The 144,179-nt window shown below is 41.3% G+C and overlaps 3 protein-coding genes across 4 annotated transcripts; 1 reads left to right on the forward strand and 2 right to left on the reverse strand.

Annotated features, from left to right (window-relative positions):
- Positions 1-19,770: 19,770 nt before the first annotated feature.
- Positions 19,771-41,573, forward strand: CLK3 (CDC like kinase 3). Of its 2 annotated transcripts, XM_075273618.1 has the most exons (14): positions 19,771-19,954; positions 23,501-23,554; positions 25,196-25,335; positions 26,400-26,595; positions 29,268-29,361; positions 32,118-32,184; positions 32,524-32,640; positions 34,011-34,177; positions 34,340-34,434; positions 34,847-34,976; positions 35,335-35,417; positions 35,778-35,857; positions 36,697-36,787; positions 40,988-41,573. In XM_075273618.1, exons 3-14 carry the CDS (start codon positions 25,196-25,198, stop codon positions 41,168-41,170), a joined length of 1,443 nt encoding a protein of 480 aa, XP_075129719.1. In that variant the 5' UTR covers positions 19,771-19,954; positions 23,501-23,554; the 3' UTR covers positions 41,171-41,573. The 2 variants fall into 2 exon arrangements, with proteins under 2 accessions (XP_075129719.1, XP_075129720.1); XM_075273619.1 differs by lacking the exons at positions 19,771-19,954; positions 23,501-23,554; positions 25,196-25,335; positions 26,400-26,595 and having other exon boundaries at positions 29,360-29,378.
- Positions 41,574-50,708: 9,135 nt separating this feature from the next.
- On the reverse strand, positions 50,709-82,240 carry EDC3 (enhancer of mRNA decapping 3). The gene is made up of 8 exons (XM_075273699.1): positions 82,199-82,240; positions 80,821-81,016; positions 78,083-78,372; positions 75,919-75,975; positions 69,389-69,742; positions 61,064-61,217; positions 56,431-56,648; positions 50,709-51,686 (listed from the first exon to the last, which is right to left on the reverse strand). Exons 2-8 carry the CDS (start codon positions 80,982-80,984, stop codon positions 51,352-51,354), a joined length of 1,572 nt encoding a protein of 523 aa, XP_075129800.1. The 5' UTR covers positions 80,985-81,016; positions 82,199-82,240; the 3' UTR covers positions 50,709-51,351.
- Positions 82,241-97,874: 15,634 nt separating this feature from the next.
- Positions 97,875-103,087, reverse strand: CYP1A1 (cytochrome P450 family 1 subfamily A member 1). Its single transcript, XM_075276230.1, has 7 exons — positions 103,028-103,087; positions 100,235-101,076; positions 99,930-100,056; positions 99,406-99,495; positions 98,911-99,034; positions 98,702-98,788; positions 97,875-98,209 (listed from the first exon to the last, which is right to left on the reverse strand). The coding sequence occupies exons 2-7, from the start codon at positions 101,069-101,071 to the stop codon at positions 97,909-97,911; spliced, it is 1,566 nt and encodes a 521-aa protein (XP_075132331.1). The 5' UTR covers positions 101,072-101,076; positions 103,028-103,087; the 3' UTR covers positions 97,875-97,908.
- Between the last annotated feature and the right edge of the window lie 41,092 nt (positions 103,088-144,179).

The following is a 144,179-nucleotide window of genomic DNA, read 5'->3' on the forward strand; positions in this document are numbered from 1 at the left end:
TCTCTAGCTCTTTGTCTCGTTTTTTGAGCTCCTCCGATTGCTCCTCCAGTTTTGATTGAGCCTCTCTTAGACGCTGAACAAGGTCTGACCGTTTCTGGGCACTTTCTGATAGAGATGCTCTGAGGTCGATTTCTGATCCACTCCAACCCTTGCGGCTCAGTGGTAGCTCCATGCCACACTCCTCAGAAGGCCAGGGGGACAGACGAGATATGGAACTTCTTCTTCTTGACAATGATGGGCTGGATACATTCCTTGTATACTCGGAACTAACTGGAAGTTTACTGGATATAAGAGCGATTTAGCTGAATTAAAATTGCTATTTTTTTATGGAACAGAACCTTATTAAAATATATATAGAATTAGGTAATATTTTATAAAAATTTCTAATTAGAAAATACTGCACTTTTCGTTTACTGCACTTTTTGTTACTCATACACTAGACATGAACTCGTTATTGTAGCTGAAGTACAGAAAAAAAAGCATAAATGGATTATATGGCCAGGGACATAACTTGAAGGGGTACAGAGGGTGCAATCATACCCTGGTTCAGGTGTCCTAGGGGACCCATATGGTATCTCTTTCCAAAAAGGGAAAACCAGTGCTATAAATAATACACTATAGTTGGAAGAATTGGTACAGATTTTGCAATGGTGCCCAGGAGGTTCATGTTATGCCTCTCTCTATATATTAAACCACTTTGAATAAGTTACTGCCACCAGAATCTCTTTCTTTAGCAAATCCAAAACAAAAAATGGCTATTAAAATTCTAATCTTTATTTGTTTCTCTTTAAAAATATTTAACCTGGGTACAAGAACTATTCATAATAAACGATATTTTATTTCTTTTGCTGCACCTTCAATTCCTAACTACTAGAGATGAGCGAACACTAAAATGTTCGAGGTTCGAAATTCGATTCGAACAGCCGCTCACTGTTCGAGTGTTCGAATGGGTTTCGAACCCCATTATAGTCTATGGGGAACATAAACTCGTTAAGGGGGAAACCCAAATTCGTGTCTGGAGGGTCACCAAGTCCACTATGACACCCCAGGAAATGATACCAACACCCTGGAATGACACTGGGACAGCAGGGGAAGCATGTCTGGGGGCATAAAAGTCACTTTATTTCATGGAAATCCCTGTCAGTTTGCGATTTTCGCAAGCTAACTTTTCCCCATAGAAATGCATTGGCCAGTGCTGATTGGCCAGAGTACGGAACTCGACCAATCAGCGCTGGCTCTGCTGGAGGAGGCGGAGTCTAAGATAGCTCCACACCAGTCTCCATTCAGGTCCGACCTTAGACTCCGCCTCCTCCGGCAGAGCCAGCGCTGATTGGCCGAAGGCTGGCCAATGCATTCCTATGCGAATGCAGACTTAGCAGTGCTGAGTCAGTTTTGCTCAACTACACATCTGATGCACACTCGGCACTGCTACATCAGATGTAGCAATCTGATGTAGCAGAGCCGAGGGTGCACTAGAACCCCTGTGCAAACTCAGTTCACGCTAATAGAATGCATTGGCCAGCGCTGATTGGCCAATGCATTCTATTAGCCCGATGAAGTAGAGCTGAATGTGTGTGCTAAGCACACTCATTCAGCACTGCTTCATCACGCCAATACAATGCATTAGCCAGTGCTGATTGGCCAGAGTACGGAATTCGGCCAATCAGCGCTGGCCAATGCATTCTATTAGCCCGATGAAGTAGAGCTGAATGTGTGTGCTAAGCACACACATTCAGCACTGCTTCATCACGCAAATACAATGCATTAGCCAGTGCTGATTGGCCAGAGTACGGAATTCGGCCAATCAGCGCTGGCTCTGCTGGAGGAGGCGGAGTCTAAGGTCGGACCTGAATGGAGACTGGTGTGGAGCGATCTTAGACTCCGCCTCCTCCAGCAGAGCCAGCGCTGATTGGCCGAATTCCGTACTCTGGCCAATCAGCGCTGGCCAATGCATTCTATTAGCCCGATGAAGTAGAGCTGAATGTGTGTGCTAAGCACACACATTCAGCACTGCTTCATCACGCCAATACAATGCATTAGCCAGTGCTGATTGGCCAGAGTACGGAATTCGGCCAATCAGCGCTGGCTCTGCTGGAGGAGGCGGAGTCTAAGATCGCTCCACACCAGTCTCCATTCAGGTCCGACCTTAGACTCCGCCTCCTCCGGCAGAGCCAGCGCTGATTGGCCGAAGGCTGGCCAATGCATTCCTATGCGAATGCAGACTTAGCAGTGCTGAGTCAGTTTTGCTCAACTACACATCTGATGCACACTCGGCACTGCTACATCAGATGTAGCAATCTGATGTAGCAGAGCCGAGGGTGCACTAGAACCCCTGTGCAAACTCAGTTCACGCTAATAGAATGCATTGGCCAGCGCTGATTGGCCAATGCATTCTATTAGCCCGATGAAGTAGAGCTGAATGTGTGTGCTTAGCACACACATTCAGCTCTACTTCATCAGGCTAATAGAATACATTGGCCAATCAGCGCTGGCCAATGCATTCTATTAGCTTGATGAAGCAGAGTGTGCACAAGGGTTCAAGCGCACCCTCGGCTCTGATGTAGCAGAGCTGAGGGTGCACAAGGGTTCAAGTGCACCCTCGGCTCTCCTACATCAGAGCCGAGGGTGCGCTTGAACCCTTGTGCAGCCTCAGCTCTGCTACATCAGAGCCGAGGGTGCGCTTGAACCCTTGTGCACACTCTGCTTCATCAAGCTAATAGAATGCATTGGCCAGCGCTGATTGGCCAGAGTACGGAATTCGGCCAATCAGCGCTGGCTCTGCTGGAGGAGGCGGAGTCTAAGATCGCTCCACACCAGTCTCCATTCAGGTCCGACCTTAGACTCCGCCTCCTCCGGCAGAGCCAGCGCTGATTGGCCGAAGGCTGGCCAATGCATTCCTATGCGAATGCAGACTTAGCAGTGCTGAGTCAGTTTTGCTCAACTACACATCTGATGCACACTCGGCACTGCTACATCAGATGTAGCAATCTGATGTAGCAGAGCCGAGGGTGCACTAGAACCCCTGTGCAAACTCAGTTCACGCTAATAGAATGCATTGGCCAGCGCTGATTGGCCAATGCATTCTATTAGCCCGATGAAGTAGAGCTGAATGTGTGTGCTAAGCACACACATTCAGCACTGCTTCATCACGCCAATACAATGCATTAGCCAGTGCTGATTGGCCAGAGTACGGAATTCGGCCAATCAGCGCTGGCTCTGCTGGAGGAGGCGGAGTCTAAGGTCGGACCTGAATGGAGACTGGTGTGGAGCGATCTTAGACTCCGCCTCCTCCAGCAGAGCCAGCGCTGATTGGCCGAATTCCGTACTCTGGCCAATCAGCGCTGGCCAATGCATTCTATTAGCTTGATGAAGCAGAGTGTGCACAAGGGTTCAAGCGCACCCTCGGCTCTGATGTAGCAGAGCTGAGGCTGCACAAGGGTTCAAGCGCACCCTCGGCTCTGATGTAGGAGAGCCGAGGGTGCACTTGAACCCTTGTGCACCCTCAGCTCTGCTACATCAGAGCCGAGGGTGCGCTTGAACCCTTGTGCACACTCTGCTTCATCAAGCTAATAGAATGCATTGGCCAGCGCTGATTGGCCAATGTATTCTATTAGCCTGATGAAGTAGAGCTGAATGTGTGTGCTAAGCACACACATTCAGCTCTACTTCATCGGGCTAATAGAATGCATTGGCCAGCGCTGATTGGCCAGAGTACGGAACTCGACCAATCAGCGCTGGCTCTGCTGGAGGAGGCGGAGTCTAAGATCACTCCACACCAGTCTCCATTCAGGTCCGACATTAGACTCCGCCTCCTCCAGCAGAGCCAGCGCTGATTGGCCGAATTCCGTACTCTGGCCAATCAGCACTGGCTAATGCATTGTATTGGCGTGATGAAGCAGTGCTGAATGTGTGTGCTTAGCACACACATTCAGCTCTACTTCATCGGGCTAATAGAATGCATTGGCCAATCAGCGCTGGCCAATGCATTCTATTAGCGTGAACTGAGTTTGCACAGGGGTTCTAGTGCACCCTCGGCTCTGCTACATCAGATTGCTACATCTGATGTAGCAGTGCCGAGTGTGCATCAGATGTGTAGTTGAGCAAAACTGACTCAGCACTGCTAAGTCTGCATTCGCATAGGAATGCATTGGCCAGCCTTCGGCCAATCAGCGCTGGCTCTGCCGGAGGAGGCGGAGTCTAAGGTCGGACCTGAATGGAGACTGGTGTGGAGCGATCTTAGACTCCGCCTCCTCCAGCAGAGCCAGCGCTGATTGGTCGAGTTCCGTACTCTGGCCAATCAGCGCTGGCCAATGCATTCTATTAGCCCGATGAAATAGAGCTGAATGTGTGTGCTTAGCACACACATTCAGCTCTACTTCATCAGGCTAATAGAATACATTGGCCAATCAGCGCTGGCCAATGCATTCTATTAGCTTGATGAAGCAGAGTGTGCACAAGGGTTCAAGCGCACCCTCGGCTCTGATGTAGCAGAGCTGAGGGTGCACAAGGGTTCAAGTGCACCCTCGGCTCTCCTACATCAGAGCCGAGGGTGCGCTTGAACCCTTGTGCAGCCTCGGCTCTGCTACATCAGAGCCGAGGGTGCGCTTGAACCCTTGTGCACACTCTGCTTCATCAAGCTAATAGAATGCATTGGCCAGCACTGATTGGCCAGAGTACGGAATTCGGCCAATCAGCGCTGGCCAATGCATCCCTATGGGAAAAAGTTTATCTCACAAAAATCACAATTACACACCCGATAGAGCCCCAAAAAGTTATTTTTAATAACATTCCCCCCTAAATAAAGGTTATCCCTAGCTATCCCTGCCTGTACAGCTATCCCTGTCTCATAGTCACAAAGTTCACATTCTCATATGACCCGGATTTGAAATCCACTATTCGTCTAAAATGGAGGTCACCTGATTTCGGCAGCCAATGACTTTTTCCAATTTTTTTCAATGCCCCCGGTGTCGTAGTTCCTGTCCCACCTCCCCTGCGCTGTTATTGGTGCAAAAAAGGCGCCAGGGAAGGTGGGAGGGGAATCGAATTTTGGCGCACTTTACCACGTGGTGTTCGATTCGATTCGAACATGGCGAACACCCTGATATCCGATCGAACATGTGTTCGATAGAACACTGTTCGCTCATCTCTACTAACTACCAAGGGATCTTATATGTGAATGAAACGTCTCTACACACATTCCCTGGACAATGGGCGCTTATCAGGAAACCTGCAGTCTTAGCTTATGAGTCATGCAGCTACCATCTCAATATTACACATGCTGCAAAGTAGGTGCTAGCTTCAATCCTCCTCCTGACTGGACAAGGATTCAGTTGTACATAATAACCCAAACTGATTAACTGCTGAGTTTATGATATAAAAAGATTGCTTCTTTGCTCTCATCTATTCAAAAATGGCATAGAATTGTTCAGAGCGATATTAACCCTTGTACTTTATCAGCACACCTGTGCTTAATTACTATGCCTCTAAAGCAAGTGCTACCAGACTGATAGAGTGAGCTGGAGCATTACTTAGATATTCATATATCAAATATATCATAAATAAACGTCTCTACGCGTTTCCCCCCTATATTATCGGGGTTCCTCAGGAGACAAATCTGCAATGTGTGTACTGCGGTCTTAATGCGGTACCGCACCAGTAAACAGACTCCTACACAGCTGAGGCTAACTGCACTTTAAATGTTTCCCAGAGCAGATTCCACCACACACCAGCCTGTTAAGTCTAAAAGATTGCTACAATGGCACAGCCTAAATGTTCATTAATGGCAGTAAAAAATAGGCCTGGTCCTTAACATACTTTTGGGCTGTGTCCTTAAGGGGTTAATGGCAGTAAAAACCACCTTTCTCCATGCCCAGATGGTAGGCACAGATACTTTTTCACAGCCGACTGTGTATCTGTGCCTACCATCTGGGCATGGAGAAAGGTGGTTTTTACTGCCATTAACCCCTTAAGGACACAGCCCAAAAGTATGTTAAGGACCAGGCCTATTTTTTCAAAATTGACATGTGTCACTTTAAATGGCAATAACTTTGAGACGCTTTAACTTACACAAGTGATTTTGAGACTGTTTTCTCATAACACATTATACTTCATGTTAGTGGTAAACACTAATCAATATTTTTGTATTTATTTATTAAAAAAAATAGGAAATTTGATGGAAATTTGGAAAAAAAATGCAATTTTCAAAATGTGAAATTCTCTGCTTTTCATGCAGATAGTTATACCACCCAAATATAGTAATAAATATTATCTCCTATATCTCTGCTTTATATCGGCATCATCTTTTGATTGTATTTTAATTTATTTTGGACGTTACAAGGCTTACAAGCGTAACAGCGATTTTCCAGATTTACAAGAAATGTAACTATGTTTGTTTTTTGTTTGTTTTACACACTATTAAAAAAAAAAAAAAAAAAAACTTTTTTACATTTGTGCTGTAAGCACACTAGAACCAGCGATCAGAGAGGATCACTGGTTCTATACTAACTATAGACTTGCAATACTCGTGTATTGCAGTCTATAGAGGAAGCTAGCTATGCAGATGCATAGACTAGCTTCCTCTCGTCCTGGAATCCAAGGGGTTAACCCTCCCCTTATCGGAGCACGCTCCGATGGGGGGAGGGATTAAGGAGCAGCGTGTAGCTGTAAATTACAGCTCACACAGACTCCTTATGCAGCCGGCAGCATGCTTTATGGCCGGCCAAACCCCTAGGGTGCCATGATCACTATGGATCATGGCACCTTAAGGGTTAAACAGGGGGGGGGGGGGTCGGTGCAATCACCGTCCCTGCTGCTACAGGGGAAGCCTGGCTGTCAGATACAGCCGGCCTCCCATGGAGATCGCACACGCTCTGCTTCTGAGCCCGTGCGATCTCCATCACGTACAGGTACGTGGGAATGCGGGAACTAACCACATTCCCTGACGTACATTGTACGTGATTTAGCATTAAGGGGTTAATGAACATTTAGGCTGTGCCATTGTAGCAATCTTTTAGACTTAACAGGCTGGTGGGTGGTGGAATCTGCTCTAATATTTAATATTTTTACTTCAAAACTCAATTCAAGGAGGATCTTCTAAACTATAAATGAAAGCTGACCATTCACTGAATAGCTGCCTAGCCATTAATAGTTATTCTGAAATGTTGTTTCCTTGAATGACAACTCAATACATTGAAAAACTGCCAAAACTGTTCTGACCTGTTCTGTGACCTGGGGGAAAAGCAGCACATGTTTACAAAGTCACAGAGAAGATGTATGTGCATATCGACATTACATTCTGGCAACATAAAACTAATAACCTACAAAGCAGATCAAGTGTGTGGTCAAAGGTTTGCAAATATAAAATCATATTGAAGGCATGAAGAGTACTTGTTTTTGATTTCTAAGCTTTTTTATTCCTGCCGCTCAATAAATACTATAAAATATCTTCTGGGAAACAATTTCTGGAAAATGCAATTGTAAGCTACCAGCTTGGGCAATGGATTTATAAAAGCAGAAATAAAGAGGTTGAAGGTAAATACGAGTTCATTGCTTTGGTCATGATGTGTCGCACTTTATATCATCAATCTGTCACTTTATCCAACATAACTGGTAGAATTTGCTTACGTATCACTAAGTAAAAATGTCTGCAGACTCCAATGATCTAAATTTACTTCTCTGTATGTTACTATCATTTCATAAAAGAGAATTACACTTTTATGTTTACGCAGACACACAACCATGTTAGAAAGGCATGGTGCTATAAATGGTTTATGTAGTTTATGTTAGGTTATGGAAGTAATTTGATATACGTGAAATCAGGTTGCCAAAGCACTATACATGGTGTCAAGGAAGCAACAAGTTATATATGGTATTGGGTAGGTAATATGTTACACATGGGGAGGAGGGGGGGGACAAAAAAACAATGCATTTGGAAAGTCTTCAGACCCTTTCATTTTTTCACATTTTTTTATATTGCAGCTTTGTGCTAAAATAAAATAAATTCAAATTTTCCCCAACTTTCTACACTTAGTACATTATACAGACAATGTTAAAACAGAATGTTAGAAATCTTTGCTAGTTTATTGAGAACGAAAAACTAAAATATTGCATTGACAGAAGTATTCAGACCTTTTACTAAGGACTTGCAGCAGTTGCAGCAGCTCTGACAGCGATTACAGCCTCCGGTATTCTTGGGTATGATGACAAGGTTTTCACACCTGAATTTGGGGATTTTCTGTCACTCTTCTGTGCAGATCCTTGGATGGGGAACATCGGCAGACCATCAGCCATTTTTAGTGATACTAGTTTGGCTATTATTCCAAGATTATGCGTTTGCTTTCTTTGAAAATCAGGCATTAATCTATAGGGTGCTTGGAGCAAATTCCTCTTTATTAACCAATTATTTGTATTCATTACCCAGAATTCTTAGCAAGGCATGCATGGCCTAATTAAGTCCTTGTGCCAGTCTCTCCCTAAAGAGAGACATTACCCTTTCTGTCCCAAGTCTCTCCAGAGATGTTTGAGTGGGTTAATGTCAGGGCTCTGGCTGGCTATTTAAGAACATTCACAGAGATGTCCCTAAGTTACAACTGTGTTTTCCTGGCTCTAAGCTTATGGCCAGTGTCTTGTTGTAAGTTGAACCTTTATGCCAAATGAGACCCAAAGCACTGTGAATCTGGTTTTCATTAAGAATATAATTCATGCACCATTTATTAAAAAAAAATTTTTTGGCTCCTATGTGCAGTATAATAAGTGGCCTCCGTGACCTGAGGTGTTTTTTGATCTAATATGATTTGACATGAGGTTTATTTGAAGGATAGGGTGGGTCTGTGGTGACAAATTGCACAAGGGATCTGGTGGGAGACGCTCCTTCTAAATTAACAGTGGCTTAGTGTATGTAGGTCATGCATAGAATCCTTTTTAATATAAAAAAAATTAAAAAATAAAATATAAAATGGTGTCATTAAATATGTTATATATATCATTTTTATGATGATGTTGAGGATAATAATTTAAGATAGGATACAAGTATAGGGTCAACATAAAAATTGTATGTATTAGCCAGGAAGTCATGCACTTTAAATAAATTGTATGGCAGATGTGGTGTATATTCTCTGTCTGCGCCCAACATTCTGTGATCTGCTAAATGATAGGCACCTAGGCTTTTACCTACTAATTATGGTCTAAATGTAACATCTTTATGACTACATTATGTTACTGTCTATTTGAAAGGTTTTGCAGTGTCACCTGGAGGTAGATTGTATTAAGGGACACATATGTAAGGATCCGAGAATGTGCAATTCACTGCAGGCTGGCAATCGTTTAGCCGGGTACGGAGATGAGCGTCTCCGTTACCATGGTCACCGAGCTTCCCGCCCGCTAACCAATCACTGACGAGCGGTGGAGTCTTTGACACGCCCACAGTCATGGGAGACGAGCGGGAAGGCAGGTGAGTACGTACCTCTGGTCCTGGGTATAAAGGGACTCGCTGTGGCGCTCTGCCTTCGGCTGGTGGAAAGTATCCGTGCCTACCATCAGGGCACGGAGAACGGTGGTTATAACCGCCATTAATGGACATTTAGGCTGTGCTATTATAGCAATTTCAGTAGACTCAGTAAGCTGGAGGGCGGTAGAATCTGCTGTAGGGAATGATAATGCAGATAGCCCCAGTTGAATAGGAGTCTGTTACCGGTGTGGTATCGCATCAAGACCGCAGGGTGTATTCATACAATTGGTCTCCTGAGGAACCCCACGATAACAGGGGTGAAACGCGTAGAGACGCTAATTTAATAGACATTTATTGATTATTCAAATTCTGAGTAATGCCATCAGTTAACTCATTGAGCTGCTGATATGCAGTGTAGAGGCATAGTAACTACATATATACATGCTATGAACGAACTAGTGACAACATTGCTACAAAGTTACCCTATGCTTCTTTGAACACATAAGAGTAAAGAGCGGTCTTTGTGTATTGCAACTCAGCAGTTAATTAGTCTGAGACAAATTGTATCTAACTGATCCCCAGACCAGATAGGCTGAGGATTGGAGTCAGCACCTACTCTGTAGTCTAAATGAATGTTCTGACTGCAGCTGTATAATCTATAGGCAATTTTTGCAGTTTTTCCTTTTAAACACCCATTGAATAGGGAGTGTATGAGGGGTTTCCTATACGCATATTAGACACTCCATGGTGGCTACGAATAAATGGTGCATGAAGTATATTATTTTAAATAATTTTTTGTACCCAGGGAATTATTTTAATAGGAATATTAATAAAGATTAATTTTTAATTGCCATTTTTTGTTTTGTTTTGGATTTGCTAGAAATAGAGATTCTGGTGGAAGTTTATGTTCATTAAGAATATATCTTTAGTTTGCTCCATTCAGCATTGCCTGAACCCTGGCCAGTCTCCCTGTTCCAGTTGCTTAAAAACACCACCACAGCATGATGCTGCCAACACTATATTTCACTGTAGGGATGGTAAGCGAAGAGCAGTGCCTGGTTTTCAACATAGATCTCAGGAGATAATTTTCAAGTGTCATAATAAAGGGTCTGAACACTAATGTCCATTTACAAATTTAGTATTTTGGTTTTAACTTACTTCCAGTGTTAAGGGTTGGCCTGCCCAAATGTACAAAATGAATGAGTGCTCCTCTCTTAGCATTGCAAGGACATATAGTGTATATACGCAGCTGCACAATATTGTAATCACTGTTACTACAGTCAGAAATCCTATAGGGAAGGTTTATTACCATCCCTGACCTCCCATCACATTTCCCCATCTTTTTGTTTACAATTTCTTGGATATTAAATTAAATAAAATACATGGAAAAATAAAAACATCTTATAATTAAAGTCCTGTTTATTTCCGGAAAAAAGGGACACAAAAATGATCTGAATAACTCCAAGGAAAAATGAGTTATAGATCTCAAAATCGCATGTACAAACAACCCAAAAATATGTCCAGTCCTGAACCAAGGAAAATGGCCCAGTAATAAAACAGCTAATATATTTGCAAACATTTCTAAAATTCTGTTTTTACATTCCCACTATAGGGTAATGAGTACAGATTGATGGGGAAAAACTTGAATTGTTTAATAAAATGTGAAAAAAAAGCAAAAGGAGTTAAATACTTTCCAAATGCATCATATATGTGGTATCAGAAGCAACACATTATACATGCTTTCATAGAAAAAAACATACTATAGGTGGTGTCAGGGAGAAAATACACTATACATGGTATTATTGAAAAGCAATATATGTGGGGTCAGCAAAGAAATACAGTATCAGTAAAGTTGTGTATACAGAATGTGTGACAAAATAGGCCTCAAGAAATTGTATGTTTTCAAAAAGTGATTCCAGCAAACACTTCCTTGTTAAAACTTAACATTTAATATGCAGACATAAGGAATATGGTACAAACAAAAAATAAATCAATTTAAAATACTCATGATGGCAAAAAAGAGCGTCTGGCTGACGCGTTTCGGAGCTTTAAAGTAGCCCCTTACTCATAGCCTGGCGCTCCAAACACAAAATCATTTTGTGTAGATTCACATGTGAAGAAGCCGGAGGCCTTAAATATACATCCAGAGAGTGGGTGATATATGTTCTCACCCCGTAGTATGTTGGAACACTGCATGCATCCCAGGCAGGGGAATGTTCCCCTCCTGGGAGTGTCCAAGAAAGTTTGTCTGGGGATACGTATTGAGGATCCAATATCGGCCCTTACCAGTGAGTCTTTTAGATTCCGAGGGTAAAAAGCCACTATGGAATTCTTCCACCTGGGGAAATGATTGTGTTAATGTCCCCCAGTATCTCCTTATGATCCTATGGACCTTATATGCAAACGGGTGATACATATGCACGAAAGGGATCCGTTTCGGTTTATCCCTATCGCTGTTACCTGTATGTCTACTCGTTGTGATGTCAATGTTTCTTTCTGTGTGTTCAGGGTAACCCCTTCTGATAAATTTGTCCCCCATCTCTTTAATCCTCAGGTCCCATGTTGCTGGATCCTGTACTATCCTGTCTATTCTGACAAATTGTGACTTGGGTAGGCTACTCTTTGTTACAGAAGGGTGAAAGCTAGAAAAGTGCAAGAGGCTATTTCTATCGGTGTCCTTTGTGTATAAATCTGATGTAAGATGTCCCCTTCTGTCTTTTGAGATTAAGGTGTCAAGAAAGTTAATATGAGTATTACTGTAAGTAATTAAGTAAATTGTAATTCCGGCCAGACCCCATTAATCTTGTCTCTAAATCTTAGTAATGAGTTGACATCTCCTGTCCATAGGCAGAATATACCGTCTATGTATCTTTTCCATAGCCGACAGTGTGTTTGAAAATCTGGGTATACTTGTATATAATCTGTATACACCCATGTGTCTTCAAAATATGTCATATAGCCATTTGCATAAGGCGGGGCCACATTTGACCCAATTACGGTCCCTTGTCTCTGTTGATAGTAGGTGTTCTGAAATAAAAAATAGTTTTCCTCCAACACTATCGTTAGGAGGTCTATACAGAGATTCATTATGTCAGGGTCTATATCAGATCCTTCTAATAGATTTCTTGTGGCAAAAATCCCTTTAGAGTGTGTTATGGATGTGTAGAGGCTAATGACATCAAAGGTAACCAGTAGAGTCTGGGAAGTTGTTGGAGTAGACTGTCGAATACAGTCCAAAAACATGGTGGTGTCCAGAAGAAATGATGTTGTGTCTTTGATCAGTGGAGTTAGAATTTTCTCTAGGAAGATCGCTAGTGGGGACAAGACAGAGTCTGTCGAGGCTACTATTGGTCTCCCTGGTGGTTTATTTAGTCTTTTGTGAATTTTGGGCAAAGTATAGAAGACTGGGGTGATGGGTGAGGTCTTAGTGAAGAATTCTATTATCTCCTCGTCAATAGTGCCTTGTAATTTATGGTGTTGTAAGGTGGAGGCAATCCTCTGGGTAATTCTACTCAGAGGATTTTGCGTAAGGGGTTGGCCCTAGGTCAACTTTCCAACACAGAGTGTTGGAAAGTTGACCTAGGGCCTCCTCCAGGTAGTCTGTCTTATCCATGATGACTATGGCTCCCCTCTTATCTGCTGGTTTAATTATTAGTGACCTATCCTGTTTGATAGTGTGGAGAGCTTGCCGTTGTGTAGGGGGAAGGTTAGATTCACAAGACAGTTGATTATTCTCTATCTGTCTATGTAGGGTCACCATGTCCCTTTGTATTAGACTGATTACAGTCTCCACAGCTGGGATGTTTTTAGGGGGGGGGGGGGGGGGAAGGAATTTTGAGTTCTGAATGAACAATGTTGTTGTGAACTATATTTGTTCTGGACCTGACCAGCCTGAAGTCATTACAAAAGGGCATCACTACAACTTCAAAACAGAGCTTTGACCGGCAAGACATTTCTAGGTCATTGCTCTTCACCTTTCAGAAATACACAACAGTAATATGCAGAGATTAACTAGGAGCTTTTGTAATCTGTACTAGTCTAATCTTCCTGTTTATTAAGCTTTTCTTTGTTTAATAGGGCATTAAGAGTTCACATCATTCTGTACCTATAGTTGTCTAGTGTATGGATCCCTCGGAGAGGACTAACAGATCTAGACCTGTCTGTTTGCCATGGACTGGGAGGACGTCGGGTGTAATCTCCAGCAGCCTGATGGGTACAAAATAACATGTAAACATGATACAACCAAGAAAAGCACTTACCGTAAGTATGTTTTCTGAATACTAGCATTACTATGTTATCAGATAAATATAAGGCTACTTCATTTGCAAATAAATCCCCATTGATGACAAAAGTTAGTGGGGCATATTTACTAACAAAAATACACCAGGATTCTCCTTTAATTTGTGCTAAAAACAGGTGTACATGCCTACATACACCACATTTGTAGCCATTCTTGGCACTGGCTCAAAAAAATACAGCAAAATCTGCAATAAAAAAGCTGTATTTCCTCAACGTGGAATTCTAATTCTAAATGCACAAATGTAACTTGTAATTAAATGGATATTCCCATCTTATAAAGTGATGGCAGCATATTCCCAAGATACTAGTCGCATTGCATCACTTGTTACAATAACTACTGAGATACATTGCCCATTTAGGAACTTTACATTTTCAGGCTTACAATGTATTTTTAGATAGAGCGGATTATCATCATTCACCTTTAATTTGATTTTATGAAATAGTTTCAATATTAAAAAGTCCCTTCAAAGGAGTTCCCAATGGTTACAAGTGACATAATATCTGGGAATGCCGATTTGTATTGAAAAAAAGCAAAGGGGCATCTGTCACTACATTCTGAAAATAAACAGGGGTAACAGAGTTTGGACACCCACCATCTTACTATTAGTATAGTAAATCCCATTGATACGCCAATTTTGATCCTTTTGAGATCAAAATTATAAACTAATGTAATCATCATAGAAGGTGTATGGTGTTTGACAATGTTATTGAAAATGCTGCACCTAAACAGAATATTTGCATAAAAAGAACTAATCTATAAAAAATTACCTCAATGTTCCTCTCCAACTCAGATAGACCATAAAGCCTTGATGATTCTAGTCCATGTCTATTACCCCCAAAGTCTTTGGAACCCCAACGTGGAGACCTCCTGTCAGAATCCACATGATGATGATAACCGTCAACAAGGCCATAACGGGAGGGCAGACTGACATATCCATTAGAAAGCCGGTAAGACATTTGTACAGTAAAATGGTTCCAAAAATATGATTAAAAATTGGAGACTTTTAAGAATCTTTATTCATATACATTGGGAACTTGGGTTATATGAAATCTTCATTCTGTAAAATAAAAGTATATACCCTTTACTACATACTAAGGTCAGTATGTTTTTAATAGAAGTGCTAAAGTGATGTGTAAAAATACATATACAATGCTTTTATACAGTTGTATAAGGAAAAATATCTTTGTACCGTGTTAGCCAGTGGATATGAAATATTTATACAGTTGGAAAGTAACATTTAATTGAAAGGGGTGTTTTACTGAAGCTGTATTTTACATTAACTGATGAGACCCTGTCTAATTCCATACACATTGCAGAAAAAAATCTGCAGTGGAAAGGATGTGATCTCAAAAACACAAGTGCTTTTGCAAATTGCAGCATGTCAATTATACCTATGGAAACGCTGGTATTTTCTGTGTAGGTATAATATAAGCAGAAATTCCTCAGAGAAAAACTCTACAGACTTTGGGAGCCTTCACACGGAGTAAACGCTCCGCTCATTCTGAACGTAAACTCGTTCAGAATGAGCGGCGTTAAAACAGATCCCATTGATTTCTATGGGTGCCGACATATGCGCGCTACCCATTGAAATCAATGGGAGGCTTTTTTACATATTGCTTTCAATGTGATACGCACGTATGCCGGCTCCCATAGAAATCAATGGGATCTGTTTTAACGAAGCTCATTCTGAAACTGTTTACGTTCAGAATGAGCAGAGCGTATACTCTGTGTGAAGGCTCCCTTTGTGTTAAAAAATGCTTAAAAAAAAACCACAATGCAACAATTCGCTGTGTGGGGCCTTAGCCTAAAAGTGGCACTCCAGTTTTCTGTAAAGTATGTACTTAAATGACATATTTATTAATAAAGACTGTCAATTCATCCAGTGTGATCATGTCTCAAAGATCTATTTTATATCCTTTGCCTTTTCTACAAGCTGTTTTATATTGACCTAAATGCTTGGGAAATATTTATAATAGATGTTTAATTTCTGGAGATAGCTGACAAGGAAGTTTTAGTAGACATGATTTTACAGGAGAAAATTTCTGGCTGTTCTTGGTAATCACAGACAATGGCAACTATGTGCTTATTATTAATCTGCAGTAATTGTTTCTTATTCATTCTTACTAATTTTTAAGTTAACCAGCAAGTTCCAACATATCAGAAATATAACTTCCCAGACACTCAGATCTACAAGTGACATAAGGATATACATGCAGGTATAACTTTCACATCCATCTATTACACATATATGTTATATGCAACGAAAAACAACATATTTGAATGTGTGATTGGACTTACCCTCAGTGCATGTATCAATGGACATTTATCTTGTACTTCTATGAGCCTACATACTGTGGATCTAAAAACTACTGAAAAGAAGCGAAAGCTTGGAGTCGCTTCTATGGTTACAAAAAGCAACAAGTGTTGAGCTGCTCCCTTTTTTGATTAACCAGTTCAGATTGTGAAACCAGGCAACTGTCACTAGTGAGTGCGGACACACTCCCCCACCCCGCTCCTGCTCACTAGCAGCATGCCATAGCAGGTCACCTCTGACAATTCACATCCCTTTATTGTTAACAGGAAGAATATTTGTATATTTAGAAGAATTTAAATAATTTCAACTACAAATATAGATTTGGTTTGTACCAACGTAAAGAAAAGTGTCAATAATAGAAAGCAGTATGACTAATACAGATAGAGTAACTGCAAAGCGAAGTACAATCTCGATGAGCTGATATCAGGATAACAAAGGGCCTAATGCCATGATTATATCATAATTAGAGATGAGCGAGTACTGTTCGGATCGGCTGAATATGACGTTTCGAAGCTTAATGGCTAAGACAGCCATTAAGATAAGAACCTGGGATCTGGCAATTGATTGTTTGTTTTTATAAGTATATAGTAATAAGCCTCTTCCCCCCTCCCTCCTGTAATCCTACCCCTGTGTCCAGTTATAAATATGCAGCCTCTAGATGGTGTTTTTAGTTATATCTGAAGAAGAAGCTCAGAGGAAGCTTCGAAACGTCATATTCTGTCATCATTATGAGTTTGCCATTAAAAAAGGTATCACCTACTGAAGACTTGCAAAGTTTTTTTGTGTTTTTTATATTTTATGAACTTGTAAGTCAATTTCAGTCAGGTGTCTGGATACTTTCGATCACATAGTGTATAACATGCCCTACCTAAGAGGACATGAACAGTCCTCATTAAAGCATAACTAAACATTCTGAACATTTTTGATTTCTGGCAGTATTTGAGTCGTTAATACATTTTGTAATATACTTTATTACGTTTTGGATAATCTCTGTGAAATCCTGCATTGTATCACTCTTCCCCTTGTTTCAGTATTGAAAGCTGTTTCTGCCGTTCATTGAATGTTACTGTGTATGGGCTTGGAGTACTGGGCCGTGGAACGTGAGGGTAGGGTCACTTCATTTATATCTCGGACAGTATAAGGCTCTGGTCACACCTGCAGTGGGTGACTGTTTGGGGGACTCTGTCCCCCTTTCTGTCTAAAATATGTAGATAGAAAAGTCCTGCTTGCACCCTAAGAGGCAGAGTCAATCGAATTCCCTCTTCGGGTTCAGGCAAAGCCGACAGCACATGTGCGAGATTTTGATCCCGAAGTACAGACAGATCGGCTTCTGACGCAGCAAAGAGGACGGCTGAAGATCCAGGGGGCGTCAGTATATTCAAACGGAGGTGGCCTTGACGAGCCTGTGCTTGGGGCACAGGAGGAACGCCCCTGAGCATCATTAGCTTAATGGAAAAAGGATTATACAAAAATAGTAGCGCTAAAAAGGAAAAGACAGGTAGGATTAGAATCACCTATATAAATGCTATTCCAGCATGGGATCAGCTAAGTATGGAATATACCAATGAAAGGCTTCCTTTAAAGTCATAAAATACAATCTATATCTGCACCCAATTACTGATTAATCTTCTGCTTTACTCTGATCCTTCTCTGGGTATAGGGCAGACCTGGGCAATGTACGGTTCGCATAACTTAACTAGGGAGGCATGTCTTAAGACATGTGTGGTGTGTGTCCCACAATTCACACTGAACGGCTCCACACTGGAGAAAACCACCAGCTACACCTACCTGGGGCTGGAGCTCAGCCAATCAGGAAGCTTCAAAGCAGCAATAGAAACCCTGAAAGGAAAAACCTGCAGAACCTTCTACGCCATCAGAAGACAACTGTACCACCTCAAACCACCGCTGAGGGTCTGGCTGAAGATATTTGACGCTGTCATCGCCCCGATCCTTCTCTATGGCAGCGAGGTTTGGGGCCAAGCCATCTACCTAGACCAGTCAAAGTGGGATTCCAGCCCAACAGAGAACTTCCACCTGGAGTTCTGCAAATAGCTGTTCCATGTCCACTGCAACACCCCCAACATGGCCTGCAGAGCAGAGCTAGGCAGACTCCCCCTATGGCTCACCATACAGAAGAGGGCGCTAGCTTTCCAGGCACACATTTAGGGCAGCAACCCCGACCACCACCAAGCCTGGCTGAGCCACAGAGACCTTAGCAAACCAGACACTCCCCAACCAAACAACAGCCAACCACCAAACCAAAAACGCCAACAGACGATGACCAAGGTTGAAATAAAGGCGACCACAGAGGCAAACAGAGAGCGGTACATCGAAGAATGGAGAAACAAAATAAGTAACTCCAAGAAACCCGCAGTGTACCAATCCCTACAAAGGGACAGACCTCCGACGCGCAAGTGAAGTCATCCAGGCTTCAGAGGGTCTGTACAGACCTTACTGAGCATGCACAGTAAGACTTAGAGGAGCGTACTGCGCGTGCACGCAACTGCGGCCTTGAAAATGTGGCTGCCGGGTGGGATGCGCGGTCGGCTCTACTAGTGTCTCGCTGGCAGAGGCGACTGCGCAGGTGTCGGAGCTGACGCAGAAGGAAGACAACAGAGAAAGGGAGGATGCAGCTGAAGAAGGAGGCGTCGCTGGGGAGAGTTCTCAGGCAGCAGTGGGGACGCCCCCATCGCCGTTTGAGCGTTGGGGCCCGCCTCCATTACTGCGAGGGAACTCATTAGCATACCAGGATTTCTAAGGAATGGCACCGCAGAGACCACGTCTAAAGGTAAGAGACGAATAGCCTTTCTAAAGGCTATTCCGACGTCTAAAGCAGAAAAAATAGCTATTTAGTGGTAGAATCCCTTTAATACTGTGGGGCAGTTGGAAGGGAACATTATAATGTGAGGACATATAATGTACGGGTGACTGTAGGAGGATTATACTTTGTGGGGGCACATGGAAAGATTGAGAATGTGCGGAGTCAACGTAGAAGTGAGTGGAGATAAATTTGCCACAGCGCACATGGCCCTCTAGAATAGTTCCAATTTCTTATGCGGCCCCATGGGAGAAAATTAATTGGCCACCCCTGGTATAGGGTCAGCTTTTATATGAACGGTAATGCACCCTTACTGCCCCCGGAGCAGGCTAGCGCCCCCTCAGGCCCTCCTCTCCTGAAGCAATAATATATCTGCAGTGCCGACTACAGCACAGGTGTCGGGGGTTACTGAGCCCTGGCCTACACAGTATTCGGACAAACCAATGTCACCATCTTCCACTGTAATAGATGTCGGGCCATATTCACACTAGCGAGCCAAAGTTCCTAACCATGGTGTATAGAGACCATAGCGCTCCGATCACGCTAGCCTTCTCCATAGAATGGCTCTGCTCCACTACGCTTGCTCCTAAAGGACGCTTTGAATAATGCTGCTCCCTCCGCGCACAGCGCCCGCCCACTTCCCATGTACGGGGTAACTGATTCAGACAACACTTCCCGCCATGCGAACGGCTCACTACTTGGCTGAAAAACATATACCACGTGTACCCCACTGGCAGCGTCACGTGAGCGCTTGTAACCAATTACTTTGTGAGCCTGCCCACAGGCTCAGGATGCGGTCTTGTAGTAGGAGGGGCTAGGTTTGAGTGACGTCACGGAATCCCCGTGCTGGCTTCGGTGCTAGGTAGCGCTTGATTACCGGCGGCTGTATCGCTTCTGTTCCTGGAGCCCGGTTATTGGTCCCGTCAGTCGGCGCCCTCGTCCTGCTTCGTGTGTCTGAGGGAAGTGTCCGGCTGTGAGAAGTGCCCGGCAGCGCTGTGACCCAGTACTGCTCCTGATGTATGAGGTGGGGGTCATGCGGTAATGGCAGTGGCTGGCCTCTGACTGAAACTACCCCAGGTGAGGTCTCCTGACTGCTCTGTAACATGGAGGGGCTGCATGTGGTGTCCTCAATGATGTGCTTGACAAAAGCGTCACCTCAAAGTGCAATGCCTCCACGTGCAGCTTTGTACATAGTGTGTCTGGTCGGACAAGAGGCTGCTGGTAGAGGCCTGAGCCCCATGGGGGTGTCCTTATACTCCTTATAGTATATAGTATGCCCTGCGAGTTGTACGGACACATCACATCGATCTACTTCCTGGTTCATGTGGCAGGTCAGGGCTGATGGAAGTTACAGTTCTGGCTGGATATGGGAAGGCTCCTATCACTTACAGTAAGATCTGCAGCAGGACTGCCATTGGGTGTACAGGGCAAGCTGTGTGTATTGGGATTCTGCAGTCATCCTCTCTGTCATCTATACCCTAAGATTATACCAGTAGGTTGTGTTAGAAACCTCCCTTACTGATTCTATGATGGACAACATAATGGAACCCAATGGTCCCCATACTAGGCAGGGTCTATCACGATTCCTTTGTATCCATCATATGACAGTGGACGGTTTTTGTGAACGTTTTCTTTTTTTTTTTTTTTTTTCTGTTCTTATAATTAAACAGTAAAATTGGACGTCTCAACAGAGATATGATCATGGCCGTATGCTTGTAACCTACTGGATGTGTGTTAGCAATAAGTTGGTAACAGATAAAGGGTAATATGACTGAATGAACGGGTTATATAGGGTTTGTTATTGCAGCGGCATAGGCTATGTTCACACTACCATTATTACAGTCCTTTGCTGTCATCCATCAAAAGATGACAGCAGCAGACATTAACGGTAAGGATCCCCTGCGACAGTACTCTGTAAACACGATGACAGATTCTGTCTTTTCTTATGTTTGTTTGCTTTTGTAACAAAAACAAAAGTAAAACACGTGACAGAATAAAGCTTCCATCATGCTTTTAACATTGGGGTGAAATCAGATGGACACCCAATGGAGGGAGATCTATCTACAATTGTCATTTAATGTCCATTGTTCTTGTCCTGTGATGGATGAGAGCAATGGACATCAAATGATGGTAGTGTGAACGCACCCTTGGGGTATATTAACATGGAAAAATTCGGAGCTGATTTTGAGGTGGGCGTTTTGCTTGTTCTTGACATGGATTCTATGACTACTTGAAACGCAGAATCTGCGGCACAAGACCACAGCTGACTCCTATCTATATGAGTGTGATTGATTGAGATATATATAAGGAAATAATTATTTGATCCCTCCCTTGCTGATTTTGTAAGTTTGCTCACTGACAAAGACATGAACTATCTATAAAGGTGTAAGCTAATTTTATCAGTGCAACAATATCAAAAATAAAATCCTGAAAATCGTATTGTATAAAACTTTATATATTTCTTTGCATTTTGCATAGAGAAATACCTATTTGATCCCTCTGTCAAACAAGACTTAAGGGGGTTGTTCTCTTTAAGACCAATATTAAGAGACAAATGTTTGTATAATAAAAGGTTGTACAATTTTCCAATATACTTTCTGTATCCATTCCTTACAGTTTTCTAGATCTCTGCTTGTTGTCATTCATTCTGTTACTTCTAGTAGATAATGCTGACCATGGTCATGTGATTCTGCCTGATAGTGAGGTGTTCACCTGTGTGCTCATCACATGACCATGGACCGTAAATCACATGACCATGGTCAGAGTTTTATCCATTAGATGTAACAGAATGAATGACAGCAAGTCGAGATCTAGAAAACTGAGGAATTGATACAGAAAGTATATTGGGAAATTGGCAAGCACAGCAGTCAGACGTTTTTTGTACTTGATGAGGTTTGTGCATGTCAGGAGGAATTTTGGTCCACTCCTCTTTGCCAGTCATCTCTAAATCATTAAGACTTTGAGGCTGTCGTTTGGCATCTTGGAGCTTCAGCTCCCTCCATAAGTTTTCTATGGGATTACGGTCTGGAGACCGGCTAGGCCACTCCATGACCTTAATGTACTTCTTTTTAAAGCAACAAAGGAGTGGCTCAAAATGAAGCCCTTTAAGGTCATGGAGTGGCCTAGCCGGTCTCCAGACCGTAATCCCATAGAAAACTTATGGAGGGAGCTGAAGCTCCAAGTTGCCAAGCGACAGCCTCAAAATCTTAATGATTTGGAGGGGACCAAAATTCCTTCTGACGTGCACAAACCTCATCATCAAATACAAAAAAATCATCTGACTGCTGTGCGCGAACAAGGATTTTGCCACCAAGTATTAAGTCTTGTTTGCTCGAGGGAGCAAATAGTTATTTCTCTATGCAAAATACAAATACATTTATACAAGGTGATTTTCTGGACTTTATTTTTGATATTCTACCTCTCACTGCTAAAATTAACCTACCCTTAAAATTATAGACTGTTCATGTCTGTCAGTGGGCAAACTTACAAAATCAGCAAGGGATCAAATAATTTCCTTTACTATATATACTGTATGTCTGTGAGATATTCAGAGTGAGAGTCACCTTAGCAAAAGCAACTTGATCAGGATAGAGGTCATAATATTTTTTTCTGTTAAGCTATATCACAAAGTTTCTTACAATTGCCTCTACTATTGATTTATATGGCATGACTATTTAACTATTACATGAGTTTTCCAACGAAAGCAAGTTCAGCTATCTCTGGAACTCATATTGAAATGAATGGAGTGGCACATGCGCTGGCTACCCACGGCACTATTCAGAATGAGGAGCGAAAGTCCCCTGTTCTCCTGATCAGGGTGCTACAAAAAGTTAAATAGAAAAAGTGTAAATATATATATATTTCAAACATAGAAATATTTAAACACAAAAAACATTTCCTTTTATTTGTGTTTAGAAAAAAAGTATGTTGTAATATAAAAACAATGCTGTTTCTCATCTTCCTAAAAATGATTCAGTGAATCCCTCAAATAGGACCAGTGAAAACATCAACCAACAAGTCCCTCACACAGCTGCATTGGTGGAAATTAAAGAAACCTCTCATTATTTAGTATTATTAATTATCAATATCTCCTAATTAAGAAATCTCAGAATATGGCAAAACATTAACATTGTTCAACTGCTCTTGTGTAATAGTACTGAACCATAAAGAATTGCTATAATCCTACAGTAGACAGTTGCTCAGTGAACACTGTAAAACTTGAAACCTAAAAAATTGCTGAATTACTTTTCTTCCCATTACTGTGGGGGGGGGGGGGGGGAGGTTTTTTGTTTGTTTTTTGTTACATTAAATGTATCCTATCCTACACTAGACTAGCCCTCATATGACTAGGCTATTAAAAAAAAAGTATAATAAGGTAATGTCTCTCCAAGGGTGTTAGAAAAAGTGCTCTGTCCTGAAGGCTAAAATTAGCCACCTTCTTAAAGGGTTAATAATGTGATCCTGAGCTATACTTGGCAGCAGCTCCACTGGGCACTCTGTTGTTGTGGCTTCCATATAAGGGTACTGCTCTCTTTACTACTGTTTGTACTAGATATGTGTCAGCAGAGGCAGGAACTGTTCATGTGCTGTATATTCATGAAACAAATGCTTTTCTCTTTTCAGTCTTTTGAATATATCAGAGGCATGATTTTTGGGCGTTTTGAATTGTGAGCTGCGGTAAGTGTTTTATTCCTTTTAGGTCATGGGATGCATTTTCTTATATATATGTTGTAGTAAGCTCTCTTGTGAAGATAATCCATACACTTTCTACCAAGAGTTTGTTACACATTTGTCTAGTTTGTTCACACCATAAAAATTTGGTTAACTAAAACCAGCAATGGATACTAAAATGGTGGTATAACAGAAGGCTTTTATACAGCTCTTCTTTTCTAGTAAAATTCAAGCACAAGAAACTTCTCTCTTTGCACCCTATCCTATGTTGGGCTTTAACAAAAAACAAACCAAAACTGCACTGTCTAGATAAGGTCTTAAAGGATCATTGGCTATAGTGAATTTTCACTAGGCATATATTTGCATAGCCTTTAGAAAGGCTATTCCAGGCATACCTTTTCATTCATTGATCAGTGCCAATGTTTTTGAATTAGACTGCTATTATTGATATGCTAATTATCCAGCATGGAGCACTGGAAGTCTTTATTATGTTCCTTGATTAGGGATAAGGGCTTGTTCACATCTGCGCTGGCACTCCGTACTTCAGGTTTCCGTTTCCTTCATAAAACAGGGGCAGGAGACGGAAACCTGTAGGAGTCTTTCTCACCCATTCATTTGAATGGGTGAGAAAGCTGTGCGGCCGTGAGCGGCGGTGAGCGTTTTAGGTTCTCCGCCGCGAAACCAGGTTTTATAATCCGGACACAGAGTCGGACATGCAGTACTCTGTGTCCGGATAGAAAAAAACTGTTTCGCGGCGGAGAGCCTAAAACGCTCACCGCCGCTCACGGACGGACCCGGTCTATGGTTTTCGTCTTCTGGCATGCAGAAGACGGAAACCATAGAACGGAGACCCTGAACGCAGGTGTGAACCTAGCGTAATTGAGCTTGACCTGAATATTTAGTGCTAAGAACTAAATTAAAGGGATTCTATCATTAGAATCCCATTTTTTTTCTCCCTAACTCGTAGAAATAGCCTTAAGAAAGGCTATTCTTCTCCTATCTTTAGACGTCTTCTCCGTGCCGCCATTCAGTAGATATCCGACTTTTCTTCGGTATGCAAATGGGGTTTCTGTCAGCACAGGGGGCGGTCCCTTGCATTCAAACACCACTGGGGGCATCCCCAGAAATCTCTCCAGCACCGCCTCATATTCTTCTGGCACGCCTCTCCGCTGCTTCCTCTGCGATGAGTCTTCTTTTGGCATCTCCTGGATCTGAATCCCAGGTATGCGCAGTCGACTGTGGCCTCGGGTAGAGCGACTGCGCGTGTCTGCGGCCATTGTGGCCACTTACATGAGCGTACTGTGCAAGCAGTACGCTAGTGTAAGCGCCAACAAGAAAATGGCTGCAGATATACGTAGTTGGCTCTGCCTGAGGCTCAATGGCAGAGCCGACTGCGCATGCCTGGGTTTCAGATCCAGGAGATGCTGGAAGAAGAATCATCGCAGAGGATGCAGCTGAGAGGTGTGCCTGAAGATAATGAGGCGGCACTGGAGAGTTTTCTCGCAGCCCCCAGTGCTGTTTGAGCGCAGGCGACCGCCCCCAGTGCTGACAGAAAATCATAACATATAGCATATCAGTCTATGTTAAATGCAGTATTTCTAAAGTTTTGCGTTTTTTTTTTTTTTTTTTTCTTCTTAAATCTGCTAGATGCATCGGAGAAAGAGGCGCTGGTCACGTCATGACACGAGGGATTGGAATGGAAAGAGACAATCTCGAAGCTGGGAACATCATGGACGACACAGGCTTTCTCCTTACTGGAAATCGCCAGCAAGATCTCGTTCCAGAAGGTATGCCAAATGTATATTAGTCAACCTACTACGACTGGGCCAGAGCTGCCATACCAAACACGGTCACAATAAAATGTGCATAGTAAACAAAGAGCTAACTGATATTTATCCACTGGGGGTAAGCAGAATGAATGACTGCAAGTAGAGATCTAGAAATCCCGGAGGAATTGATACAGCCTTGCAGTGCTGGAGTCCTGGGTTCAAATCCCGCCAAAGACCACAGCTGCAAGGAGTTTGTATGTTCTCCCTAAGTTTTTGTGGATTTCCTCCCATACTCCAAAGACATATTATAGGGAAAAATGTACATTGTGTGCCCTGTATGGGGCTCACAATCTACATAAAAAAAAAAATATATATATTGGTCTGAAACTGGACATTACACTGATCGCTAGTATTGCTGATTACTCTGTATTGCAGTGTGTAATATATCCCAGTATTACACGGCCTGAGGCTACAGTATGGCTTAAAAAAACATTAAAATCCTCAGCAGTGCCCCAACATCAGTTACCCTTACAGATTAACAGGGCGACCAACCAGTCCAGAAGTTAACCCAATTAACAGAAAAGGTCAAATTGCTGAAGCCTAATTTCAAATCTGTTTGCTGCACAAGTATATGGCTTTTCATAAGCTGAAAATAACCCACCACATATCAGGTAAAACTATTAAAAACAAAGCTAAAACATAATTTAACACTGATTTCTAGTACTGACCTGACATGTTTTATACATCCAAAATGATATACAGAAGCTGTGGTTTACTTAGCACACCATAAAGAGCAGAACTAGAAGTGTCCAAGGATACCTCATGTCTCTCACACAGGATCCTGCTCTTGTCAGATGCTGGTTGCCATGTAGCTCATACAGATGGGCTAAAATTCCTTAGTAATCAATTGTAATATCTAGGGTCGTTGTCAGTATTATGAACCTGTGTTTAGAATCCTAATATGTGGTGGTGAGTTATTTATGGCTTGCAAAATGCTTTGTATGGTTGAATTATCACCTATTGCTATGTATAGTTCTTTAGGTACATAATCCTTCTTCAAGAATCCATTTATTTTTACCTAGCTGCAAAAAGAAACCTTACTGGGAGACTTCACACAATGGATGGGCTAGGAACGGCCGTGGCACTCACAGCATATCATTTCAAAGTGAGAGTTATTCTACAAAGTCATCAGTTTTAGCGAAGTCTAGATCTAGAAAGCATCATCGTCATCATCGTGCCTCCTGCAGACATCGCTCCAGATCTGGTAGCTATTCCTCGGTGAGTATAGAGGACGTGGGTGAGTGATCTCCTAGCTTTTTCCTATTGACTTATTAGAGTATTCAGTTAAATGAATAGCTTGGATTATAGGGTAATTGTATTGATTATAAGTTTTACATAATGTTCAGAAATTTATCACTTGATTTTTTTTTCTTCTTAACCACATTCAAATAACACTAAAACGTGTTCTCTTGAAGTATATTGTAACATTCATACACTGGGCACAGTACTTAACTATCTCAGTTAGTTTTACATGCATGATTACCGCTTCATGCAAACTAGGCAAAAGGCCCCTCTTTTCACTCATTGAGAGTCCAAATGGTTGGACCCTCAGCAATTTCCTTCCCTGTAGATTGGTGATAAATAGTGTTTACGGGCAACCCTTTAATAATGTCATGTAATCCTTAAGGGTGCTGCCACATGGTGTTGCGACCATATCACAGCATCATCCTAAAGGGTTTTTCAGATATTTATATTGTGTGTGCAGATAGTTTAATTGGAAAATGATGCCTCAGTTCACATGTAGTTATAGAACCATGTTTGTGAGGTCTTGTTCTTGTTGTCTTCTCTGTCTGCTATCTGCAATATTCCATTGCTCTTCCTCCTTGTATCTGGATGGGACATGTTTCAGATACGGACTCACAGTATCATGTAGTAGCTCTACAGCTGAGCAGTGTTCAGTCGCAGATGTGTTGACTCAACACCAGTACTTTCTACCTTCTATTAGATGGACTTGCGGACAGCTGTAACTAGAGGCAATTGGGGGAATTTACTAATGTTGTCATGCCAGTTTTTAGCTCTCAAGCACATTGTCTATTTTCCTACCTGCTCACCAATGTTTAAAAAGTAGGCAGTGAAGGCCAGGAATCAAGATTTACCAGTGTCAAACTGGTCCAGATTTACATTCCGGCACATGGGAACTCCCATGGTGGACCAGAATTATTTAAGAGACCAGAGGTTTTCTAACCACTCTGGCATATGTGCCTCCATCATTCACAGTAATAAGACTAAGCACAATGTGCTGGTCTTAATAAATCCCCTCCTCACATTTGAAGTCTCTTATATTAGTGATACTGCTTACGTTGTGCCATAACAACATCAAGCAACTCGGCTGCACGGAACTGGGCATAAAAATGAAAAAATGATTTCTGAGTTCAGGCACATTTAGGTACCGTATTTTTCGGACTATAAGACGCACCCAGGTTTTAGAGGAGAAAAATAGGGAAAAAAAATTTTCAGGCAAAAAATGGTAAAATATTTAATATATGGGAGTTGTAGTTTTGGAACAGCTGCAAGGCCACATTGACAGTATTGTCACACTCCTGCCGCTGAAGAAAACCAGCGGTGGCAGTATCGCGGCAATCTGCAGGCCCCGGCAGCTAAGACACTCCCCGGCATCCGCCGGTCTATTACAGCAGATGCCGGGGACTGTCTTAGCTGCCGGGGCCTGCGGATTGCCGCGCTACTGCCGCTGAAGAAAACCAGCGGTGGCAGTAGCGCGGCCATGCTGCAAACCCACATTCAGACTATAAGACGCACCCTCATTTTCCTCCGAAATTTGGGGGGAAAAAAGTGCGTCTTATAGTCCGAAAAATACGGTACTTTTCTGTAGTGTCATTTGCATTTTACTTCATGAATACTCACTGGCCACTTAAATTTGCAATAGTTAAAGGTTTTTCCCATCTCAGGGTTTCACTTGCTCTCCTGTTTATTCTCCCTTGCACTTCCGGGTTTTAGTGACAAATTGGTAGGCAAATTTAGCTGGTGTGATGTATAGTTCAGGCCAGAGCTGTGCTCCAAGCCTAAACTGCACATTGAACAGAAGGGATCTTGGCAACTTTTGACTCAGATATTGTATTTGGCATTAAATAACCACACAAAAAAACCCCTCAAAAGTAAAGTAATCAGTGCTACTAGTACTTTATTATATCAATATATATTAAAATACAATGAGATAAAACCAGGAGACTGAGTGGGGGGTTCACAAAGTGCTAAACTGGGCCATATGTTGCTCGTAATCTCAATATGGTAAACTTCAAGAAAGTAATGTATCTACCTGCTGGGCAGACAAATAAAAAATATATGTTACTAATTATACATATATAGCATACTAACACTGAGCATGTAAAGTAAACAGGGAACATAGAAAGTAACACTGTTTTGCTGGGCACTTACTTGCTGGAAGTTAATATGCTATATATGTATGGTTAATAATATATCTTTCGTTTGTCTGAACCTGGGAGGTAGATACATTACTTTTGTTTTAAAACAAAATTTTGTTCATAAAGTATCTATATTACAGATAGATTACAACGTTGTACCGTGTTGGTGAATGTTACAAGATACTCTTCCGGTTATAGTCCTCTGTAAATCTTTATATAATAGAGAACACTTCTCCCTAGCCTACTCTGTCTACATATATTCAATAGGAATAAAATATAAGAAATAATATCTAGAGAATTTCTATGCACATTTAGTTCAGCTCCAGTGCTGAGGCGTCTCTAACCTGCACGTCTCCCTTTGCAATATCCCCTATCGTTCTTTGTTTTTATATGACTGCACACCACTCACCTACATGGACGTGGATCGTGTCTTCTTAATGTAACCACCTTCGGTTTTTGTCGGCAATGAAACCTACTCCTTGGTCCTGTTTATGACTGTTGGGCGAGCAGAAGAGTCATCGAAGTGCTAAGGACAGCCAGGCTATTGAAGATGACAAGGAAGGGCACCTGGTGTGCCGGATTGGAGACCGCATCTTGGACAGATGTACTGAAGCCTGTTCCGTAAAACTTTAACATATTTTCTCTTCTGCAGCTTTTTCCCTTAACTTTCCCTACCTGATGAGATAACTGATAAGCTGAGGGATCTATTGATAAAGGCAGGGTCAGTTTAGGGTAGCATATTTTGTATCATTGCCATCCCTTTCACTACTTGGCAGACCTGCAGAGTCCCTGTGGCAGCTATGTTATTTCCTTATTAAAAACATATGTCATAGTACTTTGTCATTGAGTTATTGTAGGTGTATTATATTTATTTTTTTAAATATAAAAAGGCTTCTAAAGTTTGTCCCATGATTAAATATTACATTTTTCCTGTAGACCACTCAAAACTGAAATCTTTTATTCATTCATTCATTCATTCATTCATTCATTTTTGATGAATCTAGATAGGTTGAAAATACTTGTTATGGCGCCCCTTGGTGTTCTTTTCATTACCTCTCAGAATGTCCACCTAATGTGTTCAGTATTGGTGATAATACACACACTACGGCTGAGTTCATAGTTTTTTTGGTCAGGAATCCGCCTCAAAATCCTCCTCCAAAAAAAAAAAACGCCTCACCATACAGTCCTATGTAACAGTTTTTTTTTCCTCTAGTGGAAAAAAGAAGGGACATGTCCATTCTTCAGATATTTTCCGCCTGAAAAAATCAATGCCAGTCAATGGGAGGCAGAAAAACCGCTAGTTTTTTTTTTTTTTGAGGCATTCGTTTGACAAAAAATGTCTCAAAAAACGCCAGGCGGATTTTCCGCCTCCCATTGACTTTTTTTTTTCAGGTGGAAAATGCTTCAAAAAACGCCATAGGAATTTTCCTGAGTGCATTTTTCCTGACCAAAAAACTTTGTGTGAACTCAGCCTAAGTCAGCTGATTCTTACAGGCTGACATGCACAATAGTAAAAGGTTCCTGGCAGAGCTACTGGGCATGCAATATTTTGTTGTGGGACAAGTTTGCAGAGAGAGTGTATTTTTGTTAGTGTTATCACTCTGACTTTAGCGCTAACACATTTTTTTTACTTGCTTTAGATCTTAAATCTTGCACTTATTACTGTTCTGTGAAAGCTTAGACAGATGTAAGGGTGCATTCACACTGAGTAAACGCTAGCTTATTTTGTAGAGTAAAATTACACTTGTAAATTTTGCTATCCCATTGACTTCAATGATATTTTTTTACAAGTGTAAAAATACGCCTGTAAAAAATACGCCTGTAAAAAATACGCCTGTAAAAATACGCCTGTAAAATGTCATTGAAGTCAATGGGATAGCAAAATTTACAAGTGTAATTTTACTCTACAAAATAAGCTAGCGTTTACTCAGTGTGAATGCACCCTTACACCTATTTACACCTACCTAAAAGTGTATACTTTATTACTTTAAAGGGATTTTACAACCCCAAACTGATTTTTCATAATGATGTCCTATCCACTGGACCCTGCACAGGTTAAATGTTCTAGCGTGTTCAGCACATAATAGGAGTGGTACTACAATTCCCTGGAATCGCTATGCATTTTACGCATGCGCACTGGACTGTGCCTTTATTTTAGTTATATAATCCGTCTCCAGTAACAGATAAAAGTGCAAGCAATGGAATAGTAGAGCTGTAATTTAGTCTTAGAGTAAGCTAGCTGCGTATGCTTGAGAGGGATCACGCATGCGCAATGAAATAGTTATATCGCAATCCAGGAAGTATGAAAAAAAAGTTTTAAGTGCTTTCATTTTCTAGCATGGTTAGAGAGATTCCTTCAGTATGGTGAACTTTAAGAGCTATGAGTGTTAGCATTTGTTTGTCTATCATAAAATAGCCATCCTGTTGGTTGATGGATTTTTTGGTATTCTAGTGATGATCATGCTAAATCTATAAAAGGGTGCTTTGTCTGAGCTTATGGCATCTGACCTTATACCCCTGATGACGCCCGTGTTAAGGTGAAACATTTTGGGAGGTTGGCCATTTTATTTTTAATTTCGGCTTGATTCCTCATCCATTGGGTTAGAGTAACACAACTATTCCCAGCAGGGAAACTGTGCTGTTCTGGCTAGTATTTTGAGACTCCTAAATCATTTGTTACAGATATTATATGGCTTAAAATGAATATATAAGGATAGAGTAGGGACACTTACATACAATCTTCCCTTGTGGGGGGCTATATTTATATTCCCTCTTTTAGAAATTTTGAGTGAACATTGGCGTAATCCACTTGTCTATATGCCTTGTTTATTTCCTCATATATAGATTTGTGATGTATCTGCCCTAATATAGTATAATATTATAACTCCTCATTTTCATGTTTTTTCTTTTTATTAGTTAAGTAATAAAAGCTACATTTTAAGAATAGTTAATAATGAATGGGAAATCGTAGGGTGTTTTTTTTTTTTTTTTTTTTTTTGCCAAAAGGTAAAATGGTGATTTTCCACTATGAGTGGATGTGGCTGCTGCTATTAGTTAAATAGGATCAGTGCTGCATGTGCAGGAACAGCTGATCTGTACAGGTGTCAGACCCTGACATCATTTACATAATCAGTATGAAAAATCAGTTTGGGGCTGGAAATGGAATGATTGGCCACTTTTCTGCTGGGCTCTGTGTGCAAAATATTGGAAATGGAATAGTTCATAGACGGACTCTGGAAATCTGCATGGCAGTGAAGGAGCTGGTCAGTCTGTTTCATAAAGCTTGGCTCTATTTCCAACTTTTGTTTTATTTTTTATATAGTGGCTTAACATGTGTTTTACAATCTTTTTGTCTTTCAGATGAAATTGTGAGAATTCTAGGCGAGGGGACTTTTGGCAGAGTAGTGGAATGCCTGGACCATCACAGGTTTGTCATGGTGGAACGAACCCCTTTCCCCTTTTCTCACGCACAAGGCATAGCCTATTAGGAAGTGCCTGGAGACCACACTTGCTCCATTTGCTGCTATAGTGTTTCTCTTGAATTCTACGTGTAGCACTGCTTCTAGAGAAGAATACCTCCTTCCATATGGCACTTGATGCAACAGAATCCAACAGTAAAACCTCCATATAGCATAGCAGACATATGTTGGTACTGTAGAAGCTTCAGGCACCTCTATGATCCTATACTATTCAGTCTTCTACAAATAGCAATGTCTATGAGCTCTTGGTTTTGTAATTTACTATAGATTTTTAATCCTGTATTTAGGGGTAGTGCCAAAGTTGCTCTGAAGATCATCCGGAATGTAAAAAAGTACAGGGATTCTGCCCAGCTGGAGATCAATGTTCTAAAGAAAATTCATGAACAGGACAGGGAAAGTAAAAAGTAAGATTTTTTCTTAAACTGAATTTTACAAAATATTTGTAGTTTAAAAGTACAGTTAAGGGGGTGTTTACACGTGCGCCCTGTGTCAGTCCACTGGGGTCTTCGTCCTATTCCCCGGCAAAACTGCATAAGGGACAGCTTCCTGGCGGTCAGTTTTAAAACCCATTCATTTGAATGGGTTTTAAAACCACCGATGTCCGTATGCAGCCACTCAGTGGGGAAACAGTTTTTTTTGGCCGAACACAAAGTAGGACATGCAGGACTTTTTGTCTGGCCAAAAAAAACAAAAAAACTGTTTCCTTGTGGAGAGGCTGCATACAGACACTTGCGGTTTTAAAACCCATTCAAATTAATGGGTTTTAAAACTGACCGTTGGAAAGCCGTCCCCTATGCAGTTTCGCCGGGAATTAGGATGGAAACCTGGTGGACTGACACAAGGGCCTAAATGTGAACGCCCCCTAAATTGCTCCAAAAAGCGGTTTTAGGCTGGGGCCCATGGGCCGGAAACTCCGCAAGAAAAATCGCAGTGTTTTACAGTACGTGGAAAGTGGATGTTTTCCCATTTTGCGGAAAGCCGTTGTGGTTTTGAAAATCGCAGCATGTCAATTATATGTACGGAAACGCTGGCGGCTTTCCCATAGATATAATTGTAACAGAAAGTCTGTGAAGGAAAACTCTGTGAACTTTCAATGCGTTCACGCCTCGGTTGTCCCCGCAGCACTTTAGCGCGGCGGTTCTGGCCTGTGGGGCCTTAGGCTAAGGCCTCACATTGTGGAAATGCAGTGGTTTTTTTTTTTTTGTAGATTTTTTGAGCCAAAATCATAAGTTGCTTGAAAAGGGATAGCAAATATAAAAGAAGTTCCTATGCTTATCCTTTCTATTAAATCCACTCCACACTCCAGCAAAATCTGCAACTAAAACGACAGCTTTCCCACGATGTTGGGCCTTAGCCTTAGGCCATGGTCATATGTTGTGAAAAGTTGCAGAATCATATCTGCAAAGTGGATGGCATTCTGGCTAATACCATCTACACATTGCAGAAAAATATCTGCAGCTGACAGACTGCTATTTTAAAAACTGTTGCATTTTTGTAAACTGCAGCTTGTCATTTATAGCTATGGAAATGCTGGTGGTTTCCCCATAGGTATAATCAAAGCTGAAAGTCAACAGAGAAAACCCTTGCAGACTTTCTGTAAAAACCACAATGCGATTCTGTTATGGCCTTTAAAGGGATTTTCCAGGTTCAGAATATTTTGCCTATTGTGGGGGGAGGGGGCTGGTAAGGAGTGGGACTCTAAGGATACCATACTACTTTATTGAAGAAACTGTGCCACTTTGGTCTTATGTCTAACGGTGTATTTTTTCTATAGCATGTGTGTAATGATGTGGGATTCATTTGACTACCATGGACATGCATGCATTGCCTTTGAGCTGCTTGGAAAAAGTACCTTTGATTTCCAGAAGGAGAACAATTACTTGCCATATCCTCTCAAGCAGATTCGGCACATGGCTTTCCAGTTGTTTCATGCAATAAAATGTAAGTTACCTATAAATGTAAGATGCTAACTTTGACTTACTTAACTTGTCACAAGGAATTCATCAGTGTGTGCAATTTGTTTTCTGTATACGCCTGATCCAGCAGGGTTTTGTGTCTTAGACACATGGTTGACACATGGTTATATGTCTTTTCATCTTTCAGTCCTGCATGACAACAAACTGACACACACCGATTTAAAACCCGAGAATATTCTCTTTGTGAATTCTGATTATAACACATCCTACAATGAAGCAAAGGTGAGTTGATAACATGCCATACAGTCAGCTGAATCTGTGGGATCTACTGTATGAATCGCTCTATGTATGAATCGCTCCATGTATGAATCGCTGTATGTCGCTGGATCTGATGGTTTGTGAGTGTGTTATAATATAAAGGAATATAAATGGAGACTACGCCCGGATACTGGTATTTGACAGGACAGAATTTAGCAAGAAAAAAACCAGTGTCCTCCTGTATATTTTATTTATATTGTCTGAACCCCCCAAAGTATTGAGAGGCATTTACAGTTAGGTCAACTTTTCTCTGTGTACCAAAAAAGCGTCAACTGTAGGACATGTCCTTAGTGGGTATGTAGCCTAATAAAGGAGAATGTGAGAAATGCTCTGAAAATCCTTGCAAGTCAGTTTTGTGTTCTCCCTGTAATGACAGAAGTGTGAAGAGAAATGTGTGAAGAATTCTAGCGTCCGAGTTATAGATTTTGGCAGTGCTACTTTTGACGATGAATATCATAGCACCATTGTTGCCACACGTCACTATCGCCCTCCAGAGGTTATTTTAGGTGAGTTCACTTTTTATGTATTGACCTAGAACTACTGTAACTGTGATTTCTTTTTGCTCACTATTCTGCAGTGGAATAATTCTGTAACATTTGGCTCAAGCTCGTTTGAATATAACTTTGATAATGGTTATTTAATATTTTTAAGTTTGTAAGCTGCCTATGTCCCCATCTTTTATATACGTCTTATCTTGTTTGGTGTGTGCAATGCACGGGAAGTATTGTTGTTAATCCATAAAATGTCATAGATCTGTTACCCAGTTATTTACAGTGGTGAAACCTTGTAACTGTTCATGTTCCGTTATATTAATGTGTTTTATGACTTGCATGTGAATATTTTTTTAATTCTGCTTCATTACAGAACTTGGTTGGGCTCAGCCTTGTGATGTGTGGAGCTTGGGGTGTATTCTGTTTGAGTATTACACTGGCTGTACGCTCTTCCAGGTAATGTATTATCTGTGTGGCATCATCAATTTCTCAATAGAATTATAAATTGTCTTTCCATTATCACATTTCTTATATGGATTGTGTATCCATTTAGGAAGTACTACGAATGTGATATATGTAGCTCATAGACAGCTGATTTTTGGGAATCCATTGTTTCTGCATGTGACAAAAAAATAGTAGTAGTTGTAGTGCCCTTTTAGAAGGGGGCTGGTGATAACCACCAGTATATAGAGTGTTAACCTTCTACTTGGTTATAACATTCTGCATCCTGCAGATAAACAATGCTATTCTAGCAGATACAGTACCTAGAAATGTATATATTTGGCTTCCTTATCATTGTTATTTCTCTCTTCCTAGACACATGATAATAGAGAACATCTAGTAATGATGGAGAAAGTCCTTGGACCATTACCTCGCCGTATGGTATACAAAACCAAGTAAGAAGCACAATGAAATCATTTCTAGAGTAAACTTACACAGGACTGTGTTGTGCAGCTTTCCAATACAGCATTATACATCCATAGATGGAATAAGTAAAAAACATTACCGACTAAATAGCAATGTGCCCGACGTGCAAAATTTAAAGGAGTTGTCCACTGTATATTTTAATTTTTCTTGGAAATTAATGTCATGCGTCTTTCTAATGTACATTCATTTAAGTTTGCTGACCTACCTCTCTTATGCCCAAGCAGTAGGTCTCTGTTTAGGGGGTAAAAATGGAACCGTCCATGGAATACATTTCATGGAATGGACTAAAGATGGCATCAGTCTTGTGACCCCCCCCCTCTTATTCAGTTAGCTGTCCAGTTGTCTCACGGGTTAAAAGTAGTTTACTGAGAGAGGGAACATAAAGAAGCTGATTTTTAATGGCTTGTACACCAGATAACTGGTGTACAAATAAAGTTACAAATGTTTTGCGCCGCCCATATCACTATCATAGTTGCGTGTGTCATGGATGTTTCATTGGATGTAGTATAATTTATGCCAGTTTACCAGTATAAGGCTAAAGCCCCACATAGCCAGCTGCAGTAAAAAAAAAAAAAAAGCACTGTGAGGAAAATAGCGGCATTCAAGTTTTTTTTTGCCTCGCTTTTCACAGAAAGTCCACAGAGGTTTCCTCTGCAGACTTTCTGCTTACTTTATATCTATTGGGGAAATCCATGTATGTTAGATAATGAGCGATTCCCTATTGTATTAACAAATTTAAAAATGAAGGGATTGTCTGCTTTGAAGAAAAAAAAATATATCTAAATATTTTTTTGTCCTCTCTGAAAAGGAAACAAAAATATTTCCAAAATGGAGCATTGATCTGGGATGAGACCTCTGCAGATGGTCGGTATGTCACTAAAAATTGCCATCCATTGAGGGTAAGTTTCATTTTAGTATATTTTTGTATATTTCAGAATTGCGTTACTTATGGCATAAGGGCTATGCGTTCACATTTTCTCATCCTACTAATATTATAAGTGTGAAAGTTTGTGTGTTTGGATGTTCGTGAGTTTGGATGTTTGTTCCTCAATCACGCTAAAACGCCTGGACGGATTTGCGTGCAATTTTCCACAAACATAGTTTTCCCTTAGGATTGAGTCACAGGCTACTTTTGGTGCCACTAAACAATATGGCTTCCTATCACTACATACACAATACAACACATCACATTGTCTGTATCACGACTCACAAAAGCAGGACTCCTAGCCCCAGCTATAGACTCACACACACTGCCTGGCATTTCCTGCCTCAACCTGCCTGCACACTCCTTACTGTCACCTCAGGAGTAGCCCTCACTCTACTCACTCACATTTACATATAGCTTTCCATTATAACAGATCACATTGTCTGTATCACTACATACACAATACAACACATCACATTGTCTATATCACGACATACACAATACAACACATCACATTGTCTGTATCACGACATACACAATACAACACATCACATTGTCTGTATCACTACATACACAATACAACACATCACATTGTCTGTATCACTACATACACAATGCAACACATCACATTGTCTGTATCACTACATACACAATTCAACACATCACATCACATTTGCTAGCCCACCAAACTTTTTAACCCTAGAATGCGTGACATCAGAAATCCTCATATTAACGTGTTGGGGGCCTTTTAGGCCCCCATGCGAATCACATGGAAAAACACACTTATATAAAACTTCTACAAGTTTATTTTAAAACTGCTAAATAAAATATGACTAGTAAACAAAATTTTACTAATTTTTCACAAAACCAAAAAAATTATTTTTTTCCAAATTTCTCACAAACATATGAGAAAACGCACAAAAAAAACGCATAGAATTCTATACCAAACTAGCTGCAGCTACATTTCTATTATGTTTCTTTTCTATTCTATTAGTCTTCCAAACAATTTTGAAGTTATTTTTTCGGAAGAATGTTCTTTGCAGACATTTTCCTTACAAATTGAACAAAATCTCTGTTTTCCTTTCTACGTTTCTTGGACACATGAAACAGCGCTTTCTTTTTCTTTCTCCTGGCCCTGGAATCATCTGAAACTGTACGCCACACCGTTTCATTGCTTCTTTAGTTTGCTTTATCAAGCCTTTCACGTCACTTCGCTGTATCATGTGAGGCATTACAAGCTCATGACAAAGGTCCTTCAAAAATAGGCGTCTCCTGTCCTTCCTCCGTGCATGGAATTCTGGATGATTTTCTGTATAAATGATGAATGAATTCAGGGCTGCTACATCAAGCATATTTGAAAAAAGTACTACAGGCCATCGTTTTGTTTGTCTCTTGCATGAATATTCTCCCACCATCTCATCCATTTTGTCTACACCTCCTTTAGTTTTATTGTAATACAGGATGATTTCTGGCTTTAATTTTCCGTCATTGCTGTCAATACTGCAATTGTGATGCATGGTACTGAGTAAAATCACTGATTTCTCCTTCTTTGCTTTGTAAGATACCAAAGTCGCTTTGTTATTGAATCCAAAGACACTCTCATAAAGTGCTCGCTGACGATTGTGTTTCAGTGCTTCTGGAATTTCTCGGCGGTTTGCCTTGATAGTACCAACAAGTGTAATATCTTTTTGAAGCAGAAAATTGCCTAGTTCAACATTGGTGAAATAATTGTCCATGGTAATGTTTCTACCTGAACTGAATATTGGAACAGCAAGAGTTTTGACAATTTCAGACCCCAGATCCTTCTGTGCTGGTGCACCAACCTCTTTGCCACAGTAGATTACGCCATTTATGCCATAATAACATGCCGAATCACACATCCAGAAGATTTTCCTCTCAACATCTTATCTTATCTCAGGTCCTTCACAATTAGCTCACAGTGTATACTGTCGTCATTACTCTATACACAGCTCATTACTGTATTCCAAAGGACCTGAGATGATGTCATGGCCTTACCACTCCCTCCCAAAATCACATGACATCCTCATATGGCATTATCCACACCCTGGCCCTCCCACCAGCATTACTGAGTACAAATAAAGTAACTTGAGACACAAACACTACTGAGAAAATGATAAAATATACATGGGGGCCTAAAAGGCCCCCAACACGTACAGATGTGGTTTTCACCAAAAAAGCATTGTTACACCGAAATGCCTATGAAAAAAATTATATGAACAACTGGATATTACCAAAAACGACATACTTGAGGATTACCTGGAGTTTCAAAATTCTAACTTAAGTAATTTTGCAGATAATAGCAAAAAAGTAAGCATGGGGGCCTAAAAGGCCCCCAATACGCATTCTAGCACTTTTACAGTTTCACACGTCTGTGTCCGCCCAATTCTCAAATCACCGCAGACGAAGTCGCGGGTAAAAGCTAGTTGTATATATAGATGACTGTTTAGTAGCTTTCACACTCTGGTTTCTTTTGGGCCAAACTTATTTGGTACAAATTGGAAGTGCTAATATTATACTCTATTTATTTAGACTCCAGAGTATAATAGAGACACAGCAACATAAACAGTTATACTCTCCTTGCCTCACCTATCCTTCAACATTTGGCCACCTGATGTCATGCACTCCAGGTTCACAAGTGTCAAATCATATGTGACTGCTGAGGCCCAGTCATAGACTCAGCTGTAACCCATTGGATGTCAAGGGACTGCCAGACCATTATAAACCCCGTTCGCCCTAATAGTTCGATGGATGTCTGGTATTTAAACATGGTAGCTGCTCAGAAGGTGAGCGCCCGCCATACCTGCAGGTGTCTACTGTATTATGAAAAAAAAAAAAAAACTTGGCGCTAAATGCCTGCACTGATCGTGGGCATTGAGGTTTCCAGTCATTTTCCCTGTGGTGCCTGGGCATTGCCATTTTTTTGTAGGGTTGCCAGCACCTGGAACAAGATTGTCATAACAGCCAGGAGCCTATTAAAGGCTGAGTTCACACTGAGTTTTTTGGTCAGGAATCCGCCTCAAAATCAGCCAAAAAAAGCCTCCCAGTAGAACTCTATTGGGAGGCTTCCTTTTTTTTAAGCGCATTCCTGACCAAATTTCTAACCAAAAAACTGTGTGAACTCAGCCAAAGAATCTCAGGCTTGTCTGGCTATGCATTACATTAATGATCAAGACCCCTTGGGGTTCAGGACCCGAAGAGGGTCTAATAAATGCAATATAAAAAAAAAAAAAAAAAATTCAAATTGGGTATCCCTATGTCTGAAAATACCTGGTCTGCAAACTTATGATAATATTTTTCATTTTTTTAATGTAGATTGTGAGCCCCATATAGGGATCACAATGTACTTTTTTTTTTTTTTTTTTTTTTTTCTCCTATCAGTATGTCTTTGTAGAAAATCCACGAAAACACAGGCAGAACATACAAACTCCTTGTAGATGTTATTCCTGGCAGGATTCAAACTCAGACTGCAGTGCTAACCACTGAGCCACCGTGTTGCTCCAATATTTTTCTTGTACAGTGAACGCTGGGAGGGATCAAAAGTTCCGAACTGCATTTTTTTTTTCACTGTTTTGCCTGTGATAAAAATTTGAACGAAAAAAAAATTATCAAAGCAATAGATATTCCCCAAAATGGTATAACGAAAATGTACACTTTGCTCCATTTAATAAAACAAAAAAAAAAAAAAAAAGTAAAAAAAATGCCCTATTCATCCCTGTACATGGAAATTTAGAAAGTTTACATATTGCAAAGGTTTGGATTTTTTAAGGGGTTAAAATGTACATAAAACCATACAAATTTGTTACCCTGGAATCATACTGAAACATAGAATACAAGTCTTAAACCTTCCTGGACACCTGATGTATCTGTGTGCCATATTTAGTGAAAATCGGTCCAGTCGTTTGGTCGCACATAAAGAACAGACAGACAGACAGAAATTCCTTTTTATATATAGGAGATACAGGATGTGTAAAGCAGTTTAAGGAAAAATAATTTAAACATCATGGCAGAATACCTGTAACGCAATGGTGTACTGCAAAAGATGAGATGACACTTGAAACTTGAATTAAATATGTAATAAAATGTCACAGGCAGACTGTTGAATCACTTTGTTTTTAGAATATTTATTTGTCTTTTTATCTGTTTCTTTTATTAGACATACAAAAAAGAAGATTCTCCTGAGCATGCAGAGTTGTTTGATCTGCTCAGACGGATGCTGGAGTATAGCCCTACTCTGAGGATTACGCTGGACGAAGCCCTTAGACACCCGTTCTTTGCTAGATTGACACCTGAAGAAAAGAAACTAGGAACTAGAACATCCAGGGACCTTAGTCGATAAAATTGTGATGACTCGATGCTATCAAAACATTGCATTATGAAAACTATGAAGGACTCCTTAGGCTCCTTTTCTTAGTGGACAAACACCTGAAGAAACCAGGAAGAGGAACTGGCCACTTCCTGTTACTCGGAGAATTCTTGTATTAAAGTTTACTAACTCTGCTGAAAACTCACTACGTCTTTGACATCAATGCCTTTTTAAAGCTTCATTTTCAGTATTACAGATGTGAAGATTTCCAAGTAAACCATGAGCCCTCACAAGTAACTGCTGAGCTGTCATCTTCCTGGTCTTCAGTATCCGGATGTAATAACTACATGGTGTGCAGAGATGCTGAAACCTGCTGTATATATGTGTATATTTGTAAACTCAGGGATATATGGGGAACATGTATGTCTATCAGAAATGGAGATATTTCACTTTTGTATAGAAAGCTCACTGATGGTATTTGAGCTGTCTTAATATTTTTGTATTGTGCTGTTACAAATAAACTTTTGAAAAAAATGCAAACAGGTTGTGTGAACACACTTTCAATATACTGGCCTCAAACGTTCACATTTAAGGTTTGTTAAAGAGGACCTTTCACGACCTGTACTGTATCCACTAAGCATTAAAGAGGACCTTTCATGTCCTTGGACACATGCAGTTTAATACACCGCTAGAGAGCAGACAGTTCACTAAATTCAGCGCACTATCGGCTTTCCCGTTCCCAGCAATAACTCAGCGGTGAGGAACAGCTGTCCCCCAGTACTAGTCTATGGACAAGTACTATCAGGAGTAGGGGAGGGGTTCTTCAGCGTAATTGCTGGTCGTTAAGGAACTGTGTTCCTGACTGACTGTCAGACTCCTTTCTGACACTGAAGAGCTATGGTACTGGCACCAATAGCTCTTCACCGGGGGCACAGAACAGGAAAGCCGATAGTTTGCTGAATTCAGTGCACTGTCTGCTTTCTAGCAGTGTATTACACCACATGTCCGAGGACGTGAAAGGTCCTCTTTAATGCTTGGTGGATACACTACAGATCTTCTATTCAAATTTATGGGCAGACAATCTGCAGAGTATTACAGTAGCAGCAAGGTGGATCAGACTTTCACACTGGAAACTCTTGTGACATACACTGAATTTTCACTGCAGATTTATCCTTTTCACATGCATGTAATACATACAGTACATGCAGACTAGAGATGAGTGAACACTGTTCGGAACAGCCGTTCTGAACAGCACGCTCCCATAGAAATGAATGGACGTAGCCGGCACGCGGGGGGTTAAGCGACCAGCCGCCGGCAAAGTGTACGTGCCAGCTGCTTCCATTCATTTCTATGGGAGCGTGCTGTTCGGAACAGCTGATCCAAACCGTGTTTGCTCATTTCTAATGCAGACTGTAAGGGCTAGTTTACACGTGAGTATAAGGGGAGGTTTTTGACAGCGGATTTCGCGTCCAAAACCTCCCCTTATAATGGTGGTCTATGGAGACCGCCGGGCTTCTGTTCTCCGCTAGCGGCGAGCTGCTGCTAGCGGAGAAAAGAAAGGACATGCCCTTTCTTCAGGCGGAAGCCGCGCAGTCTCAGCCGCGCGGCTTCCGCCCCCCGCAGCTCCCTCCTATGTCGGCTCATTCATTTGAGCCGACAGCAGAGGGTTAAGCCGCGACAGCGATGGTCACGGCGGGCGGGTTTGGACAAGAGAGAGACGCGGCTCGCCGCGTCTCTCTCTGTGTCAAAACCCGCGCGGGCAGTTCACGTGTGAACTAGCCCTAACCCTAAGCATTTTGCTGTGGATTGGTGGAAACCTTCTGTTGTATGTCAACTCAACAACAACGTTACATTACAAGCATGTTCCTGCCATTTTGTGTCATTTTTAGGCCTTGGTTAACCATAAAATTTTGCAGCCAGTTGCCTTACAATGGTACAAATAGGCGCAGCGTTCTTCACTTCTCTGAATTTTTTGACTTCCCGTCTTCTAAACCCATAACTATATTTTTCCATTCACAGAGCCATATGAGGGCTCAATATTTGCAGGACAAATGATGCTTTGTAATGGTACCATTTATTCCATATGATATACTAGGAAGAATGGGGGAAAAAAATTCTAAATGGAGTGAAATTGGAGAAACACTGCATTTGTGTGACTTTCTTACAGGATTTATTTTAATACTGTTCACTGTACAGCCAAAATGTTATCAGCTGTATTCATGGGTTGGTATGTTTCTGCGAAAAACCTAATTTTTAACCCCTTAAAATCCAAAACTTTGCAAAAAAAAAGTAACCATAGTTTTAAACCCCTTTGCTATTGCAATATATAGTACCGTATATACTCGAGTATAAGCCGACCCGAATATAAGCCGACCCCCCTAATTTTACCACAAAAAAATGGGAAAACTTATTGACTCGAGTATAAGCCTGGGGGGGGGGGAAATGCAGCAGCTACTGGAAAATTTCAAAAATTAAAATGGTCGGAGTTTTTGGGTGCAGTAGTTGCTGGATGATGGGAAAGAGGAGGGGGTGTTTTGGTTGTCTGTCTGCCCCTTCCCTGAGCTTGAGGACTGCTTTTTTTTTCTCCCCCACTTGGAATTCAGCCTGGCTGAATATAGGGTATCTGCAGTGCTCCTATTAACCCCTTCCCGACGGAACAGGAGCACTGGAGATAACCTATATTCAGTAGACCGGGCACTTTCAGACACTGGGATACCTAATGTGTTTGTGTTTCACAGTCATTTTCTACTTTTGTGTCTATTCTAGGGACAGGAGTGATTTAGAACTTTTAATTTTTATTTTTTTTTAAAGCTTCTTTTTTTTCCACTATTTTATGGGAGGTTCTATACATTGATATTGCTGCTGGTCATAGACCTCTCCCCCTAAAAAAAAAAAAAAAAAAAAAAAAATATTTTTTTTTGCTGACTCGAGTATAAGCCGAGGGGGGCTTTTTCAGCACAAAAACTGTGCTGAAAAATTTGGCTTATACTCGAGTATATACGGTAATTTACCAATTGTATTACAGACTACATGGAGAAACCTGTAATACAAATAAATAACAGACAAACCTGGGAACCTTTAACAGGCTCCCGGCTATTATTGCAACCGATTGCACTGATTCTCATTCTGGGCCCAACGATCTACACAAAAATGGCAGCACCCATCGGCCTCCACAAAATGGCACCTCAGTCAGTTGATTGTAGGCATTAGCGCAAAGTCTTTGCTGTATATTACTCCATATTGAAATACCTGCCATCCACTGTAAATTGGTGTCCGAAGAAAAACTTCACCTTGTGATCAGGTGAGCCTCACCAACTTCAAGTAGAGGAATTCTGAATTATTATAGACAGCCATGGCCTAGAGTACAAAGTTCCATTCATACCACCGTACAGTGGGAATTAGCACCCAGGAAGGTAACTGATGTGGATGTAAAGCATTGTGTTAAGGATTACCGTATGTTGATATGAGGTATAGATGCTTTGATACTGCAACTACTTTTATAATTCACCTCAGCAAGTAACACCATGAAAGTTCATGGAAGAAGGTTCTTGTATCTGTGCCCCCTCCCCATGTACATGTACTCCGTTTCCTTTGTAACGGAACTAGGTAGGGAAGTCCAGTATTTAATTCATGGAAAACCCAGCACTTCTGTAAATGTCCTTTTTATTCACCTCAGCATTAAAATGACTGTACATTGGTAAGATTTATGTTAACACTTACACACTTATGAGCTGTAGGAGCCTACTTACTCAGGTGCTAAGTGTTCGTAGGAGCGATAATTCCTTGGTGTGTGAGCGAGCTGCCAGTCACTTACTCACCCAATTCACTTGTTTCACAACTGATGGCATCTTTTACACAGTATTAAAGGTGATCCATTGTGTGCAACACATTACTATATAAAGAGATGTTCTGCAGACAACCAATAACATGACATATGGTAGAGATTATTCTTCCCTTTGTACTTTGAATAAGCCAGTGTAAAAGGCCACCGATCAATGTTATTGTATAGTTGTCTGATCGAGCTTCATATGAAACCTTGCTCAGTCTTTATCTTTTTATGTGTAGTTTCAGATTTAGATCTCTAACGTTGTCAGAGAATATGAGTCATTTACCCAAAAGCTGGAGAACCTGGTTCAAAATAATGGAAACCCTCCTGGAAAAGGTAATTGACCACCTAAAAACCAGGAAAGTGCTGGATCCAAAACATGACTTAAAGGGGTTGTCCCATCACAAGGATCCTATCTATACTGCATGTTAATGAGGATGTAAGACTTTTCCTAAATACACTGCTTCAGCAAAACTGCTTTGTTTGTCCACTATCTTACTTTATTCAATTCTTTGTGGCCACAGCCCTGACTTAGCTGCTCATGAGTCAAGTGATGTATCTGCTGCTCTCAGGGGGGGAGGGAGGAGGGGCTAAGTGCACGGGAGCCAGACTGTGTTTCTAGCTATTCCTGTGTCTACACCACGTGACCTAGCTTTCTGTTAGCAGATAGAGGAGAGGAGCTGCTTTCATTTCTTCTGTTCTCCCAGTTATCAGGCTAGCTCATTCAATTGTGTTCATTATGGCAGAGACAGGCAGTCTCTGTATGTAACACAGAATGGAGTTGCTGCTGCCTGTACTTCATAGTCCAATATGGGTGGGTGGAGCTAAACGGCAGGTTGCATGTGAAGCCCCGCGCACCAAATGATGCAAGAAACCAGGAAGAAAGAAGATTTTACAATACTCCTTTAACTGAGGGTTTACAGATTTCTTTGAGTATGCAACAAAAGTGTGGGCCAAAGATGGTGCTGTAGGTATCACATACTTGGATTTCAGCAATATCATTGACACAGTGCAACATAAAGAGCTGATAGATCAATTATTGGAGATTGGACTGAATCCTTTGAAAGGTCAATGGATTCGCAGTTGGGTGATGAATAGAACAGTGGTGCTAATGGTGTGTTTTCTGGGAACAGAGGTGTCCCGAATCCTTTTTTTTTTTTTTTATGTAGATTGTGAGCCCCATAGAGGGGGGTTCACAATGTACATTTTTTTCCCTATCAGTATGTCTTTGTAGAATGGGAGGAAATCCATGCACAGGGAGAACATAAAAACTCCTTGCAGATGTTCCTGGCAGGATTCAAACCCAGGACTTCAGCGCTGCAAGGCTGCAGTGCTAACCACTGGGCCACCATGTTGCCCCAATCCTATTCTTTTTTTTTTTTCTTTCTGTGAGTTACTTAAAGAGGACCTTTCATCAGATCGGGCACATGCAGTTTTATATACTGCTGTAAAGCTGACAGTGCGCTGAATTCAGCGCACTATCGGCTTTCCCGATCTGTGCCCGGTGTAAAGCGCTATCGGTCCCAGTACCGTAGCGCTTTAGTGTCAGAAGGGCGTTTCTGACAGTTAGCCAGGGACGCCCTTCTGCCCAGCAGCGCTTATCGCGCTGTGCTCTAAGACTGGGGAGGAACACCCCCCTCCCTCTCCTGATAATACTCGTCTATGGACGAGCTGTGTGAGCAGAGGGAGGGAGCGTTCCTCACCGCTCACACTATACAGCGCGATAGGCGCTGCTGGGCAGAAGGACGTCCCTGGCTAACTGTCAGAAACGCCCTTCTGACACTAAAACGCTACGGTACCGGGACCGATAGCGCTTTACACCGGGCACAGATCGGGAAAGCCAATAGTGCGCTGAATTCAGCGCCCTGTCAGCTTTCCAGCAGTATATAGAACTGCATGTGCCCGATCTGATGAAAGGTCCTCTTTAAGTAAGATTTGCCGATGACACTCCTGCAGGATTTTGGAATATGGATAATGATCTTATTTTACTGGAGAAATGGTCCATAGAATGGGAACTATAGTTCAATGTCTTTAAATGTAAAATAATGCACGTTTTGAGATAGAATTGCCAATAAATGGGCTCCGAATTAGCCAGGACTGCACTAGAGAAGGAGCGAGGGATCCCAGTATTAGACAGCCTTAAAATGAGTTCACAATGTAGTCAGCAATGGTGCTTGGTTATATAGCTAGAAGGAAAGAGATTGTGATCCTGCTGTATAGTGTCCTGGTGAGATAATAGCTGGAATACTGTGTCCAGTACTGTAGACCCCCACTACAAAAAGACAAAATACAACACATAGTAGGACAGGTTACAAAAATGGTAGAGGGGTTTCAGCGTAAAATACATCAGGTAAGACCTAAAGAATGGAGCAGGGACATGATTGAAACCTATCATTTCTAGCTTCAAGGTCTTGTGCACACAACAATTTCTAAAAGGATATTCTCATTTAAAGCACATTTTTTCTGTTGTGAAATAACCATAATAGTGGTGCTAAATTCCAATAAAACATAAAAAGTAAAACATAGCTTTTAATTCAGTTTAAAAAAAAAAAATGTATAAAAAACCATAGCCTTTACTGTGATGAGAAATATATGTAAAACAATAGTAACGTTCACTCTTAAATGGACTTTCCAGTCGAGAACGATGTGGACGCAGGTCAAAGGCAATGCCATTATTTGTGCCACACCTCAACCATGGAGGTGCATAAAGGGTCTAATGGGGTGAAGGGAGGACATCTTGTTGCCTCTGTAGTCACAATAAATCATTGATTATAACACTAGAACCTAATAAAGCAGTCACTCTAACCCAGGGGTGGGCAATTAATTTTCCCATGGGGCCGCATAAGAAATTGAAACTATGCTAGAGGGCCGCGCCACGGCAAATTTAGCGCCACCCACTTCTAAGTTGACTCCGCCCATTCCCAATCATCTTTCCATGTGCCCCCACACAGTATAATCCTCCTACAGTCACCCGTACATTATATGCCCCCACATTATAATGTTCCCTTCCAACTGCCCCACAGTATCAAGTCCCTCTCCTGGTGCCTCAGTGTAAACTGGTGGAAACTAGAGGGGGCATGAAACTGGAGCAGCTGGAGGGGGACATTAAACAGTGGGGGTAGTTGGAGGGCGGCAATAAATTGACAGCTGGAGCGGGACATGAAACTGGGGGGAACTAGAGGGGGACATTAAAATCGGGAAGCTGGAAGCAGACAATAAACCGTAGGGGTAGCTGGAGGGTGACATTAAACTGGGGGCAACTAGAGGCAGACAGGTCCCCCTACAGCTTCCTCCACGATTTAATGCCCCCTCCAGTTGTCCCCAGTTTAATGTCTCCCCAGTTTGTGCCCTCTTCATCTACCTCCAGTTTCATGTCCCCCCCCCTCCATCTGCCATCTCTGCCCCCAGATTCATGTCCTTTCCATCTCTGCCCCCAGATTCATGTCTTTTCCATCTCTGCCCCCAGATTCATGTCCCCTCCATCTCTGCCCCCAGATTCATGTCCCCTCCATCTCTGCCCCCAGATTCATGTCCCCCCTCCATCTGCCATCTCTGCCCCAGTATAACATTCCCCTTCCATCTCTGTCCCTAGGTTACTGAGACACACAGACACACACACTCACACTCTCCCCCCTGCATCTCACCTTACACCTCTCAATACCTTATAACACACACCACGTCTCCATCTTCCTGCCAGCACTAAGACACGCCCCCCTAGTCAAGCTGTGCAGTCCGGACTGAATCAGTCAGAGGGCTGGATATGGCCCGGGGGCCGGGCTTTGCCCAGGTCTGCTCTAACCCATGACCACCCCCCTGACCAGAACCTGACTCTAAGGGTCCATTCACACAGAGTTTTTTGGCGCTGAAAATCTATGTGGAAAATGACTTAAATTGGAGGCTTTTTTTCCACGTGGATTTTCAGCGCCAAAAAACTGTGTGAATGGACCCTTAGGGTAGCTGCAAATGACAGTGTTTCACTCATGAAATTTGGGCTGCTGATAGCCAGATTTGCTGGTTGGGAGCAGGACTCCTCACATCCTAGTTATCTTTGACGGTAGGAGTCCTTATCACTCCTAACATGCTCCATTCACTTCCATGGGCATTCCAAGAACAGCAGAGCAAGTATTCATGCTGGGAGTTGTAGTTTTACAACAGCTGGAGTGCCGAAGGTTGCCGACCCCTGTCCTAGAGCATAGTGTATTCACCTTTAGGATGAGGCCACAAACCGCAGAAAAGATGTAAATCTTGTTGCAAATTTTGTAGCATTTTTTTTTTTTTTATACAAAGCCAGGAGTGGATTTAACAGATAGGAGAAATGCAACAAAAAAAATATTTAAAAAAACTTATCTGCAAAGTATGAAATGAAAGCAGTTTTATTTTATTCCAGAGATTTTTATTTGGAATTAGAATGTTTCTTCATCCTCTTCTTGCTGAAATCCAAGTGTATATTCACACACACAAAGCCAAAATATTTGTGTAAACATGTTCCAGGCCTCCTCATGTAGAACATTTGGATTTTTTTGTGTGTCTATTGTTCTCCAACTCTGGGTTAGGGCAGTGGTTCTCTGGTCATATGAAATGGTCCAAAAGCTACATAAGGACTGAGATTTGTCTGTCTGCAAATGATCCTAGTGGAGGGGTGGATAATTATCAAAATCGCAATTAATCAGGCATTTTACCTCGATTATGATTAATGGCGATTACTTAGCTCATGCCCCTTTACCGCATGACCAAATATTGGGCAAACATTGCACGATTCTTCTCACCAAGCTGAACTGAAAATGCTATTATACAGTGGGGGCTCTGTAGGGGCACCCCACTGTAAAATAAGCAGAGGCCAAGGGAAGGTAAAGAGAGAAACAAAAAACAAAAAAAGTGTTACTCACCTCTTGCGGACTCTGACGTGACTCCTTGCTTCAGCGCTTCTAACTGAGGCCAGGGACTGCTGAGTCTGGGCCTCAGAGTCTAGTGGCGGCTCGATACAGAGTCACAAGCCTCAGTGGCCCATACAAACGAAAAGGTACTTGTGCCGAAGCCCAGAACTTTCCCAGGCAGCCGCTTAATAAACTCTAAATAACTGAAACTGAACATCAACCAGGTTATTTTTCAATTAATTGCTCGGCCCTATCCTACAGCGTACGAAAGAACATCTTGTTTATAGCCATCAAATGTCTAGTGTAGGCTACTGGAGTCCTGGGTTCTACTCTGGCCAAAGGCAACATCTGCAAGGAGTTTGTAAGTACTTCCCGTGTTTGCATGGGTTTCCTCCAGGTACTCTGGTTTTCCTCCCATATGTCAAAAATATACAGCTAGGTGAGTTGGCCTCCTGTAAAAGAAGTGACCCTTGTGAAAGTTGAGGCCTATACAGCACTCACTGACTCCCCTACTCCACAATGTCCCAGTGCTTTGTGTGAGCAAAGTGAATTACACAACATCTGCCATCGTCGTTTCCCTCATGTGAACATTGCTCATCTCTCATTAGAAATGAATTGGTAATGAAATGACAAGAGGCAGCTTGCTACCAAAATATTTAAGAAAACCCCCATCAAAAAAATAAAACAAAAACACACTTTACATACACAGAACACCAAGTGCTTCATTTGGTACATACCACATTAGTCAAGTGATAACATGGCAAAGGCAATGAACAGCTGGTAATGCTACACAGTAACAGGATTGTGTAAACCGATCAATGTCAACTGAAAAACGGTTTAAATCAACATTTCTATTACAAAAAACAAAAACAAAAGCTTCCTTCATTTCCCTATAGGAAGTGCACTTTTTAAAAGAGAATCTGTCAGCTGCCACATGGCTATTAGGGTAGACAGAGGGCCTTGGAGGTGAATTAGGTACAAGCAAAATCAGGCCTGTGTATTGTAATCTGATGCCAATGCTGCAAATTCTCTTTCATTTAAATAAGAGGTCTTGTCCGCCCCCTCCCATTGAATGCTGTCAATAACGTCAGCTTCCATTCAATGAGAGAGGACGTGATGGATGGTACTTGGGCAGAATTCACACCCCTGGCTCTTGGCACCTTATTTATATACAGAATAAAAAGCAGAATTTGCCGAGTTGTAGGCATCAAATCAAAGCACAGGTATGATGGCGTTTTGCCCAATTCACCTACAAAGCCCCATGCCCATATTAAATAGACAGAGTCCCTTTAAATTGTTTACTTGGCTGCTATAAGGATAGGACAAAGAAAACACAACAAAATAACATTTTTGTCTTCTCAATAACCAGTGACTGTGCAGAACAGTAGATTTCTGGCCTCAAAGCTATTACCAATGGGGCGCAGAGGGACAGCTGTGGCAGTTTTGTGCCCATGTTACAAGCCCCATCTTGGAGGGTTTGTCTTATTATTAAAGACCTGATGGTCATATTATTCCTACATGGAATGCAAGGGAATGACAAATTTGCAGCCAAAGGGTGAATGATAGCTGATTCCAACCTCTCGGAAAACCTTCTGAGGAATGCCAATGTCACATAGGTAAACTCGCCCCGCCTGCTCCCCGAGGGCTAAAGGGAGGCCCAGCTCTAGTGACCACTTAGCATGGATACCCTGCTCCTGGTCTGCAACCGGAGGGTCAATGCTAAGCACCGGAGCTCGATTCTGATTGGCCCAGTTCACAGCTGCTCTGTACCATGGTTGGTCACGGAGGAAGGCATTTTCATGGCAGTCCAGACAATTAATAACTAGATCTACCGGACAATCTGGAAGATCTGGAAAATAAAATAAAAAAAAATGTCAGAGGTAATGTAACAAAAAAAAATAATTAAATGCATTTCAGTGAAAATATATGTCAAAATACAACAAATGTACACAGAAGACAATGTGAAGAACAGCAAGTGGTATATGATCACCTTCTCCACTAGATGGCAGTGCTGCAGTAAGAGGAGCTGAATACTGTACACACAATATAATGTCAAGAATAGTGACTGGTATATTCTTTCTCCACTAGATGGCAGTACTGCACTGAAAGTAGATGAATACAGCACACACAAGACAATGTAAAGAATAGTGACTGGTATAATATTACATTCTCTACTAGATGGCAGTGCTGCTCTTAAAAATAAACACTTTCTTGTGCAGACCAATGGACTATAAATGGCCTTTTTTGATGGGCAATTTCTTATAATTAGAGCAGACTGATCACAGCCTATGTAGGCATATGCACACATATAATGGTATGGAAAATGGTGGTCATTCTACCTTTCACTTACTCACAATAAGCTCACACCAATGCTAAGAAACCTTTGGAGGATTTTTTTATCCAAAATATATTGGAGGGGTTGACACTCTATGTACCTGGATGCACTTCTAACTGCACTCAATTCTAGAGCCATAGTGTAAAGCTACATTCACCCGACCGATGAACAGAACAGTCCTAAAAAGAAGGGACATCTTTCTTGCACCTGTTTTCACAAGACTCTCATTGATTTGAGTCCACTGAGGGATCCGTAAAAAACACTAAAACTAGGACAAAAATAATCACTCGTGTGAATAGTCCCAATCGCATGGATTGAAAGTAATGCAGCCGTGTGACAGCACTCGATTGATGTTTATAGGGCCAACATCTTCTTTCCATCAGTGTTACTTAGTTTTCAGCAGTTTTCTGCCAGTAATCAGTTTTTGATCAGCAGGGAAACACAGATGAAAAATTGGTCAATTTTTTTTGACCCAACGCACGCATCCTTTTTTAATGGCCTTCAAATGGGTGCAAGCTCATTTTGAGAGACGTTTAAAATGGACCCATTGACTTGTATTGGTCCAACTGTCTGGGAAAACAGACAAAGGTAGAACATGGTAAAACGGACTGTGAAATAAAGGAATGTGTGTATGTTCCCATCGACTGCCATTGTTAGTAAAATGTAACGGAGGTTAAGAAAACATGTTACAAATCGGTTTTCCACATTTGCGTCCATGGGGTCTAGCACAAAATAATTATGGCCTACGTCTTATTACAGGTCTCATTAGCAGCAAAACTTCAGTCTAATGTTGGGTTCACACGGTGCATTTCTGTGTAAAATGTATGCGTTTTATATAAGAACTTTGTTTTTAAAAACTGCATATGGTTTTATGTAAAAACACATGCTTTTTCAGCAAAAAAACACTTTGTGAACACAGTCTAGGGAGAAACAGCATGGACTGAATCAGCATATTACTTATCTTTGGTACATAGCGAGTCACCCCTCTTACAGCTGCGTTTACACAATGCTTTTTGCTGAAGAACTGCACACAGTTTTTAATCACAGTAATGCCCAGCACATGTTACATTTCACCTTTACACTGCCTGCCACTATTCCAAAAATGTTCAGTTTAATGGTCATTGCCATACAGGTTACATACACTGTAACATGTAACAAGGCATTACTTCAATTAAAACCACATGCAATTCTTCAGTAAAATCGTGCTGTGCAAAAAAAACAAAAAAATAGTACTTTGATTGGAAAAAAAAAAAAAAGCAAGACAACTACAACAAAAAACTGCATCATGTGAATCTAGGCTTAATAAATTACCCCGAGTATCATATCAGTCCTCTCAGCGGTTTTCATTCTTTTCATAATATTTCTGTAAAAGGCCAAGGCTCTATTCAGATCACTGCGATCCAAAATAACTGGGAAGCTTGACTGGTTTTCCCCCTCGCTCTCTTAGTTTCCTCCCTTGGTTGTCTCCCCATCTTGCTGTACATGTTTTTCTGCTTTTGTTGACATTTCCCCTCACGTGTACAGGTACCTTGGAGTGACCTGACATGTTTGTTTTTGGGTCGTCCCCCACTGGCTCACTCTGTTACTACTGTATTTCGCTGGGATCATTGTCCCAGGCTCATTGGGGGAAGCACCTCTCCGAACTAATATATTCTTTGGGCCTTGGGTCCTCTATGTGTTATATTATACCATTTTTCTTGTTACATTTTGAAAATCTTAATAAAACTTGATTAAATATAAAATGGCTGTGAAAAGGGAATATTTTTCACGGACATTCTGAATCCATGGGGCATCGAGTCTATTGAGTGTTCTGAAAAAAGGTTAAAAATAGGATGCGGAAAAAAAAAATGGTTTTAAAAGGGAATAGCCTTAAGAAACGCCCCCTGTGCTGTCTGAAAACTTTTACATATGCAAGAAAAGAATTTTCACGAGAACGGCGGTGTGGATCAGAAAAAGAAAGGTAAGAGAAAAATAGCCTTTCTTAAGGCTATTCCGACGTGTACTTCGTTGAAAAAAGGATTCTAATGATAGAATTCCTTTAAAGGGGTTTTCCAGGCAAATTATTATTATTATTTTTTTTAAAAGGTCTGTTAGTGCTATTAATGGGTTAATAGTACACCTATACACTTTTAGCAGTGTTTTGAGTGATTTCTGGGTTTCTGCAGGAGCTCCTGGCATCTTCTGCATTTGTTTATAAGGAGTTAGCTTCCTGCTATGTAGCTCCCTGTGTACCTTCCACATTACCTTCCTATCACTGTTCCCCCTACTCCTTTACACACCCCCTTCCATGTCTCCCTAGCTAAGCTATCCCACCCACTATTAGCGTCTGCCCCCTCCCCACTCCACCTAGCTAGGCCATCCCGCCCACTACTAAGACACCCCCCACCACATCGCATCATACTTGCCTATCTTCCACTCTGGGAGCTGGCTCCTCCTTCTTCCCTCTTGTGCATAGGTTAGAGACTCTCCTAGAACATGTGCGCAGACCAGAAGTACCTGTGATGTCTGTGCAAGCGCTTGAAGGTTGGAAGAGGTGCCGTTCACGGACAGGAAGGTACATAAGTATTGATGTGATTGTGGGGAAAAAGAATATTGGTGATGTTCTGCTTCGGAAGTGGCAAAATGGAATGTCACTAGATTATCAGAAAGTGTCCCTGCTTCGGTCACATGATGGGTAATAAGGATATGGGTAATTAGACTTAAAAAATAAATAAATAAATAAATAAATAATACAAGTAAATTAGAAGTTAGGTGGGGGGAGTGGGTTTAGAGGCTAATTTATATTTTATCTCGGACTATCCCTTTAATGCACCCGTTAAACTGGTTTCTGTGAACAGAGCTTTAGAGGAGATTCTCCCATTACAACTGTCTAAGCTTTCTCCATACACACAGATGGAGATGAATGATAATATTCAGGATGCCTTGAGCTGCCATAAGGTGAAGTTTAGAAACTCGCCGGAGAGGATTTATTATTGCATGTAGTAAGAACTATATAGATCACTTTTTCACTTTGTCTATAAAAGGGGATCTGAAACTCTGCAGCACAAGTGTATGCCCCATATTAGGGGTACTTCTATTTACTTTTACATCTTTAGGCCAAGGCCTCACTTTGCAGAAAAGGAGTTTGGTTGTTGCAGATTTAGCTGCTTTTCTGCAGTAAAACCAGGTGTGTATTGAGTAGAAGGAAGAAGTCTAAGAGTCTGTTCACACGGAGTTGTTTGGCAGCAGATTTTGAAGTGGAATCCGCTACCAAAACAGCTCCCATTGACTTCAATGGGAGTCGCTCGCTTCTTTTTTCCGCTAGTTAGTATCGGAAAAAAGTAGTGAGTTGCCCTATCTTGCTGCGGATTCCACGGCTGACTCAGCCGCGGCGCGAGACTCCCTCCCTCGATTGGGCCCATTCATTTGGGCCTAATCCGAGCGGAATACTGCGACGGGATGCTGGTGCACTGCATCGGCATTCAGTTGCAGCTAGCCGCACAGTATGTTCACATGCGGAAGCCATTTTCCGCCATGTGAACATACCCCAAGTACTTCTTTTATATATCTTATTCCTTTTCAAGCCACTCAACTTTGTTAAAAAACAAACTGCATTTACACAATGTGAGACCTCGGCCTTAAGCTGAATTGACAGCTGTAGTACAGTCATATTATACTGAATGTATTACAGACTCACAGAAGCCACAACAAAAATGTGAAAAAAGCCCTAGAGATGACATCTTCCTCCCTCAGTGTTGGGTGGTGGCGTTTTGGTTATTTCCACTTTCGTATTCCATCTTTGGAGACTTCAATACATATGTGAAATGTGTCTTAAGTCATGTTACCTAGTAATGCCAGTATGTTATACAGGACCTGCTTGCTGTGGGGATTTTATTAATATTTGACGTAAATCTTTGCATTTGCCATAGACAAGCTAAACATAAACCTAAAATACGTAACTCATTTACATGATCGCTAGGTCAGTGGTGCATGCACACAATGCTTTACCTAGCTCTAAACTAGGCAGCCGCCAAGGGCTCACAGTCCTATTGCATATTAGTTTATGGACAGATGAATTTAAGTTTGGGCCAATCCAAGCGGAGGAATAAAACTGTAAAATGTAGATATTACAAACCAATCTGAATTAGCGTAGCTAGGAAAAGAACAGAAAAACCTGGACTATTATTCTTAAAACTGGTAGGTAAGTCAATCATTGAGAGTTTGTGACATGCACCATACACAATACTATCTGACCCCCATCATCCAAGTAAATACTGACCTTTTACATTTGACACCTGCTTGCCCTCAGTCCGACAAAACAGGTTTAGCTCGTTGGTGACTGGCTCCAACATCTTCACGAAATTTGGCAGGAAGAGGATGACATCTACATCATGATTGGCCAGGTGTCGGCCGCAGCTTATTCCCTGAGCCCCTTTGATGTGCGGCCCACAGAGAAGGGCTACAGTAGGTCGTTGGTGGACATTTTTAGGATTAAGTCTATAAATAGAATAAAGATGGTACAAATGACACAAATAAATATATGAATACTGATTATTATTGTGGAAGCCATGATACTGGATTACGTCCTGCTAAGGTCATTTGCTGGTCTTTTGGAGAGGTTTCCTGGCTTCATATACACATGCATATATGGGCCTTATTTATCAAAGCTGCCTAACAACAAATGTCCTCAATTCCCATAGTAACAAGCCAGAGCTCAGCAGTGCTGAGGGTCCTACTACTGGGACCCATACCAATATCTACATATTACTCAGCCCATAACTCCATTTGGCCCCACCCGATTCTGATCCAGCCTACTCCAGTTTGGATGGGGATTACAGAAACAGCCAATGTCACTGAGCTACGCCATTTCTGTAACAATCATAAAAGTTAATAGGCCCCACGGGCCGGAAATGCCGCGATTTGCCTGTGGCATTTGACAGAACTTGCAAAGTGGATGGTATTCATACAAATCCCATGCCCACTTTGCTGAAAAAAAACTGCAGCACAGACCCATGATTCGCAGCATGTCAATTATATCTATGGAAACGCCGGCGGCTTACCTGTAGATATAATGGTAACGGAAAGTCCGCAGAGGAAAATTCAGTGAACTTTTTTTCAAAGCGCTGCGGGAAGAACCGAAATGTGTTCCCGCCACGGTTGATCCCACAGCGCTTTAGCGCGGCACTTCTGGGACTTGGGGCCTTAGCCTAAAAAAGTCTGTCACATCACACAGCACTTGAATCACAATTCCATGCGGTACATTTTGCCCAACATTTATTACATAAGTGCACTTTTTTAAAATAAAAAAAAAATGAGGCCAACAACTAATTTCCCTGCATAAAAGAACTCTTGCCCATAATACAAAGAAGTACAGAGATAACAATTAAAAAATAGCAGTCTCATTGACACAAAGATATAACGTACAGGATTAGTCAAGACGACAATCTGCATAAGAAATGAGATGGCATTTTATTAGTAATGATTTCAAGCTTATGCTGTAAGACAGTAAACAGGCAGTGAATGGCAAGTCCCAGGGGATGTTGGTGTGTTTCATGCAGCAGTAATGATATCCGGTTTATTCACACTCTGAAGACCAACCAACACCTAGTAATTTATTTGTGCTTGTTTATACACACGCAAGGCTTGCTGAATTGGTTTGTACTCTGAGGTCCTAAGCAGAACTGGTATTACCGGAGTGGTGTAAGAACAGGAAGATCTGCATCGCGTGTGAGAAGAACATTCCAGGCAGACTTGTATCACTTTAACAGTGGGAAATAGAGGCCTGGCTGTGTAACTGGCTTCATTCCTCTACTTATCTCGCACGCTTGGTGGCCCAGGTCCCAGTTTTAAGGCTAGACATTAGTTTGGCAACTCTTATATTGATACAGACAGAGACTCAAAATTTTGTAGAACTTGCTTTCATCTCATGGCTGTAACACTGAATAAAGATCAACTGGAACATCTAAATCGTATCTTCCCACCAAGACTTAAAATGGGTTATACATTATGCTGGTCCTAAATCCTAACAACTAAGCAGATCTAAGAAGTCTACACACAATTGACCCATGCCACTACTTTGGGCCTCCCCGCCAGTCTCTGTTTTCTGTGAATGCAGTGGCCACTTAGCTATAAAGACACATCATCGCTGCAGAAATCACTGGCCTTAAAGGGGTTGTCCCATCTCAAGGATGCTAGTTTATGTGGATTTAAGACTTTTCCTAAATACATTGCTTAAGCAAAATTGCTTTGTTTGGCCACTATCTTAATTTATTCACTTCATTGCTTACACTGTGTTTCCAGAAACACGACCTGGGGATGATCTTATCTCTCTGCCTAGGACAAGTGACGTAGCTCCCTGCTCTCAGATGGGGAGGGGGAGCTGAGTTCTCAGAGCAGCTTCTATTTCTGAGCCGTTTATCTCTCCGCCCAGGACAAGTGATGTAGCTCCCTGCTCTCAGGAGGGGAGGGGGATTCTGAGTGCTCAGAGCAGCTTGTATTTCTGAGCTGTTTATCTCCCTCTTCCAGTTATCAGTCAGTTAATTGAATTTTGCAGATAAGGGCTGAGACAGGGAGTCTGTTACCTCTGTATGTAAACACAGATATCACCTATCAAATCAAGCTCTGCTACATCAGCTTCATATTGTGCATCTTCCAGTGATACTGTGCTAATTTATTTACATCCATCCCTCATTACTGACTGCAAACATGTACTGCTATGAAGAGATAGCAGAGCTTTGCCTGGGAGACAGCAAGTGAAATCCTGCCCACCAATGTACCGGGAAAACCAGGAAGTGAAAAGAGCACACAGCCTGTAGGTTGGTGAACATGCCAGCTGGGAATACCCCTTTAACACGATAATGCATGGGTCCACTGACAGCTGCAGCAGTCATCTGGGTATATGGGAACATCATAGCTACAGCAAAGTAAACAAAGACTAGTGGAGAAAAAAGATGTTGGACCACTGGAATGAATGGAGTATAGCTCCTTTGACATTTTACTATTGGATTAAACCAATTTTCTTTCTACCACATAATACTTATAAGTATATGTACTTATAAGGTGCCTGTACAGCTACAATTGCAGTCATTTCCAGACACTTGTTCTGCCAACAGTTATCCTCCTGACTCTACAATATGCATACTTGCTTGGCCAAATGTGTTTACGTTGTGTAGTAAGTAACTCTTGTAAAACATTTTAAGTCAAGCAAACAACTGTAGTCTAATACAATACATGAACCCTTGTTATCCAAATCACGTACCCAGGAAATTACAGGTGTAATATAGTTACATACTTTGCAGGTCCTGAAGCCAGAGGGCAAAGTTGCAACGCTACCGAGTCAAGAGTACAAGTCGCTGGGTATGTAATTAGCGGACCTCGGGTCTAAATTTATTTAGAGGGTCTGTATTTAAGGGGTCTGTTTAGGGAGTTGGGGTTAGTAACCTGTATTTATTTATGAGGTTTAGTTTAGGCGTTTGTATCTGGTTTATGGAGCCATGGTCTGGAGACTATAATAATTTAGGAGTTTTGTGGGATATATATACGTATGTTTGTGTGTGTGTTTGGTCTGGGGTCTGTATATATTCTGGGTTCAGCTTCAATTCAATGGCCATATGTGGGCTCCAATTTAATTTATGGGGCTGAATTTATTTGCGTTGTCATAAGGATTGACATCTGAAATAAATCATTGATAAAATGCACCAAGGATGAGTAATTGGAATCAAATGAAACATAATATTGGTAAATGTAACGATGATATATGTAACTTATAACTATAGTAAAAGGATTAGTTTATTGGGGAAAACTGTAAATGTGCAACTGAAAGGTGGGCCACCTTCACTCTAGCTACAAGCTGAGATAGGTCACAGGAGAACAGACTGTGCCAACACTGCGAGCAAGGGGCCCTAGAAGACGAGACCCACTTCCTGCTACACTGCACCAAATACTCAGCTGTGTGGATGTCTACTTCCAAAGACTCTCTGCCCACATCCCAGACTTCACATCTGCAGACGAGAAGAGGAAACTCTACATCCTACTGGGAGAAGAAGAGGCCACTGTGGAGATCGCTGCCCAATACGTGCCCAGCTGTCACCAACTAAGAGGAAGATGAGAAGCATGGACCATCAAACCCCCCACCCACACACCACTAAGCGCCCCCCCCCCTTCCCATCACCTGTTTACCCCATACCCACACGCCCCAAACAAGAGCGACAAGACCCTAAGGACACTCAAACCCCCAACCCCCCAACTGTTCGTGCGGGCAGTGTGCGGCAAGCCCACGGAACCCATTATAGACTATTGGGCCCGTACGCTTGAACTGCAAAGCGCTTGCAGTTGCACTTTTATTCCGTCCGGGAGGGTCCTCATGCAGACTCCTTACGGATGGAACACATCAGCATGTCTGAACTGGCCCTACAGACCCGGCATACAGACACCGGGTCGGGTGCTGGGGCCGCAGCATCGCCACGCTACTGCCAGGAGCATGGCGATGCAGTACAATTCAATCTGCTAGCACGCCAGGAAGCAGACACACGCCAGGTGCGGGCCTGAACTTACGTGGCCACGTCACCCGACGTGTGATGGAGCAAGGGAGGGGGGGGGAGGGAAAGGGATGGCGGGGGTCTGCGTTCCTGGCCTGCTAGCAGAAAATTACCGTAATGACTCTAGTATAAGCAGAGGAGCACTTTTTCAGCACAAAAACTGTGCTTATACTCGAGTATATACGGTAGTCTGATATGGTCCACAATAACTGTACACTGTCCAATGAGTAGGGACACATCCATCTTGCAAGGGGAGTGGTAACTGCACGCAATGATCATGCTGACTATAGACATAGCAAAAAAGAGTGGTGTGGTATATATCTAAGAAATCACATTTGTCAGCTCTATAAGCCAAGCCATTTACTATCAGCTCACCTGTTGGGTCCACCAAGTAGTGTCAATGCCATCTGACTGGCACAAATTCCTGACATTTCCAACCGTTTCTCAACTGATAAACCATGTTTCTCAGACACACTTAAGAGCTTCTTGTGCAACCCATATGAGATGCTGGGTACCACCAAACCTGAATCTGTGGAATGATGAAAAGTATAAGATAAAAGCAAAAGTTAAGAAAAAGTCTGTGTAAATCAATAAAATGGAGAAGCAGCTAATAGGAAAATGGATAGCAAATTGTTTCTTGCACTACAACCTCCCCTGTACTTCTATTTAAAAAAAAAAAAAAAAAAAAAAAAACCTAAAAAGAAAAAACTCCATCTTTAGATTTCCCCTTTTGTTTTGCCATCAATCCCATGATGCTTCAGCACAGCATCACATGAGCATCTAGAAGCAGTACCACGCGCCTGCTGGGAGCACACAGTGGTTATCCTCCCATCTACAGAGACCATGTGAATGTACAGGCCGTACTGTGATCGAATTATAACTGTGTGACAGCATCTGTCTCATCATCAACAGTAACCAAGATAGGAGTTTGCCCTCCCTGTGGAAAACTTGTGCAATATAGTCCAGGCATTATCATCATACATAATCTGCTAGGGGCGACACACAACTCTCCATAGGTGAAGAAGAAAAGATGCTCACTGGAGTCTGGATTCACACTGTGCCTAGGTAACAGATCTAGTCTGGCATGAAGCTAGAAATAATACATGAGCTAAGAAACTGATGGTCATATCGTCATGAGGCATATGGGAAACCTTAGTTTTGTGTAGAGTGTCCCTTTAAATTAAATTTATATAGCAGAAGAAACAGTCTAAGTTACTGTAAGGGTAAGAAGGGGGTTACCTGGTGAAAATAGTATAAATTAGCTACTACATTGCTCCATGTTAAGGACACAAATGGCGTACAAGAGCGGCTAACCAGCTACGATGTATGGCACCAGTGTAGTGGATGAGATTTAAACTGCATCTAAAAGGCTGAGCGCAACGCAAGTACCTGCAATAATAATCGAGCTGTATATAGGATAGTGACTGGTAATGTCTGTAAAGTGCTTTGGGATACCTTGGCGCTATACAACAGAAATAATAATACTCAATACAATTAAAAACCAAATGCAGTTTTTTTGGCAAAAATACACAGTGTTTAAACGCAACATCAGACTTCATAGAAGGATTGCTAGATTGTCCAGTACATACGTCATTCAAGATAATGAACTTTTACTCCAGGTCCCTGCCACTGATTCCTAAGAAGACGTGCATCTGCAAGTACATTTCTACAACCTAACCAATGTTATTAAAAAGTGAACTTGTACTTCGAGCAAAGGGCAGAGTTCAAAAGTGCCAGCATTCTGATAAGGAAAGATATGGGAGTAGCAGTCCAAGCATCTCCTCAAACATTTCAGAGTTGCGTGCAACACACTGTAGACTCATTTTACTATGGGTGCCACCCGTGTCACATGGGGAGCAGAGTCTGTTGTTCTACTGCACGAAAGCCTGGCAGCTGTGATTAGGAATTGGCACAAAAGCCAAGGAATGCAGCCAAGCCTCTCACCTCAGATACAGGCAGCTGGTGACTTCTGGCACAAGTATATCTCCTTGTCACGTTATGTTCATGGAACTGACAGGCAGCCAAGGCTTGCCCTTCTGACCTCATGTACCCACACTCTTTAGTAGGTAACCAAGATGGAAGGTAGTGTAAAAGTAGCACATCACACTGCCATTACAGAACTGAACATACCCCTTCCACCTGATCCTGGAGCCATCGGGACTTTGATCATCTATAGAGCACTGAAGAAAGGAAGTCTGTAGGACTAGGAAATTAATTGAATTTAATTCACCACTTGAAAGTAGTATCATTCCTATCTTCATCAGACTTGTGGAATCCATGTTAAACCCAGTTGATATGTTCTTTGCAGGCTTTCTCCTCCCGCAGCAAGCTATGCTTCACAGTGTCTTCACTGTAGTCAGTAGTTTAGTAGCAGGACGAGGAAGCCTGCAAACATATATCCATCTCCTTACTGTGCCAGCTCACTGAACCTCGTTTGTTCAAGCAAAGTAAGAAAATTGACATTGAAACAGAGAACATACCATAGGCTTGAAAAAAATAATATATAAATAATTTATTTTAAAGCTTATGGTAAGTTCTCAGTTTCAATGTCAATTTATATATATTTTTGGGGGAAAATTTCTCCCAACCCTAGTTGGATGTCAGTAACAAATTTCCAGGTTCATAGTAACTCTGGAAATTGAATTACAATGCAACTTATAGGGACATCTCACAGGTATAAAAATCTGACCAAATATTGACTTCCTTTGACACAATAAATGAATGAAAAAAGAATAATGAGCAGTCAGACAGGTTAGCCAAGCTGCACCTGCTTTCCCCAGCTGTTAACAGTCACACGCAACATACTCACCATTCATCCACCATGTTACTTAGCACAGCAAACCTCTAGGTTAACCCAATGGCAGTGTAGCTTCACTTATACACTTATACATTGGTGTACCATAGTGATTACAATACAGACAGTATGTCGCTGGGAGGCAGGGACTTCTGGCATCAAACATAACGGCACCTGGCATAATGTACAGACCAGGAAAGCCATTTTCCTCCGTGTGAATGGACCCTTATGATGCTAGGAGTTCCAACCTCCTCATAGTTCTGCGGGCCATACTAGGTAGAGTACAGGACAATGAAGTCATAAAACACTATTGTGTGAACAAGGTCTAAAGGCGGTCACACACAACCGAATGCTAGCCGCAAAATCGGACAGGAATAGGGCCTGTTCCATATTTTGCAGCCTGGACTGACAGCCCGCAAACACGACTGTGTAATTCACGGTTATGTGTATGGACCTATAAAAATGAATGGGTCAGTGTACTATCCGGGAATAAAACCCCAGATAGCATAGTGACCTATCGCATGGTCATTTGCAAGGGGGCTAAGGCCTTTGCCCTAACTCACGTGACCACCCTGAACACTATGCAGGGAGACATACTCCTAAAATTATAGTCATCTACAGTTTTTAAAATGGTTGACCTATACTTTGCATAACTGTATAGAGCTCACAATGTACATTTTTTCCTATCAGTATGTCTTTTTTGGAATATGGGATGGAAATCCATGCAAACACGGGGAGAACATACAAACTCCTTGCAGATGGTTTTATGCCCTTGGCGGGATTTGAACACCAGGACTCCAGCGCTGCAAGGCTGCAGTGCTAACCACTGAGCCACCGTGTGGCCCCAGAAATATTTTTTTTATTGTATTTGATGAGTGGGACTGCCCACTGGACTCCTAAGACCAAAATGAGCACAGCAGAGTTTTAGATCAATAAATACAAGTTATATTGGATATATCCCCACAAAAATATATTACGATCAGCTGAGCACCTCTTGCTCTATTAGTATGGTTCCTGCAGACTGCACTCTTAGGCCGGTGTCCCACGTGGTGTTGGAAACTGCAGCATGTCAATTATAGCTACATAAAGGCTTCACAGAGGAAACCTCTGCAGACCTTCGGTGAAAAGTGCTTCAGAAAAAAACGTGAAGCTTAACCTTTGGGCCTTAGCCTAAGGATAGGCCATAAGATCCTACAACTTTGAAAACTACATTAAGGTACCAAATTAGCTTCGCCAAATCTATACATCATGGGTTTCAGACAATTGGGGGAATTTATTAAGACTGGTGTTCTGTACACCAGTATCAAATCCCTGGCTGGCACAAGATATGCCTGAATTACTGAGAGGCCCAAGCCTCTACACCAGAATTGAAATGCCAGTCAGAAACTGTGGCAGATTTCAGGTATTACTCACGCTGGCCAAGGCGTCCCTTCTCCACCCATTTTTCTAAAAAGTGGCAACAATATGGCACATCTTTTAGCATAAGAAAGTGCCGTGCATCAAAGATACACCACATTTACGCCCATATATGCCAGAAAACTCAGGTTAGTAAAGCTCTCAGGATTCCTAAAAAAGAAAAAAAGTAGGTGAATGTATAGTCCAGTATGTTATAAGGCTGAAGAAAGTTACATGGGCTTTTTATTTCTTAAAATTTCCTGTGCTACACACTAAGAGAACAGATGCAGATAGGACAACAGCACGGCTATTGTGCAAGGACAATATGGCCATGTGCTGTTCTCAGGTAATGCAGCCGTTTACTTGCAAAACCTTGTCAAGAGGATTAGTTCAATATCATGCTGGTTTTCCGTAAAGTGGCACATCACCACGGTTTTCGTCCGCTCTGTCTCTATACAATAATTTATCAGTAGAATTAGAAATGTTATATTTGCAATTTATTTGTGTTAATATGATTTTTGGACCCCAGACATGCTGGATACAAGATCACTCTGTGGTTAGAAACACTGTGTAATTGGATTTTGACCTTAATGTTCATAGTTATGATTAATGATCACAAACATCATATACATGACATAATTACACTTAATAACTCTTGTTTGTGTTCCTAACACCTTGCGTGCCATACAACACTATCTTTCTGGCATGCTCACACTAGAACAGGAAGGTAACTTTCAGGAACTGGCAGGCACACTATTAACTCCTTAACTTTTTGCCAAGGTGAAGCGGTCCATCGCACACAACCTAATGAAGGGCAGAGAGGGTGAAGAGAAAGTCCTGTCACGCAATGAGGGAGAATCTAAAGCTAATGTTTAGACTTTTAATTACTGGATGACATATGTGCGAGTGAACAAGGAACGCCTCCTGTCTCACACACACGCAAGGCAATTCTAGTCAAACCACAGCAGAAGTAATAAGGGATGTAATATAAACTTTACAATGGGGTAAAGAGAGGGAGCACAAGCTCCTTAGGGAGAGGAGAAAGCTGGAAAGTGAAGTTCAACATAAAATATGAAGTAAATGGGGGGAGCTGGGCACAGCACTATGTTCTTCTAAACAAGCTGAACCTCAGGCACAATGGGGCACGCTGTGGATAGGAAGCTGGGGGGAGGCTTGGCTGCTCAGGAAGCCAAGCAATTAAAGAGGCCCAGCAAGGGGGGGGGGGGGGGGGGACGGGCTGTATGAAATGTTTTACTATGAGATTTTACAGCTGGTAGTGAAGCTAGGCAGATACTGACTGAGCAGTACTCTTAACACGCAACACATGCAAAGCAATCATTCACACTGTGGGAAGGGGCAAGGGTCACTTGTAATACATACAATACTCCACTAACCCATTTCTATCTGCAACAATCACAATCATCTACAAATTTTACATGAAATCCTGCACACCACTGGATTACAGGCCAGATTGCATTCCTCTCGAAACATCCAGTCACACTTTTCCAATGCATGTGGTATTACAGCTATTCTCCCCTAGATGTAATACTCTAATTCATAGAAGTAGGCCAAAGTAGGATCTTCAGTAGGAGCATCAGAGATAGCAAAGTACAGCTCAGGACCCCCATTCTCGGGATCAGTGGGAAGCCAGTCGGACTCTTATGATCATAAAGTTATTACCTATCCTACTGACAGAAAAGAACTTCAAAACTTGGTACAAACCCTTAAACAGTAAATTGATAAAACACACTGTTTTTTTAAACCAGAACATGGCCATGTGAGCCCAGCTATAGCCTTGTGTCTGTCTGATAGTCTGTAAGTGATCATGCACTAGGCTAAATAAATGAAACGGGGCTTCCATACAAGAACAACCCTCTACTGTACCTTTATAAGACCACAGAAGTAAAAACAGTGCACGTTATTTATTTTAATCTTTTGCTTTCTTTAATGATTGTCATTTTTGGTAATGGTGAATTCATGCATTGGTGAGGCATTGCAGAAATATCTGCAACCATCTTATTCATCTGAAGACTTGTAAAAGTAAATGCGCTTTCTGCAAACTAAACCCTATTCAGATTTATGGAATAGATTTTTCATCACAATTGCTTGTCCCAAATCTGCCACATGTGAATATACTGTTATTCTGTTAGTGCATTTTAGAGGAGCTGAATCTTCCATGAATCTCCTTTGGATGTTTCTGGATCCCTCCTGTTATACTAGATTCACATTAGCACCGGGTGTTTGTTCTTCTGGACCAGAAGAAACGACAAAAGGACGGCTAAAATAGTGGACACCAGCAAGGACCCTATTGACTACATAATTTATATTATTGTTTCTTTCTTATCACATATGTGGCTGCTTTTGTGAATCGATACAATTTCACTTTTGCTCAGTTTGCAAAGCTTTATTAGGCATCTTGTTGTTTTCTACATTTAAGCATACTTGTTGCTATGTTACATTACACCATAACGCTCTGTACGCAACCATGTATTGTTTCGGACAATAACTATATTTGGGGTCTTAGGCTATGGCCCTACTTACTGAGCTGCAGTCAAGAAGTGCTGCAGGAAAAAAAAAAAAAATGCGGCAGAAACAGACTGACGTTTTTCCCGCAGCACTTTTCACAGAAAGTCCACAGTTTTCCTCGGCAGACTTTCTGCTTTAATTGTATCTATATGGAAAAGACCAAAGTTGCCGTAGTTATAATCGACAAGCTGTGATTTACAAAAACATTATGTATAGCAGCGTATCTGGTGCAGATATTTTTCTGCAATGCGTGGATGGAATTAGCCAGTATGGTTTTAGCAATGGCAAAATTGTGGCATTTATGCTTTGTGGGGTCCCAGCCTAAAAGACATCTTTAGCTGTATATTGTTACCTTATGGAATAACAGATTATTATTTTCTAAAGCATATTCTGTGACTTTTGGACCCTATTTTACATTAATCACATTTTTGATCAACTTACAATGGGGCAGCAACAGAGAAGTAGAAAGGAAAGGAAGTGGACATTTGGTCCATAGGTCACCCTCCCAACATTAAGGCTGATTAAAGGGGTTGTCCCATCACAAGGATCCTATCTATACTGCTTGTTAATGTGGATGTAAGACTTTTCCTAAATACACTGCTTCAGCAAAACGGCTTTGTTTGTCCACTATCTTACTTTATTCAATTCATAGTTGACACAGCCCTGACTTATCTGCTCAAAAGTCAAGTGATGTAGCTGTCTGCTCTTGGGGGGGGGGGGGGCCGCTAAGTGCAGGGGAGCGAGCCTGAGTATCTAGCTATTCCTGTGTCTACACCACGTGACCTAGCTTCCCGTTAGCAGATAGGGGAGAGGAGCTGCTTTCATTTCTTCTGTTCTTCCAGTTATCAGACTAGCTAATTCAGTTGTGTTCATTATGGCAGAGACAGGCAGTGTCTGTATGTAACACAGAATGGAGTTGCTGCTGCCTGTACTTCATAGTCCAAAATGGGTGGGCGGAGCTACATGTGAATTTGGGGGCGGAGCTAAACGGCAGGCTGCATGTGAAACCCCGCCCACCAAATGATGCAAGAAACCAGGAAGAAAGAAGATTTTACAGGAGTGAAGACTGCTGAGTATGCGACGTGGGAATACCCCTTTAAACTTCTTTCTAGTTTCCTTTGATGGCCAAGAGACTTTGCAATGTAAATTTATTACCCTCTCCTCTGGTGAGCTGGAGGATGAATATTTATTTTATTTGGTCTTTCATTGCCAGAAAGGAGAAAATAAACCATTTCATGATAAAAAGGAGCAACTGGTCAGAATATAGTAAAGGAAGGATTCTGTAGAGGACATTGCAGTACAAAAGGGGAGAAAATTGTTGTGTGCTCAGACATGCTGTAAATAAGTCTTCATTGTGGTCTGAGCTCAGAATACGAAGTAAAAGGGAAATATAAATGCTACTAAAATGTACAGATGGGATGTGGCTGACAGTCATGAGGAGAGGCTGTGTCAGGGGGCCCAAGCGGGGCTTTTGCATCAGGGCCCTTGAGCCTTTAGTTATGTCCTTTTGCAGCATGTACATAGATTTCCTCTGCCCCCATGTAGATGGCTGGACAGTCACTGAGATTTCTACTACAAATTTTCTGTGTGTATACCCTTACATTTAGTCGTAGTGGCTCAGCACTAAGTTTCAAATGGATAACATTTTATTGTATGCAAAAATGGCAACTGCATCCAGTCTTTATACAATTTTCCATCTATTGCGGTTGCCCATGTTACCACAGGTACTGAAAACTCCAGTTTCTCCTTCCCTTTTCTTGTGATTGTTTAATTCTTACACAAATAAACTAAAGCTGCAATCACCTTTTTAATTTCCAAACAATGCTTATGGGCAATGACAGCGGAACGTGACAACACAGGCCTATGAAGTGGACTGCCTGGTGTAAGACCTACAGTGATATTGATGACCGGTCCTAAGTCCTAGAAAACTGTGAATATTTTTCTCATTAAAACAACTGGGACCAGAACAAGCTCTTTGTTCTTACCTGTGCAGTATTCCTTGCCACCTGGCTGTGGTACTATAATTCTCCTATATACAATTGGCTCAGATTCAAGTATGTTTTCATCATGTCTATAGGTTGGAGCTCTTTCATTGGGGGTTCCACGAGACTTTGACCCACCACCAGCACCTCCTCCACCCTTCCTCTCATGAGTGTCTATTTCTTCAAAGACAGCTGCTTTGTCAAAAAGCGCAAGATTTCCTTCAAAATCAAAATCTGTATCTGGAATTTCCTCCAAGTCATCTCCAAAGCACTCATCATCTCGAGCCTTCATTTGGCCATTCTTAGGACCACTCTTCTTAGGAGTTACTTGGTTAGGATACCGACTGCTTGATGACCCTAAGTGTAAAAAAAAAAAAAAAAAAAACAATGAATGTTATATAAAAGAAACCAAACTGCTAACAGAATGCTTTGTAATGGCTTTAAGCTGTACAGTGGATACTGTATACACACACACTTCAGCATGCCTGGATTACATGTTTCCGTGCTTTCGTGCTATTAGCACATGATGTACTTTAGTTGCAAGGATTCATTTGACATATTGTACTCATTCCGCTGTTCCCCTTAAACACATCTCCTACACACAGATCTGTCTTTCATACAGAGCCCAGTAGCAACAGACAAACTGGTGTCCTCAGGGAACCTATGGTAAAGTAAGGTCATATGCTGAGTCACACTACGCACAATAGAATAATAGAAATTCAAAATTACACAAACTTTATACAAATATGGCCGTTTACAAACTTGTTGATGCATATATTTGCTCATGTTGTCATTATAAGCCCTTGAATGAAATCTCCTAGGTTTACATTCCCCGAGGACATGTTAGGAACTGTTTAATGTGAGAGAGCTAGTAGCCTTAGATATGTGCTTATTAGAACATTTAAATATCATACAATTTTTGGGGAAAATGGGAAATCATTTGCACTGATGGTGCCAGACAACAACATTTTGCATCCACAATAGTCCGTTTTTCTGTAGGAATGTTTTTTTGTGCACAGAATCCACCTCAAAATCCTCCCCTCACAATAGAGGTCTATGTAGATCACTTGTGACCTTTTTTCCGCGAGCGTTTTTTTCCCGCCCGGGGGAAAAAAAAAAAAAAAAAAAGCAAGCTGCCCTTTCTTGAGGCGTTCGTGTCAAGACAAGTCCTATGGACTAGGTCCATTCATTTGGGCCTATTCCATAGTGGAAAGCCGCGACTGTCGTAGCTAGCCGCGGCAGGAGCATTTTGGTGCTGATTCTTATACGCTTCCCGCGTCAAAAGCAAGACCAAAATACGTGGTCACTAGCCCTGTGTGAACTAGCCCTAAGGGTCTGTGTGCTGTCCAATGAGGACAAGGGCAGCACACATCTGCAAATCACTAAGATGTGTATCTGCAATATGAGGGAGATTCAACTTCCCCATAGGTGATCCCTGTGCCATTCCACAACCGCCCACATCAGCATGTAGTATCTAGTCATAAGATCTGTTTTGACTGTTGAAAAATGAACAAGTCTAATGCAACAACCAGCAAGATCATTCTGTCTTGGCCTGTATGGGGCTGTGAAGAGTTTGGCAAACATACTAGAGGTGCTGAGAACACCTAAACAAAAAGCTGTAACTCCACTCCTGCCCGGGCTTAGGTCTTCTGCATACTGTATTTAGCACTTATACATAGAATGAGAAGGTGACGGTAAGGGTGCCAGAATCTCGCTAGATATGTCCAAGGTTTTTAACTTATGTGTGTTCCAGTGCGGGTCTTGAATAGGCCTCAGCTCCAGGCGTGGGTCATAGGCTCATTACTGGGCCAGAAAAAGGTTGCAGATTCTGCACTCCAATGCAGATCCAGGGTGTGAATGGAAGAGTGTGGGTCTGTCCTGTAACCCTTTGTCTGCTAAGATAAAGTTGTGCTTATTTTGTTTGTGTTGCTGGTAATAAGTCACACGTATAGTTAGGTTAACTTTACTGTTTAGTTAGTCACTCCGACGAGCAGGTTTTTATTTTGTTTTTGCCTGAAGTTAAGGCTGTATTTTATTTTGCTCATTTTGTGTCTGAAGTCAAGGTTTATATATTTTCCTGTTTTTGTTTTTTTTTCTAAATAAACCGGTTAGCTGCGTATTTTGTGTCCCTGTCTCTGACTGGTTGGGTCCGCACCACTGATTGTACCAAGCTAACTTCCCCACAATGACGTCTCGGGCATTATCATACAGGCCCAAAGACTTATAGTAGCAGCCTGTTGCCATACAGGCCCAAAGCCTGTGCTAACAGTAACAGGCTATTACTACTACCACAGACTTTGGGCCTATATGGTAATATCCCAGACCATGTGACGTCTGGGATATTACCATGTAGGCCCGAAGCCGGCTAGGATTAACATCAGATCCCGGAGAGGTGAGTAAAACTGTTTATTATTTTCTCTCACCTCCCCATGGGCTCCGATTATTATACTCAGAGGTCTGAAAAGACCCCCCCTCCCCGAGTATAATAATAGCAATAGTGGGATCGCAGTTGGGGCTCGGGCCTACTCACTGCCGGCCTCCGCGGCCTATAGTATAAGGTGAAGCAGGGTCAGCAGTGAGCAGGCCTGGGGAGGTTGGTAAATAGGCCGATACCTGCTGGGAATACTCCAGCAGGTAGCAGCCTATTATAAAACAAACATTAAGTTCTCATACTTACCGACCTCGCGCTGCTGCTCGTCTTCTGCCGCCACTGCTCGTCTTCTGCCGCCACTGCTCGTCTTCTCCTGCGTCTCAGCGTAGGGAGCGTGAAGACGCCGCCTGTGCAGAGACGCAGTAAGACGTCATCGATACACGCCGGGAGCGTGCCTGAGCTAATGTGGCCACGTCACCCGCTGTGTGATGTAGCCGGGGGAGGGGGCCGGGACTAGAGCAGAGGCCCGCTGCAGCCGAGTCATTACGGTCTAGTCAATTACCGTATTGACTCAAGTGGTAATTGAACTGGTCCGCACTGAAAGACATCTGTGGGAGGCCGCTGTAGCAGCGCTGCTTCCGATAGGTGGGTGGTGAGGCAGCGCTGTCTCCAGGGCCGCCTTAAGATGTTTCCAAGACAGAGAAGATGCTCTGGAAAGATCTTGGGGCGGTCTACAGGGCCTCCCACAGATGTCTTTCACTGCGGACCAGTCATGTGACATTTTCAATTACCGTATTGACGCAAGTATAAGCCGAGGCGCACTTTTTCAGCACAAAAACTGTGCTGAAAAACTCTGCTTATACTCGAGTATATACTCTGCTTATACTCGAGTATATACGGTACTTTGCTATTATTAAATAATAAATAGCAGAAAACTGAAATGTAAAAAAAAAAAAAAAAAATGTTCGCAAGTGGTGAACTTTATGAAAAAGACATTGGCTATGTCTTGCGTGCTGCGCTGTTATATTTATATGATCTAGCATGCAGCAATTTTTTCCCCCCACTCTTCACTCTAAGGTAAGGAATTTCATATATAGAGAAAAAGTACAGCAGTGTCCTACTTTTGAGTGACAGCGTACGTGCCTGTGGCTTACAACCTGTTCACATCTCGTGCTGAGGAAGGAATTCCCACCTCCTGGGGGATGAACTGCAGCACTGTATCTCCGTGACAGTACGAGTGAGCTGGGAGGCAGCGCACGCATTGAGACATGAACTCTGTCTACCCTAGCCCAGGCAATGTTTAATCTAATTGTGTATGTGTAGAGCTTATTAAGCAGCATTCTCTTTTGGCAGAAAGAGGTCTTCAATGAATCCCTGAAGAAAAAGAGAAAACAAACATTGCCTCCACTCCTGCAGGAAGGGTGCGTGCAAGGATTTGCTCATTTTCAGTGGTGGGAAACCATTGCAAAGCCTGAAATGCCCTGGAAATCACTTATCTAGAGATAGATTTTCAAAACAGAACAGCAAAATCAGTTCATGCACACGTAACATTTAGCTGAAAAAAAAAAAAAGTTATGTGGAATGGAATGAGAGGTTTATGGAAAGACAAAACCATGTTAGAGGTAAAACAAGGTCATTAGCTTCATAAATACAAAATCTCAAGGTTCTCTGTACAACACTTTTTAGCTTCAACTTTTTTTTTTTTTTTTTTTTTTAAATCCCAAAGTTTTATAGAAAGTTATACTGAACCTTTCCCACAGGGAATGAAAGAATGTTAAAAGTGAGCATGTCTGTGTGCTCATGGCATGTTACTTAAAAAAAAAAAAAAAAAATTATATATATTAATTTTTATACTGAAACTAGCAGAAAGAAAAGTCCTCCATGCAGGACTTTTCTCACTGCCGATTTTTGCCGGGATCTGTGGCAAATGTGAACCTAAGCCATAGACATTTTGCCCCAGATGACATACTCAGAGAGAGTACATGACTGCATTAAGTGAAGCAGGATATTTATTTTGATAAGTTGATGAGGGCATGCATACACGGTGTTCAGGATTCTGATGGTGTAGACAGCAAGTTTGGTTCAAAAATACCATGAATAAAGAACCAAGCCTGTATGTGATATATCAGGGGAAATAAGTATATGTCAGCCCATGATATAAAGTATTAATAGTAGTATCCAAACTAGTTCCCCAGGCTACACATGTCAAGCCAAGGGAGAGCCTTATAGGACTACTAATAGCTAGCGACTGGACTGATTATCAGCCCCAGTAAAAATACCCTACGCGTTTCCTTTGATCATCAGGGGTCTGATCAAGTATAAATAAATAAAATTAAGTGTATAGTGCAGAGCACTTGAAGAGCATATCCACATTGATAGAAGCCTTCATTCTGAGCGAGAGAGGCTAAAAAGGAGAGGCTCCACCCACATCCCTGTCCAAAGGAGAGGAATGACCAATCAGCGAGAGCCGCATCATTGGGGTGTTCTAGGATCACTTCACCACCCACATAATTTTGGGAATCATTAAATAAAGAGTAAGTACTTTCACATAATTTCAAGCAATGAGATGTAACCAGTGACCACTATTGAACATCACAGGAGCCAGGAATCAATAGCTGCGTGTATGAACTGTTGAAATCTGCTGCTTTTGTCGTCATTCTCCGAATTAAAGTACTTACATACCCCATCCCATCCTACTTCATCTTTAGTCTGCACTTATCTATGCTGTATGATATATTGTGCACTACATGCAACCACCTGATCAAGACACTAATAAGTCCTTAATTGTTCCAAAACATGTCAATTATTCACAAATATACCATTATTCATTTCCTTAAACCATTTTTTGGTCAATGTATGCAAGGCTGTTCTATCATCTCCAGTAACTGGCTATTCACTGACTGCAAAGTAAAGTGTTTCAGCTTAAAACAACTCTATTTTAAAACATTAAGAAACCAGAAGTATTAGCAGTAATAGATAGGGGATGGGGCAGACTACTACTTGTTTTATGCACTCCCTGCCTCAGGGAGAAAAGCAAGATGTGCTGCAGCCATAATGGGCTATCTGCAGCACAAAAACAAAAGCAATAGGACACCATATGAAGGCTTATGCAGCCATAGGACACATTGTCCAGCAAACACCTGCAGATATTCAAAATTTTCATGAAAACTCAGGTACCAGTTTCAGGCAAAAAAAAAAAAATGACAAAGGCTCTCTAAATCTCTGCTTGCTGTCATTCACTCTGCTTAATTCCAATGGATAATGGTCAGCCCACGATCACGTGATATACCTGTGTCCATCACATAACCCTAAAATTATTTTTATTCACTGGAAGCAAACAAAGAATGAATGACAGCAAGCAGAAAACTGTGAGGATTCGATACAGAAAGTATATTGGGAAATTTTATAACTTTTCATTATTTTCAAGATTTGTCTGAAACTGTACAACCCTTTAAGGGGGTTGTTCACCCTCCGAATATGGATGGCCTATCCTTAGGATAGGACATCAATATTAGATCTGTGGGGGTCTGTCAGCCAAGATCAGCTATTGCAGGATGGCGTGGCTCAATGTTATGTTTATATGCTGGAAGCAGCACTACTCACTTGCCATACGACGTGTGGTGGCGGGTTTAGGTACTGCATGTTCCATAGGCTTCAGTGACAGCCCGCTTTAGTACCTAGACACGCTGCTACACATTGAGTAGCGAGGAGGGTGAGCAGCACTGCAAACATTATTGGGATAGCTGATCTGTGGGATACTGGCTGTTGTCCCCCCACAGATCTAGTACTGAAAGCCTAACCTAAAGACAGATCATCAATATTCCAAAAGGTGGATAATCCCTTTAATAAACTTTCATGCTATTAGACAACTTGACTACAAGCACGTATATATCTCAAGGCAACATACTCAAAGAATATACTGTGCAACAACTGCACAAGTTATAGATAAGGTCAGGGAGATAAGAGTAGGAAAGAAAAGGTCAGCAAAGAGAGATCCATATTCCGTGTCTGATAACACTTGAGTAGGAAGGAAGTTAAAGTGCATAACCACAGGCTCATTACCCCACCTCTGCTGTACACAGGGACAAATTATTCTATAGCAGGAATTATACATATACATATATTGCAAAATGTACAGCTAATGGGAATTCACCTAAAATACCTGCTGAATCCGTTGCCTGATTCCTCCCCACAGAATGTCCAAGGCATTTGGGAGGTGCTGCCAGCAATGAACAGGGAGAAGAATAAGCGAAATAAATAGAGAGTCGTTCTATATAGATTGCATTACAGTCAGGACATTTTCATATGGGCAATATCATGTGCTTGTATTTTTCCACCATCATCGTGTCCACCACTTAAAGGGATTATCTAGGTCACCCAATAATCCAGCCATCAAATATGACATGTGATCTCTAAAGTCACTGATTGGCACAACAGTGTTAGCCACCGATGTGCAAAGTAGAGAAAATTTTACGCTTAATTTGGACCGTTATTTTCCCATTCCCAACTATGACAAACATCATTCCTGACCACAAATTTTTTCAAATACAAGGGTTTTTTTCTTCCATGTTTTGGAGTGAGCTGACTCTTTGAAAACCCTACATGTAGGTTTTTTCTGTCTGCTTGAAAAGCCGGACATCTTTACAAATGGACAGTGAAGGACAGGCACGGAGTGCAAAAGAACGCACCCGATCTCCATTTAAATGAATGAAAAGTGTCATGGACACAGCTAGTGTCTGCTGCTAATGTCCGTGTGAGATTTTGAACGGACACTAGCAGCGGACACTACCTGTCGGACAATGACGGTAGTGTGAACGCTCCCTAAGAAGAAAGGCAAGTATGATGGGGTGAACTTTAGCTAAAAAACAAAACAACAACACTGCAAGATCTGCAACAAAAAAAGCTGCGTTTCTGCAACGTGGGGCTTAGCCTAATGATTGAATTTCATTCACAGTGGCATTCAAATCGAGGAAACAAAGTGATTTGGGGAAAATTTCCTTTTCAACTATAGAATAAGGTTTTGTTCTCAGTTTAGAAATTACCACCTAGGTTTAATCACAAATTATAAAATTTACAAGGGCTACACTATATACCTTCATAATATATCAATGTAAAAAGGAGTTACCATTTCTCTCTCATTTATTAGACAATTGAAGCAGACATAATTCATAAAGGTCTGGCTGTGATCACAGTTACACTAGGTTCACACTAGCATTGTCTCTCTGTTCTACAGGTTCGTCGGGGAACCCGAACAACAGCGAGGCAGACCACTAACACAGCAGTTACCCGGCAGACCCCATTGACTAGAACGAGGTTCATCAGTGTCAGTCTTTTAAAATGAAAACGGCTTACTCCAATGGAGACTCAGGCGCAGATGTGATTTTGAATTTCATTAACTTAAATATGTACTGAGGGATATCAATGGTATTGATAATTCAACATTGCAATATAATTGGTAGGAAGACCGAACTTTCTTGACTTCTGGAAACTTGACTAGTATAAACTGGCTTAATATGGTTAAGCGCATTTTAGCTTGAGAGGAATACTAACAAAAGCTACAATGGAGGACAGTGGAGTCAAACTCAGTTTTGGGTAGAGTTGGACAAAAAGTATTTCCTCCAAATTCAGCTTTGAAATAAAACTTGATTTACATGAAGTTGATGAAAAGCCCGAGGATACTATTCACTGCACTCTGTGTCTCCAGGTTGGGGTTTTAAATGGAATCCATCACTGTCGCCAGCTACTTTAAACTACTCCCATAGTGCTGTAGATGCTGTCAGTAGAATAAGAACCTATTCCTTTCTTATGTTTCAGAGCCCCATGGATGCATAGAAAAGGCAGTTATTCTTTATTCAAATAAGGATCTTGGATCACTGGAGGAGTTATCTTCTATTACTTAGCACTGCTGCATTATCACCAAACACGCCCATCCTGCATTCAGCTCCTCCCCCTGGGCAGTGCGAGTTGATCCTCCCACAGAGCTGAATGCAGGATGGGTGTGTTTAAGGATGATGCAGCAGTGCTCAGTAATGGAAGAAAACTCCCTTTGTGCTACAAGATCCTATTTAAATAAAGAGCTTTTTCTATGCATCCCTGGGGCTATGAAACATATGGTTTTTATATGGATAAAAGCATGTATAGCACTATGAGAGCGGTTTAAAGTAGCTAGGGGCAGTGATAGACTCCCTTTAAGCATTTTCTTTCTGTATATGTTATGCACATATTTAATGAGTTTTCTCTGTAACTGGCAAAAAAGTATTTTTTATACTTAAAAATATATCTGCCGACAGTCAAATAACATTATATCCATTCATATCAGTACTCACATGAGTTGTGCCTACGGCGAAAGTTCTTGGGCTGGTTGAGGCCTTCACTGTGTTTATCCACATAACTTTTTGAGCATGTTTGTGGAGAAGTGCCTACAGAATCATTGCTCCTTGCATCTGATCTACGGGGGATGTTCTGTGCATTACTTGTTTCTATTGGCCTTTGCTTTGCTGTACCATTTATATAGTCTGTAGTCATACCCGTTGTGTTCTCGGGGACTTGATTATTTGTCTGCCGTCTGCTATCTACAGGTATCTCCAAAATCTTCAGTTCTACAATGTCTCCTGCCCTAGATAAGAAAATAATCTTGTTATTAAAATATTCACATTTTAAAGTCGTTTTCCCATTAATAACATTTACACCCTATGCTCAGGATAGGGGAAAGTAATTGATCACTGGGACCCCCAGAGTACTGCATGTCAGAGGAGAAGTGCTGCACAAGCATGATCACTGCTACATTCACTTCTGTGGGACTGAAAAAGATTGCAAAGTACAGCAGTCTATCAGTCCTATTAAAGGAGTTGTCAAATTCACGTTTATTGATGACCTATCCTTAGAATAGGTCATAAGTAACAGATCAGAGCAGGTATGACACCCAGGACCACCACTGATCAGCTGTTTGAAGGAACCACTGCACTGGTCAGCGTGCCATTCGCTTGTCACATCGCATGCCATGTATTTTATAGTGGTCGCATGTTATGATTCTGTGACTACATTGCACAGCCACTATGACAGAGTGCGATGAAGAAGAGTTCACAGCGTCAAAGCCATTTCCAACAACTGGTCAGTAAAGATCCCGATTGTTGGACCTCCCCCCACATCTCTTATTCATGACTTATTATGCAGATAGGATACACATCATCGTTAGTTGTGGTACGGCAGTATACCCCTTGCATTGTAATATTTATACTGGGCACTTCAATAGATATGCATGCAACAGTGCGCTTTTTATTTATAAACAATAGGTACAATCCAAGTGTCATGTTTTGGTGTACACAGAAGACCTTCAGCAGAAAAAATTTCAAGGGTTACAAAATAGAACAGCCAGGAGCAGAGTGCTGTGGAGAGGTGCCAATGGTGGCCATGTGCAAAGAAAAGAAAAAGGAGTGGGAGACCCCATTTAACCCTCTGTCAGGGGCAACTGATCTGACAGGCGCAGCTCACTTAGTTTCATTTCTCTATTTTCAGTGGAACACTTTGAAACATATTAGTTTTCTGGTTAGTAAACATTTTTTTCCACCTGATTATGTGTATTCTCATTTATTACATTCCTATTAAGGTAACTGATCACTTTTAGAGCATTGAAATTTTACAAAAAAGAAAATATAGCCAATTTACTAGCCTGTGCCTGACAGGCGCAATGCCCCTAAACTCGTTATGAAACATATTGCCCCTGACGGAGGGTTAAAAAAATTGCAGTAAAGGTCACACATGCACACCACTGCTCCATTCAATTTGGGACCCCTATTCTTTTGATTGATGATAGTCCCAGTGGTTGGACCTCCAGTGACAATGTATCCATCATCCAGGGAATAAGTGTTGTTAGCAGAGATAACACCTTTCCCTGATGTACCCGGAGCCCTTTTAATAGGCTCACAATATAACATGTATGGCGAGGTTTCCTGTTAAACTATACATAAGAAAGTAATTTAGGGTTTTATAACTCTTTAATTTGAAAGCTTCACCTTTTTAAAATGTTGATATTACAAAATTGAAATAAAAATGTACCTTAAGCTATGGTCACATCTGTGCCTGGTATCTGCCCAGTGCAAATCCGTATTTATATATATATATATATATATATATATATATATATATATATATATATATATATATATATATATATGTTTAAAAAAAAAAAAAAAAACCACAACAGATTTGTGAAAAAATGGTTACACAATGGATTTTGTTGCTGGCGTGTGTCATTTTTTGGACAAAGCAAAAGAGTTGCAAGTCCGACTTTTGTCTGTATCTGTAAAAAAGCAGATACACAGCAGAAACGCTCAAAACATACACCTGTGGATTGTTGCAAAAGCCCATTGAAATCCTGGTCACTGACATGGACGGTTATTCTGTGCTCAATCACGCCTACAAGGCATGCACTGAGCAGACGTAATAAGCACTGTGTATTGCAATAGCAGTGCATATGCACAAAGATATAAGAAGCCAGGAAGACTTGGGGCAGAGGAGGGCCAAAGTGTACCTGTGCAGGATTTCAGGCACACTTCTAGAGTTAGGAGACGGCCTAGCTGCCATAGTTAGGGTTGGTTCACACTAGCTTATGTATTCCGTCCAGTTAGAGTCCGCATGGAGATCCCCCGGACGGAATACAATCGCAATTGCAAGTGATGTGCAGTCAAAGCACACGGACCCCATAGACTATAATGGGCTCTGTGTTCTTGCCGCGTACTGCCCGTACGAATCATGCAGACAGGAAATTATCAGTACATGCCATACATCAAACAGAGTCCCCAACCCCAGAGAAAACAGTGTTGTTATGTATATCATTGGTCTTTTCAGACCTGGTGACAGGTCCTTTTAAGGGTATAATCACATACACAGGTAATGATGCTGCAGACCGATCCAATATAAAATCATGATGATAATGGTGAGCTCTGCTGAAGCATGACCACCTTGAGTGAATGTAGGCTTCCAGGTTAAAACAACTGACCCAACAATATTAGCGAGTACAGTCGCCAACCATAAAGGCTTATGAAAAAAGGAGCCATAAACTCACCTGAATGTAACCTCTGGAACGAGGCACTTAACCCCATTGTGGAAGGGCTGTGTGAGTGATATAGTCTGATTGAGCTGATCAACAGCAGATACACGGCCTTGGTACACTCCAAGAGTGTCTCCACAATTTATGGATACGATACTTCCCAGCCAATCTCCTGCCATAGTATAGGCTTAAGTAATTCAAAGTGCTATGCCTGAAAGAGAGAAGAATACCTATAAAAACAAAAAAAAAAAAAAAAAAAAAAATACTTGGGTGCACACAAGTCTACTTAGCAACTTAGTTTTGATTGTCACAGAATACAAATATGGGGTAGAGCATGTAGATTTGTTAACCGGAGTCTCAACGATTCATTGAGTGTCTTTGTGTCAATGCAGACCAAAAAACAGAACCCAGCAAGGGACTAGGGCAGCGTTTAAGTATCAGTGAGACAAGTATTGCTTCTTTTATGTTCAGGTTTTGAACATACAATGAGGGGTGGAGGAATTCATCAACCCAGCTAGGTCTATTTTCTAGCACAGATAGGTGTAAGTGTAGCACATTTATGGCACTGTGCCGCATCCAACTTTCTGCACCTTATGCTAGGTTCACACTAGCGCCCGGAGTCCGTTCTGAGCTTTCTGTCTTCTGCAAAGCTGTCAGACCAGGTCCAGCTGTGAGCGTTTTATGCTCTCTGCCGCAAAACTTTTTTTTTTTTTTTTTAAACCGGACACAGAGTACTGCATGTCCGACTCTGTGTCCGATTTAAAAAAAAAAAAAAAACCGATTTCGCGGCGGAGAGCATAAAACGCTCACGGCCGGACATCTTTCAAACCCATTCAAAAGAATGGGTGAGAAAGAGTCCGCCAGGTTTCCGTCTCCTGCTCAGTTTTGTGAATGAGCCCCTAAGAGATTCTCATTTTCATGCCACTAAGGCTCCAACTATATCATTTCCAGATAGATTAATGGTTTAAAGCAGTGTGTGAACGTTTTCAAGTATTCCTCACTGATGAATGTGACATACACATGTTTATGGGTTATATGATGAATATTACACGATGAAATGAACATGTATAAATGTAACAGCAACTACAGCAGAGCTTACAGGACTCTCTGTATATACACACTACGTTCTCCTGGAGGCGGGGACAGTTAGAAAACGGAGCATGTATACCACACGTGGATGACAGGGACGCCAGTCATTCCCCCCAGATACGGCACATGCCTGGTCGCTGAAAAAAGTATGACTGAAAAAGTGAGCAGAAATAAATGCCGTAACCATACAGCATCGCCTCATCTGTTCACACACCGCGATAAGAACGTGGCGATAACGAAGCACAGCTCGGGGAAATATTCCCAATAAATATTACACATTTTTAAAAAATAAATCGAAGCCCACCTTTAGCTTCACAGAAGTCTCCTACAATTACTTCCGGTTCCGGGCGCCCGTTTGATGTCGTCACTGCCGGTGTGTAAGTAGTGTAAGTGGTTGCTACGGAAACAAGCGAGCCTTTCAGTTGAATTGCGATGGCGCGCAGCCGTCTACGTGGACAGATTACTGTCTGTTTTATACTGACACGTCTTACTCCTGAGATTAAGATTGATGGAAACATTTCATGACGGAGATTTATTAGGAGATAACCTGCCATTGTTAATGATAGATTGCACTAATATCTTATAGAGGGTGTTTGTGAGTTAAAGGGGTGTTCCAAATCCAAATGGTGTTTTTTACTCCCTAGTGAGGCTTACTATGATAAACACTGTATCCTTACCTCTGTGTTCAGCCTGGGATCCAGCACAAGCAGTCTCCATCTGGTCCTAGGTCTTCTTTACCTTTGGCCTGCACATCAGTGAAATCAGCCAATCAGATCAGTGAAAACAGAGCATCTCCGCCATCCTCTGATTGGCTGACCTGTTCAGTCTACTTTTCTGTTAGGCTTAAAGGGGTTGTCTGGGATATTTTAAAGACCCTACACTAATCTAAACTCTCTCACACCAGCGCCCGGTCTCTGCTTTCAGGTTTCCGTTTTCTGCCCAAGAAATTGGACAGAAGTCGGAAACAGGCAGACAGTTTTCACGCCCATCTATTTGAATGGGTTTGCAAAGTGTCCGCCCATGAACGTCTTCTGCCCTCCGTGGCGAAACCGTTTTTTTTTTAACCAGACACAATGTCGGACATGCAGGACTTTGTGTTCAGTTGCAGGCTCATTCCCAAACTCACACCCTCAGGTATGTGCAGAATTTAAATTAAAAGCTGCCAGAGCAGTGTGTGGTTTTGGGGTGGAACACAACTAGCCTGCTAAGCTGCTAGACCCTCCAAGGGCATTGTGGTGTCTAAAAGACAAGCTGGGACTGAACCCCATGAGGAACACTAAAAGTGTGAACTCCAAAAAAACCCGCCTCCCGTGGCTAGCCGCGACTAGATGCCGGTTCAATGCACCGTCATCCATTTGCGGCATTCCACTCCGGATTAGGCCCAAATGAATGGGTGTAGTCAGGAAAGACTGTCACGCCGCGGATTCTGCGGCATGATAGGTCAGCTCGCTAGTGATAAAAAGAAGTCAATGGGAGGCGTTTTTGGAGCCGGATTCTGAGGCGGATTCCACGTCAAAATCCAGTCCAAAAAACCCAGTGTGAACTTACCCTGAGACAAAGCGATATCGAAAAGTCTTTCCTTCCTGCTGCAGTTAGGCTGTACAGTCAGCACCGGACTAAGTGTAGATCACTCCATAAAGAGAACTGAAAGATCGCCTATTGCGCTGTACTGTGGAGTGGGGAGGAACGCTCCCTCCCTCTGCTCACAATGCTCGTCCATAGACGAGTATTATCAGGAGGGGAGGGGGCATTCCTCCCCGCTCCACAGTACAGCGTGATAGGCGCTGCTGGGCAGAAGGACGTCCCTGGCTAACTGTCAAAAACGCCCTTCTGACTGTAAAGAGCTACAGTACTGGGACCGATAGCACTTTACCCGGGGCACAGATCGAGAAAGCCGACAGTGCGCTGAATTCAGTGCACTGTCGGCTTTCCAGCAGTATATAGAACTGCCTGTGCCCAATCTGATGAAAGGTCCTCTTTAAGTTGTACTTCTTTACCTTTCGCTTTTTATCAGTACCCACTGTCACTGTAACACCTCTATCATGGAGCTTTTGTATTTTTGTATTATTATTGTATTATCTATGCTGCTGTAAAACAATGAATTTCCCCATGGTGGAACTATTAAAGGATTATTTTATTTTATCTTTATGCCAATCTAAATTAGGGGCTGTCAGCTGTTTGTGTCTAAACAGTTGAACAAAAGTATTAACATGAAAGGACAAAGATACAAAGAAAAATCACACCTAACAATCTAACAAAGGGTGACAAACAAATGATCAGACCAGCCATAAGCATGGGAAACCTTGCCCTAACAAAAGGGTGACAAAGAACAGGAAAGACCTATAATAATTCCACATAAGGGAACTACACTTAAAATACATCAATAGTGTGTGTGTATATTGTGACAGGCAGAGTGCTGGAATTACGCTATATCTCCCCCAGGTTTTTAATGCATGATCCATTGCGGGTCTTGAGTAGGCCTCAGCTCATTACTGGCCAGAAAAGGCTGCAGCTCCTGCGTTCCAGTGCAGATCCAGGGAGTGAGAGGAGGCGTCTGGGTCTGCCCTGTAAACTTGAGTCCGGTGAGACAATATTGTGCTTGATTTGTTGGTGTGGCTGGTAGTAAGCCACATGTATAGTTAAGTTACCATTTTTGTTTAATTATTAGCTCAGGCGAGCAGGATTTTGTTTTTGCTTGAAGCTAAGGCTGTATTTTATTTTGCTCATGTTGTGCCTGTATTTTTTTCTAAATAAACCTGTATGCTGCATATTTCGTGTCCCTGTCTTTGACTGTTTGGGTCCACACCTTTGCTGCTATCGAGCTATATATTAGACACATATAGATTGATCAGTAAGACAACCCTGTCATATCACATCAATAACACACACTTTGATTTTGTGAAAAACATGTCCTATGTGTGCCTGTCTTCTGTGGTGAAAAAACTACCCAGAGGGTCCCACGTTTACATATGGTGGAGGATGCGGGCAGTAGTTTGTTGTTAGAGGCAACAGCGTGTTGATTTAAACTTTCCAAGCTGTGAATGTCCTGGATGAAGGCTGCTACAGCAATAAAGAAAGATACCTGGGCCATGGATGAGCTGGTTAAACAGTTGGTGCATGCCAATGCGCAACAGCAGGAGATTAACCGCTTACTATTGGAGCAAGTGGCAGCACTTAGAGAAGTAGTGACTGTGCAGCGAGTTGTGTCTGTAACTGCAGCAAGTTCTGTGTGTGATGTCCGAAGGAAAATATAAACTGCACTACAGAAAATGATTACTGAGGATGATGTAGAGCAGAGGTTCTCAAACTTATTTTGTCTACCGCCCACTTCGAGAATTAATTATTTTCTAGCGCCCCCCCAAAAAAAAATTTTTAGTGGCTAAATTCATTTGTTGTCGTAATATTGTCAAATGACATGACTGGCTGTGACATGATGGTGCATTTGCTTTTATATGAAGCAGCGAGTGGGCCTAGTACTTTCGAGAATGGACTAGAAACTTCTCGCTTCGCATTGGAGCTTACCGCCATCTATGGTACAGTTTGACAACTTTTGGACAGGAAATAGTTACTGTCTAGTCCCCTAGATGGCGTTACACGAGGAAACGCGTGTTAAGCGTAAAGGAGCGGTAAAGTTTGTGTTAAAGCAAAAAAAAAAACAATTTTAAAGGGGTTGCCTCATGAAGCTTGATCTGCCTTCTAAGCAGCCTAAAAATCTTCTTTCTTCCTGTTTGCTCGCGTCAATTAGCCCCGCCCCAAATTAGTGTGTAGCTCCGCCCACCACATAGCGTGATCCTACGGGATGACTGAAGGGCCTGTGATGTCATCAAAAGGTCCTGTAGACTTGGATTTACCTTGTACGGAGTCTCCTAAAGGACCTGGCTCCTCTGCCCACTAGCAGCCTGCTCTACAGTCCTATGAAAAAGTTTGGGCACCCCTATTAATCTTAATCATTTTTTGTTCTAAATATTTTGGTGTTTGCAACAGCCATTTCAGTTTGATATATCTAATAACTGATGGACACAGTAATATTTCAGGATTGAAATGAGGTTTATTGTACTAACAGAAAATGTGCAATATGCATTAAACCAAAATTTGACCGGTGCAAAAGTATGGGCACCCTTATCATTTTATTGATTTGAATTCCCCTAACTACTTTTTACTGACTTACTGAAGCACAAAATTGGTTTTGTAACCTCAGTGAGCTTTGAACTTCATAGCCAGATGTATCCAATCATAAGAAAAGGTATTTAAGGTGGCCAATTGCAAGTTGATCTCCTATTTGAATCTCCTCTGAAGAGTGGCATCATGGGCTACTCAAAACAACTCTCAAATGATCTGAAAACAAAGATTGTTCAACATAGTTGTTCAGGGGAAGGATACAAAAAGTTGTCTCAGAGATTTAACCTGTCAGTTTCCACTGTGAGGAACATAGAAAGGAAATGGAAGACCACAGGGACAGTTCTTGTTAAGCCCAGAAGTGGCAGGCCAAGAAAAATATCAGAAAGGCAGAGAAGAAGAATGGTGAGAACAGTCAAGGACAATCCACAGACCACCTCCAAAGAGCTGCAGCATCATCTTGCTGCAGATGGTGTCACTGTGCATCGGTCAACTATACAGCGCACTTTGCACAAATAGAAGCTGTATGGGAGAGTGATGAGAAAGAAGCCATTTCTGCACGTACGCCACAAATAGAGTTGCCTGAGGTATGAAAAAGCACATTTGGACAAGGCAGCTTCATTTTGGAAACAAAAATTGAGTTGTTTGGTTATAAAAAAAGGCGTTATGCATGGCGTCCAAAAAGAAACAGCATTCCAAGAAAAACACATGCTACCCACTGTAAAATTTGGTGGAGGTTCCATCATGCTTTGGGGCTGTGTGGCCAATGCCGGCATCGGGAATCTTGTTAAAGTTGAGGGTCGCATGGATTCCACTCAGTATCAGCAGATTCTTGAGAATAATGTTCAAGAATCAGTGACGAAGTTGAAGTTACGCCGGGGATGGATATTTCAGCAAGACAATGATCCAAAACACCGCTCCAAATCCTCAGGCATTCATGCAGAGGAACAATTACAATGTTCTGGAATGGCCATCCCAGTCCCCAGACCTGAATATCATTGAACATCTGTGGGATGATTTGAAGCGGGCTGTCCATGCTCGGCGACCATCTAACTTAACTGAACTTGAATTGTTTGTCCAAAATACCTTTATCCAGGACCCAGGAACTGATTAAAAGCTACAGGAAGCGACTAGAGGCTGTTATCTTTGCAAAAGGAGGATCTACTAAATATTAATGTCACTTTTCTGTTGAGGTGCCCATACTTTTGCACCGGTCAAATTTTGGTTTAATGCATATTGCGCATTTTCTGTTAGTACAATAAACCTCATTTCAATCCTGAAATATTACTGTGTCCATCAGTTATTAGATATATCAAACTGAAATGGCTGTTGCAAATACCAAAATATTTAGAACTAAAAATGATTAAGATTAATAGGGGTGCCCAAACTTTTTCATAGGACTGTATATAATAAAGCTTTATCCTAGTGAACAGAGAGACCAGGTCCTTTAGCCCAGTAGGATTTACGCTAGGTTCACACCTGCGTTCTTCTTTCCGTTCTGGCATGCAGAAGACGGAAAGCACAGAAGACGGAAAGCACAGACCGGGTCCAGCCGTGAGTGGCGGTGAGCGTTTTATGCTCTCTGCCGCGAAACCGGATTTTTTTATCCGGACACAGAGTACTGCATGTCTGACTCTGTGTCCGGATTATAAAACCCGGTTTCGCGGCGGAGAGCGCAAAACGCTCACCGCCGCTCACGGCCGGACATCTCTCTCACCCATTCAAATGAATGGGTGAGAGAGACTCCTGCAGGTTTCCGTCTCCTGCCTCTGTTTTAGGCAGGAAACGGAAACCTGCAGTACGGACACCACAACGCAGATGTGAACGAGCCACACTCATCAGAAGGGCTTTAAACTAGAAGAAGAGGGGATGGGAAGAAAAAAGAAAGACAAGAACATGCAGTCAAAAGACATACTAAACAAGGTTACTAGATGTGGTAAAGAGGACCCAAGACAAGATACTCAGAAGGAAATTACGAAAAAGGATGCAACAGAGCACAATCTGAAATGTTTTTACACAAACGCACAAAGCATGGGAAACAAACAAGGAGAACTAGAGCTGATGATACACAAGGAAAACTATGACGTCATCGGCATCACAGAAACCTGGTGGAACGACATGCATGATTGAAACATACAGATGGAAGGATACAACTTATTCAAAAAGAATAGAACTAATAAAAGAGGGGGTGGAGTTGCATTGTATGTTAAAAAAGAACACATCTCCACAGAAATTACAGTTTTACAGAATGATAATCTACTGGAAATTATTTGGGTAGTAATTCAAGGGAAAAACAATGATAAGGACATCATACTAGGCGTTTATTACAGACCACCAGGACAGACAGAAGACATGGATGAGATTTTTTCACAGCAAATGACCACGCTCTCAAAGAAACATGAAATAGTGATCATGGGAGACTTCAATTACCCTGACATTCATTGGGAAACCCACACAGCCAAGAGTAAAGGCTCCATCAAATTTTTATCCTCTCTAGCAGACAACTTCATTGCCCAGCTAGTAGAAGAAAACACGAGAGGAACATCCATTTTGGACTTAGTCCTAACCAACAAAGAGCACATGGTTGAGGGACTACGGGTAGCAGGGACACTGGGATTCAGCGATCATGCTATACTTGAGTTTGGGGTTGCAAGAAGAAGAAGACCTGAGAAGACACAGACTTCAAGGCTCGACTTTAGCAGGGCAGACTTCAAGAGCCTGAAGGCAAGGGTTAGCAGAATTCCATGGTGCAAAATTCTTAAGCACAAAAATGCACATGAAGGGTGGGAAATCTTCCATAGGGAAATCATTAAAGCACAGGAACTAACAATACCTAGAAGGAAGAAAAATGGGAAGCACCTAAAAATATCAGGATGGATGACCAAAAAATTACATAACCTGCTAAAAAGGAAAAAGGAAACATACAAAAAGTGGAAGATGGGAAATATACCTAAGGAAGAATACACAGCAGTCTGCAGACTCTGCAAGACAAGCATCAAAGGAGCTAAGGCTGAACACGAATTGAAGCTTGCAAAAGAGGCAAAGAGTAAGGTAAAAGGATTTTGGGGATATGTTAAAAGCAAAAGAAAAGTGAAGGAGACCATTGGAGTCCTGAAGAATGACAAAGGAGAAACAGTTAACATGGTGGAACAGCAGGTGGAGCTACTAAATTCATATTTTGTATCTGTCTTCTCCCAAGAAACTAATGGAAATATCGACATTAATGGTGATGGAGATGAGGGGAAGGAGGACTCCAAGCTGACTATAAGCGAAGGTCTAGTAAGAGAGCACTTAGCCAAGTTACAGGAAACCAAGTCCCCAGGACCAGATGATTTACACCCTAGAGTCCTGAAAGAGATAGCAGAGGAAATAACAGAACCCCTTGCTATAATCTTCGGTAAGTCATGGGAAACAGGAGTGGTCCCTTTAGATTGGAAAAGGGCAAATGTTGTCCCCATCTACAAAAAGGGGAAAAGGGACGATCCAGGAAATTACAGGCCGGTAAGTCTGACCTCGATAGCAGGAAAAATCTTTGAGCAAATTGTCAAGGAACATTTACTTCGGTACCTGGATGGGAAGGCATTAATTAACCAGAGCCAGTACGGCTTTATGACCAATAAATCTTGTCAGACTAACCTGATTTCCTTCTACAACAAAATCACTGAATGGTTGGACCAAGGGAATGCCGTGGACATAGTATATCTTGACTTCAGTAAGGCATTTGATAAAGTATCACATAACCTTCTTATTGAAAAAATGATTAAGTATGGCTTTGACAAAAAATCAGGTGGATTCACAACTGGCTTAATGATCGGGCACAACGAGTAATACTAAATGGCTACACATCGAACTGGAAGAAAGTCAAAAGCGGGGTGCCGCAGGGCTCTGTTCTGGGCCCAGTACTTTTTAATATCTTTATAAATGATCTGGACGATGGAATTATTGGGGAACTCATAAAATTTGCAGATGATACGAAGATAGGAGGAATAGCCAACACTAGAGAGGAGAGAGAGTGTATTCAAAAGGACTTAGACACACTGGAACAATGGGCTGAGGCGAACAAAATGGTATTTAACAGGGACAAATGCAAAGTTCTACATCTGGGTAACAGAAATGTAAAAAACATATATAGTATGGGAGGAATAGAACTAAGTGATAGCATAGGGGAAAAGGACTTGGGCATAATAGTAGATCACAAATTCAACATGAGCCAACAGTGCGGTGCTGCTGCAAAAAGGCTAATAAAATTCTGGGATGTATTAAGACAAGCATTGAATCTAGATCAAGAGAGGTCATTATTCCGCTGTACTCTTCCCTGGTCAGACCACACCTGGAATACTGTGTACAGTTCTGGGCGCCTCAATTCAAGAAAGACATCGATATATTGGAGCAAGTCCAGAGAAGAGCAACCAAAATGGTGGAAGGTCTGCAAACCATGTGCTATGAGGAGCGGCTAAAAGAACTGGGATTGTTTAGTTTGCAGAAGAGAAGGCTGAGGGGAGATTTAATAGCAGTCTACAAATATCTGAAAGGTAGTCACAGTGCAGAGGGATCTACCCTATTCTCATTAGCACAAGGAAGTACAAGAAGCAATGGGATGAAACTAAAGGGAAAGAGATACAGATTAGACATTAGGAAAAACTTTCTGACAGTGAGGGTAGTGAGTGAGTGGAATAGGCTGCCACGGGAGGTGGTGGGCGCTCCATCAATGGAAATCTTCAAGCGGAATCTGGATAAACATATAGCTGGGATGATTTAGGAAAACCTGCACTCGCAGGGGGTTGGACCCAATGGCCCTTGAGGTCCCTTCCAACTCTACCATAAGAAGATAAGGAGGGTGCATGCACACTACGTAACGCCGGCGTGTATCAGAGCCGTACACGCCGGCGTTACAGCAGGGCTGTCGGACACTTCCCATTCATTTCTATGGGAGCCGGCATGCGAGCGCTCCCCATAGAAATTAATGGACTGCTTTTTCCATTCATTTCTATGGGGAGCGCTCGCATGCCGGCTCCCATAGAAATGAATGGGAAGTGTCCGACAGCCCTGCTGTAACGCCGGCGTGTACGGCTCTGATACACGCTGGCGTTACGTAGTGTGAATGCACCCTCAGACTGCTTTATATAAGAAAGCAGCACTTATTCCAGACACCCCCCTCTATCTCACAGCAGGGAGCTAGGTGATGTGTATGTGTGGTGCAGACACAGGCTGGCTCCGTACACTCAGCCCCCCCCCCTCTCCCCCCACACAGCAGGGAGCTACGTCATGTGGCTCCCTCAGCAATGAGCAGGGGGCCAGGTTCTAGTGTCCATAATGAAGTGAATAAAGTAAGATAGTGGACAAACAAAGCAGTTTTGCTGAAGCAGTGTATTTAGGAAAAGTCTTACATCCACATTAACAAGCAGTATAGATAGAATCATTGTTATGATACCACCCCTTTAAATTAGCCATCGCCCCCCTAAACCGCTTCAACGCCCCCCAATCTTCTCTGTGCCCTTTACTGCCCCCCTATAGGCCTCCAGTGCCCACAAGGGGGCGTTATCGCCCACTTTGAGAAAGACTGATGTAGAGGCTTATTTAACAGACAGAAAAATTGCCATTGGAACAGTGGACTGAAGTACTGGCTCCATACCTGACATATAAGGCATAAAAGGCACTGATCTCACTTTGCAGGATTACAGCAAACTAAAAGCTGAAAAACTTGCTCACTTGTGGGTCACAGTTTAGCAGTCGAGGCCCAGCAAGTACATCAGAGGACTTTCTGCCAAGAAAACCTGCATGGTCACAGATGTATAATCTCTTCCAACTGATTAGTGAGTGGTTGCAACCAGAGTCTGTTACACCAGAGCAGATGGAAGAAAAAGTGTCGATGGAGCACTATATATATGTTCTTCCTATGCTAGTGCAGCGCTGGGAGACCCACAAAATGCAGACAGTCTGGTGAAACTTGTGGAGAGGTATTCCAATTAAGGATAAATGTCCTCTGGTGAACCCCATGGTCCCCGCTGATCCCAATAAACCGGGGGAGAGTAGAGACAAGTGCCGGTGGACAAGAAAATGGAGGAGCTGGAAACAAGTTCCAAAATACAGCCACACCAAGTAGTCTGCTGGAGGTGTCATACCCCGGGACACATAGCAGCACATTGTTCTATGAAGGCAGAGCCCATGGGGTGTAGTGTGGCTCACTGATGCTCCTTGTTTGCACACCCTGTCTGCTGTGCCGTGCCAGCTTAACCTGGCAGACCAAATATTTGTCAGGTGTCTGTCAATGCACTTCTGGACTCAGGAACTCTGGTAACTCTTGTTAGAGATGAACTTTCCCATATGTTATGTGTTCTTGGAAAAGGCATGGGAGTTGTGTGTACATGGGGATATTAAGGACTTTCTCATTGTTCAAATGAACATAGAGACTATGTGTAGAAATGTCTGCCACAAAGTGGGTCTTGGGGAAAAAAACAAAAACAAAACCTGTTGTCTGTTTTGGATGCTGTGGGATAGTGGCATCTTCCCATGTCCAACCAAGGTTGATAAAATGTCTCGAGGGGATGAACCTTCAATTACTTTTCCCATGGGGCCACATGAGAAATTGTAACGGTTCTAGAGGGCCATGCGAGTCATGGCAAATTTAGCTACACCCACTTCTCTGCTGACTCCGCCCTTTCTCAATCATTTTTCCATGTGCCCCACAAAGTAAAATCCTCCTACAAGTCACCCTAACATTATACACCCCCTGATTATAACGTTTTCCTCCAAATGTCCCACAGTATTAAGTCCCTCTCGTGGTGCCCCAGTATAAACCAGCAGAAACTAGAGGGGACATTAAACTGGGGCAGCTGGAGGGGGACATTAAACTGGGGGCAACTAAAGACAGACATGTCCCCCTCCAGCTACCCCCCATAGTTTAATATCCTCCTCCAGCTGCCCCAGTTTAATGTCACTCTCCATCTGCCCCCTAGTTTAATGTCCCCTCTACATGTGCATTAAGTTTAACTGCCCCCCTACATCTGCCCCTAGTTCCCCCCTCTTGCTCACACATGTTGTCTCTTCTCTCTTTATCATCCAGCAGCCTCCATTGCTGGCAGCTTGCAGGAAGCACACAGTCCCGTGTGGCTCCGCCCACTAATGAGTCATAGCCTATCCTGGTGATAGGCTGTGATGACATCATCACAGTTCCTTCAAAAACCTTCCACTAGCTATGCGGGCTGTCAGAGGGCTGGATGTGGCCCGCGGGCCGCACATTGCCCAGGTCTGCTCTAGCAGTTATGGTAGAAAATGAGGCTGAGTCTACAGACTCTGAACCAGCCTTGCCAGATGTTGAGGTGTCAAGGGTTAATTTTGGGACTGCACTGTCGCAAGATTCCACCTTAAAAACTGCACTAGAAAATGTCACTGTTCTAAATGGTGTTCCCCAGGAGTCAGGGGCCAATCAATGGTATTCTTTCTTTGAATTACATACCAATCTGTTACATTGGGTTACCAAAGCTAATGATGAAATTTTGGAACAGTTAGTGGGTCCCCAGCCCTACAGGAAAATGGTATTAAATATGGCTCATTCTCATGTGTTAGGAGGACACCTAGCTACACATAAGACCAGGGAACAGGTCTTTCAGAGGTTCTATTGGCCAGGATGCTATAAAGATATTGAAAATCACCGTAAATCTTGTCCTAATTGCCAGGTAAATGCTCCTGTGTCTCATTTCAGGAGCCCTTTGGTGCGCCTACTTGTCATTAAAGTCCTATTTGAGCGAATTGCCATGGATATAGTCGGACCATTAGTAAAGTCCGCCAGAAGACATCAGTACATCTTGGTAGTTCTAGACTATGCTGCCAGATAGCCAGAGGCAATAACTTTGAGAAACTCCAGAGCTAAGTGCATTGCTAAGGAATCTCCAAGGTGATACTAATAGTGAAGGAACATTTACAGAGGGTGCAAGAAATGTGTACAATTGGTCTGCTAGAATTAGGGAATTCAGTCCAGGTGATCAGGTCTTGATATTAGTTCCAACTGTAGAGAGCAAATTTTTTGGCTAAATGGCAGGAACCCTTTGAGATCCTGGCAAAAGCTGGGGAGGAAAATTATAAAGTGCACCAAACAGGTAAAAGAAATCCGGCGCAAATATATCACGAAAATTGTATTAAGTGCTGCAGAGAAATGGAGTCATTGGCGGTACTAGTCTGCCCTCCTGCAGTTACTGAACCAGAGTTCCATAAGGTGACAATTGCTGAAACCTTATCTTGTTCACAAAAACAATAAAGTAAGGAGGTTTTGCAACATAACAAAGATATGTTTTCTAGCTTGCCAGGTTGTACTAATGTTATTGAACATGATATCATTACTGAGCCACAGGTAAAACCTTACAGAATTCCTGAGGTCTGTAAGCAGATTGTCGCAAAAGAGGTTCAGAAAATAATGTCTTTAGGAGTTATTGAAAAATCAAAAAGTGAATGGTCTAGCCCGATTGTACGAGTTCCCAAACCAAATGGAACTTGGCGCTTCTGTAGTGATTTTCAGAAACATAAGATTTCAAAAATGGATGCCTACCCTATACCCTGGGTGGATGAACTCATTGAAAGGTTTAGTCCAGCCAGATACCTAACCACTCTGGACCTCACAAAAGGGTATTGGCAAATATCTTTGGCAAAAGATGACTGAGAAAACTGCCTTTTCTACTCCCGAGGGCTGTTTTCACTATGTTAGGATGCCCTTTGGCAGGGGCACAAGAATGATGTATGAAGTTCTCATTTTCCCATATGGATTAACAGCCAGTTTAAGTAAAGTTCAGGCTGTTTTGGACTCCCTTAAAAAAGCTGTGTTTCTGCCACCCTGGAAAAGTGTGCCATGAGCATAGAACAGGCCAGGTATTTAGGTTACGTTGTGGGGAGAGGTATGATTAAGCCCCAGAACAATAAGCAATAAGGTACAGGTAATACAAAACTGGCCATGTCCTCTCACAGAAAAACAAGCAAGGGCTGTCTTAGGAATTGTTGGGTATTATCAGTGGTTTGTGCCTACTTTTGCCGATATGGAAGCACCTTAGACCTCACAAGAGGCAGGAAGTTGGTTATGATTCAACAGAGGCCAAAAAAGCATTTAGAAGCCAGAAAATAGCGTTGTGTAGACAGCCAGTGCTAATGGCAACAGATTTCTCAAGAGTTTGTGGTAAAGACTGATGCGTCAGAGGTCGGATTAGGGGCTGTCATTTCTCAGGAATTTAATGGAGAAGAACATCCATTCATGAACCTAACCTGAAAACTCAATCCATCTGAGAAAAACTATTCTATTGCAGAAAGAATATGACTGGCAGTAAAGTGGACTCTAGACTCTGAGGGATTACCTGCTGGCCAGGAAGTTCAGGCCAGTCTCAGACCATGCCCCATTAAAGTGGATGAGCAAGAATAAGGGTAACAATGCGAGGGTAACACGGTGGTTCCTGACATTACAAGATTTCGATTTTGTGGTCGAGCATAGACCAGGGAAGGCTCATTCAAGCAGGGGGCGGGGCATATGTAAATGGACAGAGGGTAAAGTTGTAGATGGCAGGTATTTGCTACTGAGAATGCCGCTCTCGGTTAGATAAAGGCTGGAGTTTGGATCTGGGACTTAGGAGCTGCAGGCTCATTCCCAAACTCCACATCTGATGTTGACACCGTCAGGTGTGTGCACCACTTATATTAAAAGATGCCAGAGCAGTGTGTGGTTTTGGGGTGGAACACAACTAGTCTGCTAAGCTGCTAGACCCTCCAAGGATATTGTGCTGTCTGAAGGACAAGCCGGGACTGAACCCCTGCACTGGTGAGGACTGGGAGCACTAAAAGTGTGAACTGTTTCTGTGCACCTGAAGTTCAGAATGTTTTATTTTACTATTTGTTCTGCGGAAGTAAGCTGTTTAAGTTGGTGTGACCACCCTTTGGTGGAGGAGTCCTGGAACTGATGATATGGCCCCAACAGAGCTCATCAGAGATGATCTCAACCTGATCGAGTCTGTCTGTGATTACTGGAAGGGAGAAAAGGTATCTGAGCGAGTCTACATCCATAAAACATCTACATCTGGCTGGAGGATGGCACCGAAGTCTGAATGGGCAAGGAAGTTACACTTTTTTTTTAAATCAATTCCTTACAGATTTCTAGATCTCTGATTGCTGTAATTCATTCTGCTTACTTTCAGTGGACAAAATCAGCCCATGGTCATGTGATGGACACACAGCAAATGTCTGATTATGAGTTGTGCACCGGTGAATTTGTCATAAGACCATGGACTGATTTTATCCACTGAAGTAAACAGAATGAATGGCAGCAAGCAGAGATCTTGAAAATTAATACAGAAAGTATATTTGAAAATTGGGGCAACACGGTGGCTCAGTGGTTAGTACTGCAGCCTTGGGTTCGAATCCTGCCAAGGACAACATCTGCAAGGAGTTTTTATGTTCTCCCTGTGTTTGTGTGGACTTCCTCCCATACTCCAAAGACCTACTGGTGGGGGGGTGGAATGTACATTGTGTGGCTCTCAATCTACAAAAAATAAATAATGGCTAGGGTAGGTAGTGATTCTTAATTTCATATAGTCTCCAGGATAAGCAAAAAATAAAAAAGTTTGAAAATTGTGAACCCCTTTCGGTGCTCCCTACATTACCAATCCCCGCTTATGCTCACAGTCTGCATAATTTGTACCTCCTTCATTATTTGGGGGGGGGGAGGCTGTAAGTGCATTTAGACACTGTTCTTTGAAAACATGGCCACTTTAACAGACCATTTTTCTGTGCAAATTTGGGCGATTGATAAGTTTCACTGAATCAGTTACATCTATAGTATTTCTCTAACAGCTGGGATTGTGTATACAGCACCCATGGGAAATGTCATTCAGCTTTCCGACAGTACTGAATGAAACATACGTTTAATTATACTAAAAGATGTAAAAGCCAAATACATGCTACAGAACACTACAGTATCAGACACAAGTTTGGTATACATCTGTTTTATTATCTCACGGAGATCAAAAAGTATACAGATATTCACAAAGTATTTCATGACAAGAATATATCATTCACATAATTCTTCTTTCTTAATATTTACAAGGACAAAAAACAAACAAGTAAAAGTGCAAAGTATGTTCTGCTTGTATTCAATACCTAACATTAGCCTTGGTTCTTCTAATAAGAGACATATGACATTAGCTACATATGTCTATATGCAAGCCCAGACATGGTTTACTTTATGCCTTGAGCCCGTATGGCAAGATTTGGCATTATTTTTATGTATGATGGTTAAGCATTCACCTTTTACAAGCCAGTTGTTCTAGTTTTTTTTTTGTCCTCATGGATTCTCAGCTGTAGGATTCGCTAAGACAGATGCCTTGAGTTATGCATGTTCTCCATGGGACCAGCACTGAAATGAAGGCCAGTGCTTGGCATGCGTGCCAACTTAGTATCAGAAGTTGGAGGACACAATTCTATGTTGCTTTCATTACTAGTTATGCAGGTATCCAAAGATAACAATTTTATAATTGATTTGTTCTTAACCTCTAGATTTTACAACAGACAAGTACTGTATAATATTTGGTTAATATGAATGACTGTATATCTGTGCAATAATTCTCAAGCACATTAGATAGCTTAACAAAAATTAGTGTGCAAATATGTTCACGTTCCTTCACAAGTGACAATTATAGCATAAGCCTTGGTTCTCAGAAGATTCTCCCCATCTGTAACATAAGGAAGCTTTTATTCAGTTCTGTACATTTCTGTTCTGTGTGGCGTATCACTACAACACTGTGTTCATGAGTTGTACAGAAACTGTAGCTTATAAGATGTGCTCATGCAGTATTTGACTTAAAACCCAAGTCAAAGTACGAAAAAAGTCTAAGATATCTGTGCCTGTCCAGGAAGACGGTCATAGAATTTCTAATTGGTATTCATCATAGGGAAACGCAGTTTGGCAGTTAGATGATACCTCTTATGCTTCATTGTCAGTCCATATTGTGGTGACATGTCCAGTTTCTCTACATCTTGTTTGCAGAACTGCATTTGTTGAAGCAGAATAGTGAGGAACAGGAACACCTCCATTCTTCCAATGGCCTCTCCAAGGCATCTTCTCTTACCCAGACCAAAAGTCATGACTTTTTCAGCCTCTATTTTGTTTGAGGAGCCATCCTCATTCAGGAAACGTTCTGGGCAGAAATTGTATGGGTCTTTCCATAGTTTCCTGGAAGTAGGAAATTGCATTTAGATTCTCTAAAGAGCTAAACCAAACAATGCGCATAACTTAACATAGACAATAAATTTGCAAGGACTTAACGTTTTCCCATTCAAACTGGAGCATCTTACTATGTGATGTAATTGTATCTCTATGTTCATTCTAAATGTATGATATAAACCAGTATATTAGTGCTAAAATACGTCCCTATAGTTTAAAGGGGAATTTTCCCAAAATTGACAAGTCATACAACAAAAATTTACAGTTGTCGCTTAACATGGACATAATCTTCACAACTGCAGAACACCCAAACCTGATTAGCACAACAACCCATGACCTAATATTCTAATAGTGTGGTCATATTGACCACCGATTGCTTTGGCTAACAGATGGCTATTGAGCTGGTACTTTTTGGGTAAGCATATTCATATTGTGGGGGACCCTGTCAGCATTTACTTTGTTAGTTATCAAAGTACATTTTCGCAATATTTAGCTACTTACGGGTCATGATTCACTTGCCACTGGTTGATCAGCACACATATGTTCTTAGGGATGTAGTATCCGTTGAGTACAGTCTCAGAAGTTGTGCTGTAACATGAGAATAAATATTTTACTCTGATATAAAGTAAGTGTGCCTGAGAAACCAGTAAATCTTGTAAATACTCAGTTACTTAAACCAGTCAAGCTTATATATCAATGTTAACACTTACCAATGTGGAATGGTGAAGGGAAGGAAAGATGAATGGCGAAACATCTCTAAGATGAAGGCTTCTGTGTAAGGCAACTGAGCTCTGTCTGACACCTTAGGCCGTCTTTCCCTGCCAATGACCTGATCTGTAACACAAGGACATTATCTTAGAAGAAATCATAGTTTCCTTAATCTGCTAAAAGTGGTTTGAGAATATGGATAAGGCTAAGGCCCCACATTGTGGAAACGCAGCTTATTTTGTTGAAGATTTTGTTGCAGTTTTTGGTACCAAACCAGGAGTGGATCAAGCAAAGAGTAGAAGTATAAGAACTTCCTATATATCTCCCATTCCTTTTGTATCCATTCCTAACAATGGCTCAAAAAACGCAACAGAAACTGCAACAAGAAAAGCTGTGTTTCCGCAACGTGGGACCTTAGCCTAAAGCATTTTCATGGTGATAACGCTGTTGCGTCTGAATAATTGCAAGTGGACATTTTAATAGACATGCTAACTCACCAATTTCATTTTGGACCTTTTCTTGAATTTCTGGGTTGGCCACCAGGTACAGGAGACACCAAGACAAAGCAGTTGTAATTGTATCAAACCCTATAAAAACATTAAAATGTAGCAGTCTGAATTTGTGTTATGATGAATGTCATTATAAAACTATATTGCAAGGAACTGGGGACAACCTACTGAGTGTACATTAACCTATCAGTTAGAAAAATAAAGAAGGTGCTATGATAGCCATTTGGCAGTTTCCTCTATAGGTATAATAAGGGCAGAAAGTCTACAGGGAAAAAGCAATGAAAAACACTGGGGGGGGGGGGGGGGGGGGAGATATGACGCATTTCCACTGCAGTGTTTTGTTTTTTTTGGGTTTTTTTTTTTTTTTTTGCTGCATTTTGCTATGTGGAGCCTTAGCCTTAAAGGAGGTAACACTAAATATGAACCCAATAACTGGGACATAATGCAATGATACTTCTCACAATGAATGGTCTTATGTCAAATTATATGGAATACTATGACTTTATCCTTACCAGCTCCAAAAAGGTCATTTACAATGTTGACAATTTTCCTTTCTGATAACTGGACATTGGAGTTTTCATCAGTTTTAATTTCTTGAGAATGTTGGATAAGGGAGTCGGTAATATCTCGAATGGCGTTCTGAAATGAAGAGGAGAGCATTTGTTATAAGAAAACTGAACTGTGTTTTTGCAAGATTTGTTGAATTGTAATTGAGATAATTTTAGCAGACACAACTAGTAGAACTTGTGAATGTCATATTAAAGTACTAAATAAAATGGTACTTCTTATAAACCTCACAGCATTTACAAGTACTTACATTATCCAATGTTCTGTAGTGTTCATTAACAATTTTCTGTGTGAAGGATGTAAACTTCTTATTGACATCAATAAAGTTCTTCATGGTGCGACTTGGTAGATATTGAAGTATAGGGATGAAATCAGCCGGGTTTCCTGAGGCAGCAGCTGCTCCAAATTCATCAGTCAGATTGACTAAGTCCAGAAACTCTTGGTCATCATGGTCATATCGTTTTCCAAAGCACATTGCACAGATGACATTAGCCACAGAAACAACCACATATCTATAAGGGTCAAATTCACCTTTTTCTTCAATTAGCTGTTGGAATTTTCTTACTAGATACTCAGCTTCTTTAGATATATGGTCTTCCACTAGAGTTGTGCCAGAAGATGACAAGGAGGGAGATTTGGCAAAGCTATTAAGGGCATTCTGTGCCAGTCTGCGACGTGCTCGCCATACCTCACCAGAATCTTGACTAAATGTCAGACTCTGCCCATCACCAACCAGGCGAAAAGTAAAAAGGTCTGGACGTGCAGAAAACACATCCCCTTGCTTCAACAGGGCTTGTCGAAGTGTTTCCAGTCCACTGAGAACTAAAACAGGCTTTGTGCCCATCTGGATTTGAAGAACATCTCCATAGGTCTCACTCATCTTGGTTAGGCTAAGGTGTGGATTCTTGCCTAATGACAGCAAGTTTCCTATCAGTGGCAAAGGCATTGGCCCTGGCACTAGCTTTGTGCCTTCTGGAATATTCTTTCTGTAGGTCTTGATAAGCAGGATGAGAATTGAGAAGACCACAGAGGCAATAAGTACCTCTGTGGTAGAAATCCTGCCAAAGGAACTGAACAAATCCATCATTTTGTCTAAAAAAAAAATAAATAAATAAAAGGACCAGGATGAAAAAGATTGAAAGAACAGAAAATTCCTGATTGTGTTTTTTTATACTCTTCTACTGTATAATAAATGTTAAACATTTAAACATGAAGCTATCAGTCAATTAAATGGTTTGGATTATGACATACCTAATATATGTGGCCTCAGGTTTCTAATGAAATCAAGTTGTCAATGCAATTTCAGAGGCAAGCATGACTACGACACCCAAGTCTTTTCAGTTGTATCACAAGCATTAAGAAAATTGCTAGTTGTTTTCAGATCTTATAACTGTATTGTTCAGTTCTTTGTAATTAGATAAGGTGGTTCTTTAAGACTCGACATAAATGCTTTATACGTGCAATAGGGCTTCAAAGTTCACAGGTAGAAAGCCATGATGAATAGCTTCAAAGACTAGAAGTGAAGTGGAATCCTAGGTAAAGCCCATTCCCAAGCCTTATAACATTAATAGCTCTTCTGGCCTTTGATGGTTATATAAAGATGCCCTTTTATGTAATCATTCAAGAAATATTTATTGTGGTCAGCTGGCAACCAGTTTGGTATACGAGAATATATAGAAGTAGCAAATATGGGCTACAGACTGCATACCATACAAATACATGTTTTGAATCACAAGATTCAAGATACATGGTCCATTTTCTACTTATACTCCTATCGCCCACTACTATTAGAGCATTATAACCCAACATGCCTGTAAATAATATCAGAACACTGTACAGTTCTGTTACATTTTATATTATTCTATATGGTGTGGCCAAGTAGCAGGATATATATATATATATATATATATATATATATATATATATATATATATATATATATATATATATATTCTATACAGAAGGGGTCACATTCATCTGTTGAAGAGGGTGCAGAAGTGACCAAGACTGCCCTGTACCCACATCCATGTGGTATCCTCTTCAAAATTATGTTGTAGATTTTTCATTATCCCAACTAGCAAAGCAAGTTTGTGATTATTTGTATACACTAGAGCAGATGCATCTCCTAGATCAGGCAGGCAATATATGCAAAAGCTATCATATGTTGTGTGATAGCTTTGGCTATAGCTTTACACACTTTTCCTTGCATGTGCACTTCATGAATATTCCAGTTTTTATGAATCTATTTAGCCACACCTCCATTCCTAGAAACTTACAAGAGTGTAGTAAAGTTCAAAAAGCATCTAAACTCATTGTGGAGCACAGCATTAGAATTCTGGCTTAGTTTCAGATAGAAATCTGGCAAGTTTTGATTAATAAATCTCTCATTAATGTCACTAAATGAGTAACTGAGCATACATATTGTACCAGAGTAAAATACTACTACCATAAGCAAACTCCTGGTGATACCACTCATGGAGCTAATGTCACTACAATGGTGATGACTGACAGGGTTAACAAGTTATAAGGGTAAATATCTACATTGACCTTCATTCAATATGACAACCATGCCAGGGAACTCTCTATAATCTCAACTTCAGCCTCTCCATACCAGCACCTATGTATCACTGACACAAAATAAGCTAAATATTGGGTTGAACTGCATTTTCAGGTTTTATGTAAAATTCTAATCTATCATTCCCAGCAGTTTTATTTCATGACTAGTTTAGCTATCCACTATGCAGCAGCATACAGTTACTCATGTATGATCTGTGGTAGCATCTATGGCAACCTTCTGTAAAAGAAGCCAATGCCAATGTATTTAAAGAATACAAGTGCTGTCTGTATAGTGTACAGTCACTTCTGCTGTATGTAATAGATATATTAATAAGAGAAATGCAAGTTTGTATAGTATCACACAACTGAATAAAGCATATTATATCTGTGACATACAAACCAACACATAGACACATCATATACTGTACTTTGCATAATGAATACCTCACAGTTCCATAGGCTACAATGAATAGCATTGAGTACATACCTTGTATATGCCTTGTATGAGGTGAGATGAAGCTCTGGTGTAGCAGCAGACACCAATGCTATAAAGTACCCACAGGAGTACCATAGTGTATGCTGGCTTCACTCTCTTATATACTCCTCCCTGGCTGCTGATTGGTCAGGTCTGCTCCTCACGTGACCACAGGACACGAGAGCTGCCGGCGCTCACCCAAGTTGCTGGCACCAGTGCAGAGGGTTGCGTGAAGAAGCCGGAGCCAGAACAGATGTAATAGGCAGATAAGAGGTGCAGCCTGCCAGCTGCTGCCTCCTGTGCACACTATGCAGTAATCGCACGCTATATTAGCTGGGCACACAGCACGCATATACTACATACATAATAAGATCCACACAGCCCATACAACCAATGCATAACACTTACCTATCTGTTTATTTATACACCTTGTCCTTCTGATATATGCCATATATCACCTCAATAGTATTACATACAAGCCCCCAGATATAGCATCTAATATAATGTATGTTTAACGCCACTGTCACATTCCTTGTAAGACTCTGGACTACATTATATCTATATACACCCATCCATCACATCCTTATCAGCTCTTAGTACATGGAAGACACATGATGTGGTGACTGATCTAATCCTAATCTACGGAGACCAGGAATAGAAAGATAATATATACCTTATCATTCTATACATAGTGGACGAGACAAAGTTACATTTATACAGTCGATGCATAGACAGAAGTTCTCATGTTATAAAGAATGATTCCATTATGTAACCATTTATTGCACTACTATATGTTCAGGATATTGTCTATTGTAGAGCTGGACAAATAGGAACCTACTATATCAGCCCATATTCTGCTGAATGGTCAGGATATCTTCAGAATGTACAGCAGGATATGGTGATAAACAATTGCAATATGGCAGGTTATATTAATAGTCGGATATAGTAGTCATCAATGATCTATATGTATATATATAAATGTATATATATATATATATATATATATATATATATATATACACTTCTATCGTATAATATCAGCTAATATGGAACGAAAGGATAACCTGGAAATCAGTCAGAGACGTGATATTAACATCTATCTCATCCTTCGGCTACAGCGGGGAGTTCTTTGCATCTCGTTAAATGTAGTGACTAAATCTAACTATATATATATATATATATATATATATATATATATATATATATATATATGTACAGTAATAAAATCTATTAGGCTTCATTATGAAGATGGAGTTTCATCCCCTCACTATGTGGCCGATATAAGGACGACTCTGCTTGTAACATTACTGTCTAGATGCCTTGTAGATGTCGGTACTCTATATAATTCTAGTAGATTCCTGTTGCAGTATTCTAATACATCACCATTCTAAAATGATTTCTGTCACATATAATCTCCGCAGTTAGAAGTCAATAATATCCATCAATAGTTACTTTTTAACTTAGTTTCATATTAATTCGTTTTCTAACGAAATAAGAGTTTTGCATTCGTTTTCTAGTTAAGGTTAAATATATAAATGTACCAAAATAACGCTAATAAACTGCCATATAGGCGTCATATGAGAATTTCAGATTTCTGAAGGCTCCCTTTTATAGATGGATAGGAGGGAAGAGCAGCACCAGTGACTCCAAAAGTGGGTGCAAAACCTCAGCTGAATAGTCAATAGACCATAAACAGTATACTAAAAATGATATGCTAAATGGCCACAAGTAGTTCATTTTAACCTGTTCTCATTTTTGATAGCTAGATAGATAGAGCCACTATAAGTTATTTATTTGCTATTATTATTATTATTATTATTATTATTATTATTATTATTATTATTATTATGTATGTCTTTCAATAATTGTGAAGAAGATGATAAAGTGAGCTATATAATAACTACTGAATAGATACCTAAATATTATGATTGTAAAAAGCACAGCTTTCCTCTACTATAGATTTCTATAGCAATTATTTCTGTCATATACTTTACTGTGCTATGCAATGATAATATACAGAGTTAAAACTACAGTATTCTGCTCTAGTAATAATAATATACGATACTTCTATATTATATAGTGATAGATATAGTGATAGACTGCTCAATAAGTCCTAGTATAGCCTGGTTATTTGTTTTCTAACTATACTATGCTGCTACCACTATACTATATTATTTGTAAAACTGTACTACATAATAGTGTACTATTTAATATAGTGCTCTATTTACTGTAAAACAGTATACCACAAAATCATGCTACTATATCATCCTTTACTTAAGTACACTGCACTGCTATTACATACTATACTATTATATCCTGCTATGTTTTATTATACTACTAAACTATTATATACTATTTTATTACATACTGCATCATACCACGCTCTATATTAAAAGGTACTATACTAAACAATATACTCCACTGTACTATACTATATATTCATATTCATACCCTACTATTCTATACTTTTCTGAACTGCACTGTACACTTTAGGGAAACGTGTGCTAGTTATTTTTTTTTACTACTATACAATATGAAACCATGTTACTGTATGCCATACCGTGCAGTATTATGCTATATAATACAATATACTATACTGTGTTATACTGTCATACTATACTATAATATTGATAAATAACTCTAGTCTAGTATTAGTGGATATGGAGACACTTTGTTCTCTCTAATATTCCTGTATTTATATGTAGCACTCACACTACATGTGCACCAGATTGTATCCAGTACAATGTATTGTGTTGTGGTGCATTGTGCTAGTGTTGTGTATTGTACTGCTGTGCTGCTACATGGCTCCTGCAGTGTTCTGAGCACTGACTTCTGGTCTCCAGTCCTGCAGGGGCTTGCAGTAGTCTCGATGGTTGTGGGCTCTGAACAATAGGTGGGCAATGATTGTTCATTGCAAAGTCGGAGCTAGCAGGACACAGGTTAACTTTTACCCTGCACAGACTGGTTAAAGATTGGCCAATGTGCGTGACAGCTCTGGGGACACTTGGCTGAGGGTGTAGCTATGCCAAGACAAGCTCTGACAAGGGACAGGTGTACTGCAATGGGATTGGGGGTATTATAAAGAGGGTAGGGGTCTGCCTAAGGGAAAGGGGTTAATGTAAGCCTTGTGGATGAGAGCATCCCCACACACTGCCAGATACGATCTGCTTTACATTGGTGTCAGCAGGCACTGCCAAACTACCTGGCAAAGCTAACATCATAATATCTATAGAATAATGTTACGGATAGACGGATTATGTTCTGACATTATACACACACACCAAAAAAAGGCTGTCTATACAGAGGTGAACGGCAAATACAGCACAAGTCACCGGTGACACTTGCCAGCTCTGTATAGTATTCTATCTACAGTCAGTACCTGATGGACAGAGTAATCCTGAGCTTATCTTATACAGTTTATTGAAATGAGATCAGCACGTTACTGTGTGTAAACTCCATACTATAAACTGGTATCTTTCAAGAAATGATATGTGTCTTATTTATTTTATGCTTCAAAGTATCTCTGAGACACAGATCAAATATTATACAAGAAAAAGGTAATAAAAGAAAATAGTAGTAATAATAATATAATAAATATTACAGGTAGTGTTGGTAGTATTACTATGATTATCAGCATTACTAAATTGTACGAATTATTATTAATTATTATAAGCTATAAAATAAAACATTTTTTGAGAGAAGTCTTCAGTAGTTGATACCTTTTTTAATGGCTAACTTAAAAAATGATGACATATTGTGAGCTTTCTGGATATTAAAGCTATCCCTTCATCAGGCTGGCTAACATGGTACAAAGATATTTTTCCTTATACTTGAATAAACTGTGACACGTTTTTGGGATCGGTTGAGTTCTTATATTGGCTCCTGCTTGACTCTTTAGACTTCTTGTCTGCTTGTTCTTGCTGGGGTGGAGTATTGGGTTACTAATAGGTAACATAGCTTTATTTTAATATATATGTGTGTGTGTGTGGATGTGAAGCCCTTGCGCCTGAAGCTGTGTCTCTGTATTGCATTAGATGGGGGATGGGAGAGGGTTCCCTCCAGGTGCTGGCAGGGAGAGGGGAGAGGTCACTGTGTTTGGGGCATTGCGTGACAAGGGGACTGGGAGATGGTTTAACTCTCAGGACAAAACTTGCCAAACTTTCCTGGGTCAGTCACGCAATGGGCGGACTTAAAGAGACAGAGCAGCAAAGGAGGAGATTACACTTTTTGCAGGGCGAGCTCCACCTTAACTGGTTAAGGTGGCAGAGGAATCCTGTGCTGGTGCGGCTATGGTGCGGTATTTTACTGTGTAGTATCACCTTAATGTTGTCAATCCATCTAGAGGAATTGAGCCTGTGACCTTATATCAACATACTGTACAGTCCTGTATTGTACGTACCTATACTATAGTGTACTTAAGCTAATATTTGCGAGGCAGTCCATACAAATAAAGGTACGTGTATCAGAAGTTCCACATTAATAATCAAACATTTTGTAAAATAGCTACTCTAATACACATACGTTAATACACGTTAATACATACCAGACATTATAAATGTCTAGCTAAAATGATTTTCAGTGAACATATGCAGATGCTTCTAAGGGATCTGTAGGGTTAACTATTTAACCTGTGATGTTCTAGATGGTTTCATAATATTTGCAGACTAGTTGCAATGATAGATAGATAGATAGATAGATAGATAGATAGATAGATAGATAGATAGATAGATAGATAGATAGATCTGGGATGCATAGATAGATCTGGAATGGATAGATAGATAGATAGATAGATAGATAGATAGATAGATAGATAGATAGATAGATCTGGGATAGATAGATAGATAGATAGACAGATCTGGGATAGATAGATAGATAGATAGATAGATAGATAGATAGATAGATAGATAGATCTGGGATGTATAGATAGATCTGGAATGGATAGATAGATAGATAGATAGATAGATAGATAGATAGATCTGGAATGGATAGATAGATAGATAGATAGATAGATAGATCTATCTGGGATGGATAGATAGATAGATAGTAGATAGATAGATAATAAATAGACAAATGATAGATAGATAGATAGATAGATAGATAGATAGATAGATAGATAGATAGATAGATCTGGGATGGATAGATAGATAGATAGATCTATCTGGGATGGATAGATAGATAGATAGATAGATAGATAGTAGATAGATCTGGGATGCATAGATAGATAGGTAGGTAGATAGATAGATGATAAATAGACAAATAGAGAGATAGATAGATAGATAGATAGATAGATAGATAGATAGATCTGGGATGGATGGATAGATAGATAGATCTGGGATGGATAGATAGATAGATAGATAGATAGATAGATAGATCTATCTGGGATGGATAGATAGATAGATAGATAGATAGATAGATAGATAGATAGTAGATAGATCTGGGATATATAGAAGACAGACAGACAGACAGACAGACAGACAGACAGACAGACAGACAGACAGATAGATAGATAGATAGATAGATAGATAGATAGATAGAGAAATAATAATGGCAGACACTCCTGTTGTTTCAGAATGTATCCGAAGTTTTAATAGTAAGATCAGGTAAACATAAAAACAATTTAATATGAGATTTATTAGAAAAGAAACTAAAACATCTAAACATACCAATAAATGTTTGTGTCATACTGGAAACACACAAACACACATTGTTAGAAGTCCCTACTTTACAAGCCTAGAGTAGCCTCACAATAGCAACTTTTCCTTTTTTTGCTGTTTTTCTTTTTGTACTTGTGCAGCTGATGTAAACAGCTGAATAAAATATCCAGTTTGTATCACTTTTTTATTACCAGTGTGCGCATCCTTTACAATGTAGTGGTCATGCAGTTACATCTGATGTGCCAACACCTTTTTGTTCGGTTTAAAGTCCAGAAATGTGTCAATAATTGTACAAGAAAAAATACTGAGTTTATATTCTTGTTATTATTATGGTCAATGTTATTTATATGTATTTAATACTAACAAATTTTTTATAAGAGGTAGTTTCAGGGATATGTACAGTAAGGTTGTTGTTTTTTTACCATCATATGATAATTTATTTGTAGATCATTTATTTTATATCATAGGATATAAATCCCCCGGTACTAGACATATGATGAAACCATATACAAATTGCCAAAAGGGTAATGTATTCACATCTACACTGGGGTCCGTCCAACAGAGTCTGTTTGAAATAGTGAATGAAAAAGTTCTGCAAATAGGACTTTTTCTTTCTGGTGGTATCAGGCAGAAAACGATGGATACCCAATGGACCTCATTATGTTTAATGGCGTCCCTTAAAATTATTATTATAGTTGTTTATTTATATAGCATCATTAATTCCATGGTGCTTAACATTTAAGGGTTTACATATGGTATACGAAATATATAAAACAAATGTAATACTAACAATGACTGACTGGCACATCGTGATAGAGGCCCCTGCTCGCAAGGGCTTACAGTCTATGAGGGAAGAGGGATAGATACAGAAGGTGAGGGGAAAGGCTATTCAGATGGTGGAGTGATGGCAGTAGTGTAAGATCCGTTGATGTCCATCATTAGACAGACTGGGACAGATTTATAAAGACTGGCGTTATCAATGACAATCTTCATAATCCTATTGCAGTGCCTCATATTTGACAAGACGCACGCCTCCACATGAATGACACGCACTCTCTGCCGGGCAGAGCTCTTGGAGGGAAAAGCTTTCTAATGTAAATGTTGATAAATTTAGTGGGGCTGATGGTCCTGCCCATCCTCACCACAGCCTCTTTTTGCAGAAAGTGCGATGGAAAGGCAAAAGTATAACATTTTTGTGCAAAAAAAAAAAAAAAATGTGACTTTGTATATCTTTTACACCAAAAAACTGGCATACAAGGCATAATAAATATGCCTCAGTTTCTTTATAACAGAGGCACTGTTCTCCTAATTACATCCTGGAGAATAGATTTGCATATTTTTTACCAAGAATGCCTAGTGGAGCAGGAATGACTTGTAAGTCTCCGTACGCCTATGTAGGCACACACTCTCCCTAATGTGTCTGATTATCCCCTGACCTCAGTTTCATTACAGATAAATCCTTTCTTCTGCTGTTACAATAGAATGGAAGAACAGTCAAACAACGGAGATGTGAATACACTCTAAATTTGCGCATGGCAGATAGATTGCAAAACTTTCTGTGGCTAAAAAACTAGTTTATACAGAACAGAAACTGTCATTTAATCCACTTACTTACTTGGATGAAAATCAGTCTATGGTCATGCGATATACGGTCCATGGTCATGTGATGGACACACAGGTGCACAGCTCGTTACAGTCACAGCACAGTAATTAGACATCTGCCTGGTAACGAGCTGTGCACCTGTGTGCTCATCACATGACCATGGACTATATGTCACGTGACTATGGATTGAATTTTTATCCACTGGAAGTAAGCAGAATGAATTGTATCAAGCAGATATCTAGGAAACTGAGGAATTAATATGGAAAGTATACTGGAAAATTATACAACTTTTCACTATACAAACAATAACATTTGTCTCTTAATATTGATCTGAAACCGGACAACCCCTTTAAGTTTCCGTTTACACAATTGCTTAAATCAAATTTACTGCCAGGACCCATAAATACAGGATATGTATAATATGTATTCATCAATTGATACTTTCCTTTTGGTAACTTACAGTGAAAATAGTAAGTGGTAAGCCTTTCATAATGTAAATATAATGTCTACATCAGTGGTTCTCAAGGTGCGGTAGGTGTTCAATTGTCACTGGGAGTGCACGTCGCATTGAGATCCCCTTCCCCCAATGGTAGTTTGTGGGGACCATCACCCATGAACTACAATCACACTCTGAGGGTCTCTTCAGAAACTCAGAGTATAACTAGTGGAAGCCGCAATGAGATAGTCGAACATAAAAACAGTGTTATTCACCTTTCCTGGGCTCTGATGCTGCTCCCTGTTCTTCTATGGCCTACAGAGACAGACTTGTCTGATGTCAGGTGGAGCAGCATGGGGAGAAGCGCTGGAGCCCAGGACAGGTAAGTAACACTGTTTTTTTTTTTTTTTGCTTACCTCGCTGTGGCCTCCATTAATTATAGGAAGGCATGCATTTGCTACTATGAATCTTGAAAGTAATTTGGTTAGATATTTTGGCAGTTGCGTATAACAACACACAAGTATGTATGAGCTATATAGGTTTATTTTCCCTGAATCACAACTTTAGCATAAAATACAAGACCCAGTCACATGGGGCTTAAAGTAAAAATCTAATGGTTATGTGCAAACATTTATTTAAAAATGATATGATCCCATTTTCTTATTATTATTGAATTGATAAATGAGTTCTAATACTATCACATGGAATTTATTTCAACATTTCTGGGATCGCAGCTCCATATAACCTCTGGTGTTCACAGAGTAGAATCATGAGTCAATTTTATTGAAGTTATTTAAAACTGGAATAGTTCTTTATGTTAAGTCTTTGGGATATATTATTGGTAAATTATACAAAATAATACAGATTATTAATTTAATTAAAATGTATTCAAATAAAAACTGACTAAGGCGAAGGCCCCATGGGGCGATAAGCAGCGCTAAAGCGCTGCAGGAAAAACTGCAGCGGGAACGCATTGCGGTTCTTCACACTGCACTTTGAACAGAAATTTCATGGACTTTTCCTCAATGGACTCTCTGTTACCATTACATCTACGGGAAAGCCAACGGCTTCTGGTGGTCCATGTTCTTCCTATTATTCTCCATACAGTATATTGTATTGAGTTGTTTTTCAGCTACATCCACAGTAAGAAGATATATGCAAATACTTGGCATAATAATATAAAAAGCATTATATGGCCATGTAAATGTGTGTGTTGTGCAGTATATTTTATTCTAACTTGTAAACCTGTTTACCTGTCAAACAATAGCTAGAGGTTGCATTGAAATCTTACTTTGTAAGTATGTCTAGGGTTTACCTGTAACCCACATGCAGTACATATGAATATTCATAGGAATGCAGCTTGTTATGCACTAACTACATGATCAAGTTCATTCACAAATAATGACTTATAAAGTGCTGTCCAGCAGTTATACACCTGTGACATAAGGGATCGCACATACAATCAATGTTGGCCATAGCAATGTAGCAAATGTCTTCTTTCATTCTCAACCCTTGATCTAAAAAGGGAAGTTGGAAATGAACTGGTTGTTATAGGCAACGCTCACACTTTTTCTTACCAGTTGTTTTTCACATGACAAAAACAGATTATTGTTCATCATTAGCATTGATAGAAATATCCTAAATAGAATAAGTAAAACAATCAAGCTCCTGGGCCCCAAGGAAATATCCTTGAGGCTGAGGCCCCACAATAGTGAAACGTAGCTAAAGGCCCGGTTCCCAGGGAGTAGCGCGCCGCTCATTCTGACAATTAAAAACGTGTCAGAGTGAGGCGCTTCAAAACAGATCCCATTGACTTCAATGGGTGCCGTCTTATGCGCACTACACATTTAAATCAATGGAAGGCTTTTTAAACAATTGATTTCAATGTGAAGCGCACGTAAGACGGCACCCATTGAAGTCAATGGGATCTGTTTTGAAGCGCCTCATTCTGATACGTGCTTACGTGTCAGAATGAGCAGCACGTTACTCCGTGGGAACGGGGCCAAAAAAAATCGCTGGAGGAAAAACCACATCGCACTTCATCGCAGCTTTTATTATGTTTTTGCTAAGTTTTTCTCAGCTGATCTTCTTCCCTACTTAAGCCTACAGGGAAAACACCAACATTTCTGCTGGTATAACTGACATAATGCAATGTTTGAATGGGATTAGTCAGAATCTCATTCATTTTGCAGGTACTCTAAAATGTAGTGTTTTTTGTAAAGGTGTTTCCGCAGGGGCAAACACACTGTGTTTTTGCAGCATGGGGCTAAAAATGATCCTCCAGCTACCAAAGTCATTTATAGAAATGGTCTTCCTATGTGGCAGAAAGGCTTTTGGAAATCCTCAGACACTACAGATCAGGGCACCTGCAACTTTTGCAGCACTCCCTTTATCTACACCCCATTATAAATAGCAGAACATCACTTTTAATTGCTTCATTTAAATGGCCTAAAAGAGTATTTGTCAATAGGTATAAAATACTGAATTTTATTGGTGATCTGACTCAGTTTTTTTTAAATCCATCCAGCCATTCATAATATAATGTATTAATTTCTCTGCGAGAACAAATAGTTACTGTCCACTTGGAGAATAAGATCTATTTTACATATAATCTTCCAGGAGACATATCTTTTGAACAGGTGGACAAATAAAAAAAACAAAAGAAACCAAAACAAACAAACAAACAAAAAAAACGCCAAATTGATCAGGGGCAAAGTAATGGCACAGTGTATGACCTTTAGCTTTTTGTGCTTCATGGTAGGTTTTCTTTAACGGAGTTGCCTGAGATAACTGGAAACCCTACACTAATCTAAACACCCTCCCCCCTCCTACTTTCTAAATAACAATTAATCAAAAATGTATAGTTACTAGAGATGAGCGAACAGCGTTTGTTTGAGTACATGTTCGATCGGATATCAGGCTGTTCGAGATGTTCGATTCGAGTTGAACACCAGGTGGCAAACTCACTAAAAATTTGAGTGTGTTCAGCGCACACTCAGTCCTGCTACATCTCTGATGCAGCAGAGCTGAGTGTGCAGCAGGTTTCAGCACATCTCTGATGCAGCAGAGTTGAGTGTGCAGCAGGGTTCAGCGCACACTCAGCTCTGCTACATCTCTGATGCAGCAGAGCTGAGTGTGCAGCAGGGTTCAGCGCATCTCTGATGCAGCAGAGCTGAGTGTGCAGCAGGGTTCAGCGCAGCTCTGATGCAGCAGAGATGAGTGTGCAGCAGAGTTCATATCTCCGGTGTAGCAGTGCTGGTCATGCACGGCCAGCACTGCTACATCTCGGCACAGGAATGCATTGACCAGCGTTGATTGGCCGAATTCCATACAGAGTACAGCATTCGGCCAATCAACGCTGGTTCTGCTGGAGGAGGTGGAGTCTAAGATTGGTCCACAGAAGTCTCCATTCTGGTCCGATATTAGACTCCGTCTCCTCACAGACGAGCCTCCGACAGAACTAGCGTTGACTGGCCGAATGCTGTACTCTGTATGGCATTCGGTCAATCAACGCTGGTCAATGCATTCCTATGGGAAAAAGTCAGCTCACACATATCGCAAGCTGACAGGGATCCCGACGTAATACAGTGACTTGGGTATGTTAGATGCCCCCAGGCATGCTTCCTCTGCTGTCCCAGTTGCATTCCAGGGTGTTGGCATCATTTCCTGGGGTGTTATAGTGGACTTGGTGACCCTCCTGAGTCGAATAGTGGTTTCCCCCTATACTCGTTATTATCGAGTATTTATTCCCCATAGACTATAATGGGGCTCGATGTTCGATCGAACAGTCGAGTATTGAGCGGCTACTCGAATCGAACTTCGAACATTTCACTGTTCGCTCATCTCTAATAGTTACCCATATACCAGATGATCCGTTTCCCCATTTCCATAAACGGATCGTTTCTACTACTTACTCCCCCCCCCCCCAACCACTCCATCATACTTACACTCCACGCTTCTTCTTGCGAGACAGCTCCTCCTTATTTACTGATTCGGCAGCTCATTTCCATTGCTGCTCTGTTCCCTGCTGCTCATAATCCACCTCGACTGCGCAGCTTCTGTATGCACTGTAGAGGTGGATCATTGCTGCAGAAAACAGAGCAGCGATTGAGAAGAGAACACGCCGTCTTTCAGGAAGGTAAGTATACTGTATAATGGGGTCAGGGGTTGGGCTGAGTAGGTAGGGAAGGGCGGTATAGCTGGAGAGACAGGGAGGGGGTGTATGGGAGGGAGGAATGAGGAAGGAGAGGGGGAGTAAGGTGAGAGGGTTAGTGAGGAAGTTATATCGCAGGAAGCTGAAGCATGTAAATAAATGCAGAAAATAACAAGAGCTCCCAGAGACATCCAGGAATCACTAAAAACATGGCTAAAGGTATATGGGTGCATTTATGAACCCATTAATAGCTCTAACAGACATTTTTTAAAAAACATTTTTTTGCCTGGAAAACCCCTTTAGCTAAGAATCTGAAAACTTAAAGGGATTATCTGATTTCTAACATTGATGGTTTATGTTTATGGGGCAGCGCTGCGGTCCCTATATTCAATACTACAGTTTGCACGACAAGTGAGTAGCATGCCTTGCAGTATGTAAGCCTGTGAACACTGCACAACTAAAAGTAAAAGTCTTTGTGACAGTCTGTGGTTACTTTTTGATTAAAAGGGGCTTCTGAGTACCGGCTATTTTGACAAGGTTACTTAATATACAATAATTTGATAGTTATTGGTCCTCTGATCCTGTGAACGCCAGACTCCGCTGCTGGTGAACAGAGGTATGTTCACACACCAGTTTTATTGCAACATTTTCTTTGATTATCTTGATCCAGTGGTGGTTTGTAAAAAAATATGAAAGAAATCCAAAGTTCATAGATATGCTGTAGAAACAACTCCATTCTAATGGATGCAATGGCTTTTCACCAGCTAGTTGAGTCTTGACTATTGGCTGTTACAGACTTACCATGTTTTGTTCTCTTGAAGTTTCAGATCACCACTGTTCTACAATAAGGTAGAAATATAATTTGTCACAGCTTAGAATATTGCATTGCTTTGTTTGCATAGAAGGGTCCATTTTATGCCATTTCTATACACGGTACAGATCAGATTACAGACTTGTATATAATCGGTATGTGTTATTGAGTCTACTTGTACTGCTTGCAATTATCCATCTAAATTTTTCTTCTAGATTGACATAAGGAACTAAAATTGGGAGTAACCTCAGGACCTTTTAAATGGCTAGTAAGGGTCCAACTATTACCATATGTGACAACATGCTACCAGAATCAAATTATACAATGTTCTTGCTCTTAAAGTATAATAAAATGCTGCATCTCCTACCACAAACCAATAGAAGGGAAGTATATAGAAATTATATGTTGGTTCACAGAAGCTTCCCTTCCTAAAACCTGGCAGGTCAATCAGAGTCCTGTAATGGTTAATACAGAACAACATAAGATCCAAGCTGTGCTTTGTGCTTAAGACTATACAAATTTATGTAACAATACATTATAACATGGAGTGTTCTAATATTTCTTGTACAAGGTCCCACATATTTAATAGCGTGATGATCCAGACAAGTAAATTATATTTATATACACACCAGTGAAAGGGTTAAAAAAGTAACCTTGCACATACAATGCAGAAGCTGTAAATCAAAAGACTAGGGGCGGATACTGTTTACAGGCAGTAAGATTAAATAATATCCTGTTGACAAGTATACTATTATCCTCAGAACACACACATACACACGCACCTTTAAAATGACACTGCAGCATGCAATGTGATAGGGACAGTGACACAACTCTCTGCTTGACACGCAAGGACCTTATCATCTCAGCAAGGACACATTTGTAAGCAGAACACTAATATTTCCCAGGGTGGCCATTATCAAGCTCTACTCTGAAATGGAATTGTAGCTTTTCAAGAACAGTAAAATAATGTCTCATCAAAACCTTGTACTATATAAAGAACTGTGCAAAAATAAATAAAAAATGAAATTTAAGACTGAAGACTGGGCTCATATATGTCATTTGTGTCCTGCCAGTTGTTTTATGCCTGACATGGATACATTTTTGTGCACTTCATGTACCGTTCCAGCATCTATAGCTGGACAGAGAAGAGTTGCAGAATCAAAACTGATGCAATGGGTGCAAGAAATAATCTATATAGAAAATAAAAGGATCAGATCTGGCATCATTTTTCCTCCAGTACTTTACTACTAGCAATGGATTGTCGGATACATGGAAACAAGACTTTTCAAACATAACCTATTAGATTCATTGCATACTTTTTAAAGGCTGGCTAAAATTAGGGGGAAGGGGGTATAGTGCATGGGGACATAAACATCATTTATGAGACAGGACCTTTAAAAGGAGTCTACCACCTCCCTCAAGCATATATGACTGTCACCACCACATTACAGAGCACATTACACTGATAAACAACATACCTTTGTTATACATGTCACTTTTGAATATATTGAGAAAAACAACTTTGAAGTGATATGGAAATTAAGGAGTTGGTGCACTAGGGGCGGGCCTTTAGTTCTGGGAGAACGGCTCTTGCTGCTTACATAGGATGGGTGATGTCATAGCAGTAGATGAATCAACTCTCACTGCACGGGTGGCACAGACATTAGGAGTCTAAGTGGCAAGAGCAGTGCTCTAGGGAGCTGAAGACCCTCCCCCAGTGCACTAATCTCATCTGCATTAACCCATTAATGATGCAGACCAAAAGGACATGTTAAGGACATGTTAGGGACGTGGATTTATTTTTCAAAACTGGCATGTGTCACTTTATATGACAATAACTTTGAGACGCTATAACTTACACAAGTGATTTTGAGATTGTATTTTCTCATGACATATTGTAGTTCATGTTAGTGGTAAACATTGGTCAATTGGTCAAAAACTTTGATAGAAATTTGGAAAATATTGCAATTTTCCAAATGTGAAATGTTCTGTTTTTCAGACAGACAGTGATACCACCCAAATACATTAATAAATATTATCTACCATATCTCTGCTTTATACTGGCATCATCTTAATTTACTGTATGTGGGTATAAACTGCTGTCTGGGCACAGCCGGGCACAGAAGGGAAACAGTGCTATTTTGGGTTTTGGAGCACAGTTTGGTTTTCAGACATCATGCCAATTTGGAAACTACACCCCGGAAGGGATTTATCAAGTGGCATAGCGAGTATTTTTAACCCTTGAGCGTTGCATTGATTTAATTTTCAGAAATAAAAGTGCAGTTGATAATAAAAAGTTAAAATTGCAGCATTTCCAGAGATACGCCATTTCAGTGCCCAATATGTTGTACCCAACTTGTGTCAACAGAGACACACACTCCAAAAACTGTTATCCTGGGCACAACAGCTTTCGGAGCATTCATCTGTGATACAAACTAAGCACAACATATTATGCACTGAAATGACATATCTCTGGAAAAATTGTCATGTTTCCTATCACGATCATCTGCATATTAATATCTGGAAAATAAATTGTAGAAACACATAAACTGTTCACTGTACTCCAAACACATACTGATAGGAAATTTCAATTGAGAACGCTGTATGGGACAGTAAGTAATGATGCCTGTAAAGTGCTGCAGAATATGTTGGCACTATACAAGTAACATGAGCTTCACACTAGCACTAGAGTCTCTATACAAGACTTTCTGGTCTCCAAGCGGACCTGAAGGACAGAAACCTGAACACTAGTGTGAACCTCGCGTAAGAGAAATAAAATGTAATCATGCGCTATATAGCTATATCAAATTTATCCAAATACAAGACTTATTAAAATAAAATATCACCTCATTACAAGACATAAGCCCTCCTGATGAGGCAGCCTACAATTAAGTACAGGCTTCTATGGACAAAGCTTCCATCCATGCTGATGTTTATCTTTTATTCAGGTGTGTTTTTGTTATTGTAGCCAGTTTACAATGTATCTGTATGCTTTGGTGTTATGCTGTAGATAATCCAGGCTTCTTCCCGCTTCTGTAATATTATATAGAGTCATGTTTTCATAAGACTACGGCTTCCTGATGTGTGGGCTCCTTGGCCGCTGGCCAAAACTGACAACTTTTCAGCGGAGCAATTGACCCACAGGGTTGAAGGAGTTTATGTTTCTAGTTTTTGCAAGACACCGGATGAAGCCTTATGTTCACTAACTGCTAGAGGAGTCTAGGTTCCAGCACTTGGCTTTTATTTTAGGTTTAATTGTTTTTACTGAATCTGCTCTGAGATTACTCTGTACTTGGCAGTGGCAGAACATCTAGAAGAAGCCCAGTTTCACTAGAACAATTAATTCACTAGCTTGTGCCCAAGCATTGTAACATAATAAAGCTGCTGAATGGTTTCCTTGAATAAACGATCTAAAAAGTGATGCAAAAAGTGATGTAAACTTCCCGTAGTTAGAAGAACAATAAATGGAAAGAGTTATACTTTAAGAAGGTGCATACAGATACACGAGTGTGTGATGGTGAGTTTACAGCTCATTGCCTGCCGTGTTTCCCCGAAAATAAGACAGTGTCTTATATCAAATTTTGGTCTTAAAGATACGCTATGTCTTATTTTCAGGGGATGTCTTATTTTATTTTTGTGTGCTGCTGCCACCACTGCTAAGATGTTCTTGCTGTGCAAAAATTGTATGAAGAAAAACATTGCAGGTGAACGCTGTGTGTGGTTCTCCATGAGCGCAGGTATGCCGACTGCTGACGCCGCTGCGATACGTTGTATCCACTGTTCCTGCTGTTGTAGGATGAGCTGGGAGAGTGCGCGGAAAAATTATTATTATTGGGGGATGTCTTACTTTCAGGGGGTGCCTTATATTAGGCAAGTCAACAAAACCTCTGCTATGTCTAACTTTCAGGGGATGACTTATTTTCGGGGAAACAGGGTAGGTTACAGACCACCTCTCTTATATAGCTCTCGTGGCCGGACTGATCACTCAGGTAGCTCCCAATCACTTATATTTTCTTTTCTCCATCTCTCTCAATATTGCTTTTAGTTACTGATCCCTGATAAGAGCTAGACAAGTTTCCTCAGAAGACTCTGTTATCTCTATATGTAAATCCACAAAGAATTGGACTAGAAAGTAACAGAGAAGACAGATGGACTAAGCTGAAAACCAAGGAGTGAAGGAGAGAGGAGACAGGAGGGCAACTGAAACCCCTTTAACCCTTATTTAAATATGGCAGCTGCTCAGCAGTATTATACACCGGAGACCTGACGCTACTGCTGCGGATGCTTATTGCATCCATTAACCCTTACGTGACACAGACATTTAGTTTTTTATTTCCTGCATTCCAAAAGCCATAACGTTCTTATTTTTCCATTTATGTAGTCCTATCAGGGCTTCATTTTTGTGTGACACGTTGTACCATTTATTATTCTGTACAATGTACTGGGAAGCTGGAAAAATTTTAGAATGAGGTGGACTTGAGATAAAACGTAGTACCGACATTTTCTTATGGGTTGACTTTTTACAGCTTCCACTCTATAGTAAAACTGCTGTATTAGCTTTATTCTGCAGGTCAGTATGATCACAGTCATACCAAATTTATATACATTTTTTGATGTATTAATAACTTTACAAAAATTCTAAATTTTGATGGAAAAAAAATCTTTGAATCACCATATTCTGACACCTGGAACTGTTTTATATTTCAGTGTATGGCGCTGTGTAAGGTATCTTTTTTTGCAGGACAAGGTGTAGTTTTTATTGTTACCATGTTGAGGAATGTATGATATTTTAATCACTTTTTATTTCATCTTTTTAGGAAGGCAATTTGGCAAAAAACCCCATCAAATAAGACATTTAGATTTTTTTTTTTCTGCATCAGTATTTACTGTATGGGACAAATGCTTTTATATTTTAATAGATTGCGTATTTTCAGACCTAGGAATGCCTAATGTGTTTGTGTTTGCTTTTATTTGTTCTTATTTATGTGTGATCTAGAGAAAGGGGGGATTTATATTTTTAGTTTTTAAAATTATATTTTTAAAAGCATTTTTCTTTTTTTTGCCACCCCCTAGGGGCTTTATATTACCTGTGCTATAGACTGCAAGCAGGCTTCATAACTTACAATACTATGGCAGGGCTGAAAGCCTTCAGAAGGGGTTAAATGCCCGTGAGCCATCTCTGATCATGGGCAATGCTGCCAGTTCCCTGCTGTATGAAAGAGCCCAGCCCATGTACCTGGATGTTCACATTCATCCTGGTGTGTGTATGGGTTAAGGCCTCTGGTACCTCAGTCAAAGTGGGCAATCTATTTCCATGACAGCAGAGAGCCTTTTGAACGTCTGAACCGCCGTTCTTTCACTATTTCACCTTTCATAACAATTTCAATTAAGCTGTCAAAGCAAAATACATTCCTCAAAATGGTATAACCTAAAAACACATCTGCCTCCGCAAAAAGACACCTATTGCATCCCCATATAGTTTGCATTTGTCGCCCTGTTTATATGGGGTAATACACTGCTGATAATCTAGCATTTTTCAGCATTTGCTTGTTTTTTGTTTTTTTTTTCAGTTGATCTGTGGCAGGGCCAGTTATATAGAACAACCAATCATTGGAACAGTAGTTGGCCTGCATGAAGGGGCCTATAGATAACTTCCTACCAAAAGATGTATTGCCTAAGACTATATGCTCTTTAAACCTGAGGTCCCACGTTGCAAAAACACAGCTTTTTTTGTTGCAGATTTTGTTGCGGTTTTTTTGAGCCAAAGTCAGAATTGGGTTGAGCAGAAGGTAGAAGTATAACAGCTTGCTATATGTTTCCCATTCCTTTTGTAGCCATTGCTAGGTTTAGCTAAAAAAAAAAAAAAAAAAAAAAAACGCTGCAAAATCTGCAACAAAAGAAGCTGCGTTTCTGCAATGTGGGGCCCCACCCAGCCTAATGTAGTAAATACATTGCAATACTCCTGCCAGCGTAGCATTGGTGCTGTTTTTCTAGATATGAAAAGTTTCAAAATAAATAAAATTATTAAAGAAAATGTTCTTATGCAGACAGAATTGTCATTCTAAATTTAGTAGATGTGTAGTCCCCTAAGTATTACATATGAAATACTATATTTCAGGAAATGAAGGAGAACAGTACGATTTTAGTTTAATTTAAGCAAATAAGATTAAAGTTTAACTAAGGACTTGAGCACTAGATCAGAAAAGCATGTCTGGTGCAGATCTTATCTAACATAATGCACTCCTGTTTGGTAATGGGATTCTCACTTGGTGAAAATTTCAGCCCTTAGGTGGGTGTCTCCAATGACATAGTAAACAATGGCTTGTGTTTAGTGTCTTCCTCACTCAGTCTTCTTACTGCATTAGCTGCCAAGAGTGACTGATCCTTAGGTTTAAGGTTAATGATACACTGGGGGATGTGCTGTGATTAAGAGTAACTGATGAAGACTTTGCGTGACTAGCTCTCATGCACATGAACAGGGGGTGTCATTTGCTTCAAGCAAATGGGAGGTCTACAACAGCACTCAATTATCTTTTCATGATTCATTATATCGAAGTATTGCATATCTGCACAGATAAGAAATTCAGTTCTTCTTTGTGTATTTTAGCAGTAATACATATCTCAGTAAAGTAGGTCAGATATAGGCTAGCCAGATGTTGGCAATTACAGCCCATCATTTTGCAATATCATAGTTGGCCTCCCCTTGACTAAGGCCCACTTGGACCCCAGAAGTACATGACTATCTATAGTGGTAAACTGGGAAATGGAGAGAAAATTATGTGACTGTCAAAACTAAAATTACAGCCAGAATTTGCCTCCTGTACTGCCTTACACAAATAAAAATGTCAAGAAAGACATGTGCTAAGAGACAGACATAGATAAGGAATTGTATATAATGTTCACCATATAGCACAGTTTTTAGGGGAAAATTTCAGTTATTCAGCATTATTTATTATTTTTCAGTACACACTTTGCTCCATCTGATGCTGTATGAAGGCTGTATTCTCCCCATAGAAGTCTGTAGAGCTTGAAAAAACACATGAACCCATAATACTGCTATGTCTTCTGTCCATATAAGAGGTGTTACAGATGAGCAGGAATATCCAAAATATGTGAGAAAATATTTACAATGACCTTGGCCAATTAACTGGCAGCACCGGAGCAAGGAAAATGCAAGTGTTTTCTTCTTTAAACTTGGTTGCTAGAATTCCCAATGGCTCAACATTTCTCAAAGTTTTGCACATTTGTCTATCTATGTTAAAAGATACCAACCATGTTACGTTAAAGGGGTTGTCCACTTTCAGACCAATATTGAAAGACAAATGTTATTGTTTGTATAATAAAAAGTTGTACAATTTTCCAATATACTTTCTGTACCATATTCTCACAGTTTTCTAGATCTCTGTTTGCTGTCTTCTTCTCTGCCCCTTTTGATAGAGTTTCCTCAAGGCTCGGTCCTAGGTCCCCTACTTTTCTCTCTGTACAAAGCCCCAGTTGGACAAACCATTTACAAATTTGGCTTTCAATACCATCTTTATGCAGATGAAACCCAACTATACTGTATACCTCATCTGGCTGGTAACGGGTTCATACAACTTCAGTTACACAACATTTTCTATTAAAAGATGGCTGGACCATTGTAGCAAACAAGCCCTCTTATCTCGTGTCCCCTTTTCTCCTCATAGAATGTAAGCTCTTGCGAGCAGGGCCCTCACGCCTACTTTTTGATATGCTTATTTCTTTGTCACATTGTAATGTCTCATATTGTCTGTTCATGTGTCCTCTGATTTGTAAAGTGCTGCAGAATATGTTGGTCCTGCATAAATAAAGCTACAAGCCTTTCCAGCTGCTATTACAACTTATATGATAGGAATCTAGGAGAAATATATACTCCTTCTACCACTTTTCTCTTTGCCCTGTCACAACATGCACGGCCACTTATAAAGATCAAAAGTAAGTAGGAGGAGACAAAGTGAGGGAGGTAGCACACCACAGCCGGTGGGCCCCCTCAGGAGCTTGGGGCCCCCGAAAATTGCAGAGGATATCCTGGTGTTGGAACCATAATTAATATGCTGTAATATGTGAGGATACCTGACAGTGAGTGTTCAGGTTTCCTACAGCACCACCACAGTAAATAACAGGTATTACAGTTCTCAGAAAAATCAGTTATCCGGGTAATGCAATAAGGTGCTGGGCCTTCTAGAACAAAAATCACAATTAAAATTTTCAACTATATCTGATACTTTTTCCAATAACACATCAAACTAATATGTTTTTATGATTTTGGAGAAAGTGAGACTTTTGCAGGCATTTTTATACAAAGGGCTGTTGCTAGAGCTGACACAGTGAATATAATTATTAACCATTCTGTAGTAAAACTAGGAAAAAGCTTCTCACGTGTCTTCCACCCTCTATCATCTAGCACACAGCATTCAAGCTGTAGACCGTCAGAGATGATTGTTGTATTGAATGAATGGTAGACTGAGAATACTGTCTTCAATAGCTGTGACCCTGAACCCACTGATATGTGACTATGTTGGTCTGTATTGTTAGGGTTGGCGTGCAGACGAACAATGCAGAGTGAGTAGGAAAGAGAGCAAGTACTGTGAACTTGTGATGTCAGTTGTGAAGTCTGGGATTGTCTGACACACCAAGATCTGCTGGCTGTGAACTTCTACCCCCTGCATTATATACAATTCTCTAGCTGTATGATAAAGATTGGACTATTCAAACGTCATATAAATATTACTGTAAATGTCATATTATATAAGGAAAACTAACTTCAGCTGAAAACTTCAAAATAAAAAGAACGATATATAAGTACACTCAGCACTGAAATTACAACACCAAGAAGGAGAAGTCTTGGCATTACAGAAATTAATGATATGCAAGTTATAAAAAACAAAAATAAAACAAAATATACAAAACTTTTCAACATATTCAGTATCGAATACGAGGGTCAGAAATACATGTCTTAGCATAATATCAGTGAGGTTATTAATGATTATCTAAGGAATGTCATGACATGCTAAATGTATTTTGGCATGGAACTCAACAAGATTGGCTGCTGGCAGCTCCCTTTGTAATTGTTGACCAATGATGTCAGATGTGCTCAATGGGAGACATATCTAGAGACACTGATGGCCATAGTAGCAGATTTATGTCACGCAGACTGCACACAGAGGCACAAGCAACATGTAGATGGAGTTGTCCTGTTAAAACATTACTCCTGGGACACTTTGGAGAAATGGCTATACGACTGGTGGCACAATCAAATCAATAGAAGGCCACACTGTTAGTGTTCCAGAAATGAAAACTAGAGGGGTCCAGCTTCTGTCCACTTTGTCATCCCATAACCTCAGGAGTAGCACTAGTTGACGTTCCCTTTTGAGGGCCTCTTCATGGTGTTTTTCAAACATTCTTGAGACCAATCACTGTCTAATCATTGCATCCCATCGAAGACAAAAGTTGGATTCAGAGCTTAAGAGGAGAGACCCCTATTCCAGCATCAACTGGTGTCTTGATGTGCAGGTTTGGAGAGTGGTGGTATGAAGTCAATGGAGCAGCCGTAGCTGGATGTCTGGTTTATAGCTCAATGTCCTACAAATGCCTTCTAATAGTTTCTGATGACACTTTAATACCTTAGATTTGGGATGTGATACCCATATACCATGGGATCACAAGTGCCAAGATTCAAATTCAGACAATATAGGTAACAGTATTTATTTCTGGGTTACCTTTACAATTAATAAATAACCATATTAATTTTACTCTGACCACTGCATAATCCTAAATATTCAATAAAAATGCCCATAAATAAACTTAATCAACTCATATTTAAATGGACGACAACTCCATAAAAGGTGGCATGGCGGGCACTGCTCCTTGTGAGATATCCGCCGCTGACAGTCCACCTCAGACCAGGGCTTTTAAAGATGCTGATTTATCCTGCTGGAATGCTGCTGGCCAATCAACTTGCACCAGAGCGGTCCTTGCACTGCTTCTAGAAGGAACAGGTGTTTTCCTTAGCAACAGATGATGTCATTGGTAAATTTAGCACAGATAAGTACCAATGACCCCTCGAGTGGAAGATGGGAAAAAACATTAATGAAATAAATATATTCTTGCCTATTTTCCCATGTGGCTCCCATTGGCCTTTCCATTCCTCTAATCAGAGAATCTGTCTGCTGAGGTTCGCCTCCAGTTTGTCATTGTTCTTCCAGCCACCAGGACAAGCAATGTGTTGAGGTAGTGACCTCCGCCAGAATACGGGTCACTTCCAGTGGTCGGTCACCTGCTCCAAATCAATCATGCATGTGCGCGCTGACAAAGATAAACACTGACGTTGATGCAGTTTCAATCTCAGTCCATGCAACTGGGCGCTCTGGCTGCTCACACAGTACTGAGGTTTATTGAGGAAGTTACAGTTCTTATACAGGAATGTAAGAAAGACTAGACAACGGCAGGCTGTAAGCATATACGTCTTGTATCCGAATACACTGGCGATCAGTCATTGGCTCTTAAGTTTCAACATCTCTTAGATTTCGATTTCCCGAGAAATGATACTGTATTTCTTGTAAACCACATGACGATCGTGTGCGTCAGCCTCTGGGTGCGGTACTGGATACAGGCGCCATCTTAATGTATAAACGTTGCACAAAGAAAAATATAATTTCTTAAGCAGTATAAAGCATGTATAAAAATAAGAATGGACATGGTTTACCTTCACAAATGTTGAACAGCACTGATATCTCAGTCTAGGCACATAGTAATCTTCCGGAGTGATAAACCAAGGCCTCTGGATTTGGTTAAGGACTCTGTACCTCTTCGTTTGTGACAAGTGGTAATAATCAGCATTCCAACAAGCAGGAGGTATTGCTCAATCATCCAATACCATTTCTTCCAATTTTTGTTGTTCCATGTGTCTAAAAACCTCACTTTTGGTGGCATCGTTGTCCAGACCTTCTTTATAGGATATACTCTGGAGTGTCCGATCAGTGTTGCACTGTGGCACAGACAGGGTGGCACCTCTAATGAGGTGAGGTGGGGCAGCTGCTTCAGGCGGCATTCTTGGAGGGGGCGACAGCCACGGGACTTTTTTTTTTTCTAAACATTATTAAAGTTAAAGGACCTGTGATGATGTCATCACAGGTTGACCTGTGATGATGTCATTAAAGGTCCTTTAAAGACTTGTAATTCAGCATCTATCTAGGACCTAGATAGATGCCGAATTGCAAATCAGCTAAAGCACCTGTGATGACATCATCATAGGTCCTATAGTTCACTAGGCTATCAGCAGACTCGTCAGTGGGCGGAGCCACGCGGGACAGTGCATTGTAACACAGACAGAGCAAGCTGGCGAGAATGGAGCCTGAAGGAAGATAAGAAGGTAAAAAGAGGCAGTATGTGTGAGCAAGAGGAGGGAACTGGGGGCAGAGGTAGGTCAGTTTAACTGAAGGCAGATAGAGGGGTGACATTAAACTGGGGTCAAATGTAAGAGGATATTAAACCATGGGGGGTAGCTGGAGGGGGACATGTCTGCCTCCTGCTTCCCCATTTTAATGTCCACCCCTGCAACCTCTGTTATGCCCCACAGTGGCCCCCTGCAATTTCTACTATGCTCCACAGCTGCTGTGAGGCATAATAGTTGTTGCAGGGATCCGCTGTGGCACATAATAAATATATAATAGGGGTTGGGTGCGTGGAGAAGTAAGGAGTCAAAGATGTCTGTGTTGAAATTTTTACAGAGATGAGAGAGATGGAGATGCGAATTTTGCTAGCGACTTTGCTGTTATTTACCGCATGTGATGTGGATGGGAGTGTCACCGCCATGACAGGACAAGGTAATAATGTAATACCCAGGGCTTCTGGTACAAAGGGTTATATGCAGATCACTAGCACCATTTATCTTTCCCTGTACAATTAGTCTGTCCCAGATTATTTGTTCCTTCTGTTACATGTAAAGCTCTCACTCTCATATTAGGAGGGAACCAATTTCCCCTTACATTTTTTTTCTACATATAACCCAAAAACATCCATTTCTCAAATATATAAACCAACCATAATCGCAACATAGACTGATGGTAAAATACCATAATCAAACATGAAAACCATTCCTGAACAATTGTCTTGTATGTTTATGGTATTGTAGCATCTCTTTATGTTAGGAGATTATGGTTGGTTTATGTTTTTATCTATATATAAATTATTTTGTAGCTAGTTCACATGAGAATTAAGCATTTTTTTTAATTACATGTATAAAGTCACTTGATCCCTGCATTTCCTGACGAAATTGCCTTGCCTAAATTCCATTATCAGAACATAAAACTGATGGTGACATCACACACTACACGTGCCATCACAAGTCCCTGTCGTACCCTTTATAAATTGGCAGGTGTTCTTGGGAGCTGTGAGGGCATTGAAGATGTAGATGATGGATATGTGGATATGGCTTATATTTTTACTGATGTTCGCCCCATGTGATTTGGAGGGGAAAGTCATAAGACCAGCAGGATATGGACATTTATAAATCGGGGGCTCAGTTACAATAAGGCTATGATATAGAGACATATTCTCCAATCTGCGGCTCTTCGGTTGATCTGAACTACAACTCCCAGCATACAACAGCTGAAGAGTAACTGGTATGGATACATTGAGGGATCTACTGTATATAATGAGAATTAAACTATGGCGGTGCTATAATCTCTCTGGGCAGGGTATTCTATGTTGCCTCTATGTTGTGTGTAAGATGTTTGTCCTATATGCAGTAAAATCTCACCATTGTTTATTCTTCATTTCTTAACAGTGACCACTTCCACCATCGCCCTGCGACCGGCTACAGAGGAGCTAATCCAAGGATCCACCACTGTGGCACTATGTGGCGCCTTGCTACTTGTCATTATTGGTACCTTTATGTATTATATGTACAAAAACCATCAGCCCGCACACTCGGACAGTGCGGAGGAAGAACAACTTAAAGAAGTGGTTGTCGAGACACCGACTTATAAAGAGCCCAAGACCACTGAGAAGCCTGAACCAACTAATGCTTTAATAACAACATCACAAAAAGAAAAAGAGGGACTAAGAAAATTGCTTCAGGAGACTGCCATTTACAGGCATATGGAGACTTACAAGCCATTGCTCTACTGGAGGAGTGAGGGAATGTGCAAATTGTTTTAAAAGATGAAATTAGGAAAACCTCATGTAATCCCAAAGAGCTCAGGACTCGTAGCTGATAAAAAATAAACAATTGACAATTTTATTTGCAACGTTCTTTGTAATATTTTTTCCACACCTGCTTAATAGTTCTGCACAGGACTATGGTTTAATGAACTTGACATTAGATAATTCCACGGGTTTCAGAATAATGTTGCCGGGCCATGATTAAATGGCATGGACGACACATGGATGACACTGGTGTGTGCAGTCTGTGCCTGCACAGCCCCATTCTCTCAGGTCAGTGAGCACGGGCCACAAAACGGACTGTTAAATGCATGCAGGGCCGCTTTAACCATAGGGCGAATGGTGCACTTGCACTGGGCCCTATGGTTGCAGGAGCCCCAGATCCGGGCACCAGACTTTCTGGCCAGGACAGCTCCACTCAAAACTGTTTCCGCGTGCCATGCCAGAATAGTGATTGTTTTTAGTGATTGTTTAGTGGTGTGTGACAATGATTAAAATGAAAATAAAAATATTAAAAAGAAAAAAATGAAAAAATACTTAACACAACACAATTTATTTACTACCACATAGAATATGTGCACTTCCACGCCTCGGCATAATATCAGTGAGGTGTAAGCTGATGGCTGGTCAGGTAGTGGAGGGGGTGTACATCTCACCCAGACTACTCAGGTGGGTGAGATGAGAAAAATCCAGAAGAAATGTTTGTTCTCATCAGACAACTTTCGTCTGCTGAGCATTTTGGTAAATTCTCAGTATTGAGCTGGATTTTTAGGAATGGCAGGTAGGTTGGTAGTGGGACCTGTCATTCCACCCCCCTCCAGTCCACACTTTGGGGATGTTCTGGCAGCAACTCAGCTGCAGAGAGTCTTCTCGTCAAGGAGGCTTAAGAAGTTGCTCCAGCAGCAGACTGTGGGCAGAGCTTGGCTGGAGAGCTGACAGAGAGGTCATATTTTTGGAGCTGTGTCCTGAATGATTCTACTGGCTTTTCATTTCTGTGGTTCTAGGTGAGGTAACCTATTCTATGTTTAGTTACAGCCTAGCCGGGCAGGTATTTATTTTTATATTGCTTCCTTTTGTTGCTGCACTACCTTTTTGAGTGAAAATAAACTCTATCTTTGTTTTGGATTAAAGAAACTGGACTTTTGTCTCTATGCCACCTCACCTAGCAACCCCAGACCCTGACAGAGGTTATTAATGGTTTCTGAGGACTGTTATACCACCCCAAATCATCACAATCGGCTGCGGGCACATCCCTGTGCAAGTGAACAAGTTTTTCATGGATCTGTATTAGTGTGAATCCACATCAGAATGAGAAAATAGGACTTGGAACAAGACATGGCCATCAGTCCTAGAATAGTCATCGCCGGGATTTTAAGGACTGCCAACCTTGTGGGGTTTTCTTATGCAACTGTATTATTGAGAATATACGAGATTGGTGTAATAGAGAAAAAACATCCAACGATACTCATCGACGAAAGAGGTCAGAGATGCCAAGAATTGTTCTGATGAACAGGTGGTGCACAGTCAAGCAAACTGCAGCTGAATGAATACATTGGTATCTGAACATACAAGGCCGGGTTCACACGGGGTTCCTTGGTCCGGAACCTGAGGCAGAGGCAGTCTCAGGTTCCAGTCCAAAATACGGGTAGCTGTGACTGGATGCCAGTGCAGTATGCTGGCATCCAGTTGTGCTCTCTGCTCCAGATTAGGCCAAATGAATGGGCCTATTCGGGAGGGAGTGTCTTCAGGTGGAGACGCAAGGCAACTCCGCCTGAAGTATGAGCATGTCCATTCTTTTTTCCAGGAGCTGGAACAAAAAATATTGCACTGCAAAAAATGAAAACACCTTAAACAGGTCCATACACTGAAATAAAAAGTTACAGGTGCCAAATTATGGCAATGAAAATTTTTTTGAGGAATTTTTATATTAAAAATGAAAAAAATACTGTATGTTGCTGTCACTTTGAATTACTAATGTTGTCTTAACATAAACTGGTCAACATGTCTCTAAAGCCCAATGACATACATCATCTGATTGCTGCTGTCACTCTGAACATTTTGGGTTCAGCCATTCCAAAGATATAAGCCCTGTTAGGTTGGGTTCACATCTGCGGCTGGTATGTGTCCACTCGCAAACTGTTTAAGGGCGGGTTCACACCTGCGCCCGGTCTCCACTTTGCAGGTTTCCGTCTTCTGCCCGAGAAACTGGACAGGAGATGGAAAACCGGCAGTCAGTTTTCAAACCCATTCAAAACGGTTATGCTGGGTTCACACCAGTGCCCGGTCTACGTTTTCAGATTTCCGTCTTCTGCCGGCTGAAGACGGAAACCTGTCAGACCGTGTCCGGCCATGAGCGCCATTTCAGGACTAATCAGAACACAGCACCTGCACAAGATCGTGCAGCTGTTTGACTAGAGTTGTGGCTGTAAATGTGCACCACCACTCAATTCAAATCTATTGAACTAACAAAGATAGTCAAGAACTATACCCCACTACTATTCTATTGTATATCAGAAAACAAGCTCCAACCACTATAAAGATACTAGATTCAGGGATGTAGCTATAGGGGGTACAGAGGTAGCAGCTGCTCCTAGGCTGTAAGGAGACCCCAAAATCTTTCTGCCATGTAAACTATATCAGGGCACCATTACAGATTTTGCTTTGTTATGCCACTGAACAAAATAAACCTGACATACATCAATGTTGCTCACCCCAACTAAGCCTAAATAGTTATATACAGTATCTATACTGGACAGTAACTGCAAGGACCTGCAGAATTGAAAAGATCATAACTCAACCTTTCAGGCTCCAAGATTTTTGACAAAAGGTCTATTATGTTTCACACTGACTAAACACAAAAGAGCAAAAAAAGCAAACTCAGCAGGGGACTTTTCTAGACAAAAAGGCCAAGGATTGAAACACTGACCTTTTTATTCTTTGTCTTGTGTTATAGTCTTGCACACCGTTTACCATTATATTCTGTGGTGTACAAGACAATGTTGACGAGAAAATGTACAGTACTGGAATAGTACTAGAAAGAAACGATAGATCAGGGAGGAACATAATAGAAAATAATTACTATTGTTAGAGTAATACAAACATAACATATATTTTCTGATGGATTTTTAAAATGAATGTGAGATCAAGTAATAGCAGTATCCTGTAAAGTATGGGTGTACATGGTGGCGGTTGACCTTCTGGGATCTGGATGACGGTTTTCCATATACAGCGACTAAAACTCGCAACACATCACACTTCCTAATCTAAATCCTTCTGCAGTTACACTTCCTAACTCTAACCCCCCTCTGTTCATGTTTTCACCCTTGTTATCCCACAGGACATGATGCCTTAGCAGTCTGTAACCCTATATGCCCAGACACTTTGGATCTGTTCATAAAAGCCCCAAATTTATCATTTTTACAAGCAGTTAGAAAAGAAAAAGAACCCCACAGTTTGTTACACTATTTCTCCATGAAGACAGTAATACCCCATATGTGTTCCTAATCTGCTGAATGGGTACATGGAGGGGCTCAGAATAGAAAGAGCGCTATTTGGCTTTAGAAGGGCAAATTTTGCTGGAATAGTTTTTGGATGCTATGTAATATTTGCAGAACCCCTAAAGTACCAATGCAATGGAAACCTCCAAAAAGTGATCCCATTTTAGAAACTATATGCCTCAAGACATTTCTCAAGGGGTTTGGTGAGCAATATGACCCCACAGCTGTTTCACAGATTTTATTTGCATCGGGACGTTAAAATGAAAAATTACTTTTTTCCCAAAAATCTGTCCATTTAGCTCCAAACTTTTCATTTCTACAAGGGGTTTAAAAAAGCACCATATTATATTACACAATTTTTTTCTGAAAACAGGAATACCCCATATGTGGTTGGCAAATGTTGTATGGATACAAGGCAGGGCTCAGAATAGAAAGAGCACTTTTTGGATTTTGGCAGATTTTGCTGGAATAGTTTTCAGGTGCCATTTCACATTTGCAGGGACCCTAGAGTACCAGTAAAATTGAAACCCCTTAAAAGTAACCCCATTTTAGAAACTACACCCTTAAGGAATTTCTCGAGGGGTATTTACAAACTGAAAATTGAATTTTGTCATTTCAGTGCCCAATACATTGTGCCCACTTTGTGTCATCACAGACATGCACTCTTAAACTATTAAATGGGTTATCCTGATTACAAAGAAGTTGTATATGTGGGGGTACACTGCTGCTTGGGCACACAGCAGGGCTCAGAAGGGAAGGATTTCTGCGCTTTTTAGCTTCTGGTGTACAGATTTGGAGGGACTTTCTGGTCACCATGCTGTTTTTACAGTTTCTTGGAGGTGCCAGTAAATTATTTTTCCAGAGATTCGTCATTTCAGTGCACGGTATGTTGTACCCAGCTTATGTCATCAGACACAAAATCCTAACTGGTAAGAGGGTATTTCATCTCTAATACAAGCTGGGCACAACATATTGTACAACAAAATTATGTATTCCTGGAAAAATTGCCATTTTCTCCTTTAGGTTTATATCTTTGTGTGTGTGTATTTTGTGAGAAGGTGACAGGCAGAGTGCTGGAGACTTATTCCTGATTTCTGACTTATATGTGGTCCAGAGCGGATCTTGAATAGTCCTCAGCCCCAGGTGTGGGTCATAGGCTCGTTACTGGGCTATAAAAAGCTATAGAGCCTGCACTTCAGGGCAGATCCTGAGAGCGAGAGGAAGTGAGAGTCTGGTGAGACCGTACTGTTGCTTTTTTTGTTGATTCGTTTGGTAGTAAGTTAGTTAGAGCTCGAACAAGCAGGGTTTTGTTTCACATTCCTTTTGCCTGAAGTTAAGGTTGTATTCAGTGGCGTAACTAGGAATGGCGGGGCCCCGTGGCGAACTTTTGACATGGGCCCCCCCCCCCTTCCTGACCGACACAGAAGACCTCGACTGACCCCCCCCCACGCCGCATTCCTGCGTGCTCTATTATGTCCCATAGTGGCTCCTGCACACAGTATTATACCCCATTGTGGCCTCTGCACACGGGATTATGCCCCATAATGAACACCCACGAACAATTATTATACTCTGGGGTATTTTCAGACCCCAGAGTATAATAATCGGAGACCGAGGGGAGATACAGACATAAAAAAAAAAAGTTACTTACCTGTCTCCGGCTCCGCTGCAGTCTTTGGTTGTGTTGGCCATCTTTAATAACACACTGATGTCACATGACATTTCATACCCTCCCTCCATCTGCCCCCAGTTTCATGCACCCCTCATCTCTACCCACATTTTCATGTCCTCTCCTCCATCTCTGCCCCTAGGTTACTGTTGCTCCTCACCACACATACATACACACTCACACACATACACACTCACACACACTTACACACAGACAGACACTCTCCTTCCTGCATCTCCCCCCTCCCTTCCCCCTCCCCTTCATTACCTCGCAGCACACCTCTCCTTCTCTTTCCAGGACTGTACAGGCTATAGACATGCCCACCCAGTCATGTGACGGATGACGTCACACAAGGTCCTTTCAGCTTTCCCCCGCTCTTAGCACAGTTAAAACAGTTTGTCTGTGATAAGAGCGGGGGTAGCAGAGGTAGCTGTCCCCGGGCCCCTTATGTCCCGGGCCCTGTGGCAGCTGCCTCTGCTGCTATGGTGGTAGTTACACCACTGGTTGTATTTTATTTTGCTCATTTTGCCCCTGAAGTGAAGGTTTATTTCATTTTCCTTTTTTTTTTTTCTAAATAAACCTGTTTGCTACAGATTTTGTGTCCCTGTCTCTAACTGGTTGGGTCCGCACCACTGCTTCTACCGAGCTACCTTCCCTATACATATATTGTAAGCTAATGGCTGGTCAGGTAATGGAGGGGGTGTACATCTCACCCAGACTACTCTGGTGGGTGAGATGAGAAAACTCCAGGAATGTTTGTTCTCTGCAGACAACTTTCGTCTGCTGAGCATTTTGGTAAATACTCAGTACTGGGCTAGATTTTTAGGAATTACAGGTAGGATTGGTAGTGGGACCTGTCATTCCACCTCCCTCTAGTCCACACTTTGGGGATGTTCTGGCAGCGATTCAGCTGCAGAGAGTCTGCTCATCAAGGAGGCTTAAGAAGCCAGCTCCAGCAGCAACACTTTGGCAGAGTTTGGCTGGAGAGCTGACAGAGAGTTCATATTTTTGGAGCTGTGTCCTGAGTGATTCAACTGGCTTTTGGATTTCTGTTATTCTAGATGAGGTAACCTATTCTTATGTTTAGTTAGAGCCTAGCCGGGCAGGTATTTATTTTTGCATTGTTTCCTTTGTTGCTGCACTACCTTTTGTGAGTGAAAATAAACTCTACCTTTGTTTATGGACTAATGAATCTAGACATTTGTGTCTATGCCACCCCACCTAGCAACCCCAGAGCCTGACAATATATATGTGTATATATATATATATATATACACACCTTGTTTCCCCGAAAATAAGACAGTGTCTTATATTAAATTGTCATCCTAAATAAAGGACCTGTCTTATTTTTTGGGGACGTCTTATGACAACTGGCAGTCATGCCAGCACTTCCTTAGCGGAGCGCCGGCATGACTGCCGATTGTAGGTAGTGTAGGGGGGGGGGAAGGTATCCTACTTACCTTTCCCATCTTTGTAGCAGCGCTAGTGCTGCTGTTCGTCTCGGCAGCGGCAGTGGTGGGTGGGGCTTAGCGAGGCTTCCGGAGGTTGCGCCGGAGAGCCTCACTTCACTGGCGTTACAGCTGGCTGGATCCTGTGCACTGTGTCCTGTGTGCACAGGAAAGCCGGCTGCTGCCTCTGCTGTATGCTGGCTGCTGCCTCTGGGATGAGCTGGGAGAGCCGACTACTCACAGCATATGCACAACGGGCATCTCCCAGCTCATCCTACAGCAGCAGGGACAGTGGATACAACAGCAGAGGCAGCAGCTGGCTTTCCTTTGCACAAGGAGCACATCGCACAGTGTTCAGCCACCTGCAATGATTTTTGGGCATGCCTTATTTTCGGGGGGTGCCTTATATTAGGCAATTCAACAGACACCCCCCCCCCCTTCCCGCATGCCTTACTTTCGGGGGGTGTCCTACTTTCGGGGAAACACAGCATATATATATATATATATATATATATATATATATATATATATATATTTTCATTATATATGTTTATTATATGTTTTATATATGTCACAAATGTCCAGCTATTTGGCTGGACAGCTTTAGATACCTTGCACAGTGGTTAGCATCTTCAACCAGAGAAACAAGAGTCATATAGAACAGTAATAGGTACTAGATCTGTTTCTCCATGGAAATAATATATCACATTTGATTCACTCAGGGAGCATTAATAATGAGAGAGTCAGAAAAATAGCTGATCATTTAGCTATTATATGTCTATGGCCATCCTAATTCATTTACCATTTATATCATCATAGATTATAAGGGCGTATCTCTTACTGCATCTAGCTTATATAGTATTATTATAGTTCTTTATACATCAACAATTATGGATGTGTGTAATTTCTTGTTTTGCAATCTACAGGCCAAATTCCAGTATTATGTATATGGATATAAGAATGTAATAATGGGTGTACTTTGCTCAAAGAAGGCACGGAATAGGGAACCTTCACTAGAGGGGATTAACAATGAACAGCTAATTCTGAAGGCCAATGGATTGGAAGATAAAAAGGTTGCCTTCTAGAAATTGATGATCTGAGGATTTTTTTTAATGCTTCAGCCTGAGGGGTGCATGTTAAATAAAACCAAACGGATTACAGGCTCCAGGCTCCCGGCTCCATGGGCTCTTTCTGTCTGATGAAGCTGCTGTCTTTGGTCCTGAAAGTGTTTGAAGTTTGTGCATCTGGGATGAAAAGATTCCAGAGTGACAGCAAGCTCATGGTGTTAGCCCACCAGCCAAATACTAATTAAACAGGATGTGTTTAATCTGCTTATTACTCTCCTACTGCAGCAGGTGAAGACTGAGAGGTGTGAAAAGTGCCAAAGAGAAACACTGCACACATGTGGGAAGTATTCATATACATAGTAAAGGACACTCAACTGAGAGATGAATGAAAAATAGACAGGAATCATTCCTCAAGCAGAGTAAAGGGACATTGTTATTATTATAATGGACATAAAGAACTGAGCTGGTTTCATGAAATAACCCCTTGAGACAAACAAAGAGAAAGACTGGTCAGTCTTTGTTCCTTTCCACCATGAGAGAGTGGAAAGGGTTGGCTAGGAGTTCGGATTAATCTTACGTGTGAGCAATGGTTTATTTTACAGAGATAAATCTAAGATCTAGGTCTAATAAAGGTTACACATTAGAATGATGGTGCAGGGCTGACCAACTCTCTGATGTACCCCACTCTCCCCATTAATGATGGCAGGAGAAAGAAAGATTGAACATGTTGAATTTTGCTTGTTCAATCCTTTTGTTGACAGGTTAAATATAGCACATAGGCATACAGTGGGTTCAGGAGAATCAGCTGTCGGGCAGCAGCTATTCAATTTTATGGCCTCCCTTTTCTGAAAAACTAAAAATTTTCTTACAGTTAAAATAGAGAAAAAGTGGTCAACATAAAACAAACGTCTTGGGCATACATAGAAGACTTTATTTTCTTGATTTGTTATTGTAGTATTTCTTGTGTTTTGTTTTTTTTATCTTTACTGTTTCTTTAAGGTCACTTGACCAACCACTTGACACTGCCAAGTGGCTGCCTCCTTCACTTCATATTAGTTTGCCCAGTCCTACAGAATATTATCAACTCCTGGAATGGGGAATTAAAAAACGTAGGAGAAATAAACGTGCAGCTTTTATCACCTTTTTTTTCGTCTGTCTACAAAAATTGAAAGAACTAATAGAGATGAGTACACATGGAAAGTGTTCCTTTTGTATCTGTCAATCTGGCACACTAAATGCCCATTCAGGGAGTCTTGACCACTCTTGGCATTCCTCCTCTTGCAATGCCACAGTCGCTTACTGCCAGCTTCTTCCTCACTGTGCACTACTTCTGTGGGGGTTGTCTGTGCAGATATCCAGGTGTTTCTGGAACTTCTTTGTCGTCACCAAATATTGAAAGGGTAGATAGCCAGCAACTGTAACAGTCCCAGACGCTTTTGTTGGCACTGCCTGATGTGATTGCAGTATCCAGCTCCAAAGCAAATAGGTGTGGAAGTAAAGACACTGCAACCATGGCCATGGTGGCCGACACACTCAACCAACATGCAAAAATGGCTGTGCCAGCATGATCACTGCAGGAGCTTGACTGTAAGTTGCACAAAAAACAAGCCTTAAGGTGCATTCACACTTCGGATACGCTGACTGATTCTGAACGTTAAAACACGTTCAGAATCAGCGCGTATAAAGCAGATCCCATTCATTTCAATGGGAGCCGGCATATGAGTGCTCCCCATTGAAATGAATGGGCTGCTTTTTTCTCTACGAGCGCTCTCATTGAAGTGAATGGAAAGTGTTTAGAAGCACTCGCGTGTATGGCTCGGAATGAGCCAAGCGCTTACGCCGTGTGAAGGGGCCCATAAAGAAAAAAGCAGCCCATTCATTTCAATGGGGAGCACTCGTATGCCGGCTCCCATTTGAATGAATGGGATCTGCTTTATATGCGCTGATTCTGAACATGTTTTAACGTATCCGAAGTGTGAATGCACCCTTAAATCAGTTTTTATAGCTCTAGGAAGATTACAAAAGAAAACCCAAAAAAGATAATTGGTTATGAAGGCCCAAATAAGCCTAGTCCTTAACCACCTGCTGCTCACCTATTAAATATATACATCCAGAAAGCATCTGTTTAACTGTGTAAGGGCGTACATGTACACTCAGCGGTGGAAATATCAACTTTTACGGGTACCAAGACCTTAGGGTGCCTGGCTGGCCCCTGCTGCTTTTTTGTAAATAGGCCATTACTTACTAGAGTTACTCTAGCGGGTAACAGGCCCTATTTACTTACTGATTACTGCTCCTGCCCACTACCCTCCAGGGGGCCATGTGCGTACTATATCACATCGCTGATACTGAACAGCGTCAGAACATCGCTCAAGAGACCCCACAGTATAAAAATAGTTTGTGGGTGGTGATCCCCAAAAATTTGGGGTTTACATTGAACACCGTAGGGGACACTATTGGACATTATACTGTGTATTAGACATTATACTGTGTGAAGGGGCTGGCTATGGAACATTATACTCTGCGAAGGAGCTGCTATAGGAAATTATACCATAGCTCCCATCTTCTAAACGATAGAAAGAGGGACAGTATATGTGGTGCACTATATAATGCTACAGTCACCCTCACATTATATTCTGCCACATTATAATGTTCCCTTCCTATTGCCCCAGAGTATGAAGTTCATCTACTGGTGCCTCAGTTTAAATTGGGGAAAAATAATTGGGTACATTAAACTGGGGCAGCTGGAAGGAGACATTAAACCGTGGTGGGTAGTTGATGGGGATATTAAACTGAGGGCTGCTGGAGGGGGAAATTAAAATGGCGAAAAATAGAGGCAGATATATCCCCCTCCAGCCACCCCCACAGGTTAATATCCCCGTCCAAATTGCTCTATTTTAATGTCCCTGTCCAGCGACCCCACAGTTTAATGTCACTCTCCATCTGTCCCTTCCCCCCCAGGTTTAATGTTCCTCTTCATCTCCCCCAGTTTAATGCCCCCATCATCAGTCCCCAGTTTAATGCCCCCTTTCATCTGCCCCCTCTGTAATGCTCCCCTCCATGTCCCCAGTATAATGCCCCCACTCCATCCAGCCTCAGTTTAATGTTCCCTCTTCATCTTGCCCAGTTTAATGCTCCCCTCCATCTGCCCCAGATTCATGTCTCCCTTCATATGCCCTTAGTTTAATGTCCCCCCTCAATCTGCCCCCAGTTTAATTTCCCACCTTCATTTGCCACCAGTTTAATGTTCCCTCTCCATTTGCCCCTAAAGTTTAACATAATAAAAACATAAAAAAAAAACAAAAAACTTTGCAAGTCTTCAGTAGGTGATACCTTTTTTAATGGCTCATAATGATGACAGAATATGACGTTTCGAAGCTTCCTCTGAGCTCCTTCTTCAGATATAGCTAAAAACACTTTCTAGAGGCTGCATATTTATAACTGGACACAGGGGTAGGATTACAGGAGGGAGGGGGGAAGAGGCTTATTACTATATACTTATAAAAACAAACAATCAATTGCCAGATCCCAGGTTATCTTAATGGCTGTCTTAATGATTTGTATAAAAAGACATAAACCCACGTGAGATGTTCATCCCATTGTCCAGCGTCTGGAATAGGGTCATGGCCTTGTACTCATAAATCAGTCGCTGTTTCCTTGATTTAAAGTTCCCTTTTAAGATCAAGATTTTCATGTCATTGATGATGTTATGCTCTTCCTGGCAGAAATGATTTGGCACGGGAAGATTAGTTCTCTGTTGTTTGATTGTATGGAGATGTGAATTAATTCTCATTCTGAGTTTCTGTCCGGTCTCTCCAACATACAGATTTTCAGTGGAACATTTGGTGCAAATGATCAAATACACCACATTAAGTGTGTTACAGGTGAACACACCTGGGATTTTATATTCCCTGTTAGAGTTTGGTATCTCTATCCTGTCAGTGGTCAGTATGTGCGGGCAGGTTTTGCACCTCTTCTGTCCACATGGAAATGTTCTTTTGTTAGTTGGAGGTGACAGTGAGCTGCTAATAATCATATACCTGAGGTTTGGTGGCTGTCTGTAGCATAGGAGAGGGGGGTCAGAAAATATGGATTTTAGATGGTTGTCTTTTTGCAGTAGTGGATGTAATTTGCGTGTGATTCCTCTCAGCGTCTCCAGGTGGGGGTTATATGTGACGACCAGGGGCATCCGATTGTTCTCCTGTTTGGTATTGTATTTTGCGGCAAAATCACGGCCGCAAAATAGCGCCGCGTATACGGTACCGGCTCCCATTGAAAACAATGGGAGCGTATACGCCCCGAAAAAGCTCCCGCGGTGTCTACGTACCATATCACGAGCCAAAATACTCCGTGTGAACCCGGCCTTATACTGGGTGGGGACCAAGAAAGGAGGCGCTTTGCTATGGGGCCCAGTCTTTGATAGTTACATCCCTATATACACCGCAGTTGCACAATATTTTAAAGCTGCAAAAGCGAGGAGCCATCTGCCAGCGACAGCCAGACTCTGCAGAGACACAGCAGGGGAAGTTTGTTATCATGGTGTGGGTTCCCACTGACCAGGTGGTTATGTGATCTGCCCCGGGTCGGGAATTGCAGGATTTGCTGGGTCCTATAGGTCCCAGATCAGCTCTGTAGTAAGTGCAACTAGGCTGTATTCCTCCTGTAACTGGGGCTATTATGCCAGTCTACATACTTTATTGTCTACAGAGGAATCTGCATATAAAGTAAATTAGAGTCTTTATATCCAAAAATGTTAATCATGAGCCATATTGTACAAGAATGCTATTATACAGGAAATGTATTATGTCACTTTCATTCCACTTGTCCACACCTACATAGCACATGTGAATGGTTTGATGGGCTAGTAACTAGCACAGGGTAAAGTAGGTTAAACTATGGTGATCTCAATAATATTCTTACCTATGCATGTACAGTAAAACATGCCCTTAATCAGAGGTGTAACTAAGAATGGCGGGGCCCCGTGGTGAACTTTTGACATGGCACCCCCACCCCCGACCGACACCGAAGACCTCGACCGGCCCCCTCCTTCGCATTCCTGCGCGCTCTATTATGCCTCATAGTGGCCCATGCACACAGTATTATATCCCTTAGTGGCTCCTGCACACAGTATTATGTCCCTTAGTGGCCCCTGCACACAGTATTATGTCCCTTAGTGGCCCCTGCACACAGTATTATGTCCCTTAGTGGACCCTGTACACAGTATTATCCCCCATAGTGGCCCCTGCACACAGTATTATGAGTAACTCCAGCCAGTAACGGCCTATTAAAAAAAAACAAAAAAAAAAACGGAGCGGTAGCGGCTGTCGCCGGGCCTGGGCCCTGTGGCAGCTGCCTCCGCTGCCTCTGCGGTAGTTACGCAACTGCCCTTAATGTATTCTATCTCCTCTACTCCAATATGCTACATGTTTTTCTAAATTGTTAAAAAGAATTACCGTATTTTTCGGACTATAAGACGCACTTTTTTTCCCCCAAATTTCGGAGGAAAATGAGGGTGCATCTTATAGTCCGAATGTGGGGGGAGGAGCGGATTTACAGCATGGCTGCGCTACTGCCACCGCTGGTTTTCTGCAGCGGCAGGAGCGTGACAATACTGCAGGCCCCGGCAGCCAAAACACTTCCTGGCATCCGCCGGTCTATTACAGCAGATGCCGGGGACTGTCTTAGCTGCCGGGGCCTGCAGGTTGCCACGCTCCTGCCGCTGAAGAAAACCAGCGGTGGCAGTAGCGTGGCCATGCTGCAAATCCGCTCCTCCTCCGCAGGTCCCGGCAGTTTAAAGTTATCCCCGGGGCCGGTCCCCACCGGCCCCATACCTTTAGTGATGCAGGCCGGCTCCTGCACAGCGAGGCTGCAGGAGCCAACCTGTTCCGATGACAGCCGGGAGCCTAATGAAGGCTCCCAGACCTGTCATAGATATATATTACTATCGCGGCTGGTCTATGACACTTCGCGATAGTAATGTATAGAATCTCCCATAGACGGCAATACACTTGTATTGCCGTCTATGGGACTTGCAATCAAATGATTGCAGGTTCAAGCCCCCTAGGCGGGGGATAATAAAATAGTAAAAAAAAAAAAAAAAAAAAAAAACACTTAAAAAAATATAATAAAAAATAAAATAAATAAAAGTTCACCTCCTTTCCCTAGAATACATATAAAAGTATAACATTACTGTGCTAAACCGCCGGGTTTTTCTCACCGTTTTGCCTCTGATTTAAATAAAAGGTGATCTAAGCAATAAACATTCCCCAAAATGGTATAACTAAAAAGTACACCTGGCCCCACAAAAAAAAAACAAAAACGCCCTATACATCCCCGTACAGCTGCAGGGTCACCTGTCAATGTGGCCTTGCAGCTGTTCCAAAACTACAACTCCCATACATTAAATATTTTATCATTTTTTGCCTGAAAATTTTTTTCCCCTATTTTTCTCCTCTAAAAACTGGGTGCGTCTTATAGTCCGAAAAATACGGTACTAAATTGAAAAAAAAAATAAGTTAAGAAAATATTATACAAATGAAACTAGTTTTTCAGGTATATTGGTGAGTTTAAGAGACACACCTCCAAAAACTCATATAGGGGAAAGCCAGAGGGGACGGAGATTTATTTAAGATGTGCGTGAGAGAAAACACATCTTTGGGATGTATAGAGAACTGAAGAGCTTTCCCTGCAGCTACTTACAAATATTAAAAGCAAGTAATTCTCAACACAAGACTACACCTCTGGCTCTAAACATAGTATACTGAGCACTTCTGGCTGTGCGTCAAGGGGGGCATTCACACCTCATGTATCTATTAATAACAGTAGAGCTGCCAATATTCACTTCCAGTATATCACTAATATTAGCTAAATGATATATGTAATAACAATAATACATTTTATTTATATAGTGCCAAATTATTCCTCAGCACTGTACAATTTGTAGGGTTCAAGTACAGACAAAAAGATACATTAGCGAGCAATAGTCATCTCACTGAACCGGAATGAGGGCCCTGCTCCCAAGAGCTTACAATCTATGAGGTAGAGGGGATGACACAAGAAGTAGTAGGGGCAGTATCGGAGGTAGCATTGCTTATACAGTGGTCAGACAATTTTGTAATAGAGGTTACTGTCATTACACAAACATAAAACTGTATGAACCGTCACCAGTTGTGTCCTTTAATGTGCAGATGGTGCCTGGATATATAAAGTTAGCCAGATACGACATCATATCGTGTGGGGTAATGTAGGAGCGTGAACAGAGGAGGGTTCATTTTAGGGATTCTAATTATGGTACGGAGGGGTTTACATAAGGAATTGTGTTAGGCCTGTCTGAAGAGATGTGTCTTTAGTTTGTGCTTGAAGCTGTAGAAATTGGGAGTTAATCTGATTGTCCGGGGTAGAGTATTCCAGAGAAGTGATGCAACTTGGGAGAAGTCTTGTATATGAGCGTGGGAGGTTCTGATGATAGAGGATGTAAGTCTTATGTCATTTAGTTAACGAAGACCACGGAAATGAGGGAGGAAATGTAGGGAGGTGCAGCATTATGGAGAGCCTTGTGGATGAGGGTGATAACTTTATATTGTATTCTGTAATGAATAGGCAGCCAATACAGTAACTGATATAGACCTGAGGTATCACTGTAGC

The sequence above is a fragment of the Leptodactylus fuscus genome, chromosome 5 (assembly GCF_031893055.1).
Source record: "Leptodactylus fuscus isolate aLepFus1 chromosome 5, aLepFus1.hap2, whole genome shotgun sequence".
In the NCBI taxonomy this organism is placed as follows: Eukaryota; Metazoa; Chordata; class Amphibia; order Anura; family Leptodactylidae; genus Leptodactylus; species Leptodactylus fuscus.

Bases quoted from the DNA above. Each gene is read 5' to 3' on its own strand.
- CLK3 (XM_075273618.1), top strand. From the start codon at position 25,196: ATGCATCGGAGAAAGAGGCGCTGGTCACGTCATGACACGAGGGATTGG. The intron at 32,641-34,010 runs GTAAGATTTTTT...TTTTTTCTATAG, and splicing joins CAGGACAGGGAAAGTAAAAA to CATGTGTGTAATGATGTGGG. The intron at 34,977-35,334 runs GTGAGTTCACTT...GCTTCATTACAG, and splicing joins CCCTCCAGAGGTTATTTTAG to AACTTGGTTGGGCTCAGCCT.
- EDC3 (XM_075273699.1), bottom strand. From the start codon at position 80,984: ATGGCAGGAGATTGGCTGGGAAGTATCGTATCCATAAATTGTGGAGAC. The intron at 78,373-80,820 runs GTGAGTTTATGG...TTTCTTATCTAG, and splicing joins GTTCCAGAGGTTACATTCAG to GGCAGGAGACATTGTAGAAC. The intron at 75,976-78,082 runs GTGAGTACTGAT...CATTGCTGGCAG, and splicing joins TCGCCGTAGGCACAACTCAT to CACCTCCCAAATGCCTTGGA.
- CYP1A1 (XM_075276230.1), bottom strand. From the start codon at position 101,071: ATGATGGATTTGTTCAGTTCCTTTGGCAGGATTTCTACCACAGAGGTA. The intron at 100,057-100,234 runs GTAAGTACTTGT...TCTTCATTTCAG, and splicing joins ACTACAGAACATTGGATAAT to AACGCCATTCGAGATATTAC. The intron at 99,496-99,929 runs GTAAGGATAAAG...ATGTTTTTATAG, and splicing joins AAATGACCTTTTTGGAGCTG to GGTTTGATACAATTACAACT.